The sequence below is a fragment of the Lemur catta genome, chromosome 1 (assembly GCF_020740605.2).
Source record: "Lemur catta isolate mLemCat1 chromosome 1, mLemCat1.pri, whole genome shotgun sequence".
Taxonomy (NCBI): Eukaryota; Metazoa; Chordata; class Mammalia; order Primates; family Lemuridae; genus Lemur; species Lemur catta.
Genome location: NC_059128.1, coordinates 99,045,757 through 99,189,625, shown reverse-complemented (window position 1 = coordinate 99,189,625; position 143,869 = coordinate 99,045,757). Strand labels below are relative to the sequence as shown.

The following is a 143,869-nucleotide window of genomic DNA, read 5'->3' as shown; positions in this document are numbered from 1 at the left end:
ATGCTCAACTCAAAGGTTGCTCTGGGTCTTTAAGATGACAACATGTAGAAAATGCCCCACCCAGAGTAGGCACTCACAAAATGCCAGTTTCCTCTCCTGTCGTCCAGAGCCACCACGCTTCCTTCCCTGTGACCTTTGCCATCTCTGTGCACCACCAGTACGCACTGAATATTCTTCTACAAATTGACTCACTTTTAAAACTCAGTCTCACTCCCACAAAGAGAAAACCAGCAGCACCTGAAAAGCATTTATTCATTTGTTTAATCAATATTTATCCAGCACTCCTCATGCACGGGTTCTGTTCTGGGTGCCAAGGGCACAGCAGTGACCAACGACCCTGCACCTAGAGCGTGCGTTCCAGCAGGGGAGGCAGGCAGGGAACAGAATATGACGTCAGGGGGCACTGCGCACCATGAAGACAAAGAAACCAAGGAACAGGGCTGAACTAGAGAGACAGGGAGTGGGAGCAGAGGGAATTCACCCCGAAGCTAACAGAAAGGAAAGGAGAGCTGAGAACTGGTGACTGGTGATTGTGGGGCTGCGGGCTGGGCGCCACGTGGGGAGGAGCTTCTCCCCCAGGCAGGGCACATCCGGTGGTGCAGATGGGGAGACAGCCCTGGCTTTGCCCAGAAAGATCCGGTTTCCCCTGGACCCTTTTTCCAGCACCGCTTGCCAGGAGAGATTACGATCGCAAAGAGCAACACGATGCCGCTGGAGAAGATTAGCGGGTTCTGGGGTGCTTCTCTCCCTGAGAAAGGCAGTTTGTTTGAGATCTGACTCCAATCCACAGGATGAAGCCATGCCAGGTCCCACTGGAGCTGACACATAGAGAGAGAAGGCCCCCTCGGGCAGGGAGGCACCTGGCCAAACCCACAGGATGGGCCTTCTAGAATCCTGAGAGGACCATGGAAGGGGCTCTGGGGTCCTGTGCAAGCCACAGCTCCAGCGCCCGAGCACCCCCTGCTGAGGACAGGCTCTGTCCTGGGCTCACTGAGAACCCAGGGGCCTTCATCCTGCAGGGCTGGCCTAGAATGGGAGGAATCTGGTTGGTCTGCTCCAGAGCGTGAGTGCCCGGACCCAAGGGGTGGGGAAGGCTGCTCCCTTGAGAGGAGAAGGGGGAGGAGAGCTGGTTGGCATGGAGACTGGCAGAACTTTTAAAAAGTGAAATGTATTCCTTCAGATTGGAGGAGGGAAAAAAAAAAGTGAAATATAAAAACACAAAATGTTTTTGACATTATCACTGCTCAAAGCACAATGGGACCCTCCTGGTGACCCAAGAATCTTCAATAACATTTCTACTACCTGCAGTGACTCTGGAGTGGGAAGATCAAGGAGAAAGATCCGGGCCCTACAACTGGGTCAACTCCAGGGAAGAGATAAAGAAACAGCTGAAACTCACAGCAAAAGAAAAATTAGATCCCACGGAGGCAGGAGTCTGGTGCCAAGGTGGCAGGGGACAATTTGCAGGAATTTGCATCTTAGAGGGCTTCGAGTTCCCTCAGGGCATGAAACGAGGGTTTCAGTCACTCCTGTTCAGGTTTCCAGGGGCTGGGGACACTGGCTGCCATCTGAGTTACATGTGCTTGTGCCAGATATGTTTGCAGGGGTTATGAGGTGATACAAAAATAGATGTAACATGTCTCCCACCCTCAAAAGCGTGCAGTGTAATTCAGCAGATAGAACAAGCTCCCAGTAAGCTCAGGAGAGTCGAAGGAGCCTGTGGGAGGCACAGAGAGGGAATGATGGAAGGAGATGCAGGGGGAGGGAGAGAAGAGAGTGGGGGCGGGGATACAGGGAGGGAGGGAGGAAGGGGGAGAGGAAGGGACAGATGTATGTAAATACCTCAAGTCAAGACTGAGCATGGAGCCTTCTGGGACTTGCAATGAGTTTTTTCCTCACCCCTCCTCCCTTTGTCTCTTTGCACCACGCAGTGTGCCAGAGGCACATTGCACATGTTCTGGAACTCAGACTGCCACCAATTGCTGATCTGCTCCTAGGTTCATCCCCTCCAGCCACTTGTACCCATGGCTCTTGGCACCACTTTGGACCCTGTGGCCCCATTTCTTATCCCATCTGGCCCCAAGACTGCCAGCTCCATGCAGCCTTGCTGTTTTGTGAAGATGCAAGCTGCCTGAGCCTCACCTCTGGCCTCTTTCATCCTGCCCCAGGCTTTCCTGCCAGAGAGGCCAGGATGCCTGCAGGAACCCACCTGGCGCTCACCCGAATGCAACGTGGCATGAACACCCCATGGATTACCCTGGATCAAAAGAGGATGAACAAATGGTACCCTTTCCTCCCCAGACAGGCAGTGCTGAGACTCATTTTAGGCGGCTTCTCATGCACCTCTTCCCAGCTTCGTTCCCCTATCCACTCTGCAGCTTCCTGGGAGTGTTCTCAAAGAAACTCGTCCCACATAAGCCTTTGACTGGGGCAAAGCAACAGGAAGGATCTGCAGTGCCACTCAGGAGGAAGCACCCTGGGACGGCAGGCTTGGCTTTCTCGGAGGCCAGGGCTGCCCTGACCACCCCCATCTCCATCAGCAGGTGCACAGACAAGTTCTGCAGACCATCAGGCCCTACCTCCCAGCCCCTCTGCTTGGCTCCTACATCCTGACGTAACTGGATTGGAACACCCAGTGTTTCCACAGGCTGAGTTCTGCAAATAGCCAGTTGGTATATTTATTGAGAGTACAAGGTCAACACGATACATTTGTTACTTAATGTTGCTTTGCTCAAAGGCAAAGTGACTGATCCACCAAGCCTGTCTAATGGCCTGTATTTCCACTGGCCACTCCGATGCCAGGCTGAGGTCCTGGTGTAGAGTCCAGAGCAACCACCCCGATGCCAGGAGCCTGGGCGCCCAGCTGAATTCTGCCACAGGCACCACATGACCCTGGAGATGTTACCTAGGTCCCTTCATCTCTTCCCTGTGAACTGAGGAAGGATGAGACATTCTCCAGGGTCCTTCAAGTTCGGACAGGACCAGAGGACCACACCCCTTCCTGTGCTTAGAGAAAACAAAGTTCAGGTTTACCCTGTAGCATGCCTCCTCAGTTAACACTCTCCCTGTAGAATCACTCATTAATAGAACACATATGTCTTTAATACAGTGCCTTTGGGGCTGGTATTTTTCTATATGTATTTTTGGAGACAGGATCTTGCTCTGTTGCCCAGGCTGGAGTGCAATGGCACAATCATAGCTCACTGTAACCTCAAATTCATGACCTCAAGCAATCCTCCCACCTCAACCTCCCGAGTAGCTAAGACTATAGGTGTGTGCCACCATGCCAGCTAATTTTTTTTTCTTTTTTTTTTAGAGACAGGATCTTGCTATGTTGCCCAGGCTGGTCTCCAACTCCTGGCCTCAAGCAATCCTCCCACCTCAGCCTTCCAAAGTGCTGGGATTACAGGTATGAGCCACCACACATAGCTTGGCTGGTATTTACATGGGGAAACAATGTATGTGTATGTCTCCAAACTTCAATATAACAATTTTCATTTCATTTTATTTTATTTTATTTTGGAGATAAGATCTTACTCTTTTGCCCAGGCTGGTCTTGAACTCCTGGGCCCAAGCAATCCTCCCATCTCTGCCTCCCAAGTAGCTGGGACTATAGGCATGAGCCACAGTGCCTGGCGAATATGACATTTTTTGATGAAATAATGTGTAGGAAGAGAATCAAGACATTCTAAATGCAATCAATAGAATGTCTGAATCCAGTTGTATTTTGAAAGACATCAAAGTGGCAATGAAGTGGGTGGTGCCTCTTGGCTGTTGCTGGCACTGAGAGAAGCCAGATTCCTGTGTATAGAACAACTGCTTGTTAATAATCACATTAATTATGAGGTGATGAGGAAGCAAAGCTTTAAGCATCTTACAACCTAACATGATCGTTTGTTACATATACAAGCATGTTACTTGATTTTAGTTACATTTTAGGAAATTGGTTAAGGAACTGGGGTTGACGAGTAACAACATAATTTTTCCTCTTTAAAAATAATGAAAGGCAATGAATCAAAAAAAAAAAAAGATGAAAAGAAAGGAAATACGTTCCCAGAAGTGTTTTCACACAAAACATCTCATTTTCCAGGATAGATTATTGACATTAAGGAAGAGATGCTGGCCGGGCACGGTGGCTCACGCCTGTAATCCTAGCGCTCTGGGAGGCCGAGGTGGGTGGATCACTCGAGGTCAGGAGTTCGAGACCAGCCTGAGCAAGAGTGAGACCCCGTCTCTACCAAAAATAGAAAGAAATGATTTGGACAGCTAAAAATCTATATAGAAAAAATTAGCCGGGCATGGTGGCGCATACCTGTAGTCCCAGCTACTCAGGAGGCTGAGGCAGTAGGATCGCCCAGGAGTTTGAGGTTGCTGTGAGCTAGGCTGATGCCACGGCACTCACTCAAGCCTGGGCGACAAAGCGAGACTCTGTCCCAAAAAAACAAAACAAACAAAAAAAAAAGAGATGCTGTGCAGTCTTCCCAGTTTACATGGTAGCTGTATTCCTGGAAAATTCAGTGTACATTAGAGCCTTGCAAATACACTTGGTGTTTATTATGTAAAGCAGAGTTTAGTTTTTAGCTTAATCACTGATATCAATGTCCTGAGAGATAGTCAGAAGTCACGTGCAATGCATGACAATGATTCATTGTGAAATGGCCCCATGCACTGCAGAATGTCTAGCACCCCTGGTTCCTCACAGGCCACCCAGTAATGTCAGCACAGTCCCTTCATCACTGTGACCACCAGAAAGAAATACCTTCCCCAAAGTTTTCAGTGCTGCCTGGGGCATCCCCACTTTCATGGAGAAGCTGCCCTAGAGAACAGTCGCCACATACACTAGGGTGGGGAGGGGGGGCACAGGGATGGGGTGTTTATTATTCATGGAAGGTTTCAAGGACCCCACCATTCTCTCCGTAAACTTTTTTTTTAATTGCAATATCATTCACATAGCATAAAATTCACCCTTTCAAAGTGTACAATTCAGTGGTTTTTAGTATATTCACAAAATGGGCCACCATCACCACTATCTAAATCCAGAACATCTTCATCACCCTAAAAAGAAACCCTGTACCTATTAGTAGGCATCCCCTGTCCCCCTCTCTCAAAACCCCAGCAACCACTAATCTACATCCATCTCTATGGATAGATCTATTCTGGACATTTTATATAAGTAGAATCATACAATTTATGGCCATTTGTATCTGGACTTTTCATTTAGCATAATGTTTTCAAGGTCCATCTTTCTCATTTACATTGTAGCATGTATCAATAAGTCATTCCTTTTTATGGTTCAACTCATTCATTTCTACCACTGTATAGATATACCACAATTTATCAGTTTGTCAGTTGATGAACAGTTGAATTGTTTCTTCTTTCTAGCTATCATGAATAATGCTGCTATGAACAAATGTTAAGTTTTTGTTTGAACACATGTTTTTTGTTGTTGTTATTGTTTTATGACATATGTTTTTAAATCTCTTGAGTATACACCTAGAAGTGGAATTGTTGGGTCATATGGTAAACTCTTTCTTTAACTTTTGAGTAACTGCCAAACTGTTTTTCCAAAGTGGCTGCAATCCCACCCTATGAGGGCTCCAATTGCCCCACATCCTCGACAACACTTGTTATTATCTGTCTTTTTCATGATAGCCATCCTGGTGGGGGTGAAGTGGTATGTCATTGTGGTTTTGATTTGCATTTCCCTAATGACTAATGATGTCAAGCTCTTTTCATGTATTGTGAACTATTTTTATATCTTCTTTGGAGAAATGTCTATTCAGATAATTTGTTCATTTTTATACTGGGTTGTCTTTGTGGTTGAGTTGTAAGAGTGTTTTATATATTCTGGATATAAGTTCCTTATCAGATATACGACTTGCAAATATTATCTCCTATTTGGTGGGAGAATCTTTCACTTTCTTGATCGTGTCCTTTGAAGCACAAAAGTTTGTAATTTTGATGACGTCCAGTGTGCCCATCTCCTTTGCTGCTGTGTGCCATGGCTGTTGAACCAGTTGTCCCACCTGCCCCAGCTCCCCCCGCAAGGCCAGGGAATGAGGCTGCCATGACTTGAATGGAGGCAACATCCTTCCAGCTTCAAAGTCCCTTGCTGGCATTCCATAAATAGAGCTTAATTTCTCTGAATAAAAACTCTATTCCTGCCCAAGTTCAAGCCCCCTCGGAATGGGTAGCACCAGCCCTACCAGTCATTCATGGCTTAGGGAAAACTGCTCCATCAGACCCTTTTCTAACAGCAGACCACGCTGAGGTGACAAGGAGAGCATGTGGGGCCCCTGGACCCAGGAAAGATAAAATGTGCGTGGACATCACAGGGGTAGAGGGCACAGGAGGGCCAAGCAGGCCAGTGAGGAAAACCAAGGTCACCTCTTTGCAGAGGGAAGTTGTCCACAAGCTGTCCCCTCGATAGGCCTTAGCTAGGAGCCTACCCATTCCCATCCTCAAACCACACTTTTGGGTTCAGACAGTGAAGGGCCCTGTTAAAACGAACGTATGTTTCTGGGATGAAGACATATTCCCAGGCTGCTGACGCTAGACTGAATGGGATCTCAATGCTTATCCTGCAGACTCTCTAGATCTAAATGGAGAAATTAAGGCCCAGAGAGGGCGAGGGACTTATGCCGGGCCACACAGCAAGTTCATAGCACAGCAGAGACCACATTGCCCTCTCCTCCCCTACTGACCTCCAGTGAACATGTTGGCCCAGATGGGAATCTTAGGTTCCCAGCTACAAGCAGGGCCCTTGGGGCATGGGCAGTGTGCTTGGGCAGAAGGCGAACCCCTGGAAGGCCACAGCAAGGGGTCCAGATACAGCCCAGAAGCCTCACTTCCGTGGGACTACCCTTAACAACATGACCCTTAACAACAGTAATAGCTGCCATTAACTGAGTATTCATAGGTGCCAGGCACTCTGCTAAGAAATCTGCATGCGTCATCGCATTAAACCTCCTGACAGCCCCATGAGATGAATATTAATTTTTGTTCAGTGAGGGCAGTGAGGTTCCAAGAGGTTAAGCGACTTGCCCAGGATCACAAAACTAGAAAGGGTTGAGTGACTTTTCAAATCCAAGTCCACAAATTCCAAAGCCAGCGCTCATAATGCCCACAGTGACCCTGATTTCAGAAGACCCCTCTCAGCTGTCAGGTTGGAAGTTCCCTGAGTGGACAAGGGGGCATGGCTGCTGTTAGCCACCTAATCCAGGCTGAGCGTTGCCCAGGGACGTGCGTCTCTCCGCTGATGTCACAGCACCCCCTGCTGCTCACTCCTGTGCTCTTCTGCAAGTTCATTTAATGATAAAGGGCCACTTCTTACCAGAGACTCTAGGGGGTCCTCAAACAAGAGTCCCACTTTCCCCACTGACACCTTTATCCTCTTGAAAGCCCTCCTTGGGTCTGGGGCAAAGAAAAGACAAAAACAAGTGTTTATTTCTGGCCTTCTAGGTCCATGCCCAAGGGGCCCCCCAAAACCCACATCTTCCTACCCTTCCTTCCCAAAACAGGCAGAAAGGAATCCCAGACCCTGTATTAGACTCTAGAGGACAACACCCAACACCCATTCTTCCTGGTCCTGCAGACTAGTGTAAACTGAGTCCCAGGCCCCTCATCTGCAAAATGGACGCAAAGTGCCTACCTTTCCACTGGGGGAATAAATAAGATGCTGTATGTCTAGAGCCCTGCACCCTGGAAGATGCCTGACACTTGAGCTCCTCCCCTTCCTGAATCTCACCTTCCTCATCTGCTGCTGTCTATTGGGCACTTGCTCAGTACAGGCACCCGGACTTCACCTGCACTACCTCACCCAATTATCGCGGTAATACAAGAGGCAGAATAGAAAAACTGAGGCTCTGAGGAGTCGAGCAACTTACCCAAAGCCACACAGCCAGCCAGATGTGGAGTTAAGATTCCAACCTAGGTAGCCTGGCTCCAGGTGCCAGGCTCACAACCACCATGTCACCAGTGGCAAGATGAACATGACAGTACCTTGTATACTATGAAATGTGCAGAGTCTGTGCAGGCCTGGGAAGACAGGGAGGAGGAAGAAACTAGAAAAATTAGAAATTAGTCATTTAAAAAAATGAGGCCATGATGAAAAGGCTCTTGGTGCTTGGGTCCATCTTGGCAGACTTCCTGGAGGAGGTGGGGACTGAGCCAGATCTCACCATGACACAGGGTCAGCAGTCAGAATGGCTAGTGAAACTGGCTGCCCTCAGGAAAACTGCCCACGTGGAAAGGGTGATGTTTCCCAACCTCACAGGAGCCGGGAGAAAACCAGGCAGGAAAGGACTGTCACGATGAGCACATTGGGTATCTACACAGGTGTCTATACAGGCCAGGCACAGTGCTAACCACTCTATGTGGACCATCTTTAATCTTCCAAAGGCCCTGTAGGCTGGGTACCATTAATATGCCCCCTCCACACGTGAGGAAACTGGGCTTCCGAGGGATTGACTTTCCCAAGTTCTCACAGCTACTGGTGAAGGAGCCAGACTTGAACCCAGGCAGCCTGACTCAGCCTGCACACCCACGCCACAGAGCTACACTTTGCCCAGGAGCAAACCCCGGGTGGAAATCCTGTTTCCTGCCACCTCCACGTAGACGGCCTCCCTGGTGACTTTGCTCTGAGCTGGGGCAAACCAGGAAGGAGGAGAAAGCCTTCCTTTTCCTCCGTGTCCCCAGCATGCAGAAGGTGCCAAATGGAGATGCTTGGAGAATGAACGAACCATGCCACATGGAAAGACACATTACCCATGTCTCTGCCGCCCCCTCCCGCCCCACAGGAGAACTTCGCAGGGTCTCAGCCCTCTGAGAACAGCCGACAGGGGCCTTCCTTTCAGCCAGCTGCCAAGGGAGTGGGAGCTCATCTGCCCAAGCCATCTCTGAAGAAGGACCAGGGGGCCCTTGGGTTTTTTTGTTTCTTTTTTTAAATTTTTTTTACTGTTAATTGACAAATTATAATTGTATATATTTGTGGGGTACAATGTGATGTTTGATATATGTAAACGAGGTGGAATGATTAAATCAAGCTAATTTTAACAAATCTATCACCTCACCATTTTTTTGTGTGATCAGAACATTTGAAATTTACAAACTTAGCAATTCTGAAATATACAATATATTGTAAACTATAGTTATCATGCAGTACAATAGATCTCAAAAAATGTATTCCTCCTGTCTAACTGAAAGTTTGTACCCTTTGGCCAATACCTCCCCCGTCCTCTCACCTCCTATAACCACTGTTCTACTCTCTGCTTCTATGAGTTCAACTGTTTTAGATTCCACATATAAGTGAAAACACGTGGTGTTTGTCTTTCCGTGCCTGGCTTATTTCACTTAGCATAATGTCCTCCAGGTTCACCCATGTGGTGGCAAATGACAAACTTTCCTTCCCTTTAGGACTGAATTATATCCCACTGTGTATATATAATGCCATTGTTTTTTAACTTCCAATCTGTTGTGGACTGATACTTTTTATTAAATGCAATAAAAATGAAGTAGTAAAAAAAATGAAATGCTGTTTGAATGATACAGCAATGTCAAATTCGTATAAAAGTTTCTAACTGCTTAATCTTGCATGCTCAGGATGTACTTACTAGGCCTGTCTCCATACAGACAGGTAATAATATTTTGTAAGCCAGCCAGGGTCCACGGACCACACCTGGAGTAGCGCTGGTCCAAAGACGGCCACGTGGCTTGTCATGAGAAATCCATTTCCTTGTGTGCTGCCTCAGCAGACAGCAAGGACCCTGTGCCATTTTTGAGACTTGTCTCCTGCTGCTGACTCAGAGTGACGCTCTGGACCTGCAGCTGGAGCTGAGGGGCATCTTGGGCCAGGAAGACAGCCCAGGGACAGTGGGCCAAAGTCAGCCCTGGGCAGCCCTCCCGACCCGTAAGCCAAGAAGCCCCTGCACAGACAGGCTGGGAGGCAGGGGTGGGGGCTGAACCTGACATGGGGCTGAGGATGGGCAGCGCCTGGTTTGTGGGTGACCTCCCTACATTTACGTCCTTCTCTCAGGACTCAAGACAGTCGTGGAGCTCTCGTGAGGAGCTGGATTGCTGCTGATGTCACATCTTCTCGGGAAGCTGAATGACAACTTCCTTGAGTGATGGTCATTAAAAAAAAAAAAAAAAAAAAAAACTTCCTTCACCCATGAACTTCCCTTCTCCATCCTGCTGCCTAGATCCGTGGCTCCTAATCTGCCTCCCACAGGCCTCCCAGCTGCCATCCCTTAGGCACTTTCCATGCAGGAGCTAGAGGATGTTTCTCCAACAAAGTCCCACTGTGCCACTCCCTCCTTGGGGCTCGAGAATGAAGAATGTTCTAGAAGAATGTACCATCAGTACGGTAGCCACTAGTCCATGGAGCTATTGAGCTCTGAAAATGTGGCTAGTGCCACATGTTGAAATGATGATATTCTAGATCTACTGGGTTAAATAAAATATATTATTAAAATTAATTTCACTTGTTTCTTTTTACTTTTTTTTTAATGTGGGCCTAGAAAGTTTAAAATTACCTAGGTGGCTGGCATTCTACAACTGGGCATGCTACTCGGAGCTTGGCCCCAAGCTCTTTTCCCACTGCCATCCTCACACACTCTGTTCCTCTGCACCACACTCCGGCAGTTCCACGGACGTTTATCCAGCTACTCTGTGTGGTTTTAGAGAAGCTTTCTCTGCAAAAACATCTCCCTGCCCCCCAGGAAGCTTCTCTACCCTCCCTACGAGCCTGCCCCCTTTGCCCTGGCCCTGCCTCCTGCCATCTGCTCCTCGTTACCCAAACTTAGACACCCTGTAACACCAGAAAGGTCTTTATTACACCAGATAGGAGATTTCTAGGAGTTCAGACTGGCTCTTATTAATCTCTGCATCTCTGGCACCTAAAGCAGATAATTAGTGAATATATGTTGGATAATTCAATGAATGAATGAATGAATGACTTAATAAATGAGTGAATCTAGTCCACAGAAGGAAAAACTAGGAAAAAATAAAACAAATTCCTCTACCCAGAAAGGACCTGATTGTCAGTCAGGTAATCAAGACTAAAAGAAAGCCCAGCAGGGGCACTGAGCACTAGGTGCCAGGTGACAGGCTAGGCCCACTCACTAGCTACGCCAGCAATTCACTCCCTTCTACCAACCTTGCTGCACATTCACTTCAAAACCAGGCCTGGGTAAAATCACATACTGCAACATGGACCTCCAGGGTCCACGTCTACCAAAGCCAGGACGAGCAGGGACAACTGGAGAATCCTCAAGGCTGTCTACCTGAGAAACGCTGCACTACCTCCTCTGGGGGCTGCAAACTCACACAGCCGCATAGGCCAGGCACAAGGAGGATGCAGCTCGGTAGACCCTGTGGAAGGTGGGGGCTGTGAGGAGGTGGAGAAGCAGCATGTGCCCAACCCAAAGGGACGGCAGCAGCAGCAGCGGTGGCCGGACGCATCACCAGGCACATGCCATCCACATCCTCTGATGTTTAAAGAGAAGCCAGAAATCTAGAATTTTGTGTGATATTTCCCAATTTTTAAAAATTCTATACATCATTCTCTTGGTATTTACCCAAAGGGGTTAAAAACTTACCTTCACACAAAATCTGCATGCAGATGTTTATAGCAGCTTTATTCATAATTGCCAAAACTTAGGAGCAACCGAGATGTGCTTCAGGAGGTGGCACATCCAGACAATGGAGTATCATTCAGCACTGAAAAGACATGAGCTATCAAGCCATGCAAAGACACTAAGAAAACTTCAATGCATATTTCTAAATGAGAGAAGAAATCTGAAAAGGCTACAGATTATATGATTCCAACCATATGGGGTTCTGGAAAAGGAAAAACTATGAAGACAATAAAAAGATCAGTGGTTGCCAGGGGTTGGGCGAGGAAGGGATGAATAAGTGGTGCACAGAGGATTTTTAGGTCAGTGAAACTACTCTGTATCATACTACAGTGGTGCGTACATGTGACTATACATTTGTCTAAGCCCACAGAACATGCAACACCAAGCATGAACTCTAACGTAAACTATGAACTTTGGGAGATAATGACGAGTCGATGTAGGTTTATCAATTGTAATAAATGTACCCCCTGGTGCAGGTTTTTGATAGTGGGGCAGGTAGGATACAGGAAATCTCTGTACCTTCTGCTCAATTTTGTTGTGAACTTAAAACTGCTCTAAAAAATAAAGTTTATTTTAAAAAGAAATAAGTGGATAAAAACCTCTATACATGCCAGTGGCATAGCTCGGGAGGTAGGAGTGGAGTGGTCCGTCCCCCAGGTCAGGCGACGAGTCTTTAGAGAAGTTAACAATTCAGTGATAAAACTGTGCAGAAGCCGCCTGCTATTCAGTCTCACCACACACCGCCAATTCTAAACAGCGTCAGTGATGAAGCATCCTTCCCAGCCCCGCCGCCAGGACACTCTTGCTGCAGACCAAACAAAACACATCTGCAGACCCCCCATTTGCTGCGCTAGGCTGAGACTCAGTGACAAAGGAACTCAAGAAATTCCTAAGAACAAGAGGCTTATAGTTGTGATTCCCTGAAGCTACCTAAGGGTGCCCGGGCAGGCCTGGGGCCCCGGGACAAGGTATAAGAGCAGTTCCCAGAGCAAGGCAGGCCTGGGCTCCCCCTGAGACTGGGGACAAGGCTGGGCCTATGGGGGGTCTACAGATGTGACCCAAGGCTGGGAAGGCTGTCTCAGGGGCCCAGGTGGCCCGAGGCCGAGTGACTCCCCACACTGGGCTCCTCTGCTGTCCTGTGAAGCACACCACCACGGGCCGCACGCCACGCCCTACAGCCCATTACCGCCCTCACAGAGCTGACGGCACCTTCTTCAACGTCCCCGCAACATCACATTTGAAAGCGTCTCTCTTGCCATCTCCCTCACCCTAACGCTCCTGAGTGGTCACCATGCTCACCACAGAAAGACCCCAGGCCCCCGTCAACGTTTACCCAGTCTATGTCCCCTCTTCTGGGTGTTCGATATGTTCCTGGGGCAGTGGCCATCCCCAACTTTCATATTCCACCAGGGACTTTTAGGGACATACCAAATTGATAACCTTGGTGGCCACTGGACTGGGAGTCAAGAAGCCACAGTCTCACCACTGAGCTGTGTGTCCACGGCCACTTCACCTGCCCTCTCTAAGCTCCTTCTTCCACAAACGTGAAAAAAACAAGAGGGCTGGATGCTCTCTGAAGTCCCCCCTAAATCTAACACGCTGTGCTTCTCTGGGAAGATGTGCTGCCTGCCCTCGAGTCGGGGGCGCCAGGCTAGTGCACGGCCAAGAGGAGAGACAACAACACAGAGCAGAATGGAAATGGCATTAACTGTGTCTCTCAGGCTGTCCCCAGGGCTTCTCCACAGACAAGGTGGATCCAGGGCTGGAGAGACCAGAGGAGGCTTCTGGGCAGACAGCAGGCTGCAGAGGGGACAGGCGCTGAGGGTCACGGGCGCAGGCATGTGCCAGAACCGGAGGAGCCCCGGAGGGAGGTACCAACAGCCCTCCCCACGAGCCACCCCACATAGACAGGCTCATCTTGCCCCTGTCTCTGGGCCTCACCCCGCCCCTAAGTAAAGCAAACCCACTGCTTGAAAGAAAGCAAACAGCTGCAGAGCACGGAGCAAGCGCTTCCCACCCATTCCCAGCCAAGGTGAACGGGTGCAAGTTTGTTGACAGAGAGAAAAGTAATCAATTTTTCATTACCCAGTGAAGGCAACAGAATGTCTCAGGATGTCAACAGTTTCCAGGCAACAAAGACAAAACCAAATACACAGTTCCTCACCTGAAAGATGTTTCCTTTACAAGCATCAGCTTGGACGGGGAGGCAGGGTGGGGGCAGGTGAAACCACTTGGCAGCGGCAACGTCTGAGTCAGACGCTGGGGTTTGCGGTTGTCTGCAATGACCCCATTAGCAAATCTCATCAGACTGTGACTCAAGGCAGAGCCTGTCTTTTGGGAGAATTCAGGCACAAGATGTCAGAGCAAGACTGGAGACATCGCCTGGTGTGGCTTATTAATTCAGTGATTCAACAGACATTCGTGAGCACCCTTAGGACCTGGGCTCAGGCCTGAGGCCCCAGTCTAGCTGGGGAGATGGGCAGGAACTTCCCTTCACCTTAAGGATGAGAAAGCTGTGAGCCAGAAAGAGGAAGTGACTGTCCCAAGATCCCATGGCCACATTGGGGCCCAGCTGTGCTTGGGCCCACAGCCCAAGGCACTTTGGAACTGTGCCATGGTCCCCAGATGCCACAGGACTATCCATGTGGAAGGGGGCTTGTGAATTGGCTGGCACAGACATAGTCTTGTCCAGAATTAACACAGGGAGCTTTCTAGAGACCTTTAGCAAAAGTGTTCCCATACTGAATCTAAAAGCTAAAAGGAGCTCATTAGACTCTCTTATGGTGCATAATTATTGTTATTTTTAACTCTCAAGGTGATTCTAACCAAAACAGAAAGAATGGCCCTTTCCAGGGCTCTTTCCCCAGCACAATGTCAGGCTGGGAGCTCCCAGGATGTTTCCTTGTGTTTGCGTTAACGTTTCTCAGTGAATGTCAATGGAGACTGGAGAATAAGTCAACACAGGTCCTCACAATAAATGCCAAGGCTTGTTAGCAGAGTAAACCGTGTGCTTAGCCTGTCTTAAAAGAATCTTTGCTGAGTAAACACAAGAAAGGCTTTACTTGAGAGTAAACACAGCAAGGAGCCGAGGCGCCCCGCCGGGCTGGAAGGTGACTCGCTGGGCTGGCGCAGGCCACAGAGTCCATCTTGGCAGCGCCCTTGCCAGGGGAGCTGGGATTGGCCATGAGTGAGCCAGAGCGTCCTCCAAAGCCCTCATGCCAAGGTGAGGAAGCCAGGGGCCAGAGAGGGCTCGGGGCTTGTCTAAGGTCACACAGCTAGCTGAAGCAGAACCCGGCCTCTTTTACCCAACAGCCTCTGCCCTCTCAAAGAGCCATTTCTCTTAGTGAGGAGGCAAAACTCAGACTCTGAAAAGATCTGCAGCAAGGAGGACCTGGGAAACGATCTCATTTGCTCTGCGGTTTCAAGAAACTGATGTCTTAACCTTCCCAGGACAATTTTTATATTTAAAGAAGACTACAAGGAAATGAAGCCCTAACAATGGTGTGTCTGAAATGACAGCAGAAGGAAAATATTTTTGGTCCAAAGACAGCTACCAACTTTCTATCTCTAAATCTTCACACTGATTCAATATTATCCTTGGAGATAGTGGATAAGGAAACAAGCCTTAATAGCTTCTCATCTTTTAACCACACCTCACAACTTCCTGGTGGCCTCATTTACCTGATTTTCTCATTTTCCCCAAGTAAAGAAACATTATGGCCTGAAATTTTTGACCCACAAACTTGTTAGTCTCAAAACCCAAGTACAGCCACTGGCTTAAAGACATCTCAAATAACTTTTTGCCACAAAAAGACCCTTCAAATATTCCACTTTTCATTTAATTTATGAATTCCTTTCCTTTTTCTCAAAAAGGATTTAAGGGTGTAGATCAAAGTACAAATATGCAGTAAAGTCAATAAAAGAGCCACAGAACTTTTTTTTTAAATCAGCACCAAGCAAAGGAGGAAGCAAATACATTATCCATTAAATACAATTAATTTAATAGCTCAGCTTGGGCATCTAGCCTGGTGCTGAATTTATCAGCACCTCAGGCAGAGATGACAGCATAAGTCACCGAGCACTCGTTATTATACAAGAGGATGGCTAATCAATTCCCTAAAGGACACAAACTTTCTCCTGGCCCTAAATTTTACAAGAAGTTTTCACATGAGACCTTCTTTAGGGGACAATAACAACACAACAGCCTCCACAAGCTTTATGGCAAATGCAGAAGTAGTTTTCATGTGGCCGTTTCATCCCACAACCTAGGAGAAAAGCCAAGGGTGCGCCAGATTGCACAGTGGCTCAGTGACATCCTTCTTTGTTTTCAGACAAGAAATGAACTTGAGTGTATTAAGAGGCGAAGTCAAGTGTACTAAGTAAATTACAAGGGAGGCAAGACCATACTAAAGTGCACTTGGTTTCCTCTTGGCTGGGTCACAAGTGTGCACACAAACACGTTGTCCTTACTAAGGTACGAACTGACTCACTTACCCCTTGGCAAAGCAGCAGGACAGCTCTCACTGCAGAACTCATGTGGCAGCCCTGAAGCACTCACTCCAGATTGAAGTGGCCAATCCAAGCGGCCATTCCCATGATTAGCCACTGTAGGGCAGCACTGAGCCAACCTCTGGAAGACAAAATTTTGTAAGCAAAGCCATCCAGCATGAATGGGATCCTACCAACCTACTAATTCTGTTAATTCTGAAAATCCAATGTTTGACCTTACTCATAAATATTTAAAGCATATAAAAATAAAACATCCCCTCCAATTGTAGGAATTATTTCTCTGATTTCCTTTTTAATTTTTTAAGCATCAATTCATCACATGAGATAGCAAAGCAACGCTAACATTTTTTGAACAGGAACTGTGCTGAGGATTTTATATGTGCCATCTCATTTAATTCTTCAAGAACTCTATGAGGTAGCTGTCATTGTTATCCCCGTCATGCATATGATGAAATTGAGCTACCGAAAAGTTAAACAACTCACCTAAAGTCATACAGCCCTGTTTAGTGGCAGGGGGATTTGAGTCAACCCAAGTAGTTTGACATCAGAGCATTTAACCCTTTGTCCCAAAAGACCTATGGAATCTCATAGCTGGAAGGGGCATCCAGTTCACACTCCCTCCCAAAGCAAACATTGTCTTCCCTGTCCCAGCCTCAGCCTAATGCCCAGCAAAGTTTTCCTTATTTATTTAGAGCTAAAAGCGTCTCAAAGCTGATAAGAATTCTTCCCTCTAGAACTACTTAGAAGTTGAGTCCTTCTTCTATATGAAATCCTCTCCAATTTTTTAAAAATTAAAACTAGTGTTTTAATTTTTATGCATGTTTTATGCATGCTAGTTTTAATGCATGTTTATGGTTTTTAAAAATTCAAGTAATATGGAAAGGATAAATTGGAAAGTAAAAATCTTTCTCCCATCCTATCTGACCCCTGTCCTCAGAGGTAACCCCTGTTGGTTTTGAACCCTCCCAGAAATTTTTTTATACACTAAACATATGCATGTGAATCCTTTTTTTGTTACTCAAATAGGGTCATATTAATGCATACTGGGTGCAACTTCCCTTTTTCACTTAACAAGGTGTCCTCACTACCTTTCTGAAGCAGCATTCCTCTAAATAGCTACAGGAAAACATCAAGATTTAGTCAACCTGCCTCCTCTCATGCACTTTTTTTTTCTATTACAAGCAACGCTTCAGTGAAATTGTACATATAATTCATAGGATAGATTCCTACAACCGAAATTCCTGTGTGACTGTTAATTCTTCCTTAAACATTTGAAGACAGTTGTTCATTCATTTGTTCATTAACATCCACGCACATATTCTTTCAAACAACATCTATTATGCATCTTCTACTCCTCGGGCGCTGCGTGGGGAGCTGGGTTTGCTCTAATCGGGAGCTCCAGCCACGGCTGCTCAGGAAAGCGCGGTAACGTGCAGCTTCCCGGCTGCCTCCCCAGACGTCCTGACTCAGTGGACCGTGGAGCTCAGCAAGCTGTTTAGTTGTCGTTTGTTTCACTCGGGGTTGTTGTTGTTTGTAACAGAAACAGTTTCTCAGGTGATTTTGCTAGATAAGGAGCCCAAAGTAGAGCAAATCTTCCCGCCTTTTTTTTTGTTTGTTTGTTTGTTTTGTTTTGTTTTTGAGACAAGGTCGCGTTCTTGCTCAGGCTGGTCTCGAACTCCTGACCTGGAGCGATCCTCCCGCCTCGGCCTCCCAGAGCGCTAGGATTACAGGCGCAGGCTTCTTGACCTGGGTAAAAACGCCTTCTGGAAATGATGCTGGGCACGGCCAGGGCCCGTTTCCCCAGAGTGAAGGCCCCGGGAACTCGCGCACGTGGCCTTACCCAGCGACGCGAAACTCCGCGGTCTGCCGCTCCCCACCCCTCAGGACAACAGCCCGCGGTCACTACTCGCGATTTACAGACACGCCCCCCTCCACTGCTGCTGGTTAGTGAAAGGGCGGCATCTCCTGACAGTTTCACAGGAGGTTAGCTGCCTCCGCACACTAACCAGAGCCCGACTCGAAGCTGCCCCACGAGGGACGCGTGAGCGCCGCCCGCGCCAAAGCCGGCGGGCACGCGCGCCCCCAGTGGCGAATAGGCCCGAGCGCGACGGAGAAGCTCGGCCTCCCTCGGCTCCTAGCCCCGCCTCTCGTCCCGCCTCTTCCTCCTGGCGCGGGCGTTGATTGGCTAACCGTGGGTATAAATAACTACGGGGGGCGCATGACTTTTAAGCAGCCGCGCTAGCTGGGTTACTTCGGTTGGTTAAGGTAAGGCTGAGTTTGGGCGAGAACACTTCATGTGGCCACGGAGGCTCAGCCCCTGAGCTTTCCTGCATCTTCTCCCTCATCCTAGGCGATGTGGACCTGAGCGCGGGACCCCGTGTCCAGAAGGAAGTTTGCGGGCTCCTGGGTGCCACGCCTTTGCTTCTGCCACCGCGTCTGCTGAGTTCCCCGTTCACCCCCGAAAGCCTGGCTCGGGCATAGCCAGGGCTCATCGTCCCTGACGTCCGGTGGGCGCTGGGCTTGTAAGGCCTCGCATGGCATTCGCAGAGCCGGCGGGCAAGGCCAGACCTGGTACCTGCATCTCTGCCTCATCTGGGAGGGAGTTCCCACCTCGGGGCCTAAATACCGACGCCTGCTCCTGGCAGCCTGGAAGGTGCGCACTAACGGTGAAATTAAATGAATGAGTGAGGCTTGTGGTGCGCGGCAGGCCTGGTTTTCCTCTTGCAGGGCCTGCTACGATGGAAAGAGCATTTGCTAGTCTGGAGACTTGGGCTCCAGTCCTGGAGCTGTTCATCACTGCTGCTGAGCAAGTTCCTCCTCCTGTCTGTGCTCTCCGGTTTCCGCACACGTAAAAGGAGAGAGCTGACTGTGATAAGTACATAGTGAAGGCCAACAATGAGCCAGCCATTGCGAAAAATACTGGGGCTACAGGTGAACAAAACGGACAGCCCTGATCCCCAAAGCATGCCGTGTGGCCTCAACACTCACAGGGGTGTGATTACACACCTACTTTTTAAGAAGCTATAGTGCGGGAACTTAGAGCAAGAGATTTAGTGTAGCCTGGAATGGGCTTCCTGAGGTCTGAAGGAGTAGAATTAACTAGAGATAGGTAGTCAACAACCCAGAGAGAAGGAAGATAGCAAGTGCAAAGTTTGGAGGGCAAAAGACACACATTTCTTACTTTAATTGGACATTATAATAACCCTCAAAAGTATACAGGTCAGAGGTGTGGAAGCTTCAGCAAGTTAAATTCAATAAAGCTTGGTGGACTCTTTGAAAGCCCGTAAGTATTCGAGCAATCCTATGAAACTATGTGAAGGCCCTTGACCCTGTGTTCTAATGAAGTGTCCAGAAGATTGTTGATCTGACCTGAGCGGTCCAGGTTCCACGATGCATGCTGTGCATCTGACTTCGAGGGACATCTCCTTGCTCTATTTCAGAAGAACTAAAAATATCAATACTTTCTTTAAAGCAGCTCATGTTTATGTCAAGCTGAATTATCCCGGCTTGCTCGTAAAGATAAGGAGATGAGAAAGAAGTGGCTTGTGAAGTTAACAGAGAAAAAAATGCAAAGGCTGGTCACTGTACCCTAGAAAAGCATGTGTGTGGAGGGGACGCCATGTCACAGTAGAAGAAATGCTGGATTGAGAAAACTGAGGTGCCAGGCCCAACTTCACCCTGCAGTAGCTCTGTGAACTTGGCAAAGTACTCAACCTCTCTGAGCAATACTTTCTTAATATATTAATAAAAACAGGGCTAATTAAGTTCTCTTGGTAGGGTAAGGCTCAGAATGGGAGAAAACAAAAGTTATTTCTAAACTATATAGTACCCAAGCAACCAAAAATCACCTGGCTGCTCACTGTGTTCCCTCAGAATTTTACTGTATATGCCCATTCATGTTATGGGGGAGAAAGGATTTGACACATTTTATTGAATCTGTAGCAATATGCCAAGTTGTTTTGCTGCATAATTAATCTGAATCTTTGATTTTAATTAAAGGGCTTATCTTTTCCAAAAGGTGGTTTTAAAATTTTACGTGGTTCCTTTTTACTATTTTCAGTTGAGAAGCAGCAAAAAGGGAATCAGTAAACAGTTGACAGAACCTTTGGATTCTTTTACTAATCCCATTGTGCAACACATTCAGTAACAATGTAGTTTTGGTGGTGGTGTTCTTAGATGGTTTGTCCATGAACATGTCTGTTCCTACAGTTCTCTGGAACATGAGAGGCCTTACTCCTAACCCTGGCCTCCTGCTGATACAGAATTTTTAAATGGGTAAGCCAGCCAAACGTGGACCTGGGAATGTTTCTAGTGGCCACAGGAGAGATGTGAACACAATTCTGAGAGCAGTGAAACTATTTAAGCAAAGTAACAAGTATGCTTGGTGAACAATTAGAAGTGTCAGATATGAGAAACCAAACCTGCCTGATTGGTAAGGAGGGTGGGGAGTGGGTTTGAGGAGCACAAAGCTTGGGCCTGCTAGACCTGGGGATTTGGGGAACCAAGAAGTTCCTTGTATCCTGTGCTGAAGTTACATAACAAGCATTGATGGGCATGTTCACTTACCTCTTTCATTCCCCAATGTGAAGTATATATTCCCATTTTGCAAAAAGGAAATGGAAGCTCAGAACTAGAAAGTAGGTGGAACTGGGAGGACTTTATTCAATATCAAATCAATACAAAGTATTTCTATGTGTATGTGGGTCTCCTAATTTTTCAAGATTGTTCTTTGGAAAGGTTTTTAGCTATATTAAGATTTCTTTTGAAAAGCTGGGCCACCCACCCATTTAGACTATGTTAACATTCGAGTCCGGCTACAGTGAACATCTTAGTTGTGATTGCATTGTTTAACTGAATTTGGTATTTATATCCTTAGCTCACCACTTAATTTTCTGCTCTTCTAGATGCTGTCCTTTCCCTTGTTAGTCTTCTCAGCTAAGTGTTGGTATTCTCTCCTGACACTTTAAAGTCCTGTTCTATGTTCTCTCCAGAACCCTGTAAGTACAGCACAGTCATTAGATGAGGAAACTGATGGAGGTGACAGAAGGGACAACGCTGTTAAGAGAACAGGGTGGGAGTCAGAGTGAGGTTTTAATCTGGTCCACTTACTACTTTGTAACCTCACAGCTTCCATGTCCCCATCTGCGCCACGGAGCCTTACCATCATGGGTTTGTTGTGAAGAATGACAACACACTTGAGATTAGCAAAGTACTGATGTTACCTGTTAATGGATGAGGAAGAGAAGGAGGGAAAGCAGGCACTTATCAGGTGGATGTCAGTCATCTTTGAGTGTCATATGGGTGCTCAGGAAAGTTTTCTATCAGGGATACTCAACCTATATATGACAATCACCAACATTTGACAGTAACACCTATATACTCCTTCTATTAACCTCAAGGCCCTAAACTGTTTATCTCCCCTTGCCTTTTTACATACTTTTATCAGATTCGTATGCCTACCACACTTTTTCAAGCTTTATGCAAAGGGAAATGTAGTATAATTTACTGTCTTAACTTTCAAATAAATTCTAACTTTACATGTTAGTAAGAATTTCTCCATTACCTGTAGTTGTGGTTTGTTTCTGATTACTTAAGATCATTTAGTTATTTTCCAGTTGACGGACCTTTGAGATTTTTGCTATTTTACCAGTGCTTTGAACATTCCCAGAGATGTATCCTGATGTCCATATGTATTAATAGTTTCCCTTGGGTAATACCTCAAAATGAAACTGCCATTTTCCTAAGTGGTTGTAGTAACGTATATAAGTGGTCACACACACTGGAGTGAGGACAGTCAGGGTGAGAAGTCATGCTTTCTTATCACTGAATCTCATGTCTTCCATCTTTTTCTTCCATGAACTCCTGGCCTCAAGTGATCCTCCTGCCTCAGCTTCCCAAAACGCTGGGATTATAGGCATGATCATGTCTAAGTTAATTTCCATTTCATGCTATGCTATTGTTTAATTGGCCAAAATAAGAAAAAAAAAAGCTACAATTGTTAGTTTTTCAAACAGATTTGAATTCTGGTTTTAGCCATTGTGCATAACTGGGGATCTAGAGTTTATTTTTCCCACCCTTCAGTAATGCTGTAAGATTCCAAATGTTTGCTGAGGGACACTACGTACCAGGTATTGTTAAATTTACATCTAGGGATACAGCAGTCAACATTCCACCTGAGGGCTCAGCACAACTCAAAAGTTCTTAGTCAGGGTTGTACAGGGCTATCAACCAAGAGCTTTTCCAAAGCTGAGGCCTATTTTATACCCATACCTGTCCCCCCAGTGTAGGAGACAAACTTAGTAATCATAAAGTTACACAGATAATCTGGGACAAGGCATCTGCTCTGATGCTTTCTCCTCCCACCCCAGTGCAGTTTTCAATGCTGCACTGGTAAGTGCATTCTTATTAGTTTAAGACTTCACACCTGGCCATGGTGCCAGGGAAAAAACCCAGTTCCTCTCATGCATGACCTAATAGGTTGAAAGCCAACATTACAGAAGTGAGATTATCTCACCATGTACTACTTTGCTGAGTAAATTCCCAAATTATGGGCAACACCAACAGCATCAAAGAGCTCAACTTTTTATTGAACACGTTACAAAAGAGATTTAGTCAAAAAGACCAAAGCCCATGTCATCATCAGACTCCTCAGATTCTTCTTTCTTTGCTTCCACTTTCTTCTCCTCAGCTTTAAAAAAAAAAAAAAAAAAAGTCAATCAACTCTCAGTATTTTAAGCTCTGGAAGAGCTCTCTAGGCCCTTCAACTCGCATGGTTAAAAATACCCACAAGACTTCCCTCAACATCAAACTATGCTGCAGGTTTCAGAATTCCCACACAGCACCTACTTGTGGCAAATTAAGAGAAATACTGCCTATAATACTATTTTTTTGATCTCCACACCCCTTCCAATACAAAAAAAACTCCTACCTGGGGCAGCAGCAGTGGAGGGGGCAGGACCTCCTGCTGGTGCAGCACCAGCTGCTGGAGCAGGTCCACCAGCCCCTACATTGCAGATGAGGCTCCCGATGTTGACATTGGCCAGGGCCTGCAACATAGGTACATGCATAGGTTATGTTCTGTCCTGTGACAGCATTCACCCAGCCACAAAAAAAGTGCCCATCCCGCCCCCTTTTTCACCTTACAGTGATCAATTCTTAACACTATACGGTGAATTCCACATCCATGTATTCAACCACCAATGGACAGAAAACATTTGGGGGAAAAAAGAATCTGTACCAAACACATACAGACTTTCTCTTGCCATTATTCCTTAAACAATATAGTGTTAACAACCACTTATATAGCTTTTACATTTTATTAGGTATTAAAGTAAATAGGAAGATATGTGTAGGTGATATACAAATATTATGTCATTTTATAAGACAATTGAGTATCCTTGGATTTCGCTATCTGAGGGAGGTCCTGGAACCAATCCCCCAAGGATACTGAAAATTGACAACTGTACAGTACTTTTCTTCTGTCTTCTATACTTTGTCTGCCCTGGAATCAAACTTTCAGTTTGCTTTTTCATCCTCAAGACTGACTTTTCTTTGCCAATAGCAAGACTTAGATTAGACAACAGAGCAACACACTGCTCTATTAAGAAGTCACAAAAAAACTATTCAGCTTTAAATCTCATACTTGTATTGCTGTATTTAAATATGCAGTGAAGTAAAGCTAACAATCCCTTCCTTTCATAAATAACGTGTTGGGAGAAAATCCAAGCTTCCTGGAACACTCAAATGAGGACTCTTCCACGGTTCCAGGTCTCCTTTTAACAGTGAATACAAGTTTTCAGACTAAGCAAAGATACAACTTTTCTAGAGGTATTTATTAAACGACATACGTACAATGTTCCAAAACTCTTCGGAGGACACAACCCAAACTTCACTTGTCAGAAATTAAGTAACCTGAACAATGGAAGGTAGCCAGTGGAGGCTCTTTGCGCAGGAACCCTATTCTTTATTAGCCTTTTATAACCCAATACACACTAAGTGTGGTGAATAAAAGACCACTAACCCTATTTCCAATAGATCACAGGTTTATCATACTGAAAGGATTTGCCTGCAATCTAACGTGGCTGCAAGTTTTTACCATGGCTCCAGGACAGAGGAAAGGGGAAACCAGAGTCTGAGATCAAGATAAAGCCACATGACAAACCAAAACCTTATTAGCTCCTAGAGCTATAAATGTAACGAAACAGAGGCGGTACGGTGGAACATAGGGCCTTCTGGCACTCTAGCACATACACCTGACCTAATCAATCAGGTCTTCCCCACTTTACCACCAACACCTTACCTTTGCAAACAAGCCAGGCCAGAAAGGTTCGACATTTACACCAGCTGCTTTAATAAGGGCATTGATCTTATCCTCCTAAAACAAATAAAATGTCAATCTATCAGAGTCAAGTGTAGCGTTCGTAATGTTTCCAATATACCGCAAATTAAAAGCAAGTCACTCAAAACGTGTACAGAACCATGTTTCAACAGTTCAAATATTCTATTTGGATTTCACATATATTCGTTTTAAAAGACTTTGGTTATCACAAGCAAAAGAAACGTGTGCCAGGCGCCTAGCAATGCGGCGAGCCCATTTTAAGTTCGGAGACCTGGGAGGTGGAGCAGAGCTTCTGTGCCTTCCTCCACGCCATGCTGCCCCGCCCCACGGGCCTGCTAAGACCATAGAAATTCAAGGCAATCACGCCGAAAGTAGGTATGAGTAAATGTCCCGGAATAAGATCACATGCAGGTCAGGATGCCCAAGCGCTGCGGGAAAGCTTCCCTAAATATAGCTTCTCAAAGCCGGAGCGCCCAGCCGCGCACACATCGCCGCCAGGGCCCGCACGTGGTCCCGAGGGTCCAAGCCGCCAAGTAGAGGGCCCGCCCCGCCCCAGCGCCCGCGATGACCACGGCCTCGACCCGGCCTTAAGTGCTGGGCCAGGCCGCTTGGAGAACGGGAGCCAGCCCCACGCGGGACGCCCTGCCGCCGGCCTGGGCCCGCACTCACCGTGACGGTCACCTCATCGTCGTGCAGAATGAGGGCCGAGTAGATGCAAGCGAGCTCGGAGACGGAGGCCATGGCGCCGGTGAACACGGGGCTGGCGCTGCCGGGCACGGTGCTAGTCGCCGGATGAAGTGAGGGCCTCACCCCAACGCGGCCTTAGCCTCCTCGGAAGGACCGAGCACCTTGGCGGCAGCTGAGGAAAGGAAGCCTCGCGCCTGCGCGGAGCTTCTTATGTGACCACGCGGACCAATCAGCGCCCGCGCCAGGCGGAAGAGGCGGGACCCGGGGCAATTGAGGGCGCCTGCGCGCCACACGTGACTCGCTCTGCCCGTTGAAAAAGTTTTTCAGTGCCTCCAAAGGCAAATTAATTTCATCTGGGTAACACAGGACTTGCGAACACCGAAAATACTTATAGGAAAAAGTTACCTAAGTAAATGGGCCTCACCCCTCGGTCCCATGGGCTGTTCGACTTGGCAGGAGCGCCACTGCGAACCTGTGACGTCACGTGGCAATGCCCTAATTACGGTGCCAGCCTTCCCTGGCCGCGGGGACCTCCTGGAGCGCCGGAGCTAAGTTACATCTCGGACGCCCCAGTGCTCAGCGCAGTGTCTTGATGAAACGGGAGTAATAGAGAAACTTCCAGCGTTCTGATAGCAATAGCCTTTGAGCGCTTAGTGTGTCCCAGACACAGAGCCACACTCTCTACAAGGATTCACTTTAATCCTCACACAGAAAAAAAGGGATAACTGTCTCCGTTTTGCAGATGACAAAACTAAGTCGTAGACCTGGTAACTATCCCAAAATTACATGCTTACCGTGTGGTGGGGCCTGGATTTGGAAAATATTAGTAAAAGCCTGATTTAAGTGCCTGGTGCTGGGGTGGGAGAGTTGGATTATGGGTGAATGTCTTCTCTCTTATTTTTGATATGTAAAATTGTCTACAACCCATATTTATCATTTATATGATCTGAAATTTTACTTCCTATCTTCAAAAATGGTAATCTTTACATTCCTTTTGGAATTTGTCTAGTTTCCTGGTTGATTTTGTTTTTTTCTGGTTACCTGCTTTATTCAGTCCATTACATTATCTCAGTCATCCCTGAACAAACTTCCATTGGAATCCCACAATCTAGGGTCCCACTTGGGTCAATCTTAGCCACAAACGTAAACATATTTTAGTATCTCGAACTTTTAAAAAAGCTTTTATAAAGCGGTCAAACTTTTGAAAAATAAAATTGTTTTGAGTTTTCATCTAAACCTAGGAAGCCATTATAGTGGAATTTTTTAATTATTAAAAAATCCAAACATTTCCAAAGCTAGAATGAATCACTCCAAAACATTGTTCCCCCACCAGTGTACTTAACAAAAAACTGATCTGGCAACTAAAGTACATCAACACAATAGAACAAAATTTGCACATCTTAAACTAAACTAATAAGAAATTTAAATTAATATTTTGTTCTTCAAATTACTATAATGGTAACAAAACCAGAACCTGAGAGTAAGAGAAAGGTAAATTATAGGCTCTTCTCATGTATGTACCACAAAAATCCAAAATATTGATAAACTGAATCTAGAACTGTATATAAAACTATGGTATCATAATTTAGAGGATATTTCATTATTGTATCTAAAAATAAGTCATTACATTAACAAAGGAGAAAATCTATAGAGAATTCTTATGGATTCAAAAAAACACTTGATAAAATTGAACAACTAATCACACAGACTCTTAGAAAACTGGAATAGAAGGTAACTTCCATATCATGACAAAGGATATCTACCAAAAATCTATGGCAAACTTCATACTTAATGGTGAAATTTTTGAAACATTCTTTTTAAAATCAGGAACAAGGATGCCTCCTTTCTCTGCTTCTGTTTCAATTACTATTAAATATTTTAGAGTTTAGCCATCTCCATAAAACAAAAGTATTAGAAAGGTAGGAACTCTTATTATTCATAGGTAATAAGATTATTTACCCAGAAATTTCAAGAGAATCCAGACAAACAATTCAAACTAATGAGTTCAGCAAGGTCTCTAGATTCAAGATTTGTTTTTGTTTTTGTTGTTGTTTTGAGACAGGGTCTCACTCTGTGACCCGGGTGAGAATGCAGTGGCGTGATCATAGCTCACTGCAGCCTCAAACTCCTGGGCTCAAGCAGTCCTGCTTCAGCCTCCCCAGTAGCTGGGACTACAGGTGCCCAGCACTACACCTGGCTGATTTTTGTTTTCTGTAGGCCTCCCTCTTCTTCAGGCTGGTCTCAAACTCCTAGCCTCAAGCAATCCTCGTGCCTCAGCCTACAAGAGTGCTAGGATTACATGCGTCAGCCACTGTGCCAGCCCTAGATTCAAGATTAATATACAAAACCCAGCAGCATCCTATACTCAGCCACAGTTACTTATAACATGCAATATTAAAAAATATATCTCATACAATACCAACAAAAACAACATGGTTTCTAGAAATAAATCTAACAAGATGTGTATTATTTTTATGGAGCATGATTAAAGGCAACCTTAATAGTGATATGCCATATTCATAGATGGGAAGATTCTTAAGTGGATAATTCTCTCCAAAGATGTCATTTTAATCAAAATTACAGTAAAATGGAATTTGACAAGCTGACTTAAATTTTAAATTGAAGGATCAAAGACCAAACAAGATAATTTTTCAAAGTAATAAACGAAGATTTAAATACAAGTTCCATTGAGGGTACAAAATTTGATTTATCACAGCATTCCTTGTGCCTCAAACAGTGCCTATCACATAGAAGCCACACAAATAAATAAATACTGGATGGATATTTTAAAATGTGCTATTGACATACAATTAAATAGACCAGCAGAACAGAATACTAAACCAAAAAATATTCTCATACATATGGGAACTTGGTAATGTCAGAACTACAGCTTTTCAAAAAAACTGTACTGGAACAGTTGGTTTTGTAGTGCTATGGGGGATAGGGGTAAGGAAAGAATGTTTTTAATTCTTTCCTAACACCATACATAACGTGAAAAGCAAAACTCTAAAATTTTAGAAGAAAACATAGGAGAATATTATGACATTAGAGTATGGAAAAAAATTTTTCTTTTGCGAGAGACAGGGTCTTGCTTTGTTGCCCAGGCTGGATTTGAACTCTATGCTCAAGTAATCCTTCCAGCCTCAGTGTTCTGAGTAGCTGGGACTACTACAGGCATGTACCACTGTGCCTAGCATAGTATAGAAAAAATTTTTAAGTCATAAAACATAAAGGAAAAGATTGATGTTTGATTACACTAAAATTGAAATCTATAAGACAAAAGGTACCATAACCAAAGTCTGAGAAACTGCCATAGCCAAGAGAATCCTAAGGAGACACAATGACTAAATGTAGTATGTTGTTCTGGATGGGACCCTGGAAGAGAAAAGACATTAGGTAAAAACTAAAGAATCTGAATAAAGTATGCACTTTAGTTAACAGAATATATCAATATTGGTTAATTATAACAAATGTACCATACTAATATGTTGCTAATAGGGGAAACGAGCTGCAGGGTATATGGGAACTCTCTATACTATTCCTTACAAATTTTCTGTAAATCTAAAACTGTTCTAAAAATTAAGTTTATTTTTAAAAAATGCCATAACCAAAGTGAAAAAAAGTCATAGACCAGGAGAAGATATGAAGCTCAAAATACCCAAAGAATAAAGAAGTCCTACACACCAAAAAGAAAAAGACTAGCAACCTGTTACAATGCAAATATACAAATAGACAATTCAAAGGAGGAAACCAGACTGGCCACCTGACACAGGAAAAGGTGTTCAGCTCAGGACTAACAATCAGGAAATATGAATTAATTCAATGAGATACTATTTCACACCTGATAGGCAAAATAAGTCTGATGACACCAAGTGTAGACAGGGATGTGAGGAATGAAACTATCTGACGTTGCTAGTAGAAATATAAGTTGGCAAATCATTTGAAGAGTAAATTAGCAAAATCTGGTTAAAGTTGAAGATACACACAGCCTAAACCCAGCAATTCCAGTTCTGGTTTCTACCCTAGAAACACTCTGGAATATGTATGTGAGGGTCCAAGTGCAAGGCTGTTCCCTGCAGCACCATGTATATAAGGAAAATTGGAAATACTTTGACAAGGATGGGGACAGAAGCATGGAATAACAAAGTGGTGAAGTATGACATGCCTCAATATGCCAAAAACAAAATTTTAATATATATTTTTTAGATACAGGGTCTCTGTCACCCAGGCTGGAGTGCAGTGGCTAAATCAGTTCACTGCAACCTCAAACTCCTGCACTCAAGTGATGCTCCTTCCTCAGCCTCTCAAGTAGTTGGGATTACAAGCACATGCCACCAATGCCCAGCTAATTTTTTTTTTTTTTTTTGGTAGAGACAGAGTATCCTATGTTGGCTGGTCTCCTGGCCTCATATGATCCTTCAGCCTTGGCCTCCCAAAGCACTGGGATTACAAGTATGAGCCACTGCACCCAGCCTTCAAAAACAAAATTGAGTGATAAAGACTAGTAGAACAAGGAATCCAATCAGCCTTGGCTCCATCCCTGACTACGTGACCATTCTGGGAGCACTTTGCTCCTCTGGGCCCATTTCCTTAACTGCTGTTTGCCTCTGGGTTGTACAAATCAGATAATTATTAAAATGTTTGGGAACAAAAACACTAAATAACCTAGGTATAATGATCTGAACAAAGAATCCTATTTTGCAAAATAAACTTTCAACTAAAATTAATCATCTAAAGCTAAGAAATTTTTAATCTATGAAGATGAGATAATCATCAGCATAGCACAATAGTTAAAAGCTTTGATATCAGACTTGGGCTTAAATGAACAGACTCTGGGGTCATTGAGCAAATAACTCAATTTTCCACCTGTAAATTATAGATAATACCTTTAGAAGGTATCAGACACTGAGCACCCAACTAACCACAGCTATTCCTTGTAATTAAGAGAACTAGTTAAGCAAAACATCAATTGCCCACACATTTCCCTTTGTGTTGTCCAAGAACTTAGTGGATTCAACATACTGTTACTTCAAATTCCACTACCCCATAATCCCCTATTATAGTACAGTAAAAACTTCCTATTAAAATGTATCTTCAAAAGACTAAGCAATAAGCTATTTAAAAAAAAAATCAAGATCAAATCCTGTAGGATGAGATAGGATTGCTCTGAAGCATTCTAAAAACACACATACTGCATTATTAATATACTACGAATGACAAATAAGTGGATCTTGCCTTTTCCTTTACCTTTGAATTAGTTTTTGGCAAGGACTAATATCATTCCTTTATTATTAATAAACAGATTAAACTATCATTTTGTTAAAAAAAAAAAACCCAGCCTCAAAAGAACCCCAAATTTAATCAGAGCAAAATGTATCTTCACCCATGCAAGAATGGATATTTCACCATGACTTTCAGTAGTACTTTTTCTAATTTATGTTGTCCCCAAACCATGTATTTTTAAATGTCTAGAAAAGCACATTATGTCACACAAAAATAGGCATTGTCCATTTAACATCAAATTACTTTATATTTTCTAGTGCTTTCTTTTAATCCATCCCACAAATAATGAGTGCCAGGTATGTGCAATGCACTATGCTAGGTACTGGGGGTATGTGTTGAATGAATGGCCATCACACAACTTTGTATTTCTTAGTGCTTTTTATTTCAATTCTTTTGGCATATCTAAATGTCAGAAAGTGAATATATACATACAAAATTCAAAATAACTTCCTAAAATGGTTTTATTGTTGGCCAGTCACTGACATCTTTATTTTGAAAGTTTGAATTGTCAAATAGGTCTAAAGTGCATTCCTGCAGCTAATCAATAGCAGCATTTGTTATTAAAACCTTAAGAAATATTCAGACCAGAGCTGGAAAAGTCACAATAAAAAATAAAGCGTGATCTAGATATATCCTTCCTTAATCACCTAAGATGAACACCTTCATGAATTAGTTTAAAAGTATACAAGAAATATACAAAAAAAAGCATTATAAAAAAGTTCATACAGCAGTGAGAAAAGGGGGTCTTTCTCTGTTATTAATATTAATATTAAATACAGCAAGGTATATACTATACAAAGTGTGTTGAATTCTAGATGTCTTTGGAACCATAGTGGAAGCTTTGACCTAGGCCAGTGTATGATGTAGCTGAGGTCTGTGATGTTCAAGAAAGCTGGAGTTCTACAAGATGGCTTAGAAGGTTGCTTCTGGCATGGCTTTGGAGAAATCACTCACACAAATGAAAATGTTCTTTCACTACTGGGACTATCAGTTTATGGCTTCTTGCGCCTAAAACATAAAAACCAACATTTAGTGTTGTATCTTGCAATTAGTGACACATTCATAGCAAATGAATCTTTAGGAGGGCTTTGAGAATTGCTGTTTGATTATGAGAAAATTCAAATCCTTCTGAGAAAGCAAATGACTCTTATAAAATATGCTTATCTAGTATTAAATTTAGATTTAATTTAAACAGAACATCACATCTTTATCCTGTTACAACAATTTTCCAAATTGCTTACTAAGGAATACAGGTGTTAAAAATATTGTTTATGTAGATAACTTGTAAAGTAGGGGTTTTATTAAAATATGGAGAAAGAATGGGTCAGACTCCTACGTATGGGTTTAATAAAAGAGGAAAAGGTGTGACTCCTTCCCTAATATAAATTCTGCCATTAGGTTTTATTTACTTTCGTGAACACTTATTGCTATACCAAGACCAAGAAGCAAGTCAGGAAAGAATAATTACACGAAACTGTCATCATCCCCAACTAATGGCTTCAGCCTTCCCTCTCTACAGGTGCTCTCAGTTCAGTATCAGAAAGCTTTTGAGTGTTGGCAGAATATGAACAAGAGCCACCAATCTTCTATCCCCTCCTGTCCTTGCAGCTCCGAGGCTCTCAGCACTGCAGCTGCCTACTGCAGTCTGCCAGTAGGGCCCAGATATTCCAAAGGGAAAATGAAAACCATATGTTTGCTCTTAAAAACAAATGGATGGTCGGGAGAAGGGCTGATGGTGGAGCTACTAGAGAAGGGAAAACACACACAGCAAGGCCCCAGTTACAGTCAGCGCTTACTTGGGTTGTGCGTGATGCTGATATCCAGGTCCCAGCTGAGATCCTGCTCTCATCTCCACAGCCACGGAACACTGAGAGGAAAATGACAGAAGAGGAAAAGATCAGCTTCTCTTAACAGTCTATAAAACACAGTTGTTTACATGTAGGTTCTACCTAGATGAAATCCAACATTGCTTTCTAGTTCAGTGAAGATGGCAATTACTCGCATTTCTGGCATAGGCCACAAACTTTGTGAGCCAAAAGGATCTTTAGAGGTCATCCAGTTAACTTCCTTCACTTTAGTTAAGGAAGAGGAGTTCCTGAGAAAGTTAGTGGCCAGGGTCAGAGCTGAGCCTTCTAACCCCCACCTTCTCATGTTTTTCCGTATGAGCCTCTTCTCAAGAGTAACAGTTACAAGGAAATTCCAGGTGAGCTGCTTCTAAGAAGATTCCCACCAAGTTGCTGTGAATTCATGTTATTCTAGAGTGATACTCTCTGACTCGTTCTTGAGCCCTATTCCTCTACACTGAAAACAGGGACTTTGAACTGAAGAGCTCCAAAAAGACCACACCTAAAGAAATACAAATACCTTTGCAGGTTTGCTATGAACAGGCCTACATGCTGAGCTGGCCATGTGACATAGTACCTCAGCATCCTCAAAGACCTTAAAAAGCTACAGCTATGTGGTTTACGATAAGAGATGCCTAATTTTTATTAAGCACACAAATATTTAATTTTTCCCCTACCCTTGTTTCTACATCGGTCCATTCAGACTCTGTGCCATCTGGCTGGGCAGGTACTACTGTGGAAGATCTTCGTTTTCGACTACTGAAAAGGGGGAAACATGATGCAACAATTATTTTTGCATCTAAGAACAGGAAAAATATTAAAAATAGGGAAATACCATCTACACCCCTTTGGAGAATTAATGATAAATTTCACAGGATACTCTGTTCCTCAAGAATGAACAGCTAGAAAAACAACAACCCTTTCAAGAGAGATGTCTTTGATGCTCACTCACCCATTTGGTGATTCTTGCTTTAAAGTCTCAATATCAGTAAACTGAACAGATTGTCCACCACCCCTTGTTTTGTAAACATCACCCTAAAGCCAAGAGAAAAGGTCACTGTTACACTTTGATACATCCAAATGATAAACACACATACCATATTTCAAATTGATCTCAAGAGTCTACTGTTTTATGGAAACTCCCACCCACAAAACCAGATGGTGCTTGGGGCTACTGAGTCTGAACTATCAAAATACTTTAGAAATATGAGCACATATCTCTCACTAAAGAAAAGTCCAATACAACGTAATTAGTAACATTCATAATTGTGGGGAAAAATATTCCTTTTTGTTCTACCTGTAATTTAAAAATTAAACTGCACTAAGGATCAAGAAATCTGCCAGAAATTTCTACACTTTCTAAGGCATTGTTCTTTCTTCTCTAAGCATTCCCCCTCATATTCGAAAGATAGTACATCTTATCTGTAGCTATAATTATAAGAACTAGCCTCTAAATTAAATTTGAAATGAAAAGGTTTTGTCTTTTATTTCCTGATTATTCATTGACTCTATGATTAAAGGAAAATTATTCTACAGGCAGGCAAGTCATCGTTCTGGGAAAGGGCTTTAGATAGCCCAATACTGAATGATTTTGATAGGCCAAATTTTAATGTGGACTTTTTATCTTGAACTGACAGAGAACAAAGGTGGGAGTTCTTTGTTTAGGTTTACTTTTTAAGTAGTGGTTAAAACTAAATATACAGTAAAGTACATTATGGATCTGGAGTTCTAAGCAACCCAGGATTCTATGCCTATTTAAGCTGATTTAGTCCCCCTTTAGCAGATTCACCGCTAAGCAGTTACTTTAATTTTCTGCTAACAAAAAGGTTACATCAAATACCCACTGATGTTCCAGTTGACACTGCATGTTTGTCATCAAAGTAGCAGGGCAAATAGTTTTTTATTTAGTAGATTTTTTAATATATTTTTTTCTCCTGCACAAATTAGTTTTTACCTTAATTAGTTTAGTTTCAATCTCCCCATCGGAGGCTAGTTCCTGGTGGGTCAGCATGTACTTCTCACACTTAGCTAGTGCCTTTTCATTTGCAACAGATACTGTGATGGCATGAGGGACATGTGGCTGCATGACTGTTTCAGTTTGCACGTTAGAGGCAGGCTTATGATCTACCCATCTGTCTCCTGCAGAGCGTGATCGTCTGTGTCGGAGACGAATTGGTGGTACGTTCTGATCAGGTTGAAAGAGGAATCAAGACACAAGCATAACCCAGAATTAATTTAAGGGTATTATTAGAAGTGCAGCAGGTTTGGCTACGTTACTTGACGAAAGTATCAAAACAATCCATTTCAAAGCTAAATAGTTCTTCAAGTAATTTAAACATTCTCTTCATATTTAAAAATAAAACCAACAAACATCTTTAACACTAGCTTGTATATGATAAATTCTACCTGGGATCTTCCTTTTGAACAAAGGATGAAAGGAGAAATTCTGGTAATGCTGCTCGACTTTCCTGCTTAAGGGGTGGTTCACGACAAATAATTCATTTTACATTCTTGATCAAAAATCAGTATTTATGCCTGGTACTATAAGGTAATCTGTTAGGTCCACAACTCTGTTAAAAGCTTCAGTAAGAGCCCTAAACATGTCTAGGCCTCTAAACAAAAGAGAAAACACTCCTTATACAAAGATAGAGATCAAAAAATAATAAAAGCTGATGAAGCTATATAGTACAAAATACCACAGAACATAAGGTATAAGAACTCTATGTATAAAATGACTAAAAGAAATATAAAGTACTTCTGAGTACTTTCACTATAAGATTTTTAAATCTCAAAAGAGAACTTCATTAGAAGTTCAAATACAACAATGGCTAAAAATATACCAACAAATTTTTTCACCACACATTTATAAAGGTTCCAAGAATCAAATAAAGAATATAGTGTCAAATCAGTCTCTATTATACAATAAAAAACCAGTCGCTCGCTTCCATTCAAATGCCATGTAAATGTGAAAGTGAAATTTAGCATAGTCAAAGAAAAAATATTTCATATACACGCCATCGTTAATTGTTTGAAGCAATGAGTTATCATTGGCATCTTGTAAACATCTCCTGTGTGTAAAACTAAAAGCAAATGCAAAAAAGTCTATCACAGGCCAAATCCTTCAACACTGCTCAAATGTAAAGATCCTAACTTCAAAATGTATACCTGAGGAACCGAATCATTTTCCCTATATAGTGACATAGGCAATGCAGTTTGCCACTAAAGATGCTGAGCCTCAAAACAAGCAGCAAACTTTCCATTTTTTAAATGGTTTAATTAACATTGAACAAGAAGGAAAGTCTGGCCTTTATCATCTACCATTTAGCCAAAGTGAGAATTTCCTTCAACATATTTAGCAATAAATACAAATCCAAAGCTTGATAAAACAAGCTTAGGAAAGATGACAATCTGTACAATCTACTAGCATTTGTGAAATAAGTATTTAAAGTTTTTTCCTCACTGAAATACAGATTCAGTCCACCTGACATAATTTTTGACCAACAAACTTAGATGCATAGATACTAACCTTATGGTAGGTAACTTTTCTGCTGCACTTCTAAAGAGATTTTGATTTCAAGTGAAAAGTTGGAGAAAAAAAAGTATCTCTAGTAAATCCTCTTAAATATCTCATGGCCAAATTAGATATCACATTACTGTTGGCAAGGCACAAGCAGGCCTTGAATGGTTTTCAGTCTATAAACTTTCAAGAAATAAGATGATTGACTAGAGTTGATCAGAAAGACCATTCCCCATAATTTGCTCCCTAAAAAGGTGTAAGGCAAAATCTACAAAATAAAGAACTTAGGAGACTCTAGAATCATCTGTTGCCTTGGTACATACCTTGGGATTCATCACCATCCCTTAATAATCAGGAATTTGGGCCACCTACATGAACATTCATCTATACCCTAAATTATACAAGAAAATCTAAAGCAAATGTTTACTGTAAGATTAATTATTTAGAAGAAAAATTCTAAAAGAGCTATCTTAATTTTACTAAGTATAAAAACCACAATATTAACTTGGTTCATTTATTCAGATTCAAAGGAAACTTTACCTTAATCCTTAAGAAGAAAAATATTAAAATGAATTTAAATACCTTTGAATGAGGCAAAACCCCTGTAAATTGAGATAAAGCCTCAAAAATAAAAGTAATTTATTGGAAATGAAAATCTTAAGTAGTTTCAAAACAACTAACTGGCCTGGACTCTTCAAAACAGTCAATGGCATAAAAATAAAAAATGTGTTGGGGTGGGGGTTAAAAGAGGTTAAAGAGACATAGTTACCACATGCAATGGATACACTTTGATAGTATCATGGATTGCAAAAGGAAAAGTCATTAGTGGGACAACTGGATATTGTCCCAGTAGAGGATATTTATTCAGTTAATGTTAACTTTCTTAGGTGTGATAAAGATTGCGGTTATGTAGAACGATGTCCTTATTCTTGAGGATTAAGTGTCAGGAAGTCTATGACTTACTTTCCAAAAGGTTCAGGGGAAAAAACGTTTACGTATCTACATAAAGTAACAATTGGTATATCTAGGTCAGGGGGAAAGACATTCCTGTACCTTTCTTTTATCTCTTCTCTTTGGGTATGAAATTTTTCAAACTAAATGTTTCAGAAAATCTTAAAAACTATGGTTCAAAAAGCAGCAGCAAAAAACTCTAACTTAGGGGAGGGCAACCAAGAGAAAAAAATTGGAAAGTGTGTGCCAAGATACTAAGATTCACCAATTTTGTGCAAGCTCATTAGTTTATTCAACTGAAAAGCACAGACCACTCTGGGACATGCCAAATTGACCTGTGTTCATTGAACACACAGGCATTGCTTTTGTTGCCAGATGCATTTAGGCTTTTTCAGATGAAGAGCTAGGCCTCAATTTTAGAATGAGTCCATCTTTCAAATTAACTTACAGAAAAATTAGACCTTATTTATACATATTGCACCCCGTGTATCTTTCCAGTGAACTTTCAGAACAAAGTTACAAAAAACAAAGAAGATAAAATCTGCTACAATGCTTTAAAATAATACTGGCACTAACCCTGCAGCAATGATCCTCTTCTATTTCTATCTCATTTCTGAATGTAGGAACCACCTCCCTGCCTTCAGTCCAGTACATCCCTCGCCTTCTGTCTGACACGACACAAGTTTTACTTTGTCCTGGCTCTTGCTGCCTACGCCTTGCAATAGATGTGACATTGAGAGGTGTGTTGTACGAAGGAATTTTCTGCTCCCATTCCGAAATACAGGAAGCTACAGAAATGCTGCTGCAAGAGTTAGAGCGCCTATGTAGCTGTGGCTGGCTCATGAGTTGCTGGCCGTTGGAAATCTGAGCAATATAGTTACCAGAAAGCTAGAAAAATTGAGAGAAATTAATGAGCAAGACTGAAAAACTGAGAGAAACAATTCATTACTCTTCTATAATTTTAGCACATGAAGATTTAACATTGTAAATAATTATTTGTACTAAATTACCAAATTTTTATGCTAAATTTGTATTTATACTAAATTTAAAATTATCTTTTTTCAAGTAAAGTATCTCAGGAAAAAATAGAAATAGCAATAGAAATTTCAGAAATATAATAATATAAAACAAAAAACTGATTATCATAGCAACAGTCATCTAATCTGAACAAATTTCCTCTAGTACGAAATTAATGCACAACCACAAATAACTTACAGGAACTGGCGATGGAGAAACAGATCTTTGAGTAATTTTTTCTCGATCCCGCTCCCGAGAGGGTCTCTCTGGCTTTTCAGTTTTGGGTTCAGTAACAATAGCCTTCAGTTGTTTCAGTTTTTCGTCTTTGACCCAGAGTTTATTCTGCATCTCCAGCTGTTTGGCTGCCACTCTACGCTCCTACAGATTATCAATGGCAATTTATATTCTAACTCAGTCATAGCAAACAAGTACACCAGACTACCCAGTCACTTTATTTCCTAACAATGACAGTTCTCCAGTTCTTCCTGAGAGTTAACAAACACCACCAAAACCCTACCACAAATACAGTAATTTAGAATATTTAACCTAACCACAACATGAAGTAAATCATCCAACTCTGAGACAACCACTACAAGAATGACACTCACACATTCTTTCTCCCACTTCATTGTTGTTTCTGTTACCATGCCTTGCAACCTGGCTTCTAATCTGCGTTTGTCAGAAAATTGTCGCTGAAGTTTCTGATTCTGGGTTTCAAGTTCCTGTTGCAGATTGCGTTTATCTTCTTCATAGATAGTGGTTGTTTTCTCTAAAATCTCGATCTGGGAAGGTAGACCATTAATGTTCACTATTTGGTATGTAAACATTTCATGAAGCTATAAAATAATCTTTCTTAATTTGCTTATGTAAGCTTATTTGTGGAAATAAAAGTCACGGAAAAAGCATATTTTTCCTCTAAAATTTCATCTGAATTCCCACTTCCATTCCCAGAAATGGAAACCTGTTAAACACGTTCCTCACCCAGAGGCAAAGCTGTAACTGACTTCATGTGAAAATTACTTTCTCTTAAAATTAAGACCTAAAACTTAATTTTTTAGGCTATATTCAGAATAAAGAAAACAGTGTTGGTTGAGACTAGCTTCTCTTTAGAATGAATGTATACCTTGCCAAACCTCTAAACAATCCTCTGTAAATAAGAGAACATACATTACACAGCACTGCAGCAGCAGTCCCCAACAAAATAGTATTTCCTTCTACCTCAAAGGAAGAGTTTAATCCTGAGTTTGCATTTGTTTACAATTTGTAAACCAAATACGGATCCAATTAAGATTTACCAAGTATCTATCTCATTTAATCATTTCTTTTATGTGATTATTGAAGAGTCATATACTAAGCAAATATTTTTTTGTTTTTTTTTTTCTTCCCTGCCCCCACTGAGGAAATATTTCTAATAAATCAAAAAGCAAGCTATAACCAAAGCTAAACTCTAGAAAGTCCTCTAGAAAGCTCTCTTGCTTGGGACAAAGAATAGTCTTTCAACAACTAAATTCTCATAAAATTAAAGAATATATTATCCCTTTTCTACCTTTTATGCTTTTCACTCACATTTCCTCTTCTTTCAGGTGGGATGAAGATTAGTACATAAATAAGTGAGAACTCTTTTTTTTCTTTTTACCCCTCCACAGGCCCCACCAAGAACTCCTAATAAGCGGCAGTTATAGGCCCATGGAGCAGAACAGCTCACTCAGAGACCAGTGCTAAACGGCCAGCACATATATCCATTATAATAATGCCAAAACAAACCTTATATTCTAAAGTTTTGTTTTTCTTTTCCAGTCGTTCTATTTCCAATTTCTGTCCTGAGATCACCTTTTCTTTTTCATTTAGTTTTCCTTGAATGTAGTTTTCTTTACTTAAAACAGCACTGTCAAATCCTTGTAATAAAGCTTTAAAAGTATTAGCTGAAACAAAAGCATGCAGGTCAAATTTTGCTCCAATCCCAAAATAACCAATGAAAGCAACTTCTATTAGCAGACACTAGATAAAAGATAGCTATTCAAAACTATAATAAATTTTAAAGAAGAATAAATAAAATGTAGCTATTCATTCAGCAAATCTCTGAGAATCAGTTGATAGTGAGAAAACCAGTCTGGAGGGAAATCAGGAGTTTGACTCTCAAACCTGTAAGAGATACTCACAGAAGCTTTCTATTTAATACTGAAAGACACTGAAGTCTTTCATTTTACACTAGAGCATCTCTTCCCAACTCTTACAGGTAAGTAATTTGCTTCATATCAACAAATGCAAAAACATAACACTAGATTTAAGATTAGTTGAAATCCTTGGTATACCACTTACTAAGTATGACTTAGGCAAGTTACTTGATTTTTCTAAGCAAATTTCATTTTAATATGGAAATTTAAATACCACTTTATCTCATAACTTTACAGTGAAGAACAAAATGAACTGATGATAAAAATAATAGATACATTCACTTACTATGTACCAGGCTGTTCACTGTTCTACAGAATTTTCATATAGTATCTCATTTATCTTCATAATACCCCCTGAAGTAGAAATAATTACAATCCCCATTTTGTAGACAGGGAAACTAAGAAATATTCCTTTGTGTTCATCACTATTAGTAAAGAAAGAAATAGGAGGGAAGGAACACATGCTCCTTTTTTTGTTTAACTTTCTTAGAATATAAAAAAGAGCTGTGAGAAAAATTCTGTCATTCTAATTAAATAACGCCTTGAGTACTCCAAAGTATAAAGAAAAGATAACTCTCCCTTAAAGATACATTCTACCATGGAACTCAAATTCATTCCAAATACTTTTAATTTCAGAAGTTAAAATGACTGCAAATAATTTTGCCCTTACATTGCTTGTTAAACTCATCAATCATCATTTGTCGTAGATGATGTCGTTTTTCTAAGGCTTCAATCAGCTTTGGAAGTGTATGCTCATCATTGATATCCAAAATTTCACACGATGGCAAAGGTGGAAAACTCTGTAAAACCATGTCGGTAACCAGTGGTTCTGTATTGCAATTATAAAAAGTTAGACAGGAGAGAAAGAGCTTATCTAAACAAGTTTAACAATGTGATTAGGGCCCCAGTTTAATTAACCATGGAATTTCTTGAGTTGACATAATTTTATTTCCTTCAAAATGAGAGTTATAGTATACAATAAAAGAAATCTCATTTATATTTTGGTTCAATTTTTTTTTAACTTGGTCTTGAGAAGAAGGTATGTAAACAGTTCTCTTGTATGAAACAGATTTTTTTTTAAGAGAGACAGAGAGTAGGGAAATGATGTAACACCAAATCATACCATCTCCAACTGGACCTCGAGCCTGGTTTCTGTATCGCCTCCCAGGTGTTAAACCACATATTGCCTTGTCTACTGGTCTTGCTACTTCAACTTCTTGGGTCACTTCTGCAAATCTCATGACTTGCTAAAATACAAAACCAATGGAGTTTTTAAAAAATAAGGATATCTAAGTCCTTCATAAATTACTAAAAGAAGCAACAATAGACTGGTTATTAGTCTATTTCTGTATCCAATGATTCTGTGTCAATCTATAAAATGTTCAAAATGTCTTTCTTCAAATCCAAACAGTTGTTTTCCCTACAGAAACTCAAGACTTTATAGGGTAAATAAATTAAAATTACCAAGCTTTCTTCATAATCTTCAGCCTTTGGATTTACACACACAATCATACGCACTTTTCCTTCCCCATCAAAGTAGTTCTTGAACAGATGGGTTAACTTTGAATCTCGATAGGGAACCATCTATAAATACATTGAAATCCAAATAAATGCATAAGGTAAAAAATGCACACAAACAAAACTATAAAAATGATTAAAGAAGGCCACTGTTTACCTTGTTAGTTCCATACATTTGGTTCTCTCTCAGGACATCCATACATGTTCTCAGTGTCATTAATGACTGATTAATGTTACCTGACAGAAAAATACACGCAGAAAATATGAGAACAACAATATAGTAGCTAAAGTGTGCTGTTTGCCTATAAAATCTCAACTTCATATAACCATCCGATGAAATTATAACAAATTTTCATGGCTAAATTTAATCTTGGCCCAGGCTTTCTTTCAATAGCAGCATTTCTGGAAAGGTTAAATAGCCATCCTTGAAGGATCAAAAGGATTTTCCACAGAATGTAACATTATACTTAATGACCCATAAGGTTTCTTCCAAATCCTAAATTCTGTGAAAGCGTATCTTAGATACAGATGTTTAATACCCTCATACTAAAGTGTTTTGTTTAAAACATGGCCATTTCAGGCTACAGCTGGCTCCACTAAGAGTCTGAAATCCCCGTGGCACCCAGAGGAGCTCCCAATTGGTCCCCTGTATATCTCAACAAAGATTTCTCAGGCGGCATAGCTGTTAACTGTGAGTATTTTTATTTGACTTTCTGAGCCAAGGCAAGTTAATCAAGCCTCTAACAATGCAGATCTCACCTGATTAGATCCCAAAAGTGCATAAGAATGTGTTCATTTTGGAACCTTGACTAAGGTCAGCCAATTTCATTGTTCTTTCATCCTTGGCCTCCCAAAGATACACCTTCCAAAATACAGAACTCCTCTGTACCTCCATAATATTCCATGATTCATGATTTCTCTTCCTTGACCCAAAATCCTGATGTTCTGTCTTTTCCCACTGTGCTCTCAAGAACTTATATTCCTGTTAACAGATTTCCCTATATCTTCAAACCTCTTACAGAATGATCCATTCATCTCTTTCCCTAATGGCCAGGGGTTCTTAGCCCAGGGTCTATATTGTCCAGGGATACATTTCAGGGAGTCTGCATACTTCAGTGGGAAATAAATTACATGTTTTTACAGAACTCTAACTAGAATTGAGCAGTTCCTTCAATTACTAATGTAGGCCAAAAAACACAGTAGTATTGTAATAGTAGAACCTGTGATTTTTATCAATAGAAATGGCAGATATTTTAATAGCACATTACAGTCTATTGATCAAGATATTTATATTCATCATTACTTTGCAATTATTTAGTTATTAGACTTGCTGCTGGGTTTTTATTTAAGGTATTAATAAAGCACATAAATTACCATATGACAAATTTAAGAATACTTTTAAAGATACATAATTGGTTTCCTTGTAATCCTCTACATGTTTACATTCAGAAATATCACACTGGGCAGGGTCCACACGCTTCACCCTCCATCGATGGCACAAAACCCTGCAACCTAATCCTTGATCTCACAGAAGGATCGTGCTTCCCCTTGCAGCCCTGTAGCCTTTTAGGGTAAAAAGCTGCTTGTTTCCTAAAGCCTAACATTCCATAAGGGTGGTGAGCACAGGGAGGCCAGCAACATTTTCCTAGTTCCTCCTACATGCCAGCCCCTGGGTCATTTTGGTATCATGAGGACAATCACTCTCACATGCTATGGTCAGAGGACCCCGACGTCCTCAACTCCAGTAAATCCTTCTCTCTTCCATTGTAGCTGCACAATCATGCCCAAACCCCGAACCTTACCCCTCAGAAGTACTCCGCCTCTGAAAACCTGAGACCTGCCATCTGTCCCAACCACTGTCTCTTTTGCTTCTTCCTCACTGTTGTCATATGTGTTCCTCACCCATATTAACACTAGCAGTCCTTTCTATCTTTTCCCCAAAGCATCAGAAACCTAAGGTTTTTACTTTCTTCCCAATCCAACTAAAACTCTTATCCTATCAAGGTTAATCCTTCCTCTTGTGATCTAGATTCCAAATCTGCCCTTCTGGGATCTTGCTCCACCAATAATCATTGTTTCATATTTATTAACACCTAATAAGTAAGAGGCACTGGGGATACAATGGTAGACAGCACAGACACAGTCCATTCTCAGAAGACTCAAGCAATTCACACAAGTAGCAAGTCTTGGCCTGGGCTAGAGGCAGGTCTAACAGGCCCCATTTTGTACCACTGCACTTCAACTTCTTCATCTATTCAGACCATAAATAAACTCAAGTCTTCACTATGTTCTAATATACATATATAATGGGTGTGTGTTTTTTAACCATTTCATAATCCCTCAAGTGCCTTTTAGCTACCACCTCTCTCTCCTTCCCTAACTCCTTAAATCTCAAGGGCTTATTCCTTAAGGCTCTGCCCTCAGCCTATTCCTCTATTCTCCAGGAATAATCTTATCTCCCCCATTGCTTCACTCCTGTCTCTACTGGCAAAACCTAATCCTAGAAACCTTAAGTCAAATCTCTCTCATTCCAAATCCATGTACCTCTGCATTCAATCATAAGCACATCCACTTGCATAAATTGAACATATCAAACACAAGCCTCATTAGCCACCCCCACCTGCTACTCAAACTGCTCTTTATTCTCCACATCCTGGTGCATCTACTTCCTAACTAGGTCTTGCTTTTGTCTGACCTTTGCCTCCAGGTCACATGATTACTCATCTGAATTGCTTGCCAAAGGGTCCTAACTGTTCTTTCATATCTCTAAGCTTGCCCTGTGCCGCCTCCGCCCGTCCGTCCGTCCCCCCCCCCGGTAAATTAATTCTCTACATTGGCAAAACATTCTTTCTCAAAGACTAACCCTTCTTTAAGGGGGAGGCTGTATAACATACTGGAAAGATACAAGTTTTGAGAGACCAACCAACCTAGGTTTGAACCTAGGCTCCAGCCATGGGAAAATTACTTAACCTCTCCCAACCCATTTCCTCATCTGAAAAAGGAGGGTATGATACAAGCCTGAGAAGTCAGAATCAAAAACCAAGCCCATGCCTAGTAGATACTATGACACACACTAGAACCTTAATAATTGGTAGCCCTCATTATTCCTTCAAGATAAAATTCAAACTTCTTAATATGACAGACAAGAGTCTTCATGACCTTTCCTCACTTTCCTACCTCAGTTCTCACAGTTCACCAACCCACACACTCCACTTCAGCTACTTTGAGTCTGCCATATTCTCTCAGGACTTGCTGTTTAGAAGCAGCTGTCTCCTCCATTAGGGATGTTGCCTTTAATCCTATCTTTCTCCATACAGCTCGCGGCTATGTGTCACCCCTCCCCACCCCCAGACTGGATTAGAAAGCGCTACCCTGCACTCTCACAGAAGCTTGAGCTCACTTCCATCATACTTTACTCAAACGGTCTAGTTATCTACTGATCTCTTATACTAAGCAGGGCTCTCTCCAGCAGGGCTTCATCATTTATATCTGTGTTCAATTCCTGGTACACAGTAGTAGGTACTCAGTAAATGGTTATTAATATAAAATACAACATGTACAGCTATACTAAATGAAAGATTACACACACACACACACACACACACACACACGCACTCACACACAAGTAGATTTCTCTTCAACTAGCTTTTGCGTTCAGATTTTTCCCATCTCCAAAAGCCAATTTTTACAACTATAAATGCTGGAATAACTGTTAAATCACTTAATTTCAAGGACCCAATACTGACCTACAATACTAACAATACACATAACAGACTCTTTCAATATTTATAACTTTTTATATTTATTTTAGTCAATCTTCCTCATTCTTAAATTAGTGTCTTAGGCTGGGTGTGGTGGCTCACCTATAATCCCAGCACTTTGGAAGGATGAGGGAGGATCACTCTAGGCCAGCAGTTCAAGAAATCAGTGTTTTGTAACAGACACTAAATCAGCCTAACTAAAGAAATAGCATTGACCATCAATTGAAACTCTAAATTAACTAACTGAAGAAAATTATGTTTAAACCACCCATCAATAAGTAGATAAAAAACTGGCAATGCAAGTTTCTGAAAGCTGTGACAATAAATAAGTGCTATGCTTTACTCACCAGCTTCACGTAATCTGTTCCCTTCTGCTCTGGTCCGGTTAGTTCTTTCACTTCCAGCAAGATCTACCAAGGACAACTGGCTTATAGTGATTTGCTCTTTTTCCTGAAAAGATCACAAAGCCAATAATCCAAAATGAGTCATAATTGGTTTACAATATTCTTTAAGTAGAGTCAAAGCAATGAGTTATTAAGTCTTACTGAATATATTTGCACAATATAAAATGCGTAGGAGGGGCAAAGGATACAGGTTTTAAAGGAGAGTTTGCTAAGAGTGTGATCAATATATTCATCAAAAACAAAACAAAAGATATATATATACTCACAACATTAACTATCTTACTTGTCTATTGTCTAGTCTTCCTTCTACATCAGACTGTAAGCTCCCTGAGAGCAGGGACTCTGTCTGCCTTTTTACTACATTATCTCCAGCGTGATGTATAATGCCTAGCATTCAATAGAAACTCAACAAATATCTGCTGAAAAAAGAGAGCCTAGAACAGGGCTATCCTAAATTTTTCTATAATCAGATATTTTATAATCTTACAATAACCTAATAATTTCATAATACTCTAATTTTTGTAAAAAGAAATGAAGGTCAAGAGGTACCTGATATTGTAACAGTAGATGTGATTCAAAGGAAATCAAGTGTATATGGAAAGCTGACATAACTATTTTCTAGTGAACATTTATTGAGTGCTGACTATAAGCCAAGCACTGCACTGAGAACTTTATGTGCACTGCCTCCTTTAATTCTCATAACCTTTAAGGAGGTTCTACTATAGTTAAGTCATATGGCAAATAAATATAGGAATCAGAATTCAAATCCTGGTAGTCTTCACTACCACCTATCTTTTGCTACATATAAACCTCCATAACACCACAATTTTATAATATGGTTTAAATACAATTATACTTTAGTATCTTAAAGTTATTAAATTATGTATACTCGGGGAACAAATGCTGTTATTAATTGACATAAGCCTTGTAGCATGACAGGCTCAGTTGTAAATAGCAATCAGCTGATGGGGAGCCCTACTGGCCTGGTAAGCACAGCCCCACTTCCTGAACTATACCTACCTTGGAAAGTGACTTGCCAACACTTTAAAACCATTAACCAAACTTTCACATACAAAAATGAGTCATCAGAGATAAAACAATAAATCACATGTTCTTCTTATTTTATCTCCTCTACTGAAGAGATTTTTAAAGATTTGTAAACCCTTTTCATAACAAAACTCCAGGTTCCAAGAATCAATAGCCAAATACCCAAAACTACACTATCGAATAGAAGAAAAAAAAATTTCAAATGTCATCACCTACACGTCATCGCCCTCAGTATCCATGGGGGACTGGTTCCAGGACCTCCCACAGATACTAAAATCCACAGACGCTCACGTCTCTGATATTAAATGGTGTAATATTTGCATATAACCAATGCATATCCTCCCATATACTTTAAGTCATCTCTAAATTACTCATAATATATAATACAATGTAAATGCTATGTAACAAGTTGTTATACTGTACTATCTAGGGAATAATGACAAGAAAAAAAATCTGTACATGTTTTGTACAGATGCAATATTGTTTTTACGACTATTTTTTATCCCAATAGGTTGAATCCATGGATGCGGAACCCACAGATACAGAGAACTAACTGTACATTAATTCTAGAGAAAGCTTCACTGCAATAATATATCCCTAATTTAACAAAATTCCAAAAATTAAGGATTGAGTTAGAAAATATACACTACAACTTTACCTGTAAGACATAAGTCAGAAAATACACACTACAACTTTACCTGTAAGACATTGTCTCCATCTGCATCTAAGGGAGCCTGAACTAATTTAATGTTGAACACACTATGGGAACGGCTGGACTCACGATTCAAATGGGTGTTAGCAATACGTCTCTTTTTTTGGCCTGTGACAAAAGAGAAATCATTGATCAAACCTGAACTCAATGATTTCATTATACATACTTTCTAATAAATCAAAAAAGATTGCTGTCAAATTACAGTAGCAACTCATCAGGGTTATATTTATCATTTTATATTTTTCTAATTCTAGCTTTGTTTCTAACCTCTCCAGAAAACTTCAAAAGCCTCCTCAGTAGATTTCACTTCTACTTCTGTACAGCCTGCAACATACATGTTATGGTTCTTATCTTCACGAAGTAATTTAGATTGTGGAGGTCTATAGGAAAGAAAAAGTCATTAGTTTCCAAAATTATGAGATACTAATATCTTCACTTAAGACTAGGACTAAAATGCCAGGTGACAGGACATCCATTCTTATAATGAAAAGAAGTTTAAGTAAGACCCCAAAGAAATATTAAACTTGGATGAGATTTATATATAGTCAAGATTAGTAACATAACAAGATAAAAGGGACCACTTTTATTTTAAAAGCTTTGCTCTAATTTGCTCTAACAAAGCACATGAAACAACACTAACTAAACAATTAGACCAAAGTAGTATTATAGCAACATCACATGCACTGGTTAAGCATCAAAATCTAGTATTTTCCTAATTTTAAAAGATCAGCAGATAGAACTGGTTCTGACCTCAGCAATAGCAGAAAAGAAATTCAGAAAGAGTTTGGTATATACCAGGACTGGCAATCCTTTCAAAGTGGCTTGTCAAGTTTTAGTCTAAATGGTAGGATGAAGGCTGGGTAAGGTTCTGCCTGTTTGGCGTCAGTCTTGTGAATGGTGAGGGTAGAGACATTTACCCACCACCATCACTGACAGTCAATGGAAGATTTTTCAGGAAGCAAGGAGGGCTACAGTAGCAGCCAGCCCAATGCCAATGGAAAACCACCTACATGGGAACATGCCACAGAATGCCAACCACTAGTATAACTGCACCCTTCTCCTTAAGAAAAGAGCCAACACCATCACATACACAAAATCTGTGTTCCTCATGGGTGTGCTGCAACTGTTCCACCTACCGAAGGAATAAAGTAGAAGTTACCATTTCTAGACCAGCCATCTCACAGCAACATGGTCAGTCCAGACTATGTGACAGTCACAGTGAGTTGTGTCTTAAAAATCCTTCACTTGTTAATAATTTTTCATTGTGTGAAAAACCACTAAAAGTTAACCAGCTTAAAAAAGCAGATCTAACACCACCCTAACAGATTAAATCTGAATTCAGTGCCAAAGCAGCACCTTTGTATATTCATTCAAGAAGTTACCCAGAGAGTTTACCAGGCACCCAAGTCACTTTTGTCAGTCTTCCTTTGTTTAACTAAAAACATCAAGATAGGATCCTTTCAAAATAATCTCATTTAGAACAAACCAAACAAAAACTAGGTACATGGGCAGACATGAAACTCATTAGTAGCAATGTAGCAATGAATGACATCACAAAAGTTTAGAAAAACGATACACACAAAATCAGAGTCAAGACAACTAACACTTTGAAATAAATGAAAAAGTAATTAGTTTGATATAAAAAGCAATTGTCTCATAAGGTCTTTACTTCTCTATATATTTCTCTATAACCTAAGTAGTTCTTTCTTACTACAAACATTCCAAGGGTAAATAAAAATAGGTCACTCCAGAAGTAAGTACCCTTGTAAAGTCCTCATTTTAGGAAGGGTGAAGTAGAGCAAGAGTCTTCCTTCACTTAAACTTCTCTGAAATGAATACTTTCATATTTAGCTCACTTAGAAACTTTGTAATTGTTTTCCCAGTCAATGCAGAGGAAAATTCAAGGACTCTGAGTGAAGATACCTGTATCAAAATGTGACTCAGTAAGAACGGCCTCAACCAGAGTCCATAAATTTTCCATGTAAATAAAAGTAGATACACTGACACCTATTTTCATCTAATGGTTTTCTAAATCCAGCTGTTTCTACAATAATATTCCTTTGGACATACACACAAAGTTAAACATAAGACACATGTTGGCTGGGAACGGTGGCTCACAGGTATAATCTTAGCACTTTGGGAGGCCAAGGCGGGATGATCGCTTGAGGCCAGGAGTTCAAGACTAGCCCAGAACAAGACCTCGTCTCTACAAAAAAATAGAAACATTAGCCAGGCAGAGTGGCACATGCCCATTGTCCCAGCTACTCAGGAGGCTGAGGCAGGAGGATCACTTGAGCCCAGGAGTTTGAGGTTGCTGTGAGCTACGATGACAACACTGCACTCTAGCCCAGGCGACACAGTGAGACCTTGTCTCAAAAAAAAAAAAAAAGACAAATGTCTTCATATTATTTACATCCTGAGAGGCCCTAACGAAGACAGCATGAAAGACAAGCCTTTAGCTTAAGAACAAAACCATCAACTTGGAAACAAGATACTAATTTTAGACACAAGATTCTAGAGTAGAATCTGGCACAAATGCAGATTTATCTTTTGTGATGCCAGGTGGTGACTGGTCTTCAGTCTTGGCAAGGCAAGACCCAAAGACATCTAAGAAGTACTCTTCTAATTCTGGCAGAATGGCAATGCAGATGTCACTTCCTATTAATCAATGATGAAATGTCCGTATTACTTGTAAAGACTACAGCTTTAGGCTCCATTCTGTAGAGATCACCAAGATACAGGTGGTTAAAGAGGCCACAAAACTTCCCACACTGAGTCTCAGGTTCTGGATAAGTAGCCCCAGAGCATATCGACAGGGAAACTTCCTAACATAATTAAGAGCCTTCTCAAAACACAATCCCGAGTCAAGAGTTTTGAAAAGTCATCTCTAACATGAATATTCAGGTCACTCTTCTCATTAGATGCCTTAACCCACTTGTTCCTTCATTGAGCACCAACTACTTGATATACAAGTCATAACATTTCATTCTGAAAACAAACACAAGCACTATTCCCATTTATAGCTGAAGAAACTAAGGTTCATTGAGGCAAAGTGCATTCATCAAGGTTAACAGCTAAGAAGGGGCTCTCTTCACCACTTACTTGGGTTTTATGGGATCAAATGGCACCTCTTCCAATAGATCATATATGTAATTATTATATATTTCAATATAAGAGACAAATACACCATAGACACTATCTTCATCAACCTCTTCTGCTTTGCAGAATTCTTGTACAGTTATCATATCTGCAAACTCTGGATCTATTTGTCGTCTAAAAGGAAAAAAAAAGTCTAATGTTATACGTTGTGAGTAAATATCAAAAGTAAATTATCCCAAGGGGAAACTAAAAGATATAACATAATGATATGCTATTACAAGCTGAAACACATGATGCAACTTTATTCATACTCAGTTGACAACAGCATCCCCATCTCCTCCTGGATATACAACAAAGGCTTTTACGCTCACTCCTCACCCAGAGCAGTACCTTCTTTCTCAAAACAGTAATTCAAACACAATGTGCTCAAAACCAAAGAGAGTATCTCAGCAAATAACTAAAGAACATTTCTCAGCTTTAATCTCACAAAACTCAACTGTCAGACCAACTTCTCTACTTAATGTTCCCTATGCCTGGGCAAACCACAGGACAGAATCCCGTGCTCCTAGGCTGGTGCTGCGTACAAATGTAATTACTTACTTGCTAGAGGGGGTCTTCGGAATGGGCACAGCTTCTCTTTTCTGACGTTCTAGTAAGGCATCAACCTCACACTGGATATCCATACTATTTCTATCATTAGATTTAAAAACCTAAAGTGGGAGCAAAAATCAGACCATGGTTTTTAGAATTTGACCTAAATACTAAGAAACATGTTTAAGAAATAAGAAACATTTAATATTTAAACACATTTAAGGTTTCAAAATGAATCCAGTGCTTTGGTTCTTCCTTAATACTACATATCCAAAGGCATCTTAGTCCTGTGTCCACAGTGAAATAGTCACAAGACAAAAGAATTATACTTACATATCGTTTAGCTTGAAATGACCCTATACTGTTAAAGATCATGTCCAAACAACGAGGAAGCAGCCCTCCTTCCCCTGGAGAACCAGTCATTGTGTGAGTTTTTCCACTCCCCGTCACACCATATGTAAAAAGAAGACCTACAGTATAGCAAGTCACAATGAGTTACATCTTAAAAGTCCTCCACTTGTATTATTTCATAGCATTAAAAAAATACTAAAAATTAGCCAGCTTACAAAAAGCAGGTTTAGCATCATTCTAACAAACTAAATATGCATTAAATGCCTAACATAAACCAAACATACAAATATCAAAAAAGTTTTATCCGAAAAGGAGAAAAAGGCAAATCCAACAAAACTCCAAGAATCCTACCATTTTTGCCATGAATGAGGTCATCTACCAAGGGATTAGCCACAACATCAAAGAGCTCCTTCTGGGAAGTGTGAGTGCCAAATACTTGTTTAAATGAATACTGAGTCTGTGGAGAGAGAAAAAAATAAAACACACTTAAATGGAATTCTACTATATCTAAGCTAGATACATCTGCTTAAACTTAAGGTGTGTCTTTATGAACATTTAAGATTAAGAGTCTCATGTTCTACCGACTGAGCTAACTGGGCAGGAGGCTATGAACATTTCAGATCTAGACATGCAATGAAAAAATATGAATGGTCTTTACAGTTGGAACTCTCAGTGTCTTAGTAATCCACTAAAAAGTCATGACATACCTATATTACACCACTTATAAACTGGTAAATATTTTCAGTCACAACTACCAAAGAGAAGGTAGAAAAGTCTTAAGCCCACTAATGCTTCATAGACTAAGGCTGATTTTGTTTTAATTAAGTGACAAAGAGGATCAAAATGTATTATAACAATTCATAGATTTGTGAAAATCTTTAAGCATTACTTCATACAATAAGTGATTGTTTTCTATTTTTTCTTCATAAAGGTGTCATTTAACATGGCATATCAGCATAATACATGTTTTGATGTACTGTATTTTAAAACCAGAAATGAATTGTAAATAGTCTCATCCTTTGAGTTCTTACATGAAATAAATTTTAAATAAATTGTGACCTTTAAGAAACCAAGAATACTTCAATTATCAAATTTCATTCAAAATACAATTAATATAAGATATAGTCATATTGCCAAAAATACTATCAAACTCCTTGAAAAATTAGATTGGAATATATAAATGTAAATTAAAATGTTTTAACTATTCAAGGGCTGGAGTTCTATTTTTGTTATTTGCTAGTTTTATTGGCTTGTAGACATAATTATTTCTTAAGGCTTCCTGAATTTCTTGCAATTTTTGCTTCTTGAATTTCAATGCTAAATTATTTAGTGCAGCATGAGTATTCGTTAGAATTTATTATTATTATTATTTATCATGGCCTTTGTCAAATGTCCTTTTTCCTGTTCTAGTCTTTATCTTAAATTCAACCTGCTCAGATATTAATATCACAACTCTTAACATTTTTAAGATTAGCAGTATCGTTCCCCAAAAGGAGACATGTATAGATTAATACTCAAACATATAATAATCAAAATAATAATGACAGCTGACAATAGGCACTGCCTATGCAGTGAACCACTTTTTTCTTAAGACCTCTGATGTAGGTACTATCAGTTATGCTCATTTTATAAATGAGAAAACAGAGAGGTTAAATAACTTATCAAAGACCACACACCTACTTCAGCTATGCTAACTCTCACCTTTGTGGAAGTTTCATTCTAATCCTATAAAACAGCTTTAGAGTTCACAAAAGAACAAGAATCTTGGAACTAAAAGGATATACACAAGACAATACTGAGAGGTTAGATAGATGACCTCAGTTCCTCCTGAATAGCTCCGTCCTCTCAAAGTAAAAACTGAGGCCCAAAGGAAGAACTTAACCAAGCCCATGCAGCTAATTAACATCAAAGCCCTCTCCAGTACATTGTTCTTTCCATTAAACAATGTTGCCTTCTGCCAAAAGGCAGCAACAATTTTTAATCCCCATCAAACCCTTTGTTTATAACTAATTTGAAACCTTATACATATTTGAAATTTACTTCAATAAATAAGTAAAATTCAGTAGGTCAGTGTCCAACTATATTACATCCTCAAAGACCTGCTCTTCCATAAAGCCTTCCCAGCCTATTCATTCATGCTCAATCCATATTTATTCAGGGTTTGATGAACAGGTCATATAAGGTGCATATCTCCTAGGAGTTTACATTATGTGGAGGAAAGAGACAATAAACCAGTAAATGCATTGTGGTAAGTACTGTAAAGGAGGCACATAGAATGTAGACCAAGGGAGAAGAGGGATGGGTTGCTATTTCCAATGGGGTAGTCTGGACACCCTGAGGAGGTGATATTGAAGCTGAAACCCAAGGATGAGGAGCCAACCATGCTAAGCCCTAGGGAAAGAGAATTCCAGGCTATATAAGTTATAGGTAAGGTTTTTGTATTAGTGTTGAACTAATAAGGCATCAGCTGTCAGGCAGGACTCTGGCTTATCCAAGGAACTCAAAGGATTAGATGAATATTAAAAGATGAGAGTGGAGAGATAGGAAGTAGATTAAGCAGGATTTTGCCCATTTAAAGATTTTATTCCTTAAAAGGTTTTGAACAGAAATAAGGTAAAATCTCATTTATACTTTAAAAGATCACTCCAGAAGCTCTGTAGAAAATGGATTAGAGAGGAAGATTCTGAGTAGAAGCAGGCAGTCTAGTTAGGCTTTGGCAGTCTTGTCAATGCTATTCAAAATACAGGCAGCAAACCAATGCCTGTCTGAGAACTGTTCATTACCAGACTACTTACATGCTGAGAAACTTTTTTAGCCATTTGTTTGGCATTGCTGCAATGTCACAGAACAGTGTTGAATGACTCATCTCTCTGTACAGATTATAAACCAGTTCTCTGTTGTCTAATGCACATGGGTAGTTCCATCTAGCACAAACCATACAAACGTAGCAAGTGCAAAACATTAAAAATAAAAAAGCTGTTCCTTCACTACAGATAGTTTGAGAAACACTGGTCTCAGCGAGTAACAATGGGGCTCAGAATAGGGCAGTGGCAGCGGAGATGGAAATGAAAGTACAGTTTCAAGACGTACTTTGGAATAGAACTGATAGGATTTTCTAATAAACTAGATATGAGGTGGGACAAGTAAAAGGTAAACACCAGATTTCTGGCTTGAGCAACTGGCACAGACGATGGTGCCATTACTTGAGAAGATAAGGGATGAAATGATTTAAAGGAAAAAGAATCAAGTACTCCTTTTCAGACATGTAAAATTCGAGATACCTACATGACATCCAAACAGAGACATCAAGTAAGTGGTTGGATGTTTGAATTTAGAGCTACAGAAAAGGTTTAAGCTGGAGATAAAAATTCCAAAGCTTTTACCATCTAATCAACATTTAAAGCCATGTGAAAGTGTAGACAGAGCACAGAGCTCTGGGCGTAGCCCAACTCCGTATTTAGAGGTTGGAAAAGAAGAGCCAGCAAAGGTGACCAGTGAGTAAAGAGTGAAAAGAACAGAGAGAGCTAGAAGGGGAGACAGGAGAGTGCTTTAGGAAGGAGAAACAGACTGTAATGAGGACAAAGAGGTATACATCAAATTTAACAGCAAAGAGGCTGCTCATGGTCTTACAAAAAGCAATTTCACTGGAACAGTGGCACAAGAGTAAATGGCAGCTAGACGTAGAAATGACATCCTGAATTCATCCTCTTCCTTCTGCATTCCCACAGTTCCCCCTCTTTAACACACCTGACTTTGTCTCATCTATATGAGAGTTACTTGTTTATTTGTTATTGATTATTGTCTCAACTAAGTTGTAAACTACATAAAGGCAAGGATGTGTCTAACTTAAGTTTTTTAAATCTCCTTCCATCCTCCAGCCTACTACTAGCTTAGTGAAACATTTAATAAACTGAATTGAACTCAGTATTTTTGAGTTTGCTCAATGATTTCCTGAAAATAAAAACATGTCATAAGAGGTTGATACAAGTATAAATGCCTATTATTAGTTATCTTAATCTCCACACATGAAACTGTGTATATTAAAAAACTGCTTAGCACAATCACATATCACATTGAGCTATCCCTAACATGTGCTCTAAGAAACAATAAATATACAGTGTAAGAAATTATTCCCTAAAAGCAATCCTCTAACTCCAGTGTACCAAAGATGTATCTGTGCATCCCAGAAATCAAAAAAACTTTAGATACAGTAGTTATAGTGAAGTAAATAAATCTTTCAAAAAAGTGGGATCACACATGAACTTTCTTAAATTTAAAAGTGTAAAGGCCATTCAGGAAACAATATACCAAGTAAAAACAACTTGGTTCCAATAGGAATTACCTCCTTATAGTCTCCATTTCGGTTAAGTCTGTAGCCCTCAGGAGTATGAAGCTGAACAGTTGTATTATTGATCACTTCTATGCAACACTCTTGATCAGGAAAGCTCAGTGGGCGCACCCTACAGTATACCTGAAAAAACAGGAAGGCATGTAAAGAATAAAGGTTGACATTTTGCCTGATTTTTCATTTAAGCTTCCATTCATCCATTCCACAAACATTTGGTCTCTCAACTCAAGAGAAAAAGCTAGAGCTATGAATATCAAAATCTGCTACTTGAGACTGACAAATGCAAACAGACATATTAGATATGAGAAGATTTAAAATACACATAAAATTAAAATAAATTTTGATAAAAGGATCAAATTGCACAACTTGTCTTTACTACTATATTGTAATAGCATAAAGTACTGATTATACTATACAAATAATAAAGTTATACTATTTATTTTTTTTTTAGAGACAAGTCTCACTTTGTTGCCCCAGGCTAGAGTGCTGTGGCGTCAGCCTAGCTCACAGCAACCTCAAACTCCTGGGCTCAAGCGATCCTTCTGCCTCAGCCTCCAGAGTACCTTGGACTACAGGCATGCACCACCATGCCTGGCTAATTTTTTCTATATATTTTTAATTGTCCAGCTAATTTCTTTCTATTTTTAGTAGAGACGGGGTCTTATTCTTGCTCAGGCTGGTCTTGAACTGGTGATCTTGAGCGATCATCCCACCTTGGCCTCCCAGAATGCTAGGATTACAGGCGTGAGCCACTTTGCCTGGCCTAAAGTTACACTATTAATACTAATGATATAAAAATCTCTAAAAGCCAACAACATATCACACAATGAGATTTTTAAAAGTTAGAATTCTTTGGAATTACATGTCAATTTATAATAAAACTTGCCAGCTTAACCTAACACTTAATATACAGAGAAGTAAAAAGAAAACTGTAGGGGAAGGCTTGAGGGGAAAACCCACTCTGGCTGTGTGCAAAGGACCTGATTCCCTCGCATCAGACCCGGACTCCAGTGGCAGTGAGGAGAGATTTAAAATACCTCAGAGCGAAGCAACCCTCTTTTATTTACCATTCAATTTTAAAAGCAAGTTCCCAAGCCTGAAACTAGTGAAGGATTTGCAACTATGAGTAGACATTAGACTGAATTAAGCTATTCTATACCACAGTCTTTATGAAACTTGGTCCCCAGAAGTTTGGGGCTCCCCTGGTGAGGCATGTCATCAGTTAGTATACACAGGTGGGAAAGAATGTTCATGTGAGCAGAAAATTTCCCTCATCACAGAAAGTATGAACCCAGCTGAAGATTTTTAATTATCTAACTTTTCAAATTATAATTATAGAAGGAATGCAGTCACCCAAAGACTTCATTTTACAGGACTAATTGATCCTATAGAAAAACCAAAATTTCATAGCTAGAACCGGTTTAACATAATTTAGTAAATCCACTAAAGTGTTCGATTGCACTTCTGCATCTCTTCTTCCTTCTATTCCAAGCATACACATAAGACAGAAAGTACTGGAGAAAGAATATATACACATAAATCAACAGGGAGATCTTACCCCAACTGGGTCTTTAAGATTCGTTTGGGATCCTTTTTTCACTTGAGGTTTCCTGGGTGTCTTAGCCCTCCTGGTCACAGGTTTAAAAAAAAAACATTTTAGTTCAACACTAATACAAAAACCTTACCTATAACTTATATAGACAACCTTCCCAGGGTTTATAAAATTATTCCTTAGCAGTTCCAAAATACTGCATCTCAAATAACATGAATCATACTAAATTGCATTAGTAGCAGAGTGTTTGTGGCATGTGTAATCCAAAAGTAATTAAAATTTGGTTTAGAATACATTTTTGGTACCAAATGTACCAAGTTACTCTTGATTAGTTCTATATTTAAAATAGCTTACACATTTTCTTGAACACTTTTACAGAAGCACTAAAAATTTGAAAAATCTGCAAATAACTGCCCACGCTTATTTTCAAAGACATTTACAGATGTGTACAAGCACATATACTGCATTAACAGTCATTATCAAGGCAGACTAACAACCAATTAATATCAATAAATTACAAAAATGCACATGGAGGAATCCATCCTTTCATTAAAATTTATGCCTATACTTTCAAAGAACAACCAGCCAATGAATGCTCAAAACTATAACCCTTTGACCCCAAACAAAATGTGGTCTCAAATTGCCAATTTCTTGCTCTCTTAAGCAGGGACAATAAAGGTATTTTGACTGCTATCACCATTTCTCTAGCATACTACTTTTTGTTCTTCACATCTACAGGCTAGATGAACATTTGGCACATTAAAAATTAAGTGAAATTATTGGCTTGGACTGTAGATTATTTTTCTCAACATATTCCCAAGTGAGACAGAAGCAAGTTAGTTTTAGGCGCAAACTACTATTGTGGTAGGTTTACTTAAACTCAACATATTTTTTTTTTTATATAAAGATTTTGACTTTGGCCTCTTAATAAAACAAATTGACTTTTGCAAACGATTACCTAAATGGTAATAATTGTAAGGTTAATCCTTTTCTTTGCACAAATACTTCTTTACCTAGGAATGCTGTGTCCAAAATGTGAGGAATGTGGGTGTGTGCGTTTGTGTATGGGGGCGGGGTTGTCTGCGGCCAAAGAATACAACAAAAATAACTGGCCTAATAAGGTGATGGTCTCGGCCTCAGGGCCACGGCACTGGGCTAAGAACAGCACGCACGGCTGACCAATGCCACGGCTCTCCAGGGACTCAATTCCCAGAACACAACACTCGGCTTCACACGCGAGACGACCGCTGACCACAGTCGCCTCCTGACCCGCAATAACTCTGAAAAATGCAATCTGGGAGCGCGGGAAGGAAAGGGGGAACCTGAGAAAGGGATAGGGAAGCTGTCCTGAAGTCAAGAGGATGACAACCCAGTTAACAGGAACCGGGTCGCAACACAAACCCGCCCCCGGCTTCGGGCCGACCCTTCCCGGCGGCAGGAGGCCAGGGCGGGGCGGAGGCGCCGGGTGGGGGAGTCGGGGGAGGGAGACGCGGCCCGGGTTTCCCAGCGGCCTCACGTGGCGGGTTCTCCTTTGGGGGCCGGGGCGACGCGGGGCTGGGGGCCGACGGCGTCAAGAGAGACGCCGGCCCTCAGCCCCGCGGCCCGGGCCTCCGTCTCCGCCCCGGCCGCCCACCCGCCCTTCCTGCTCGGCGGCCCCGTACTCACGCTGGCTTCATGGTAGCGGGCTCCGCGCTGCCCGGACGCGCGCGCAGGACGCCGAGCTCGATCCGGCAGGCTGGCGAAGACGGCGGGACGCAGGAACAAGCCGCGGGAACAAGGACTCCACGGCTCAGGCGCCGCACTCGGGAAAGCCGGGCTGAGCAGCTGCTTGCCCAGGTGAGCTCGCGCGCGGCGCGTTTCAAACGGGCCAATCAGCGCCCGTCCTCATGGAAGGGGCGGGGCCTCAGTGGAAGTAGCTGCTCTGCCGGAAGTGGCGCCCGTCTCCTAGACTACCGACGCGGAAACGGCGGGGCTGAGGGTGAGCGCCCGGCCTGCAGGGAGACCTTGTATGGGACAACCACACCCTTCCATTTTCATATACATATGTTTATATATTTTTTATGGAAGTAGCGTATTGACATCCCCTTCCATTATCCGTTGAAGAAACTGAGGGTTTCTTTTCCTACATCACAGGAAATTCAATGGAAGAGCAATTCCAGAATTGAATCAGAGGTCCATACTGCCGTTGTGGTCTAGGAGTGTTCCACTCCTGTGCTATGCCCGGCTTGGAGCCAGGTCACTGCATCATTTTGTCTTGCTTTCTCTTTCTCATTCACCTTTCCTGGGTTTCCCTGTCTGGTTCCTCCAGCCCCTTCCTATATATACATTATTTTATCAGTCTTCTTGGTGTGCTAATGTTGATCCCAGGCCTACAGAGATGAATAAAATTTGGTCCTTGCCCTTGAGGAACAACGTCTAGAAACTACTCTTGTCTTAGATGAACTGATTCTATCTCACTTCAACCTTTGTCCCTTAGCTGGTAACTATCATACATCTACATCTGTGCTTTCATGGAACTCTAGCGCCTTCTCGACTTCCTGCAGGATCATAGCACTGGTAAGGATAGTCATAATTTAGTATCCTTGGCCCATATTGTTGGTGTTGGGGCCTAGAAAACAATTCCCCAAAGTATGGCTCTTTGAAATGCTGAGTACTTTGAACTAAAGGAGATTGGAAGGCCTCAGAAGCAGCATCAGAAGCCAAGTCGCTCCTCCAACCTTCTGCCCTTCTGTCTCCCATCCCTCTTTCTCCCCTAAAACAAGTCATAAAAAACAGAATTCCTCTTCCCCAAGACAGGTCACAGAAACTAGAACTCCTCTTCCCCAAAGTAAGCCAGAAATATTACTTTAGAAAAACCTAGAAATATTACTCTAACCTTCCCCCACCTTTCTGTGTAGGAGCTGGCCATAATGAAATTCTTTGATCAACCTTGTCTGATAGTAGGTCATACGACTCTTATTCCAGAAGGATCCTGCCATATACCCCAGAGAAAGGAATGCTACACAGAGAGGCCAAGAGGAATCTGAACAGATAGGCTTTTCTGGGTTCCCTCTCAGTCTATTAGTTCATACTCCTTTTGGCCAATCACATTTCTACACAACTGTCCATTCTTCATCGAATCTAAATATAAAAACGGACAATTTTCCGTGGGTCTGTAGGTCTTCCTTCCTGAGGGCTCCTATGTCATGTAAAACTTTCATTAAATAAATCTGTTATCATTTTATCTTGTTAACCTGTCTTTTGTTATAGTAATGTCAGCTGTGACTCTTATGTTAGGTAAAAAATGTATCATACCTTTTCAACCTCTACATTGGACATTAGGATGGTTTTGGTTTTTGCTGTTATAAACATAGCTACAATGTAATAAACTTGGAAATACATCATTTTGTACAATGCAAGTAAATATGTAGAATAAATTCCAAGAAGCAGAATTGTTGAATCAGAGTATATGCATGTGTAATGTTTCACAAGTATTGCCAAATTGTCCTCCGTAAAAGTAGTCCAAATGTACACTTTCACCAGCCTTCATGAGAGTGCCTGTTTCTCCACAACTTTCAGACAAAAAAGTGTTAACAAACTTTCCAATATATATCCATCTAATAGGTGAAAAAAATCACGTTGTAGTTTACATTTTCATTTTTCTTATGATAAAGGAGGTTGGATGTCTATTCTTATATTTAATAGCTTTCTGTGTTTTCTTCTCTATGAATTGTGTTAATATTCTTTGCTTCATTATTCTATTGGGTGATTAGTTTTTCTTATTGATTTATAAAATCTCTTCTTATATTGAAAAAACTAACCCTCATCCAAAATATGAGTTCAAATATTTTTATAGTTCATATTTTGGTTCTTATTTTCATTTATATGTGTTTTGTGACAGCTTAGAAAAAAAATTCTGGTGGCCAAATGTATCAGTCTTTTCTGTTATGGCTTCTGTTTTGTATCATACTAGGAAAAGTCTTACCCACTCTGAGGTTGGTTGGTTTGTTTTAATTTCCCATATTTTTCCCAGTGCTTCTATTGCTTTGCTTTTTATGTTGAAGCCTTTGAACAATTAGGACTTTGTTGTCAAGTGAGAGTTTGCGATCTGTATCGTTTAGGAATTGGGCTTGGCTGCTGACTACTTAGCTCGTACTTGCTCTCCTTTCTGGCTTCTGCCTCAGTCTCTCCATTGGAACTCTCCTCACTAAGATCACCACCTCCTTGATGCTAAATCTAATTGGTCCTTCCCCACTTTTGTCTTACTTGACCTCTCAACAACACCAAAAAATGTTGCCTGTGCCCCTCTTTCTATGCCTTTATTTTTTCTCCTAGCTCTCTAGCTCCTCTTTCTGAATCTCATTTGTGGGTCCTTTTTTCTCTGCTAAATGTCATGGCTCAGGATTCTGAGCTGGTGACTGTTAGGTCTGGAGCCAAGAGGGAGACACATGAAGCCTCAGGTGTAGCAAAATGCTGTTTATTTGAGGATCTGGGTGCAGATGGGTGGAGACCAAAAAGAGCGTCCATGCCAGGAAGGGGAGAGCCATGGGTTTTATAGGAGGTTTGGATGGAAGTTTGGGGACGGTGAATTTTTTTCTGAATAGTAACCGGTTCCACAACCATCTGTGGTCAGCGTTAAATTTACAACCTCTGGACTGTCCAGACTCCTGCGGCTATTGTTTCACAAGCCTTATGATCACTATCTATGTTTTCCATTAACTGCATTCTGTCCTCTACATACTTTCCAGGTTCCCACTCTGAGCAAACCTAATAGTCACTAGCTGTGCCTCCCCAGACACTCTCAGGCAGTCCCATGGCTTCACATCCCATTCACATTTGCTCTTCTGAACTCCAGACCCATATATCCAACTGCCTTCTGGATTCTCTACTTGGATGTCCCACGTAACCTAACACATCCTAATGTCTTCTCCCAAACCTGCTCCCACTCAGTGGATGGCATCACCTAAGCCAGAGTCTAAGGCACCATCTTTGGCTTTTTCCTCTCCTTCTGTTCCAACATTCAATCACTACATCTTAACAGTTCTACCTTCTAAATAGCCTTCAAGCCTGTCCACTTCTCTCTGTCTCCTTTGGCCATTACCTCCTTCATCTGGATGTCTACAACATTGTCCTCACAGGCCTCCCTGTGCCCCGCTCCAACCCAGTTTCCATTTTGCAGCCAGCTCACCCCTAAATCACAGGTCTGCATGAAACCCTGCAGTGGCTCCCCCTTGCTCAGGACCCTCCACAGGGCCCTGACCCCTTCCGCTCCAGACTCATCACTCATCACTGCCTCCTGCGCCCTCCAGCCATGTTCAATTGCAGTGCCCTGAACATACGGGGCTCAAACACCATTCTCTCTGCCATCACACTCTCCTCCCTACTTTTCTCCAACAATGCCTCATCTTCAGTTCTCAGCAGATCTGCCAACTACCCTGCTCTGGATATTGGACCCCCTAAGCCCACACCCACTGCCCTCCCCAAGTTGCGCACCTGTTAATTTGCTTCAGCAAAAACACCCTAATCTGCAGTCACTGTTTATTCCTGTCTCCTCTGCTAGCTTATCCCCACAGTCTCACTAGATGGCATTGTTGCATGCCTGGTGCCTGGCAGAGTAGGTGCTCCGTACATGTTTTGAAGAAATGAATGAATCCATCCCTTCAAAGAACACCCCAGTTGAGGACCTAGTCACATTGCACTGCCTCCACATTCTCTTGAGGCCAGTTTCTTCTCCCTCCCTTGTTTCTATCCATATTAAAGCTCTAGTTTATTAATTTGCTTAAAAGTACCAATTCATTATACCATTTCTCTATTCAAAAATGGTCAAAGGGCCAGGCGTGGTGGCTCACGCCTGTATTCCTAGCACTTGGGAGACCAAGGCAGGTGGATCGTTTGAGCTCTGGAGTTCGAGACCAGCCTGAGCAAGAGTGAGGCCCTGTCTCTACTAAAAATAGAAAGAAATTAGGTCCACAGCTAAAAATAGAAAAAATTAGCCGGGCATGGTGCTGCATGCCTGTAGTTCCAGCTACTCGGGAGGCTGAGGCAGAAGGATTGCTTAAGACCAGGAGTTTGAGGTTGCTGTGAGCTAGGCTGACGCCACGGCACTCTAGCCCGGGCAACAGAGCCAAGACTCTGTCTCAAAAAAAAAAAAAAAAAAAATGGTCAAGGGCTTTCCATAGCCAGTAAAAGATTTGCATTTTCCCCTAGAATTAGAAATACAGACCAGAGGTGAGGGCAGGAGAGGGGGAGGGAGTAGAACCTGGAGGCTTTTTTCTTTTTAAAAATCAGGTTCTTGAAGTATAACTTACATACAGTAAAATCACCCATTTTATAATTGTATCATTCTATGTGTTTGATGAACGTGCACTATCCTGTAGCTACCACCATAATCCAAGGTGTATTTCCATCACACCAGAAAACCCCTGTGCTGCCCCTTTGTAGTCAGTCACCTTCCCTTAGTCCCAGGTCCTGGCAACTACTTTGGTGATTTCCTTCCCTATAGTTTTGCCTTTTGCAGAATGTCTCTTCTTTCACTCAGCATAGTGCTTTGAGATCCACCCATGTAGGACATGTACCAGTAACTTGATCCCCTTTCATTGCTGAGTACTATTCCATTGTATAATGCAGGACAATTTAGCCATTCAGTAGTTGAAACTCAGGTTGTTGCCACTTTGGGGCAATTATAAATGAAACTGGTATAATTGTTTGTGTAAAAGTCTTTATGTAGATGTGTTCTTATTCCTCTTGGGCGGGACTGTGGGCCTTGTGTGTTAAGTTTGACTTTATTAGAAACTGTCCAACTGGACTAGCAAGGGTCTCATGCACATCACTGAAGAGGGGCTGACACTATACAAATTTGAAATCATATATTCAGCCAAATGCCCAGATTAGCAAGTCCAGTTGTGGACACGCATGAACACCAATGACCAGAAACTGCTCAAGCCCAGAGTGTTTAAGGGAAGGCAGTAAAATGGACAGGACTTCCCTGAGACAGGGCAGTAAAATGAACACACTGCACACACCTTGTTCCCTCCCTAGCCCTGCCAGTCACTCAGTGGCCTTAGAAACATTATCTCACATTCCCAGGCCATGTGAATGTCTCTCCCCAGATCATTTATAAAATAAATGGTTAGATGTTAATGTTTTACATACTGAAAACACAAATAAAATCAGCCAGCTTGGGGGAGGACTGTAAAATTCACACAAAAAGAAACCAGTGATCTGAATTATATTTCAAATGAATAGCACACTCACAGAGAAAGGGGGAAATAACTAACCCAAATAATTTTGACTATTTAGACACAGGCTGCCCCTTCAGGCTCAAGACAAAAGGAACTTGAAACAGATTGAATTCTAATCGGTAGACTTCTTTTCCCCACATTCTGTATCTGACTGTTACTCTGAAACATTCTGTGCCTTCTAGGATTGAGCAAATAAGTAAATAAATTGTGGCTAATGGGAGCCGGCTTTCTCACTGTTGGAGAAGGGAGTTACACATATCGAACGGGGAAAGGGGGAAAAGTGCCTGTGAATTTTTTGTACTATTTTGCAACAGTTTTCTAAGTTTGATATTATATTTATTTTTAAAATAGTTGAACTATATCAGTGCTTCTTTTATGCCCTTATATTAAAAATAACTTGTGGCTTTTGCTAAAAATTCAAAACTCCTGGACCCCTTGCCTCTCCTTCGGTAGTACGTGTCGGTACATTTGGGCCTGAGAATCTGCATTTTACACCACTGAACACATTTTAATTTTTTTTTTAGTTTTTTCTTTTTTGTTTCTTTTATTTTTTATCTTCTATTGAATGAATTTTAAAAGGCTGAATTAAATGCTCTTTGAGGTCCTTTCATTTTGTACTCTGGAGGAGGTGAAAGTTAAGCCACTTTTAGAAATCCGTTGCTTAGCATGAAGAGTATGGGACTAACAACTTTCTATTTGTCTGAAATGCATTTATTACTGAGTTGAAGCATTCCATAAAAAGACGAAGGGGACATAAAAAGCTCTTTAGGCAATCTTCCAGGAAGAAAACTCAGGAAAATTTCAGAATTCATGGCAATCAAGTCATCCAGACATTTGCTGGAGTTACACAATTCTGCAGTGGCCTGATGTCCATCCTACCTAGTAATAGAACAAGCACTTGCTGTCCATGGAGCCCTGGTACTTACTGCTGCCTCTGCCTAAAATGCCTTGCCCAACACAGCGGCAAGCCTGCCTCCTTTTTGCCTACCAAGTCTCTCCTCAAATGCCAGCTTATAGGTAGCTGTCCAGTTCCCCTGCCCTACCACCCTTTTCCCTAATCCTTCACCAGGCCCATTTTCTTTGCAGCAATTGTCTGAATTTATCTATATATCTTGTCTGCCTGCCCAGCCAGAACACTAGCCCCCTGAGGAGGGACATCATAGTTTCTATTCACCGTTTTCCCCAGCTTCTAGGACAGCATCCATTCTATACATACCAAGCATTAATCATTCATTTAATGATTTACTAGGCACAGGGAGTATTTTCTCATGAGGAATGAACAGGTTTGCAGTATGGTAGGTGAAACATAACCATATCAAGTGGCAACCAGGACAATTTTATGATAATAAATACATTCTATTTATTTTTTCTCTCACGCAGTTCAAGAAAACCAGACATTAATGTAAGCTGGAAGAACATCTCTGAGTTTGGACATAGGTTTTTGCCATAATGGATGGCTGACTAGCAAATCAGAGGCTGGCATTCAACTAATATGTTATAAAGTGTCGTACAGTGTTGATCGGCGTTTCATACAGAAAGGGACACAATAGATTCAAATGAGGGTTTCCCGAACACATCTGACAAAACCATTCTATTCCACTCCACCTTCCTCAGAACCTCTCACGTGAGCAGTGTTCCACAAAAACAAAACAACAACAATAACAAAAAAAAAAAAACCACTTTGCAGCAGACCAAATATTTAAATCATGTTGTACTCAAAAGACCTTGCAGTGTTCTAGCAACAATTACACATTCATTTCTTTTGAAAAAAGATGAGTGTTATTTTCTAAAAACTGAGCAATGGGAAATGAAACCCTTCAATGAGGGAAGAGATGTAAAGTTGACTAAAATGGCCTCATTCAAACGCATTCAAGTTTTATGACAACTGTAATGTCTAGTAAATTTTAGAGTATTGTTTCGCAAGCCAGGAGAGAAGGGAGAGGTACGTCTTGTTAGGAGTGCGCCTCCCCACCACATTCCCTTCTGAGACCGTGCCATGCTGCAAGCAATCGTCACCAATAGGAGTGTGTCACATCTCTCAAGTGCATTGAGACAGTTTTTAGAGAATGAGAACCAGTTCATTAAAAGACATCTTTCCAGCGAAGTCTTCCACTAACTCCCTGACAAATTTTCTGAGATGGCTTGGATAAAACTATACCCACATTTGACATCAAATGTCTATTACTTAATACTTAATGATAATTAATATATTTGATCCCAGTCTCATTTTGCATTAGAAGCTTCCAAATCAGTGTGATCCAACCTTTTATAAAATTTTAATTTATAGCACTATCCCCAAAAGTATACAACGGGACTAAAGTTTACCAAACTTATAAAAACATTGTGTACTTGATCTTATTTTGTTGATTTAACATGTCATTTTCATCATTAAGCACGATGAAAAATTGACATAAGCAAAGATTAAATAATCTAAAAGTCCTTCAAATTGATCACTTATCTCTCACCTATTTCTGAGTTAAACAGAGAACATTATTTTATCATCTATAAACAAGGAATTTAAAGCACTTTATGTCTTTGGCAGTATTAGAAAAAGGTGTTTAAACTTTGGACCTTTTTTTAACCATAAATCTAAAGTTATAGTAAGATGAAATGGAAGCCCACAGACCCTGCTGGTGTGAAATTCCACTAACAATGTCAGGTTGGTGCCAAAAAAAACAAATTTTGTCATGTAGTTTGCAATTAATGTACCCAAAATTTACCATCCCATATAATTTTATCAGTCTGCATTCACCACAGGAAGTAAATAGATAATAAAACTAATGAAATCATATTTCTTAACCACTCTCATTCAATACAAATTGTTACTTGTCCTCAGAGGATTAGAATATGAACTATTTACAAGGCCATTCAAGTGTCTGAGCTGGTTAATGGTAGAGACAGTATTCTAAGATATGGAGGTATCCCTGAGTCAGCAAAGAGGACCCTGCATTGTCATAGAGGTCCCCTACGTCATTACCAAGTGCAGATCAGCGTTTGATGGGCCTCTGTTAAAAGTTGTTTTGCATCAGCATTTCTGTACTCCCTGAAAACACCATGAAATACTGGACTTTAATTGGTAGTGCAACAAAATGAGAAAATGCTCAGTGTCTTAGTACTATTCCGAGTAGAAAAGTCTGAAACAGAAAGTGGGGGACATGCCCTTAGGTGGTGAGTTGCTGAAACTTAGATAAAGCAAAACAAAGCTGATAGGCCCATGCCTTCAGAATGCGTGGCACCAGCACTTGTTCAAGTTTGGCCCCTGGCCCTCCTGTGTTAGCATCCTCTGGGAGACTGGCTCCTGTGCAGATCTCCTCTACAAAGCCCACCTTTAACTCGGTAAAGCAGAATCCCCTGGTTTGCTCCAAGAATCTGCATCTGTCACAAGCTTACCAGGTGTTCCTGGTTCACAGTAAAGCTTGAGAACACTATATTTGACCACCCCATTGGCAAGGCTGTTGACATCCTCTGCACATGAATACTAAATTTTGCAGCAGCATACTTGAAATGCTGATGCAATATCAAATGTATGACATCCCCAAATATAGCAACCTTCTTTGGTTTAAAAGGTGACAGATGAGCACAACCACCTGGGATTAACTCGGGCAGCTCCCACAGTTTAACGCATTGTATCTGTACTGCACAATACTCTGCAGATCAAACTGGCCACAAGAAAACAGAGCATAACAGAACACATGACACCCAGCTGTGGACTTTGAAGAAAAAAACTTACAAACTCCAAATCCATAATGACATGAGAATTAGCACTTTGAAGGCAGAATGGACTTGTGGGAACAGAGCAAAAGGAGGGTCCCCTTTTCCCACAAGTCCGGTCTCTTCATTCTGGAATGTTTTCCCAGTCCCTAGGGCTCCCAGTGACCAACTTCCTCTTTCTCGGGTCCTTCCAGTGTCCTTCCCCACTCACTGTCCCAGACTAGTTGACAGGCCACTACAGGAGCTCTCAGGAGAAGCTTTGCTATGTGAAATTCATCAAATGAAACAAGATCCATTTTTAAAGAGTAACACAAAGCTACAAGGGCAATGTGCTTAATCCAACTGTTTAAATAGAATGAAAAACCCTGTTTTAAGTAAATTTAAAACTTAACAAAATATCAATAATTTGCCTTAACAAGGACTTGCTTGAACCCCTGTTCCCCTTTTAAAAATCACACACACAGAATCAGTGCACATGTAGAGACATTTCCTCAGTTAAATACCTTTTTGGCATGAACTCGTTCAAAAATGCCAAGGCACCAATCATTATGAGTATTTTAGGCCATCGTAAGCCAGGACCATGCCACCGGCTTATGGTGGCTAGGGTGTTGCAGCTTAATGTTGACATCTGGCATGAAAAGCTTATGATCTGAATCATGTTTCTTTTTTATGTAATTCTGGCTCGGGAATCCGATACAGAGCAGCTGAGAAATAAATTATGTTGCAGAGGCTGAAGGTGATGCACAGAAATATGGCTCCGGCTATCTGAGGGAACGAGAAGGGCCTGGAGGTGGCCAGGAGCCACTCCTTCCGCAGAGTCTTGTCCAGAAGTATGGCTTCCATCTGCATGTGCGTGGCCAGGATCACACACACGTGGAACAGCTGGTGACTGTGACCTGGGGCAAACACACAAGAGGCCATCGAGATCAGCGACGGAAAGGAAAGGAGTTTTGATATACACTATGGCACGTATGCTTAAAAACACCATGTTGCCAGGCGTGGTAGCTCAGACCTGTAATCCCAGCCCTTTGGGAGGCCAAGGAGGGAGGATCACTCGAGCCGAGGAGTTCAAGACCAGCCTGAGCAACATAGCCTGACCCGGTCTCTACAAAAAATAAAAAAATTAGCAAAGCATAGTGGTGTGTGCCTATAGTCCCAGCTACTCAGGAGGCTGAGGTGGGAGGATGGCTTGAGGCCAGGAGTTCAAGCAGCCAGACCCTGCCTGTAAATACACACATAAACACAAACAAAACATGATGCTGAATGAAAGAAGCCAAACAGGAGACCATACATTGTATGATTCCATTTACATGATATGCCCAGGATAGGCAAATCCTTAAAGACGGAGAATAGATTAGTGGCCGCCTCAAGCAGGGGTGGGAACAGGGATTAACAGTACATGGGTGTGAGAGATCTAATCGGGATGATGAAGAGGTTGTAAGACCAATTTATGGTGATGGTTGTACAACTTGGTAAATTTCACTGAAAATATCACTGAATTATACACTTGACATCAGGGAATTCTTGAATATGTAAAGTATACCTTAATAAATTTAGTTTTGAAAATCAATATGAGAAAAATAAAAAGGCTATCAGAGCAAACCACATTCATTTTTAAAACAGCTTATCCAGCAGCCTCATTTTCCAGATGAGAAAGTTAGGCACCACGCTCTGCCAAAGGGCATCTCTTGAGAGTCTGCGCTAGTCAGCTCACATTCTGACTTCAACGCCAGGAGAGGCCGGCCAAATTTTCTGTTGGCCACTTACCAAGTGGTCCTCTCCACAGACATGACCAGGGACTCTTCTTTCCTGATGACGTGCTGGATGCAGCTCACACAGAGCTCGTCCAGAGAGGCGGGAGCCCAGTAGAGAGGGGTGGCGGTGGGCAGAGACATGCTGATTTGGTGGTTGGTGGGAAAAGGATTCTAATGCCCAGGGTCAGAGACTGCTTTTGGGGACAACCTTCAGACACCAGGAGTAAGATGAGAAGACCACACTTGTTATGGGCTAAACTATGTCCCTAAATAATTCATATGTTGAAGCCCTAACCCCAAGGACCTCCAGAATGTGACCATATTTGGAGATAGGGTCTTTAGAGAAACAATTAAGTAAAAACGAGGTCATTAGGGTGAGCCCTAATCCAATAAGACTGGTGTCTTTAGAAAAAGAGGAAATTGGGACGCACACACACACAGACACAGAGGTAAGGCCACGCGAAAACAGAGAAAGAAGATGGCCGTCAACAAACCAAGGAGAGAAACCAACCCTGCTGACATCTTGATCTCAGATTTCCAGCCTCCAGGATTGTGAGGAAATAAATTTCTGTTGTTTAGTCTGTGGTACTTTGTTATGGCAGCCGTTGCAAATGAATACAACATGGAAGTTAAATAAGGATTCTCCTTTGGTTAAAAAAAAAGTTCAGGACCTATCCCAGAAGAAGTATTCAATAAATGTTTTCTAGGCAAGAACCAGCCTGGCCGCCTCTACTATTGTGCAGGGGCAGAATCAGGAACAAGAGTGTAGGAGAGTCGAGGAGTCTCAAGTGGACGTCTGGTGAGTTCTTTATAGCTGGGAGCTACCAGCACCCCCAGCTCTGCCCCCCAGGAAGAAGATGAGCCTGGAGATGCCACTCCTGCTTTACCAGGCCAATGGGCTGTGTATGATTTTATGCACAAGCTGATGGGCTGGGTGTGATTTCCAAATCTGCATGTGATGCAGCAAAGTGGTTTCTTCTCTAATAGAGAGCCATGCCCTCCAAGGACACTGCGCCAAGCAGAGTGGTGACTAGCCACATTTATCAGCTGAGGCTCAAACCCATCTTCATTAGGGCATGAGATGAAAGGCAGAAAGAGCCATCAGCAATGGATGTATCTGAACTGTGGCCAAAGCATGAAGAGTGATTTCAACAATGTTGCCCGACAGGAGCAGGGAGGAGCTTCCTGTGGCCAACGCTAACATGCCAGGTCAGCACTCCCAGACTGGGGCCCAGGGGCTGGCGCCAGTGGACTCCTACCTCCAACAGACTCAGTTATTCAAGGACTGAGAACTTCCTAAACGTCTTAGTGATCTGTCATATACGATTGTCTAGCAAATTTCCCCCTGTATGTTTTTCAACTCTACCTCTAGGCCCAAGAGGATGGGATAGAAGTGAATAAATAAAATGTGATTAAGAAGCAAGAGCAGTGGCAAAATAAGGCCCAGGCCTATTTTTTCTGAAGCCCCCAAGACTTATACACAGCCACCTCTACTTCACCAAGGTGGGGCTGGGGAGGTGGGCATGGCAGGCAGGGCACTGCCACTAATTCCCTGGCCTCTCCTTTCCTTCCTTTTTGGAAATCTGCCCTCTGAGCATTTTGCTAGCTGCAGTCCCTCTAGGCAGGACAAAAGAAGAAAAGGAGATAAAATTCTAATCAGATCAAACAGAGCAAATCTGGCCACACCTCTTAGGTGAGAGGGGACAGAAAATCAGGAAACAAATGGGCTTGGGGGCAACCAAGGTTCCTGCCACGGTGGGGACAGTGACTGGCCCTCTGATGCCCACAGTACTTTTCTAAGGAACTCTCACCCCAAGCCCTTGTCAGCATCACCAGAATCGACCCAAGGTTGCCCTCCTCCCAGCCAGTCCCAGAACCACGAGGGGGCGATACACTCTGCAGAGCACCCCCCTGCCTCCTCTGCCAGCAGGTGTAAACCCCCCGAGACTCTGATGCGTCCTCGCCACCACAGCACTTCGCAGACACCTGTGAGCTCATGCCCACCTGGAGGATCACACAGCTTCTGTGTGCGTGCTGGGCCCCTCTACCGGAGTTTCCGGTTCAGGAGGTCTGGGGCAGGACACGAGGATCTGCACACTCTCAGATGGTGCTGTTGCTGCTGGTCCTCAGACTACACCCTGAGAACTCCTGCTCTACCCAGACTCCTGGCCCCCTCCCACCCACCACGCACAGGACAGGCACTTGCCCCTGCACAGCTCCCTGCTGTCTGTGACCCTCAGGGCCATCTGCACCTGCCTTTCCTCTTCTTCTCCATGGCTACCCCCAGTGCTCGTTTAATAACAGGATTCCATGTTTTAGGTAACAATAGAACTCACTGGCCCCATGCCCCATCTGAATGCTTTAGGGTCCTGGGCTCCCCTGCTTCCCATCCTCCCCCATCCTACCTGGCAATGCACTGGCGATGGACATCCTGGGCCCTGTCAACTTGCAACATCACTCACCTTGGCCCCCTTCCCGGCCCCTGCCTGCCCCTTAGCAGCTACGTGCACTGGAATCAGGGATGGGACCCCTCCGCGGCCAGGAGGGCAACAAGCAGAGTAGCAGGGCCATCGCCCACTTACCAATATAGTCAAAGCGTCCAGGGGCTAGGCGCTCCGGCAGGTGTGCAGAGTACAAGAAACTGGCCAGGAGGGTCATGACCATGTGCTTCTGGTGGTATAAGGTGGCTTCGTTTCGTGCATTCTCCCCTGGGAACAGGAATAGCTGCAGGTATTTAAAGAAACATCAGGCGTCAGGAGGAGGCCAGGCTGTGGGTAGGCCCTCTTCCTTCTCAGCACCTGCAGCTGGGACTGGGCTCTGACACCCACACATCTCGCCACATAGGCATGGACTCCAGAGGCCAAGGCCCGTGCCACCTCAGATCTGTGGCCTGGAGGAGGGAACTCTCAGGGACGTGTGGGCAGAATTCCTACCCTGAGTGTGATCGAATGAGACCCATGATAATTGTGTTTCAATCCTGCAAATGCTCATGAAAGTCTTTGAGTTATTTAATTACAAAAAAAAGAAAGGAAGAAAGGAAAGGAAAAGGAAAAGGAAAAGAAAAATCCTATTATATACATTGCTACTCTTTCTGGGGGTAAAATATATAAGTATAGTTGACCCTTGAACAATGCAGGGTTTAGAGGCACTGCTCCCATGCAGTTGAAAGTCCACATACAACTTTTGACTCCCCAGAAACTTAACTACTAATAGCCTCCTGTTGACAGAAAGCCCAACCGATAACAGTAGATTAACATGTATTTTGTACTTTATATGTATTACATACCATATTCTTACAAAAAGTAAGCTAGAGAAAAGACAATGGTATTAAGAAAATCACGACGAGGAGGAGGGGTTGGACTTGCTGGCTCAGGGGTCACAGAGGCAGAAGAAAATCCACATATAAGTTCAATCCCGTGGTGTTCAAGGGTCAACTGTACAGTAAAAAGTGGTCTATTCACACTTGAACTCACTGTTAATCGGCACATCCACTGAACTGATGCTCCTAACTAAGGCTGTAAGGCCTAGAAATCCCTGGAAGACCTTCTGAGTCATCAAAAGTATTAATTATGGCCATTATACTGTGTCAGAGGTAAGTAGAGCTTTTGTATTATTATAAGTAACTAGAGTAGCGACCACTCACTGAGGGCACCAGGCCATGCCTTTTACGCGCATCGTTTCATCTGAGCCGCAACAATTACCATAAGGCAGACTATTTGGCCCATTTTGCAGATGAGGAAAGTGGGCCCGAGATTGACTTGCAAACCACTAGTAAATAGTGAAGTCAGGTTTGGAATCCAGGCAGGCTGATCCCAGTATCAACATCGCTGTTTGGAATTAGACCTCCCCTCCCCACTGCCCCACTGTCTGATGCAGCCAAGTGCAGAGTGCACAACACTAGCAACAGTGCAGCGTCTGTGCCACCTGACCTGGTGGGGCACGGGGCAGGCTTGCTCAGTCCTCTCTGGCTTCCTGCGTGTGGTCTGTGCCCTCGAGGAGGAGTGAGGGGAATGGGATGCACTCCTATCTCTGGGTCTCCCCTAGACCCACACAGGTGGAGCATGTGCTCAGTGCCCCCATTGGTGGGTGGAGCTCCACGTCTCCCCTTCACCCCTCACCCCTGCCATCTGGGCTTCATGCCCCAGGCACACAGGACGCTGCCTCTGGGAGGGGGACCCCACTCACTGGGTACTGGCCAGGTGCCAGGCATCACTGAGCCCATCGGATCCGTTGGTTGATCCTTATTACCCCCTGGTGAAGAAGGAGATGTTAGCCTCATTTACAGATGAGGAAACTGAGGCTCAGAGAGGTTACGTGCATTGTCTACGGTCACACAGCCAGCAAGCAGTGGGACCAGACTTTGAACTCAGGCCCATGTGATTTGGGAGTGCATGCACTTTCCCCTTCTCGTCCTTGTCATCTCTCCTACACCCTCCCACTTTGTGCTCTCCCTCCATTTCCCATCTCTCCTTTAAGGCTTTCGTTCATACCTTTCCCTTCAATATCGACAGTACACTAATTGATGGTGATATACACTAGTGCATGTACAGGACTCTTGCCGCCAGCCAACTTGCATGTTACCTCATGTAATCCTCCCCACAGCCCGATGGCCGGGTTATCATCATGCCCGTTTATAGCAGAAGGGAATCAAAGTGGAGAGAACTTGCCCAGGGACTGGCCTTGAGTACACGGCTCCCTCTCCAAAGCCCAGGTGCCTGCCCTGCCCGGCTCTGTGAATGTTCCTAAGCCCCTCTCATGCTGCCCGCCAGTACCTCTCTGTCCATGCTGTCTCCTAACCTCTCCTCAAGGGCCAGCAAGGCAGCACCCGGGTCTCGGCTCCCGCTGTGTCCTGAGGTGCCCAGTGCAGGCTTTGACCCCCAGAAACTCAGGAAACCGCCTCCCTGGTATTGCCGACAGGCAGAGAGGAGATGCCGCCAGCCCTTACCCTGTAGAAGATGGGGAGGGAGTCCCAGGTGTAGGGATACGCAAAGGCGAGGATGCGGAGCAGCTTACAAAGCCTGGGCCTCTGGATTTCAAGGAACCTAAATCAGGGAGGGAGAGGGGGTAGAAACAGAAAGAAAAGAGTTTCAGTAACTTATACACACACACACACACGCACACGCTCAAAACTCCTGAGGGCTCTGGTAATCAACAGGGCACAGGCATTTTTGCACAACTTCCTGCGGCCAGCCTCATCCATTTCTCCCGCCCCGACGGAGGTGACAAACCTCAGAGGTGAAAAGACCCCCAAGGAAACCATCTTCTCGCACTTGAGAAGCAGTGGCATCCAGCCCAGCCAGAGAGGAGGCACTGGCCGAAACCCAGGGGCCAAGTTATTTAACTGCCAAAGAGCCTTTTAAAAGTCTAGTAACTGCCAGGACAGAGAGACGTGGAGGGAGCGTGGGTGGCCCCACCGGCACAGACCCCCGGGTGGGCACACCCTGCAGAGGCTGAGACGCACCCAACTGGCCGGAGCCACCCAGGTGATTCCCACGCAGAATACCTGGGTTCAAGCAGCGTTTGAGCCTTGGAGAGGTTTCTGGAATATTTCTACCATGCACAGGGCTGCTGGCCTGGGAGGACTAAGTATATGTGAAATCTTTCCTTCTCACCTTCCTCACCACCCCACCCACCTCCTATCCAAAGACAGATGACACCAGCATTAAAACAAGTGGTGCTGACCGTCATGAAGAGAGGAAAGAACATGACAGGGCCTCAGCCGCCCGGGTCCCGCCTGGGGGGCAGCAGCTGAGGGTGTAGGGAGCTGGGCAGCACAGACGGCAGGCTGGACACGGGGAGGCCAGAGAGGGCCAGGAAGATGTCCACACAAAACCACATCCCTGAACGGAGGCCCAAGGAAAGAAGTGCTCACATGCCCCGGCTGGCCGCCAAGTGCAGGAGGCAGGGACAGGTGCAGAGCCCACTTGGACGCCGAGGTGTATTATGGAGGGCTGGGTCCTCCTTTGGGAAGCCAGCAGGGGTGTTACGCAGAGCCCTGCACCAAGGCTCTTGGGGTGGCTGTCCCAATGCTTCTGTAGAGGCAACGCATGCATTCGGGCCCTCTCAACCTTTGCTGACAGCTCTGCCCCTCGTCACGCTCTCTGGTGGGATGGGATCTAAGTCCTGCTGCCGCTCCCACCTCTGCTCCCCGACCCTCGGTCCCAGCCCACAAGACTGCCCTTTCTCCTGCAAACAGCATCTGTGCTCCCTCTGAGCCCAGGCCCATTGCTTCTGGCCCAGCTGTCATGTCCCCTATAAGCCAGTGCAGCCACCTGACCATAAACCCCACTGCTGCCTGTATCCCACATCTGGGTGGGTGGGTAGCCCTCCCTGGAGACAGGCATCAGGCCTGGTCAGGTCAGGATCCCCCAGCCCCAGCCTAGAAGCATGTCTGAGATGTGGACATTATCCAGGCTGATGTGTTCCACCCAGTCCCCAGGGCAGCTGAGCAAAAACGGCCTGCATAGGGATCCCTGCTCCACGGGCAAGGGACACCTCTGCAGGCCCTGAGAAGCCCCACAGCCTCCAAAGGCATGCTCCAGCTTCACTCCAGCCCATCAGCATACTTCCTCTTCTTTCCTGCCCCTGCCCCTAAATCAGAGATTTACACAGCAGGTACTGGGTGGAGAAGGAAGAGAAGCTCAAGGAGAAGGAGGAAGGGACCTTGATCTACCATCCCCCAAACAAGAATCACAGCCATGGATTAAACCATAAATTCTAGGAGAGATGAGGCCACATGGTACCATGATTTCACGTGGAATGCTTGATCAGGACAACACTGGGTTCTAGTTCTGACTGCTCTGTATGACCACATGACCTCGGCAGGTCACTTAACCTTTGTGTGCCTCCCAGTCCTCGTGTGTAACAAAGGGACAATAACGGTACCTCCCTGTTGCAAGAATTTGACAAACGATGCTTATGAGTGTTTAGAATCGTGCATAGCAGAGTCACACTTACTAAACTGCAGCTTTTAAAAAACATATGCTGGGTGCTGTGGCTCACACCTGTAATCTAGCACTTTGGGAGGCCAAGGTGGGAAGGTTGCTTGAGATCAGCAGTTCAAGACCAGCCTGAGCAAGAGCAAGATCCTGTCTCTACTAAAAATAGAAAAAATTCGCTGGGCATGGTGGCACACACCCATAGTCCCAGCTACTCGGGAAGCTGAGGCAGGAGGATTGCTTGAGCCCAGGAGTTTGAAGTTGCCGTGAGCTATGATGACACCACAGCACTCTAGCCTAGGCAACAGAGAGAGACTGTCTGAAAAAAAACAAAACAAAACATATGTATTGTGGGGCTCCATTCTCTTCCCCTCCCCATCTTGTATTAATAGCTGTTGGACTAGAACACTGGAATAAGAGTGAACAGACAGGTTCTGGGTGATTTGCCTAAAGTCAGATGAGCTGATAAGAAGCAAAGGTAGGAGGTAAACTCAGGGCTGTCTGGCTCCCAAGTGTCACCCCCGCCCCCAGCCTCCCCCAAGCAGGCTGAGCAGGCCTCAGGTCACCAACAGCCTTCACCCTTCCCTACACCCCGAGAGGTCCGGTACCTGCTCCACTGGCTCCTCAGGCCACCCGGGCAGGCCCCCTCCCTCCTGCGCTCTGCACTGCCGCCCCTGCGGATCCTGCGTTGAGAGAGGGTCGCTCCTTCAGCGCGCCCCTTGTGCCACTTACACACGGAGAAATCTGGCTGTGGCCTGCGAGAGCCATCCCCCAACGCATGGACTTCCTGCAACTTGAGACATTTCGCCCAGGCTGATATAGTGCTTCCCCAGGGGCAAATGGGCCAGCCTCTCCAGCTGCAAAGCCGAGTCTACAGGGAATAAAAGAAGGAGAAAAGCAGAACAGGAGAGAGAGAGCAACAGGGAAAAAAAGGCAGAAGGCGCAGTACCCACAGAGAGGGGCCAGTAGCGGCAGAGAGGGGCCTCCCACTACCAAGGTGCAATTCCACGTCAGGCCACAGGGTGTCCCCACAGCCAGAGGCTGAGGAGTGGAGCCAGAGCCACGGCACCCTCCACAGCACCCACAGCCCCACCGTCTCCAAAGGCGGCCTGCACCCGGGGCTTCAGGGGCTGGTTTGTAGGGCGCCCGGCCTCCTCTGCCCAGAATGAGGCTGGCAGGAAACACCGGAGTTGAGGAGAAGCCTTCATTAAGAGAGGGTCAATGCAATACCAGTCTGTTCTAAAACCTGATAAATCTTGTTGCAACAAAGCTGGAAGAATTAGCAACTGGAATTCTGGAACTAGTGCTCGAAACTAAGGAGCTGGCGGAAAATTCGTTCTTTGCAGAGGCGCGTGCACAAGCCTTCCACCTCCACCTCCAACCCCCAAACCCGCTTCCAGGCCAGCTCCTGCCCCTCTGCACCGCCAGGGCATCCTCACGGGCCGCTCACTTTCTACCAGGGATGGACATTAATCTCTCCCCTCACGGCAGTGACCACGGGGCATTTCATTCAGCAGCTCTTTGTCAAAACAATCTGCAGTTGGATGCCTTACATGGACGCAGATGGTCCGCAGTGCCTTGTGCGTGCAGCAAGCACTTGGGCAGCCAGCAGGACGAGCAGACCCGGGGCTGGTCACGCTCACCTTGCTCCAAGACGCACGCATTCTCTCACTCCCCTCACACGTGCTACCGAATGAGAAGGCGGCTTTCCGGAACATACTCATTTGAACTATAACAATAATAAGAACCAAAAAAACCACCCCAGGGACTGCAAATTTCTCTAAGTTGAGGCTGACCCTAATGGTCTGCGCTGTAATGGAACGAATGCCATTTAAACCCTGATGTTCTGGTAAGCATGGGGGTAACTAACGAGCTAATGCTTCCCCTGGGAAGGGGGAGGTGGTTCTCTGCCGCTCCTCCCCTACCTGGGACCGAGGGAGCAGGAGGAGAGGCAGGGAAAGGACTCTGCGGCGCTGGCATCGTAGGGTGCCCAACCCAGGCAAGTCTTCTCAGATGCCCTTACTGAAGGTGCAGACACTGAAGCCAGAGGGGGCAGTGGCTGGCCCGAGGCCACACAGCAAGTCTGTAGGGGAGCAGGTCTGAAATCCAGGCCCCACCCCCCATGCCCCAGTCCTCCTCTCTACCTGCTTCTCGCGCACTCAGGGCCAGCGTCCCTCCTGCGCACGCGTCACCCTTCTCACTCCCCAGCAGAGGCAGGGAATGAAAGCTCGGAAGGACAGGCCTTGTAAGAGCAAGGAAGCCACGGACTCGGGAACGTGGAACAAGGACGAGGTGCAAAGGGAACCCCAAGGGCTACAGATGGGACGGCCACTCTCCCTTTGGCTCTGAGAATGTGGCTTTTGCCCCCTTCCTCCCTTTCTGTCCCAACACAGCCCCCATCCCCTGCCCCTGACACCCTGCAACACCCACATCAGGGGCTCTTAACACAACTGGAAGCCCCTCAGGGCACAGAATTCCCTTCCTAGGAGTTTCTCCTCCTTCATGAGCAGAGGGCCAGACCCCAGGGGACACACACACCCCCAGCCAGCCTTCCGAACCCCTCTCTAGCCACTGCCTGCTCCCACCTGTGCAGGCTCTGGCAGCTCTGACGCTCCCTGTGGCTTCCCGCACTGGCCCACCCTCTCTGGCATCCTCACCCTTGTCCGGGCTGTTCACTCTGTGGCAAAGGCCCTTCCCTCCTCTCCAGCTAAATTGTCCCACCTCCCTCCTTAGGACTACTGCCAGTTCTCGGAACCTCCATGTATCCAAGCAGGTGGTATTTTGCATTATCATTATTTGTCTACACTCCAAAGGAAATGATGGCCCCATGCTGGGTTTTCTGGGGAGTCTGCAGTCTGCCTCTCCTACTGCACTGTGCGAGGGCAGCGTCTTACTCCTCCTGGCACTCCTAGCTCTCCCCATGGTTCCTGGGGCGTGGCAGGCATTGGAGGAATGTTGGGTGGGTGGGTGGATGGAATAGTCACAGATGTGCTCCATAAATAAACAGAAATAATCTATTTCCTTGCCAAGGGGAGAAGCCCCAAACTTGGGCACTCAAGAGATGCCTGCCAAAGCTGCCCTGCCAAACAGGTTTGTCCAAACACACCAGGCACGCCATGTCCAAAAGACCCATCCATTGTATCTGAACGATCAGGGAGGACTCCTGGCTAGAGGACAGCAAGCTACCCTGGTGGCTTATAGGTGATTCATGGGGCTTTTTTTTTTTTTTTTAAAAAAAAAAAAAGCAAATATTCTAGGATTTGCATTTGGAGGAGCCCCTGGGGAAGCAGTCTTGGATCATTAACTCTGGGGCTGTTTCTTCCACACCTACAAACCCTTCTTTGCCTTCTCAACCCACAGTGCTGTCCTCCCTCTCATCCTAAATTCCAAACACCAGAGCCACACGGCCCTGGAGGAGCCACCAGACAGTGGCAGTGACTGGTCCACGGACCAGGTCCAGGTGTCCAGGTTCCTGGGCCAGAGCCCACACATCCATGCGCTGTGCCTTGGGCACACACCTCGTCTCTTTGGGGCTGCTTTCAGCCCCGGTGTGACCTTTGTACGTGCGTTACACCAGCTTCACCCACAGCGGGAACTCCTAGAAAGGAGACTTTCACTCCCCCGGAAAGTGGCTCTCAGGACAGGCAAATGGAAGGCAAGTTGGGGCAAGTATTCCTGATGCTGTTTCAGAATCTATTTTTCCAGTAAAAAAAACAAAACAAAACCAGTTTGTCAAGTTTGTGAGACTTGCCTACTCTCCCTCAGTCCCACAAGTCCTGAGTGCCACCCAAAGGAAGCTAGAGCCTAAATCATTCTGGAGAAGTCACAGGGGCATGTCTCACCCTCCCTGTTTTTCCCTGGGGAGGGGGAGTGTGGCGGGCTGAGCAGTCCTAGACAGGTAGCCGCTGGGGGACAGCGAACTCAGATGTGCCCAGCCCACCTCAGCGCTTTTCCTGACCTGAGTGGAAGGTCCCCAGCCTGGAAAGACCCAGTACCTTGGCGCTATCTAGACAGGGCTGTCACCCTGACACAACCATTTGCAAAGCATCCTAAGTAATTTAGGGAACTAGAGCTTTGGGGCAGTTCACTTTTACAAAGAGCTGAATAATCTAGTGTAGTTACCCCCATAACAACATTCCTTGCCCTCGCAGTCCAACCAGTGAGTTTTCTTGAGTGAAAGTCAGAAAAATAGGCTGGGCACTGTGGCTCACACCTGTAATTCTAGCACTGGGGGAGGCTGAGGCAGGTGGATCGTTTGAGCTCAGGAGTTCGAGACCAGCCAGAGCAAGAACGAGACCCCGTCTCTACTAAAAATAGAAAGAAATTAGCTGGGCAACTAAAAATATATATAGAAAAAATTAGCCAGGCATGGTGGCGCATGCCTGTAGTGCCAGCTACTCGGGAGGCTGAGGCAGGAGGATCGCTTGAGCCCAGGAGTTTGAGGTTGCTGTGAGCTAGGTTGACGCCACGGCACTCTAGCCCAGGCAACAGAGTGAGACTCTGTCTCAAAAAAAAAAAAAGAAAGAAAGTTAGAAAAATAGCAGGAATTAGAGCCAGTGAGCTGGGTATGACTCATAGCATGAGGACGCATCGGACATTTGAATATCATCCGCGTCCATCACATGCACCTGGCGGCAGGCCCATCACTCACTGTTAGTGGACTGCCTTTTTATGGGGCGTCTCCTCTGTGCCAGGCTTGTGCCAGGTGCCCTGGGTACATTACCTGTAATCCTTACCTTCATCGCAGAGGTATATGTAAGAGCCTCATTTTATAGATTAGCAACCTGAAGTTCAAGGAGGGTGACTTACCCAGTAGTGGGACCCACTACATAGTTTGTAGAGCCTGGTACAAAACCAAAGTGCAGGGCTCCTTTGTTCAAAAATTATTAAGAAGTTCAAGACAGCAGAGTATTAAACCAAGTATGAGGCTCTCTGAGCACGGGGCATGGGGTGACTGCACAGCCTGCGTGTCCGGGAAACCAGTCCTGCCCAGCCATAGGAAGTCCTCCAAGTCCCAGCTCCCACGTGCCCGTTCCACTGAGCCCACCTCTTACCCAGACCCTCAAAGGGCCCATGGAGCTGCATGCTAGGTCCTCCCTCTCCTCCCCTCCCACCAGGTCAGCGTGCTGGTACCTGGAGTAGCAGGACAGGCCTGTGCTGAGGATGGTGTTCACCACAGCCAGGGTCACGTAGTAGTCATGGAAGGTGGTGCACACCAGCGCGTCCGGGAACGTGTACGCGGAGTAGGCGATGGCCGAGCCTGGGGGAGAAAAACCAGCCTTGGGAAAGAGGCCAGCCCTTGGCTCTACAGGGACCCTGCCAGCCTACCTCAGTGTTTTGGGCAGTTCACTTCTACAACGAGCTGCACAAACTAGCATAGTCATCCCCCTAACAACATTCCTTACACTCACGCTCCAACCAACGAGTTTGCTTGAGTGAAAAAAAAAAATAATAATAGCAGGAATTACAGCCAGTGAGCTCGCCTGTCCCTAGGACCCACCAAAGTCCTGGCTCTACACCCTTGCTTGTGCCACTGCCCCTCCCAGAATGTCCCCTCTCCCCTCTGCCTGCCCACACCCCACCCTGAGAATTTACTATGAGCTCAGCATTGCTCCAAGGGCTTTCCATGTATTACATCATGTAACCCTTACGACCACTCTCCCACGGAACTCTTGCACTTATCCTCATCTCACAGAAGAGGAAGCAGAGGCACAGAGAGGTTGAGTGACTCGCCCAGGGTCCTCCAGCCAGAGAGTAGCAAAATCAGGCTTCAAACCCAGGCAGTTTAGTGACAGGGTCCCGGCTGTCAACTGTGTTCTGCTGCCCATGATGGAAACCCAGTGTGCTCAGCTCTACCCTGAGCATGCACGTTGCACCTGCTGGTGACAGGGCAGCCCCTGTGGACAGATCAGTGTTGGAGGGAGGGCCCTTGCCGAGGTGGGGCATGTCATATCATCGGGCTGGGGGACAGGCCAGCAGAGAGGCTGGGGGCTGTATTTTGTTTTAGGTGTAGGAGTTTGTGAGAGAAGGGTTACCTAGGGACCTTCTAGAGCCTTGTTTGCTGAAGCCTTTATTTTGAAGAATAGGGAAGATTACTGTCCTTCCTGAAGGGGCCAGGTGTGCTTCACCTGGCAAGAGGGGCCTGGACCTGTACCCTGACCTGCTGAGGTCCCCTCTGGAAGAGGCAGCCTCAAAATCTGTCAAGCCCAGGGCCTGAGGGACACATCTAAGGTCAACTGTTATTCCAAAGACATCAAGAACCTTGGGACCCTAGCTCAAGGCTGACATAGGCCTTGGGCCATGCAGGGTCAACCTCTGCCTTTTCTGCCATTTGCCAGGCAGATCTAGTGATGCCGGCCACATGCGTCCCACCCCCGTGGGCTGCCCATGAGATTCCAGCTGGGTGCTGCCTCCAGGGGACAGACGAACCCCTTCTGGCCTGGTACAGGGGCAGTTCCCAACTGGACCAGGAAGCATTCACTCAGGGGATGCTGACGGAGCTGAAGTGTGCGCCAAGCTCTGGGCGCAACAGGAGGGAGGGGCCTCAGACCTGCCCAAAGCTGCAGCGGGAAGCAAAGCTGATGAGAGCCTGGAGGAGGGCATGGGGTCAGTGCGAGCCGGAAGCCAGGCACCGCATCTGGGAGCACAGCCTGGGAGGTCAGCCAGGATCCTCACAGGTACCTGAGGGCAGGCGGGACTCTCCAGGGAGCAGGAGCAGGGACAGCTTTGGGTGCCAAGCTAAAGAGAGTGAACTTCCTCTTTCAGGCAATAGGGAGCCAATGAAGGATTCTGAGTAGGGGGTTAAGAGACCAACACCTAGTGAAAGTGCACAGGATGGCCGGGGGGGGGGGGGGGGGGGGGGGGGGGGAAGAGCTGGAAGCAGGGAGGAAGCTACAGGACTGCCACACACAGTGATGGGGGGCTCCGACGGGGTGGGAGGAGGGGAGAGAGAGGTGAGGAGAAGGAGCTGGGTGTCCCAGATGGCACAGTAGGCTCTCACTGTGGACCTTCCTTCCACGTTTGCTAAACACTGTCCCATGTCAAGCACCGGGCTATGGCTAGAAAGCCAATAAGAAAGACACACCTCCCGTGCTCAGGGGATTGCTCCCTGCAAAGAAACTGCTGACAAGGCTGTGATCAGAGCCATGAGGGAGGCAGGCCCAGGCCAGGGGCTTGGAGGAGGGTCACAGGGCAGGGCCCCCCACCCTGGGCGGAGCCTTGAAGGCCCTGCAGGGAAGGGAGGAGGGAGTCCCAGGGAATGGCCCATGTGAGGGTGCCGAGAAGGGAGACCATGGTGCTGCGGGAACCGGTATGCAGACAGTGTGCCCAGTGACGGAGGAAGAGACAACACACGGGCGGTTCTCACCCTGGCCCTGCCGTTTACGAGCTGTGTGGCCCTGGTCACTTACCTGCAGGTGCCTCATCATCTACACCTAGAGCACAGGTATGATGAGGGTGCCTGCCTCAGGGGTCTGCCCTCAGGGCCAGCAAGATGATCGTGGTAACGGCCACCCGCTGAAGCTTACTAGGGGCCAGGCACTGTCCTGAGAGCTTCACTCAAAACACACTTAATCATCAGAACGTTCCTAAGAAGAAGATATTATGCTAATTTTGTGGATGAGAGAACTGAGGCCTGGAGAGGTTAAGAAACTCTCGCAGAAGTGAGTAGCGATTAGGAGTGGCGGAGTCACGCTCCAGAACCCAGGCCGTTAAGCACAGCATCGTGCTGCCCCTCGGTGACAGTCAGGGCTTGGCACAAGGCCTGCCGTGTAGTGATGACTCCAAAATGCCTGCACCCAACACACGAGTCCGGGGCAGGAGGTCAAGGGCCAAGGAAGCCTCGGCTAAGGGGTTTGGACGGCATCCCAGGAAATGAGGGGCCCCAGGTGGGAGGGCAGCTTGGTAGAAGGCGTTGAAGCCTGGGTGGGGGCAGCTGGGTGGCCTGCAGGGTGGGTGGATGGGGCAGGGGAGAGGCTGGGGCCTGAGCCAAGACGGGGGCAGAGCCACGCTGAGCAGGCAGGAGAGTCAGCTGAACTGGGTAACTGATTAGATCAGACTTGAGGTAAGCTGCAGATTTCTCACCGGGGAGGATGGGTGGGCGGTGGGCCCTGGGGCATTAGGGAAGGGGCAGGGTGGGAGCAGGCAGACACTCCCGGTCTCACAGCTCCCAGGCGGCCTGGGCTTCAGGTCAGTGGCTTAAACTGGAGGCGGGGTTTATCCAGTGGTGTTTAAGAGACGCTGGGCGTGGACGACAACCCCCAGGAGCTGGGTGATGTAAGAGAAGAGGCCCAAGGCCCCACCTGCCCCTGTGTGAAGGAGAGCAGAAGGGGCGGCATAGGAGAATGAGAGCGTGGGGGTGGGAGGGCCACTGGGAGAGGCTGATGCCACTGGGGCTGGAGAAAGTGGGGGTTTGAGGAGGCAGGAGGGACCCTGTGTCAAAGTCTGGTGGAAGATCCCAGAAGAGAAGGCCCCAAATGCCTGCATCCATCCCAACAGCCAGGATGAGGCCGGGGCTTTGGTAGCAGTTTTAGCAAGCGGTGGGGACAGGACAGCAGAGTTTAGAGGCGTGTGTGTGTGTGTGTGTGTGTGTGTGTGTGTGTGTGTGTCTACACATGCACTGTGGAAGGCAGAGAGAGATGAGGGGTGGAGGTCCTGGGGACAATCTCTTGGGCAAGGGAAGACAAGCTTTGGCTTTCACACCTGGAGCAGGGCCAGAGCGAGGAAGACAGTGGTCCCACAGTGGAGGGGAGAAGAGGAGGCAGGAGGAGGGGCATCGTAGTTAAAAAGACAATGAGGTTGGGGACATTAACACCCAACTTCACCAACTTTGGGTTCACCACTCTCCTCTGGTGGCACTTTGAGCAAATCTCTAAGTGCTGTCAGCCTCTGCACACACAGGACAGAGACCAGCTCTGATGTGCTGGAGCGGCTCATCCTGGCCTGTGAGAGCTGACATTAAAGTTGCAAGGATCTTGCAAGCCAATTGTTAAAAACAGCCATCATTAAACATTAAATTATGTAAACTTGCAATTAAATCCATCGTGTTTCTTTCCACCTCTGCATTTGGTGATGTCATGTTAGTAGCCTGATGTTGGCCACGGTGGGAGTATTTGCACCACGGAAATTGGCAAACACTGCAGATCAGGGCTGACAGCCCCAGAGAGCCGGTGGCTAAATATCTAGCACACACTTACAGACAAGTTTCTTACAGAACACTCATCGGGAACCTGGACAGGCACTGGCATTCCCCTGACTCCTCTGCACACCCACCAAAGCCGTATGGTGACCCCAGCTCACAGGGGACAGGGCGAGTGGGAAAGCAAGAGCAGGGCCGCACGTACCCAGGCTGAAGAGGTTGACGGCACCATAGTCCAGGAAGTAGCAGATGTGCCGGGCATTCTTGGACATAGAGCTGAAGGTGTGCGCACAGCTGGACACGAGGGGGTACACGCAGCTGGTGCACATGTACACAAGCATGGGCCAGGAGTAGCTGTCATTCTGGACGTCTGTCACATACAGTGCAGTCACAAACCTCCACACAAAGAACCTGGAACACAGCGGGGCCCACTCAACCTCCACAACGGGGGTTCCTCTGAGATCGTCACCTGACTGTCTTCTGCCTGCGTTTGCCTGGGATGACTGACTGCTCCGTGTGCTCACTCTGGGGACATACTGTGTGCTGTGGAGGTTGGGTGGGTCCTTTTTTAACTGGGAGGCAGTAAGTTGGGAATGGGCAGGTAGGGTGAGGAGAAAGCCTTTAGGTATATCTAGTCTAATCCCCGCCTCATGTGGTAATGGAATCCCTCTTACAGCATTTTGCCCAAGTGATTCTCCAGCCTCAGCTGACATGCTGCCAAGGGATGGGAGGCTCACCACCTCCCAAGGCAGCTCTGAGTGTTGGGAAGTTCTCCTTCGTCGAGCTCAGATCTGTGTCCCTGGAAGCTATGTCCATTTGATTGGCCTTAGTTCTCGTAAGAATCATAGAAAACAAGCCCATCAAGTATATTAAGGCAGTCTTCCTACCCCCCTCCACCTCCTTGAACTTCACATTAAATAACCCCAATTCCTTCAATAATTCCTCCCAGGATCCAAACTTGGCGTCACCACCATCCTCGTGGTTTGCCTTTGTCCCCTCTAGTTTGTCTATGTCCCTCTTGTAGGAGAGCTCCTCAAACAGACACAATCCCCCAGGTGGAGCCTTGAAAGTCCAGGGGACAAGAGGACCGTTTTCTCCCTCCTCTTCCACACTCTTCCTCCTCTGGGACTGCAATCTCTTTTCTAAACGGCTGACTCTCAGCCAAGCCTAGGTACTGCGCCGTTCTGCCTCGGATCTGCCTGGTCTGTCTTCCATGCATGGGGTCCTGCCTGCAGGGCACCGCACTGCCACAAACCACTCCCAGAAAGCTGGCTCCCTCCCTTTTCTGCTGATTTATCCAGCGGAGGAGACTCCACAAAGCTCTTCTCGCAGGCACTGAAGGAGCATAGCTAAATCCTTTTGGCCACACTTACAGTCTTTCTCCTCCTGTCCCAGCAGAAGTAAAGCTTAAGGTATTTGCTTTTTCTCAAAACGTATCCTTTAGTCATCTGGATTGTTCAGTGGTCCCATTTTCTTAGGGTTCCCCAGGCACCCCCTGCTGCTCTGTGCTGCTCAGTCAGGATCGACTCTGAGAGCCTGGCGTGGTGTGGGGCTGCCACAGGCAGTGGGGTGGCTCGGCCAGTGTGGCTCAGGTGTAATATAGCTAAAAATCACCCCACAGGGATCCATGCACGGAGTTCAAGACCAACAAACTAGGACCGACAGGGCATCACTCTTTGTAGCAGCACAAATCTCAAAAGAGCCCAAGTCAACCATGGTTCATCTATAAAATGAAACACCAGGCAGCTGTTCTAAGCCAGGGAGACTTGCAGGTGCTGACAGAGTGAGGTGTCCAAGGAGAGAGGCCAGGAGAGAGCAGCAGGGGAAGAGGTGGGCACTGGGGACATGCATGTCGCAGATGCTCCTGCATCCCCAGAAGGGTTCCGGGAGGATGCTCAGGAAACAGGTCACCCTGGCCACTCCAGGGGGGAGAATGAGCCTGACTGTGTTTCCTTCTGCAGTGTTATGATTCATCAGCATGTATGCTTTTTACCTAAGTAGAAAATTAGAATGACAAATGGCCCCCTTAGCAGGGCTGTGCTGCCACCCTACCCAGTCCGCAGGCCCAAGGCTGCACCATTCTTAACAGATAACCCCACTCTGCCCCCAGACTGGGCTCTCTCCCTCTGCACTGGGCTAGTTGCTGGAACCAAACAGCCTGGCCCTGCATTTTCGCCCCAGGTCTGTCTGCTGACTTCTGGTCAGGCTAGCTGCCCACGTGCTATGAGCCTGAGGCCTCCCGTGCTTTGGTCCTATCTTCGCTGCCCACTCAGTAAGCAAAGGTATGCGGGCTGTGAAGGTCACCTTCGGCCCACACCTCTCTCAGCAAGCTCCTCTTTGCCTCCCTGGCAACTCCCATTTCTGCGTAATCACTTCCCAGAGCCTGCTCTTAGCTGGCTCCATCACAGTGTGCCTGGGCCAGCGCCACCCAGTTGCTTACGGAGCACCCACAGCTCTGTGCTCAATGCCTCTACCAACGTTTTCTCCCCAAATCTTCATAGCAACTCTGGGAGAGTTGCAGACCATCGCACCTGCTTCGCAGGTAGAAAAATGTGAGCCTCAGAGAGGTTAAGTGACTTGCTCAAGTTAGTGACATTTTAACCAGGGCTCCTGGGAGACCCAGGAAGCCTCTAAGACTGAAGGAGATGAAGATGCTGTCAAATCAGGCACTGGAGCAGGGGAGCAGGGGAGGACTGGGGAGCTGTCGGGAGCCCCTCGAGCCCTACCACCATCCATGCCCCCAAACTCATCCCAGCGGCAGACCCAACTTCTCCCCCTCCATCATGCATTCACCTCACACTCATGCACCCGTGGGGATCCCCAAATCCCAGCACACAATCTCACCCCTCCCAACCCCAGCTGTGTCTGCCAGAAGGCCTGGTCCCCAGGGCTCCTGAATGAGACGGGCCAGTCAAGGGGGCCAGAGATACCAGAAGGGCAGCAAGTGAGTCCAGATGTTGATGGTCTCATTGGTCATTTGGAAAAGGCTGAGGACGCAGGCAGTGGCGGAACTCTGTGGATGTCGGTAGCCAAAGAGGATGCCCTGCTCATGGAACACCTGCAGAGAGAAGAAAAAGGCACCAAGAGGGTGCCATGAAGATCTCAGGGGGAACAACTCTGGCAGGCGTTAGTTTTCTCCCAGGCTGTGCACTGTGAACCTGGAACACTTGAGCCCAAGTCTTGGACCTGTCAGACTGCTCCATTCCCCACCCGCTTCCTTCCCGGTAGCATCTAAAACCCCATGTCCCCCAAGAAGGCTCCAGCCAGTAGCAGGAGGAGAGAATTCAAGGGCCAGGGTCCCTTCGTGAATCCAGCCTGTCTTTGCAGCTCCAGACGTACTTACTCTTGGCATGAATGTTGCCTAAGAATCCGTTTTCACACCCTCTGCCTGGGGCCTACAGCCCGGTTTTTGGATGCCTTCTTGGTTAGCTGACATAGATGCTGCCTGTCTGAGCCGACAAGCCCCAGGTGTCAGGGACTGGTGGGAAGATCTCTGCAGAAGATCCCCCCGAGCCAGGATATATTCACCAAGGCGCTTCATAAAGGCCTTTTGATGATGAGGACTACGATGCTGCGGGAAGAGGCGGCGGCTGGCCACGGCAGGGCCCACTCAACCCTTCCCCCATGCAGCCCACCTGGCCAGTTCCTCCCCAAAACACCACCAATGAGAAACTTGTACCGGTCAGGTGAAATACGGGGCATCAAGCTGCCCGGCCTATATTGTGTATTTTTGAATGGAGAGCCTCTGTTAAACTAAGAAGTAGGGTTAAGCATGGTGGCTCATGCCTATAATCCCACTATTTGGGGAGGCCAACGTGGGAGGATTGCTTGAGGCCAGAAGTTCAAGACTAGCCTGGGCAACAAAGGGAGACCCCATCTCTGCAAAAAATTTAAAAATTAGCCGGGCATGGTGGCGTGTGCCTGTGGTTCCAGCTACTCAGGAGGCTGAGGCAGGAGGATCGCTTGAGCCCTGCAGTTTGAGGCTGCAGGGAGCTATTATCGCAGGACTGCACTCCAGCCTGGCTGACAGAGTGAGACCCTGTCTCAAACAAAAACAAAAACCAAAATATACAATATGTAACACAGCTTGTGCTATCCCTTGAGGTTCCGAGACAAGCGGTCCCCAGACCAGTGGAGAAAGTGAGGGGCCACCAGAGTAAGGAGTGAAACCCGGGCCCAGGGGTGCCCTGAGCAGGCCACAGCTCTCAGGCTGCCATGTCCTCACCTGTAAAATGGGCAGATTTGCTAGAGGGATGGTCAGCACCTTCCCTTCCAACAGTGGCTCCGAGTTTTAGAGAACTCTCAGTTCAATTCTGGGTTAAACTGGTAGACTAGGGGGAGGGGAGATAATGAAGTTGGTTCATGGTCCATTGAAGAAATACTATTTGAATTAGGTTTGGGTCTTAGGTAATTAAAGCGATTTGTTCCAGGTTTTGATTCACCATTCAGTTCTGCTGACGTGCGGGTTTATGGCGGACAGATTCCTATCACTGGCAGCAGGAATCTTGACTTGCGGATTCCCACCCTGCCAGGGCTGATGACAAGGAGGAAAATGGGCCGATGGCTGTCAGCCTCCCACCCAGGTGGAGGGGGGTGGTGTGTGCGTGGTGGGCAACCGGGAGGCCCTCCAACAGAAAATACGGCTCCCAAGAGCTCCTCCCTGGGTCTGTCATTCTACTTTTCAAGTTTCTTTCTTCCTTTTTAATTTTTTTTATTAATTAAAGCACTGGCCACTCGTTACAATGCAGACTCTAGGAAGCAGCAATAATTATTAATGATTTGTTCCTTCATGAGTTAGGTTAGCAGATGCTGTGAAGCAGGGGGCCTTAGGACAGGGGCCAGCGGAGTAGACCCTGCAGAGCACTGGGCATGTGGGTGGCCTGCCGGGAGTGCGCAGGGCAGGGCTGCAGGCGGCTCATACACAGTGACAGCCACAGTGGGCAGTGGCTGCGGAGCTGGAGGAAGAGGCCACCCGCACTCTGCCCAGGGTAACTGAGGGTGTGACTGCTCCCCTTCTCTCTTTGGGTCCCAGCCGGCACTCTGGCGGGCAAAAGGGCAGGGGGCTGGGGGAGATGACGGAGTCAAAAGCTAAAAGGGAACAGAGGAACTTGGAAATCCATAAACTGGACACCTTGACCACATTTAGGAAGCTGGCCCCAGACCTGGGGAGGATATTTTGCCATTAAAGCCAGGGCTAGGCCCAGAATAAAAACCTACCTCCATCTGACCTGTTATTCTGCCCCGAGACATGGATGGGAAGCCAAACCTTAACCACGCAAGAGGGGCAGGATTTAAAGTGGCCCCCACAAAACCACGACAGATGGATATTGGGTAAATAAAAGAAAGAGAGTCCCTTTGTCCCAGGACAGTGACATTCCAGCTTGGAAGAAGAAGACTGACCTGGCCTTGTCCTCCCGACCCTGAACCTCTGTTTACTGGACCATGCTGCTAGTTGTTAGGTGCACTCCTGCTCTGAGCTCCTCTGAGCGCAGGAAAGGAAACAGTTCTTTCCGTGTTCCCACTCGAGCCTCTTTTTGCATAGAGTAGATCTTCACAGAATGTGCACCACGTACATTGAAATGACAAGCTAAACATTTGGAAACGAGTTTGTATTCCAAACCCAGTTTGACCCCAAAGGCAAATTACAATCCTTGCCTCAACACATTTCTAAGCAGCCCCGAGTAAGCAGGCGCCTGCTTATTTGCACAGTGGAATTGATTTGCAGGACTCCACCTTGCATCCCTGGTTGCAGGCTGGGCAATTTCGAGTGAAATGGAATCAAATCATGTGCAGCCTATTATTTAGAAGTGAGAGACCCCAGGCACTCAGGCTGGGAAGGCGCATCAGCCAGTTTTCCCTTCTAGTGCCTGCCACAGGCTCAGCATCCAGAAGGCTCCCCTGCATGTCCAAAGCCCCTGTGCACCTGCTAGCCGGTGCCTACAATTGCACCATGACAGTTTTAAACCTTTAGCTTTTCAAGCTATTAAACTGCAAATCATCTGGGGAAAATAATAGGGCACTTTTGGCTGGCAGTAAATAAGCAGATTTTGACAGCAGGGAAAGAGAAGAGGCGGGCTGAGTGGTATTGGGCGGCCACAGGCACCATGCACAAGTACTCTGCACTTCCTGTCCAAGTGTCTGAATCCTCACAACCACCTTGGTGAGGAAGAGCTTGTTACAGTCCCCATTCTGCAGAAAAGGAAACTGAGGCCTGGGGAGGTCAGGGCATTTGTCCCAGTTCCCAGAAATAATGGAAACAAAGCTGAAACCTAAATGCAAATGTCAGGCTCCAGTTCCCAGCCTCCTGTGTACTGTCATTCATCGCTGCCCCTAAGGCGGGCGCTGTCCAGAGATGACACTCTCATCCCTTGGCCTGCGGTGTGATTTTGGACTACCGCACACTTCTCTGAGCCTCAGTTTCTTCTTCTTTAAAGTGCTTTTATAGACTGATTGCATCCCTCTCAAAATTTATACACTGAGGTCCTAACCCCTAGTACTTCAGAATGCAGCTGCATTTGGAGATAAGGTCTGTCAGAAAGTGGCCAGATTAAAATGAGGCCAGTAGAGTGAGTCCTAATCCAATCGTGCTGGCATCCCTCGTAAGGAGAGGAAATTTAAACTCTCAGAGACACCAGGGACGTGCCCACAGAGGAGGACCCTATGAAGAGGCAGCAAGAGGGTGGCCACCCGCCAGCCAAGGAGAGAGGCCTCCAAAGGAACCAGCCCACTGACACCTTGATCTTGGACTTCCAGCTTCCAGAACTGTGAGAAAACAACTTTCAGCTGTTTAAGTCCCCCAGTCTGTGGGATTTTGTTACTGGCAGCCCCAGCAAACCGATACAAGTGTCTCAGGATGACAAAGTCTGTAAGCTAGCACCTCTCAAACTTGCTTCTGCAGGTGTGTGCAGGTCACCTGGGGTTACTGCAGAGTCGTGGCTGGGGTGCGGGTGCGCATCTCTAACCAGCTCCCAGGGCACACTGATGCTGGAGCTGCCTCTAGCGTCAGAGCCCCGTCCCCTGCCTCAGCAGGGTGCTGCCACCTCCCTGCCCAGAGGCCAGCTCACCACGGAAGAAGATAAGAGGGGCAAGGTGAATACACAGTCAGGGCAGGGGAATAGTTAGAGACCAGGGGAGAATCTGGTGAGGTGTTTGCTGTCAGAGGGCAGGGGGAGGATGGGGTGGAAAGAGGAAAAGACCATGCATTACTGCATCAACTATAACCTGTCATTTACTAAACACCTGCTGTGCGCCTGGCACGGAGCTGGACAGTAAGCCACTGTGTCTTGCAGGACCATGCTTAGTGCCGGTGGGAGAGAATACTTAGGCTCTCAATTAAAAGAGCATAAAATATTGCTTGCACACAACACATGCAATTACTAGAGCTTTAAATAGGTTGAGCTCATAGCCAACTATTGTTGGTATTAAACAATTACAGGTAAATGTCAATTTACAACATTGGTATGATGTTCTTAAGAAAATGATGTGTCCAATATTCAGTCAAGCATATGAATGATTTTTCTGCAGGGTACGGTGGCTCACACCTGTAATCCTAGCACTCTGGGAGGATGGCTTAAGGTCAGGAGTTCAAGAACATCCTGAGAAACATAGTGATACCCTGTCTCTACACAAAAAATAGAAAGAAATTAGACAGACAACTAAAAATATATAGAAAAACTTAGCCAGGCATGGTGGCACATGCCTGTAGTCCCAGCTACTCGGGAGGCTGAGGCAGGAGGATCGCTTGAGCCCAGGAGTTTGAGGTTGCTGTGAGCTAGGCTGATGCCACGGCACTCTAGCCTGGGCAACAGAGCAAGACTTTGTCTCCAAAAAAAAAAAAAAAAATGAAAGTGGTTACAAACAGAAAGAGGTCAAAGTTTTGTAGTTCCCTCAGGTAAGTAACAAAAGCAAATACACGCCAGACTCGGTGGCATGTGCCTGTGGGCCCAGCTACTTGGGAGGCGGAGGCAGGAGGATTGCTTGAGCCCAGGAGTTTGTGTCCAGCCTGGGCAACACAGTAAGACCCTGTCTCCTTAAAAAAAAAATCTTTTTAATTAAAAAAAATTTAAAAAGCAAATAAATTCTCTCTGAAGGATATTTACTTTAATACAAGCATGCACACACGTAAAAACAAACAAACAAACAAAAAAACACCATGAACAAGAAACAGCAGAAATGGAGCTGGAAGAACAGATTTTGGAATATAAAATAACCATGTTCAATATGTTTAAAGAAGTAGCTTAAAAATAACAGGGAACAAGATTAGAAAAGAACCTAATATAACTTCTAGAAATTAAGAAAAATAATAACTGAAATTAAACAGACATTGAAACGATAAATAACAGACCACACCTGTCAGGAGAGAAACTTAGCCAACTGAAAGTAGATCCAAAGAAAGTATCCCAGATGCAGTCTAGAGAGGTTAAGAGAGAGAAAATACAAAAAAAAGCAAAGAAGATAAATGGAGAATATTTCTCTAGAAGGAGAAAATACAATGGTTTTGATATGGTATTTGAAAAGATAACTGATAAATTTCTATAATTATTGAATGTCACCAGTCCTCAGATCCAAGAAGTTTTAGGTATGATAGAGAGAGCTGGAGCTCACCAAATATGCCATGTGCTTTCCTACATGTCTCAGACTTTCTTAGAGTTAGGTTGGGGCCAGGTAACTCTTTCTAGTTATTGTTACTTCTAGACCAGGGCAGATAAAAGCAGTGAGCTTTCTTAGTGGATATCACAGATGTACTTCCGAAGGGACTCGTGCCACCACCGTCAGAACTGGGCCACTCATCCTCCCATGGGAATTGCTTTTGGCCAAAGGGCACTACTGGATATACTCCCTCCCCAGGGGCAGCCCACATCCATTGGTGAGGAATACAGAGCAGTCCTGGCCTCCTTTTCCCATGTGGGACCACCCTGAAAGGCCGACCCAACTCCAGAGCTCCCTGCGTGGTTGGTGGAGGCGTCTGATGCAACCTGTCCTTCTGCCCAGTCCTGCTTCCCTCACGTCCTCACAGGTGTTGCTCCTGAAAACACTCCCCAATAAACTTCCTGCACACAAATCTTTGTCTCAAGTCTGTTTCTGGGGAATCCACCCTAAGACACCTCTCTCTCTTCCCCTTCTGTGGTGACCTGGGGGACCACGTGTTCCAGACGGTGCAGCCAGGAGATGGTAGATGCTCCACCCGCCTGGGTCCCTCAGTCCCCCACTAGCCACTGGCTATGTAATGCAGCATGAAATAAACCTTTGCTATGTGAAGCCACTGAGCTATCTGGGGCAATTTTTAACTCAGCATAGCCTGACCCTTCCTGTCCCTTACAGCTATTCATGTCAAAACAGCTAAAGCAACCACTAAAGTAATAGATACAGAGAATATTTCTAACATATTAATTATAAAAACAAGTAGAGAGGAAAAATAGAATGGGAAAGGAATCAAAACAAGAATGTGAAACTCAATCCAAAGAAAGCAAGGGAAAAAAGGGACAGAGAAAACAAGACAAATAAAGGCACAAAAGATGATTGAAAGAAATGCAAATAAATCATGTGTATTTATTTGCATAAATCGCATAAATAAATCCAGTTAAAAGACAAATATTGTCAAGCAAAATAAAATGCAACCATGTGCTGTTTACCCAGGATTCAATTAAATATAAAAATGGGGAAGGATTGAAGGCAAAGGAAAGAGATATAAACCAAAGAAGTGATAACAAAAGCAACAAAGCTGGAATTGCTAAGTTACTATCAGATGCACCCCAAGACGAAACCATTACTAGATATAAAGATAATCCCTACACAATAAAAGAACTTTTCTTCACTAGGAAGATATGACATTATAAACTCGAATATACCTAAAAAACACAGGCTCAAAATACTTAAAGCAAAGGTTAACTTATTTGTAAGGAGTAACTCACAAACCTGCCACCATAGTGGAAGATTTTCATACACCCAGTTATGGATAGATCAAACAGAACAAAATCAGTAAAAATATTTGATCTTACAGACAAATTTCTGGAATGCTGTTCCCAACAATTGGGAGCTATGTTATTTTCAGGCACACTTAGAGGATTTATGAAAATTGATCATGTGCTAGGCCATAAAGCTTGTCTGAGCAAATTTCAAGGATGGGAATAATATAGACAGCATGCTCAGACCACAGTTGATTAAGTTAAATCAGTAACATAAAAACATAGAGTTATCATATGATCCAGCAATTCCACTCCTAGGTATACACCTAAAAGAACTGACAACATGTCCACTGAAAAACCTGTATACAAATACTCACAGCAGCATTATTTATAATAGCCAAAAAGTAGAAACAACTCAATTGCCCATCAATCGATGAATGCATAAACAAACTGTGGTCTATCCATTCAACAGAATATTATTTAGCCCTTAAAATGAAGTACTGATATATATGCTACCCCATAGATGAACATTGAAAATACTATGTGAAGTGAAAGAAGGCATTCAGAAAAGGCCATATATTGTATGATTCCAATTATATAAAATATCCGGAATGGGCAAATCCAGACAGACAGAAAATAGATAAGGTATTGCCAGGGTTGGGAGTGAGGGGAGTGGAAAATAGCTGCTAATGGGTTAGTTTCTTTCTGGGGTGATGAAAATGTTCTAAAATTGATCATGGTGATGGTTTTGTGCAACATACTCTCTGTGTGTTCAACATGCTAAACCCCACTGAATTGTACACTTTTAAAGGGTGAATTTTATGATATGTGAATTATATTTCAACAGAGCTGTTATTAAAAAAAAATCTTTCCACAAAGAAAATTCAGCTGTGGGGCCAAATTGTTCCCTGCACAACTCCAGAGGTTTCCACTCCTGTAGACTAAGAAGATAAATGGTGCTCGCTTGGTGTCTTAGTCTGTTTTCCATTGCCATAAAGGAATACCTGAGACTGAGTCATTTATAAAGAAAAGAGGTTTATTTGGTTCATGGTTCTGCAGGATGTACAAGAAGCATGGTGCCAGCATCTGCTTCTGATGAGGGCTTCAAAGAGCTTCCAATCAAGGTAGAAGGCAAAGGGGGAGCAGGTGCATTACCTGGGGAGAGAGGGAGCAACAGAGAGGATGGGGTGCCCACTCTCTTCTAAACAAGCAGCTCCTGAGCCAACTAACAGAGCAAGAACTCACTCATGACTGCAGGGGGGGCACCAAGCCATTCCTGAGGGATCCACCCGCATGACCCAAACAACTTCCACTCAGCCCCACTTCCAACACTAGGGATCAAATTTCAACATGAGATTTGGAGGGGACAAATATCCAAACTATTAATATATCATTTGTGGTTGGGCAATATGGTGGCCCTCCCTGGGCAATTTTTCAGGTACATTCTACCAACCACTCAGGAATATATAATTCTAATATTATGCAATGCAATTTTTTCCCATAGAATAAATAGGCAACAATCTCAGACTCACTTGTGGTTGGCATAACGCAAATCTCAAGTTCAAACAAGGACAGTATAAGAAGGAAAAATTATAGGCTGACTCTAAGAAGGAAACATTACAGTCCAACTCATTAAACAGATTTAAAGATCCTAAACAAAATATTAGCTGATTCTAGCAATATATTTAAGAGACATTACATCATAACCAAGCTGTATTTAAACCAGGAACAAAAGGTTGGCCTAACATTAGTAAATCAATCAATGTAATTACCACGTTAACAACTTAAATGAATCATATACGATTGTCTCAAAAGACATATTAACAGGAAAAAAGGGTTCTGTAAAATTCATAATTAGAGGGAAAAAAATCCTAGCAAACTAGGATTATAAAGGAATATCCTTAAATTGATAAAGATCACTTATACACAGAGAAAACATATTAAATGGTGAAATATTGAAAGCATTTCTTTTGATTAAAATCAAGAACAGGACAGGTGCAGTGGCTCAAGCTTGTAATCCTAGCACTTTGGGAGGCTGAGGCAGGAGGATTGCTTGAGGCCAGGAGTTTGAGGTTGCAGTGAGCTATGATCACGCCACTGCACTCTAGCCTGGGCAACAGAGCAAGACCCTGTCTCAAGAAATAAAAATAAAAGATAAAAATAAGATAGAATAAAATCAAGAACAATACAAAGATGCCCTACAACCACAACTCCTATCATATTTTAATAAGCTCCCGGGTGATTCTGATGTTGGTGACCCAAGCACCCACTTTGAAAAATACTGGGCTGGAGAAACCACTTGCGTATTGAGATAGCTCCTTGTTCCCAGGTGCCCAAGCCCACCTACCTAACCCCACTCCCAGCTATTTATCCAGCTATGCTTCCTTTTGTTTGTAATAATCCCACTGTTCTATTTCATTTTCTTGGATCTTCACAATAGCCCTGTGAGACTGACTTAGCAGTCACCTCATTTAACAGATAGGACACCAAGGCTCAGCGAGGTTATGCGTCCATGGCCCAGGGTGCCGTCTGGGCACTGGGCTGCTTTTCATCATTACCTGGAGCCACCATCTCAAGGAATCCTCCCGCTGGGCTCCTCAACAAGCCCTCTGGGACTACTCGTTTGCCCGTAGCCTGAGGGTCAAGGCTGTAATTCACAGAGATTAGCAATGTGACACAAAATGCCCTTGCTTCTGGCAAAGTGTCATGCAGTGTTGCATACTAACTTGCTGTCTAGACCTCTCTGTTTTGTCTCTAAACTGGGTCTGTGTAGGGAATCAACATTAGATATTTATTCCATGCCTTGAGGTGTTTGTCCAAATCTTTAATGACCTCTACCCAGGCCAACTTTTAGGCATCAGGGAGACTAAATACGAGGCATATACACAAGTCCTACCTTCCGAGAGAAGAGAGAAACTGCCCTCATCTGTGAACAAACTCAGGGCCAGGAATGCACCAGGACTACAGCCCTGGCAATGCAGAGAGGTGGGCACACCGCTCCCTACGGATGGATGAAGCCCAGAGAGGGTAGTGAAGTGGCCCAGGCCACACAGCTGGCTGATATACAAAAGGAGAGACAGCCGTTCGGGGCAGCCCGCACAGGTCCAACCAACTCCTGAAAAACCTCAGGGATGGCAACCGGCACCTGCAGCTCCATGAAGGAAGCCAGAAAGGGAGAACGCAGAGTATGGGGAGAGGAAAGGCTTTTTCAAACAGAAATCAAGAGAAGGGAATGTTGAATGTGTTGAGGAGAATAAAGACACCATTGGTGTGGCTAGAAGGGGGTCTGTGGATGGGAAATGGTGGAAGAGGTGGGGAGGGGTCAGGCTGGCAAAGGTGGTGAACACCAGAGTGGGCAGCCCGGGTTCGAGTCCATGGACAGGGCTTCTCAAAGTCTCCAGCCGACACACTGTACCCCTCAAAGCGCCCTGGAGGGCATAAAAGAGTTGATACCAATAATGACAGCCAACATTAACTGTTCACCATGTGCCAGGCACTTCGCCTGGGTTACCTCATTTAATTCTCACAACCCTAGGAAGCAAATACCATTATCACTCCCATTTTACAGATGCAGAAACTGAGGTAGATGGATTGAGTCTCTTGCCTGAGGTTATGCTACAAACCAAGTACTAGAACCCACGGAGCCCAGCAAAAGTAAGCTTACCATTTGTATGAAATCTCCTGTTTTAAATATTCATGCAAATTGTGCATTTTATCTTAAATATACTTTCATCAGTTTTGATGCCAAAACACGCCTTTCCCCCCAAATCCTCAAGCAAAACCACCCTCCAGGCAGGCAGAGGCACCGTGTTTTCTCTGCGGTTTCATCCTGGGCATGAGGCTGGGAAGACCAATAGTGGACGCTGAAGCCCAAGGAAAGATTTGAAGCCAACAGTGGATGCAAAGTGTGATGTGGTTCTCCGCCTCCAGCTAGTGCTATGTCACTAAAAAGGACATTATCATCCCCATAATTTATGAAAAATTGGGCAGAGAGACATGCTCATCTTCAGCCCTCGGCCTCTCCAGGGGTTGTGTGGTCCTGACCTTTGGAGTCTCCACACATTCGGAATCCCAGCAGGTTACCCAGAGCACCTATCGATTCCCCTCTGCCTCCTTTGCTTCTTTCCTGGGGACGTGCTCTGAACCCACCGCTGACCAAAGCACCCAGGGGGACATCCAAGCAGACACCTGTAATCTCTACCCCAAAGAGTCCCCACACCTGCCCCAGGGTTTCCCATCTCCAGCCTTTGCTCACTCCTGGAATGCTTCCCCACCTCCCACACCCTGCTCGCCCCTCAAAACTCATCTCACAGCTCACCCCCTTCGTGAGGGCTTCCCTGGTCCCTCCCTCCCCAAGATGGAGGTGAGCAGTCCCTCCTCTTCTGAAACTCTCTCCCTCTCTTAGGACATACCCTAACTCGCTCTACGCCAGAATTGCTCATGCACATTTTAAAATCTTCCTGACCAAGACAGGAGCTGCATAAGGGCAGGATTTGTATGCAGGTATTCCCTGGACCCTGCACAGAACAATCCCTTGCACACAGTAGGCAGTCAGGACAAATTTCACAAGTGAATCAACCAAAGAGTCACATTGTGCTCCCACTAATCACAGGTGCTGGTGCTCTGTGGGTGGAATCAACCAGTGCAGCACCCCGGGAAGACAACTTGACGCTCCCTGAGGACAGAGGCCGGTGCTCTGCCCACAGTGTCAAAGGAACTGGCTTCGTGTTCAGTCTGCCAGTCACCTGCCAGTCCTTGTCTCAGCACACCAAACACCTCTGCATCATTGATGGTTTCCCCCCAGCACCAGCTTCCTGGAACCACCTGCCTTCACAGGCTTTTAGGGTTAGGGTTTGGACACTTGCCCCCTCTTAATCTTCCATTTGTGATGCTGAGTGTGTTTAGGAATTACTTTTCTGGGGCAAGTAGCAAGTGCTTGGCAACCAGCTGAGTAGAAGGAGGCACTCTTGCATTCTGCGACATCCTCCAGTGAAATGTCCCACCACAGAACAACACTTACTCTTTCTTCAGTCAAAAAGGAAGGAAACATGACATCCAAACAGGGGTAAAATGAGCTGCTTTCTTCACAAGGGAAGGGGGGGTGCACCCATTCTCTGTGGCACACAACCGGAATGACCTCACCGAAGGCTTATAAAGCAGATTGTCTGTGAGTCCCGTGTACTTCAGGGTGGCTGCCATGAGTTCCAGGCCCAGGGGTCTGCTGGAGAGCAATGCTAAGGCCCACTCAACAACCCTCCCATTGCCCCTGGCCCAGCCCACCCACAAGGGATGAGGATGACTACAAAGCCATGCCCTCGGGTGACTCCACCCATGGCCTGCTTTCAAGCACCCACAGGAGTAGAAGCGTCCTACAAGAACTTCTCCCTACCCAGCCAGCTGCTACTGGCTTATGCCTTAGCTTGCTTGAATCTCAATAATAACTTTGCTTTCAGATAAAACACAAATGTCATGGGCAAGGGTTAAAACTAAAACACTTTGGGGATCACTTCCATTTCCAGGTTTGGTGCAGGGGCAGGAGGCAAGAGGCTCTAACTTCCCCCAAGGGAATCTGGGAGGGGCCCTCGAGGAGAAAGTGCCTGCACAGAACAGGCTGGTTGAAGACAACTGTCCTCCGTTGCAGAGGCCAAGCCCTGTCACACCCTGCAACTCAAGCCCTGCGATGAAGAGAACACATACCTCGGGCATCTGCTCTATGCTCTGCAGCCTGGGGAGCTTCAGGCTCAGCATGGTGCAGCTGGGTGGGCAGGGCCGGTGGTGACAGCCCCTCCTCCTCACCAGGCCTGGCTCAAAGCTCTGACATGGCCTGGGGTGTCTCGGCCAGCCGGTGCCCTGAAAGAGGACAGCATGAAGAAATCCAGTCAGTCACAGCTTAGCTCCAGCTGGATCGCACAGTTCGATTGATTGTTCAACTATCGGACATACACTTGCTAATGACTGCAAATAATCAAGCTTCCTGAAAAACAACAAAACTATCAGACTGCTGAGTCATTCATCCCAAGAGTGCTAGAGGGAGGTAGTTAAATCAAAATATGGGCAACTGCTATGGTCTGAATGTTTGTGTCCCCCCAAGATTCATATGTTGAAAACTGATCTCCAATGTGGTATCAAGAAGTGGGCCTTTTGGAGGTGATTAGGTCACGAGGCCACCACCCTCATGAATGGGATTAATGCCTCTATAAAAGAGGCCCCAGGGAGCTTGTTCAACCTTCCTTCCACCCTCTGAGAACACATAGAAGGAGCCATTTATAAGAAACAGGTCCTCACCAGACACTGAATCTGCTAGTGCCTTGATCTTGGACTTCCCAGCCTCCAAAACCATGAGCAATAAATTTCTGTTCTTTATAAATCACCCAGTCTAAAGCATTCTGTTATAGCAGCTCGGATGGACTAAGACAGCGATCATAAAATTGCAGAGCTGGAAAGGGTCTCAGAGGTCACCCAATCTCCCCATGTTACATGCACGCAGGAGGGTTGGAGGACGGAGTAACTTCCCAAGCCTGCACAGCCGGGGAGAGCCGGGGCTGCACACTCTCCACCGAGCAAACGCTGCCCCCGGCGGACAGTGGCTCCCAAGTCTGCATCCACCCAGTGGGTGGAGGAAGACCAGGAGCTGTGTTCCAGATCACACAAAGAGAAGTGGTTCTTCCAGAAAGCTCACCAGAGCTTGGTTGCCCTGAGACACACAAAACCAGGCCAAACAAATATATCCAAGGCACTCGTTGGAGACAGAGAGTTTACCATAGTAAATTTCCTCCCCACCCCCATTACCACTGAGCCGTCAACCCCTAGCACCTGTCTCATAGTCTCCATCAACCAGAGGGCCTCTTTCCCTGCCTCTGAAAGCCTGGAGACCACTTTTGGACCTCCCTTGGATACCAACCACATGCTACCTGAAGTCAAAGGTAACTCCCTTGGCCTCCATCTGCCCACCCCCCCCACTGCACCAGGGAGGATCCTCCCAGGGCTAGTTGGAAGCTCAGGGTGTGTGCCCACCTTATCCTGGGCCTTCAGCAAAGGCTTATTTAATGACACGGTGCTGCTCATCCTTTGAACTTAAAGTGGTTTTGTTTTTGTTTTTGTGGTTTGTTAACTTTTGCTTCTTATTATATTTTTCAGTGTTCTATGTGTTATTACCTAGAACTGTGTAGCAACATACAATCTGTTTATGTTTCATTGTCATTAGTATGCTTCTTTCTTAGGAACGCTAATAGACGCATTATTCACAATAGTCAAAAGGTAGCAATAATCCAAGTGCCCATCAAAGGCTGAATAAACAAAATGTGATACCTACATACACTGGAATATTACTCAGCCCTAAAAAGGAAGGAAATTCTGATCCATGCTGCAACAAGGAGACACTTTTGAAGACCTTATGTTAAGTGAAGTCAGTTACAAAAGGACAAATATTGTGCAATTCCACTTACATGAGGCACCCAAAGTAGTCAAAGTCATAGAGACAGAAAGTAGAATGGTGGTTCCCAGGGGCTGGGGGGAAAGAATTGAAAGTGAGTGTTTAAGGGGCACAGAGTTTCTGTTTGGGATGATGACAATGTTCTGAAGATGGGATGTGGGGGGTGATGGTTGCACAACCTGAATGTACTGAATGCCACTTAACTATACACTTAAAAATGGCTAACATGGTAAATTTTACATTATGTGTATTTTATGACAATAAAATAGTTACATACTATTTCAAAATTACAGAATGATAAAGAAAATGATTTTTTAAAGCTCCTATACATTTCGTTCAGGTTAAAAAATAAAAATTAATACTTTTCACAAACAACACTGATGTAAACGAGCCATGACACGTTCTTGGTTTTTCAAAGCTAAGTCACCAAGCCATGCACATCCCCAGAAGCAAGACTAATTCACCTAGTGGCAGGACAAGAGACAAACGCCCAGAACTTGGGGAAACTCAGGCAAACCAGAGAAACCTCAAACAGTAATGGGAACCCGAGCTGGGTCTCCACAGACCTGCCTCCTTTGGTCCCCTGGTTCTCCCTGGGTTTGACTCAGTATCGTAGGCAAGAAAAAGAAAGACATGGTCCCTGCTGTCACAGTGCACACATCTCGGTAGGATGACCAGGCTAAGCACGCAAAACTGAGGGTAATACAAAGTAATGTAGGATTCATACATTTCTCCACTCAGCCCGTTTAGTGCATCTTAATCGTGTGGCAAGCAAGGCCAAGGGCTAAGTGAAGAGTCGACTGTTCTCTGTGGGCTGCAGCAGCTTTAAGGAAAAGCTGAGAATTTGATACAAAAACTGCATAGGTTTGTGATACATAGAATGGAGGGAAGTAGGCATCCTGCAGCCATTCTACTCCTTCATTACATGGGGATAAAAGATGGATAGGACTGTTCTTCTCTCCATGAAATGTGTAAACAAAGAAATGAGACAGATGTGCTCTTGTATTAGTCAGGGTTCTCCAGAGAGGCAGAGCCAATAGGATAGACAGACAGACAGATGAGAGGGGACTTATTAGGGAATTGGCTCACATGATGGTGGAGGCTGGGAAGTCCCACAACAGGCCCTCTGCAAGCTGAGACCCTGGGACGCAGTAGTGAGAGAATTCCACTTTCCTCTGCCTTGCTCTCTGGGCCCACAGCCGCCTGGGTGGTGCCCACAAACAGTGAGGGCGAATCTTCCCCACCGGGTCCACGGACCCACACGGCGGTCTCCTCTGGCAACACCCTCACAGACACACCCAGAAATGACACTGTCCCGGTTCTCTAGATCTTCCTTACTCCAATCACATTGACACCTAAAATTAACCATCACAAACCCACCCCTTGTCAGCACCCTATGCCTCTCCTAAACCACACTTAATCTCCAAATAAAGCCGGTAGCAAGGTAATAGTTCTGCCTAACATGCTGCAACTCTCCTTTGTACAACCAGAAACTCATTAATCCCTTCCCCAGAAGAACAGGTAAAGTCCTTGGGTGACGTTTACTCTTCTCCTGATATCCCATAACTTAAATACATAATACTTAGATATTAATAAACTCAATAAATCTTAGGCTCCATGATAAAAGAATACAAAAGGAACAAAATTATACTCCTTTAGGGATGTCCCAGAAAGGGCTGTAGTGCCGTAGCTGTCCACTTTTGCCTGGTGCCTGCGCATTGTGCAGAACCATCTGCAAACCAGGCCTGAGGCTTCTCTTCCTCCGTCAGCTGATCATACGGGACTTCCCAGTAGGCCACGGGCGCAGGCTGGGAGAGAGAAGGCAGAGTAGCAGGAGTGGGGACCGTGGGCATTTGGATCACTTCTTGTAACTTATTTGTCCCTTCATGACCTGCTCAGGACCAATCACAGATATGACACTTCTATTTGATGACGGAGTGCTATATACACACCCAACTTAATGGTGGGTCAGACAGGCAGCTTTATGGCTTGGTGGGTTAGATAGGTTCATGAGAGGCAGCTCAGGTTGTAACTTGGTGGGCCATGATCAAGTGTTCCATTCCTACTAAGGCTCAGTACTACTAATGCCAAGAGCTGTCTCTCAAAAGGTGGGAATTTTTTTTTTTTTTTTGAGAAACAGGGTCTCACTCTGTTGCTGAGGCTGGAGTACAGTGGCTCGGTCATAGCTCACTGCAGCCTCAAACTCCTGAGCTCAAGTGATCCTCCCACCTCAGCCTCCAGAGTAGCTAGGACTATGGGCGAGTGCCACCACGTCCTGCTATATATTTTATGTTGCCTAGGCTGGTCTCAAACTCCTGGCCTTAAGCGATCCTCCCACATCAGCCTCCCAAATTGCTGAGATTGGAGGTGTGAGCCACTGCACCCTGCCTCAAAAGGAGGTATATTGATCTGCGGTTGATGGCATGGCCTTGCGCCAAAACCCCAAGGTCCTCTGCTGCAATTCACCTACAGGGGCTTGCCAAAGGCTTCAAACAGCATGCCTGTCTGCCACAGATACCTCAAGCACCACTGGAGCTGCTGGATCATATGGCCAAGAGGCAGGACAGCTTGCACAGCAGCCTGGCCCTGCTGCAGATCCTTCTCCTGTTCTTGGCTGTACTCAAAACTAGCAGCTTTTCAGGTCTCTTGGTAGATGGGCTGGCAGAATACACCCAAATGAGGAATATGTTGCCTCTAAAATCCACATAGGCCCACTAGGTGCTGTGCCTCTTTCTCGGTTGTAGGAGGGGACAGCCAGATGCAACAAATTATTCTTCACTTTAGAAGGGATATTTCAACATGCCCTATACCACTGGATCCCTAGAAATTTCACTGGGGTAGAAGGCCCCTAAATTTTAGTCAGATTGTTTTCTCACCCTCTGACACATAAATATCTTACCAGTAAGTCCAGAGCAATTGCTACTTCACACTCACTAGGTCCAATCAACATAATATCATCAATGTAATGCAACAGTGTGATATCTTATGTAAAGGAAAGGGGATCAAGTTCCCTGCAAATTAAATTGTGACATAGGGCTGGAGCGTTGATGAACTCTAAGGTAGGACAGTGAAGGTGTATTGCTGGCCTTGCCAGCTGAGAGCAAACTGCTTCTGGTGAGACTTAATGGAGAAAAAGGCATTTGCCAGATCAATAGCTGCATACCAGGTACAGGGGATCCATTAATTTGCTCAAGCAATAAAACCATATCTAGTACAACAGTTGCAGTTGGAATCACCACTTAGTTAAGTTTAACAAACATCTACTGTCATTGCCCAGAATCCATCTGTCTTCTGCACAGGCCAAAGAGGTGAGTTGAACGGGGACATGCTGGGATCACCACCCCTTCATGTTTCAAGTCCTTGACGGCGGCACTAATATTTGCAATCCCTGGAGAGGTGCGGTATTGTTTTTGACATACTGTTTTCCTAGGTAGAGGCAGCTCATGGCTTCCATTTGGCCTTTCACGCCACAGGTCAGGGAAACAATGTGGGGACTCTTTCAGCTGCTAAGTATGTCTGTCCCACTGGACCCACTGTGAATCGGACCTGAGCTAAGGCTCCATTGGTCACCTGACCTCCACAAGCCCCTGCTGTGACTGGAGGGCCACCATGACATTTCGGGTCTCCTGGAATCGATGTCAGTTCAGAGCCAGTGTCCACCAGTCCCCGGAAAGGACCTGTCTATTTCCTTTCCCCCAATGACCTGGTACAAGGCCACAGGTCCCTTTGGGCAAGGCTGGGAGAAAGATTAACAATATAAATTTTCAGTAGTGTCCCCTTCCTCGAGGGACCCCAGCCTCCCCTTCATTCCAGAGGTTCTGGGTCTGTAAACTGGCTCAAGTCCAGAAATTGACTGAGGGGCCGTAATTCTCTGATTTTATGATTTGAGTTAGAACTTTGTTGACTTGACCTGGAAGTTTTCTTTAAATTAAGTGAGAATTTAGTAGGCTTCCTGTCTGTTTCACTTCTAGAAACACAGTGATTAGCCAACACCATCCATCTATGAGAGTCAGATTATTCCGACGGGTGCTTTGCCTCTGCTGTCTGTTACCACAACTGCATCCACCTGGCCTTTGACAGTCCAGTGTCACCACTTGGCCCCTGCCACTAGGATCCAGTTATTCCCACTGCCTTTAAGTTTTTCAGTCGAGTAACTGCTTTTCCCACTGTAAGGTCTGGCCTACAGAGAGGACCAATCACAGAGCTCTGCAAGGATGCTGGGGCTCCCCTCACAAATCTACTTCTCAAAGTGTTCATGAAAGGTGAATCCCTTCCTCTCCGTTAAACCAGGGGGAGATCAGGCATCTCCAACTTGCTCATAATGGGCCATCTTTTTTTTTTTTTTTTTAAACAGTCCTAAACTAGAGACAGAATAGCGGGCCATCTTTTGATCTATGTTTCAAGCAACCAAACAAATTGTTAGCAACTTTCCTAATTCCCCAAGCTGCAACATTAAATGCAGAATCTCTGCTTAGTGGACCCACATCAATAAATTCAGCTGATCCAATTTTATATTCCTTCCACCATTATCCCACACCCTTAATATTCACTCCCACATATGTTCCCTGCATTTCTGCTTGTATAAATTAGAAAACTGATGTAGTCCTTTTGGGGTGCAGTGTACCTCCTCATGGGTCACACTTTGTCCCTCACCTTTAGGGGCCTGCTGGGACTTGAGTCTAGTCATAGATCTAGAAGCAGAGGGGTGGTGGGGTGGGTCTGAGCAGAGTCAGCACTGTCTGCTTGGCCACTGTCCCAGGAGAGGCCATGACCGCTTACTTCCTCAGGCCACGCAGGGCGAATCCCCTCGGACAGCCCTGTGGGTGGGGGACACACAGGACGGTGCCTGCCCACAGCGAGGGCAGATCTTCCCCACTCACTCCACTGACTCACAAGCCAATCTCCTCTGGAAACACCCTCCCAGATGTACCCCAAAATAACGCTTTGCCAGTTCTCTAGGGACAGTGGTCCTCCCATCTGAGGTTTCACTTTCCATGGTCTCAGTTACTGACGTCTGAAAATGTTACATGGAAAATTCCAAAAATAAACAATTCATAAGTTTTAAATTGTGTGCTGTTCTGAGTACGGAGATGAACTCTTGCTCTGTCCCACCTGGGATGTGGATTTTGGGAATCCTCCCTTTGTCCAGTGTATCCATGCTGTGTAGCTACCCACCCTTCGGTCACTTTGTAGCCATCGCAGTTACCAGACTAGCAGGTGGCAGAGTTGGGATTTGATGTCTGGTTTGCCTGAGGGTGTGACGAAGGAGTCAGGGGTGGAGGGATGTTGGTGCTTCATGGAGTTGTGTCACTGGAGTTGAGGACTATCGGCTGCAGAAACTCAGGGATTAGAGACTCTGACATTGCTTTCGGTGGGGCCCTAGGTTATGCCCCCGTGCTACAGACCGAATGTCTGTGTCCCCCTAAAAATTTCATGTGTTGAAATGTAATTCCCAAGGTTAGGGTATTTGGAATTGGGATCTTTAGGAGGTGACTAGGTCGTGAGGGCAGAGCCCTCATGAGTAAGATTCGTGCCGTTATAAAAGAGGCCCCAGACAGCTCATTCTCCCTACCACCATGTAAGGACGCAGCAAGAGGACACAGCGTCTATGAACCGGACGTGGGCCCCCACCAGACACAGAATCTGCTGGAGCCTTAATCTTGGACTTCCAGCCTCCAGAACTGAGAAATGAGTTTCTGTTGCTTATGAGCCTCCCGGTCTATGGTATTTTGCTGTAGCAGCCTAAGCAGACTGAGACGCTCAGCGACCACTCTGGGGGAGGGGGGCATTGTAATGGCAGCTAGGAGAAAAAGAGAGGTCATTTCTGCCCGTATTTTAACCACAAGATGCCCACTTTTTTCTGAATTATAGTGGAAACATACAAACCGCTTCCTTGAGAAAGCAGATATAAGAGGCGTAAGTTTCCTTTTGAGAAGAGAATTGACTTTGATTGCAGGAAATTAAGTCCTAGCACAAAGCACTAAGACTTAATTTCTCTTTGCACCTGAGAGAAGATGGAAAATGCAGAATGTTTATAATGATGCTTACAACCTAGATGCTAAACAATTAACCTCTTTGCCAATTCGTCAGCTTGGGACAAACTCTCAGGCAGGACCTAACTCGGCCTGCTGCTTCAGAAGCTGGAGATTTTTTTGTCTTATTTTCCTGCCATTCAGAGAAATAAGGACTCTCCTGCTCATACATGGTTATTTTGCATTTTAAATGTAAACTTTTATGTTTGTCAAGAACTGTGAACATCCATGGCCAACTCTGGGCAACCATAAAGCACGGCCGCTGGTCCACATGCGGCACCGGCTGTTAATCATTTCAGACATAATTGGACATAAGGTGAACTCAGTCTTTTTAGCCTCTTTCTATCACAAGTCACACTCTTCATTTCACCAACACTATAAAAACCAGAGTGTAATTTCCAGCATTTCAAACAGCAGGTTGGTTTGTTGTCTCTTTCTGCAGAGGTCTAGCAACAAACTTGAATAAAACAAAAAGGCTTCTCAGAGTTCCAAAATCAAAACACAAAGTAAAGCTCTGCGAATGTCTCAAGCCTATATTGGTGTTCCATAGAAGGTTTCTTTTTTTGTTTGTTTGTTTGTTTTTTTTTTTAAAGACAGGGTCTCACTATGTTGTCCAGGCTGGAGTGCAGTGCTATTCACAGGCATGGTCGTAGCACACCACAGCCTTTCACTCCTAGGCTCAAGTGATCCTTCCGAGTAGCTGGGACAGCAGGCACATGCCACTGCACCCAGCTACGTAAGATTTCATTTAAAAGAAGGTTCCAAAACTTTAAAACATGATTTAAAACAGCTTTAAAAAAATCAAAATGAAAAAAAAGGTAAGTATGTTTGTAATACACTCTCCAAGACATGTGCATGCTAAGTTCTCCTGAAATAGCCTTAAAAAAAAAAAAAAAGGCAAATCAACAACAAAACCACCATCAGGAGGTTTCAAGCTAGGACTCTCAGATTTGAGACCAAGCAAAATTAATAAGAGATGAAATTTGCACTTGGCTACCTCATTCCTCTCAGGCTAGGGGTCCACCCATACATTTCCCTCCCCCCAGTGAACTTTAGCTACACTCTGTATATCCCAGGCCTTGAAGGACACAGCTGGCAAAACTTTTTTTTTTTTTTTGGAGACAGAGTCTCGCTCTTTTGCCCTGGCTAGAGTGCAGTGGCGTCAGCCTAGCTCACAGCAACCTCAAACTCCTGGGCTTAAGCAATCCTTCTGTCTCAGCCTCCTGAGTAGCTGGGATGACAGTCATGCGCCACCATGCCCGGCTAATTTTTTCTATATATATTTTTAGTTGTCCTGATAATTTCTTTCTATTTTTAGTAGTGACGGGTCTCGCTCTTGCTCAGGCTGGTCTCGAATTCCTGACCTCAAACAATCCACCCGCCTCGGCCTCCCAAGTGCTAGGATTACAGGCGTGAGCCACCGCGCCCGGCCCTGGCAAACCTTATAACCTACCAAACATGTAAGCCAATGAGAGGGTCCAAAAACTATAACTTCTAGGAATGCAAATGAACTAATAAACAGTCTCTTTATACCATTAATTTATTAATTTAGCTAGGCATACCCATTTAAAATCCCTAAGTATGCCCAATATATTAATTTTAAAATAGTTTTTCTACTATTTCATGGAAATAACCATATCCAAAATCTTCATACACATCAACAACGGTATCTTCTTCATAACTACAGCCACTTTTCTGAATCACCTCACACAGTTTAAGTGAAAAATACTCTCATCTCCATTAAAGTTGTTTGAAATCTGTACTTTTTGGAAGCTGTGTTTAATGCTGATTGCCGAAAAATGTATCCCAAGTCACAAGTATTCATTTGCTATAATTATGCCGTCTGCAATTTGCTTTCAAATACTTCATATAGATAGTATGATATGAAAATGTTAGTTTTAACCCATACCCCTGGGGGGGTGGTTAGTTAGCATTTGAAAGACAACCATGTAAACTAACACACGCTCCAGAGAATACAGCTTTGGTTCAGTTATTTTTGATCAAGACCAGAGAGTTTGCTAATTAGCACAGTGGATGCTGCTTCTTCAGAGAAATGAGTGGAATTAGAGATTCGTGAATTAGCGAGAAGTGTTGTACAGGCACCGTCCCTCGTGCCTGAGCAGAGGCAACTATGGTATGCCCCAAAGAGGCTGTGCCTCTGAATGAGCCCAGATGAGCCCTTTCAGGAAGATACGGTGTCCTGAATCCAACTAGAATGAAGTGCGCCACTAGACAACTGCAGCATCAGCCGTATGAACTGTTCAAGCAAGGTGCACGTAACAGTCCCTAAAAGGGCGGCTTGCTGGGGCTGCTAGGTCGTTATACTGTTTCTGTGCCCGCTTGCTACAAAAGACATGCACTTCCCAGGACGCACAGAGTGTAGCTACAGTTCACCGGGGGAGGGAACTGTATGGATGAACTCCTCTCTGGAGAGGAATGATGTAGCCAAGTGCAAATTTCACCTCTTACTAATTTTGCTTGGTCTCGAATCTAAGAGTCCTAGCTTGAAACCTCCTGATGGTTGTTTTGTTGTTGAATTGCCTTAAAAAAAAAAAAAAAGAAGAAGAAGTAAAAAGAAATAAGTACATGTTGAAATTGATTGATGAAACATAGTCATTGTGAACGAGTGACTGTCGTAGGTTAGTTTGCAATGATTGCTCTCTCCACAACTTACTGCTCTGTTCTTTAAAGGGATCTTTAAAGCCTCCTTTACAACAAAACCGGTATTTGCTGGAAGACAATATTCCTGAGAATTAATCTCAATCTGTGTTATATTCTTTGCCTCCCCCAGCCCTGGCCCCCGTAAATCTCTCTCCATCTCTCTCTCTCTCCCAACTGATTGTGTCAGGTACCTTCTGGAAGAATCCCAAACAAGTATTGACTGGGAAAGTACCAGGTTGCCCTGTCTTCCCAGAACAGCCCATTGTTCTAAATAAAGAAACAGAATAACCCTGAATATGAAAAACTCTGTATAGACCCAACTATAATGCCACTAGATCCAGCTGGAATACCACTTCTTCTTTTCTGAAAAATATGATGGAAAACAAAATACTCACCTCAAAGTCAGGAAACAAAGGTAACAAAGGCAAAGAACACTGTTTGGTACTAAATTTCTTCCATGCTTGCTTTTATTTTTTATTATTTATTTATTTATTTATTTATTTTTGAGACACGGTCTCGCTCTGTGGCCCAGGCTAGAGTGCTGTGGAGTCATCGTAGCTCACTGCAACCTCAAACTCCTGGGCTCAAGTGGTCCTCCTGCCTCAGCCTCCCGAGTAGCTGGGACTACAGGTGCACCATCATGCCTAGCTAATTCTTTTTGATTTTTTGTAGAGCCGGGGTCTTACTATGTTGCTCAGGCTGGTCTCCAACTCCTGGCCTCAAGGCCTTTTGACTTGGCCTCTCAAAGTGCTAGGATTACAGAGTGAGCCACTGTGCCCAGCCTCTTGCTTGCTTTTAGAATAATAGGAAGGTAAGATCAGCAAGCTCCTGAGAGGTCATCTAGTCCAAATCACCACTGGATGTCTGGATTTTGTAGAAGGCATTTCAGACAAAAGGTCATACATGTCACCAAAAGACGCAATGTCAACAGAGAGATTTCCGGTTCTATGAGAAGGCAGTGGGGAGATGTCTGAGAGGGAAGCCAGCATCACCTTTCTGCCCATCCTCAGACTGGTCTGAACACTGACTGGTCCTAGTAAGGCCCCAGCTTCCTGGGCGTGGTGGGAGGAGGTTGCTGAGGTGCCGGGGAGCACGAGGTGAGGGGGCGGTCCTTCACCCAGGCAGGCTCTGGGGCTGAGTCACACTTCTGATCCTCTCCCTCCTCTGGGGCTCCAACTAATCTCCTTCGTGTTGACAGAAAACAGCACAGAGCCCGGAAGGTGACCGAGGCTGTGCCAGGAGGGCCCTGGCAGTCCTCACTGCCACAGAGGACGGAATTTGCACCCTGCGGGGAGCGGGGAGGGAGACAGAGCCTAGGAGCAGAGTCCCAAGCTGCCTTCAGACTCCTGTTTTACCTTAAAAGTGCATGTGATCGAAACTGAAAACCTTTATGCATCAAAGGACACTCTCAAGACAGTGAAAAGACAGCCCACAGAATGGGAGATTCACCACTTATATGTCTGATAAGATATTAATATCCAGAATATATAAAGAACTCCTGCAACTTTACCAAAAAAACTCCAAACAACCCAATTCAAAAATGGGCAAAAGACTTGAATAGACATTTCCCCCAAAATATACAAACAGCCAATAAGCACATGAAAAGACGGTCAGCATCACTAGTCACTAGGGAAGTACAATTCAAAAGTACAATGAGATACCACTTCACACTCATTAGGATGGCTGTTCAAAAAAAAAAACAAAAGAAACAAACAAAAAAAAAACCCACAGAAGATAAATGCTGGCAAGGATGTGGAGAAATTGAAACCTTGATGCATGTCTGGTAGGACTGCAAAATGGTACAACCGCTATGGAAAACAATATGGCAGGTTCTCAAAAAGTGAAACATAGAATTAGCAAATGATCCAGCAATTTCACTTCTGGCTGTCTGGAAAGTATCCAGCCATTGTTAATATAATTTTTTAGATTACATGGCTGGATACTTTCGGGACAGCTCTCATATACCAAAGGCAGTGAAAGAGGGGCTCAAACAGTTATTTGTAAACCAATTTCATAATAGCATTATTCACAATGGCCAAAAGGTGGAAGCCCAGACATCCATCAATAGATGAATGCATAAACAAAATGTGGTCCATGCATCAACAGGGTATTATTCAGCCTTAAAACAGGAATGAAATTCTGACACGTGCTACAACGTGGGTGAGCCTTGACCACATTAGGCCAAGTGAACTGAGCCAGACAAAAAGACAAACATTGTACGATTGCACTTAGATGGGGGGCCTGGAGTAGGCAAATCTGTGACGACAGAAAGTGTAATAGAGGCTAAGGGACCGGGGGTGGGAGGAATGAGGAGTTAGTGTTAAATGGGCACAGAGTTTTTGAAGATGAAAAAGTTGTGGAGATGGATGGTAGTGATAGTTGCCCAACAATGTGAACATAATTAATGCTACTGAATTGTACACTTAAAAATGGTTAGAATAATTTTATGTTATGTATATTTTACCACAATAAAAAGTGTATCTAAAAAAAAGCATGCGTGTTTTGTCTGCTTCGTAACTTAGCGATGGTTGTTTTAATACAGAAATTTATTTTCTACAAATCTTCCAGAAAAAATAAATGTCATATACATTCTGTAGCTACAAAAACCCTCCTATATATATATTTTTTTAAAGAGATGGGGTCTTGCTCTGTCACCAGGCTGGAGTGCAGTGACATGACCATAGCTCACTGCAGCCTCATATATATATATCTTTTTTTTCTTTTTTGAAACAGGGTCTTGCTCTTTTGCCTGGGGCTAGAGTGCAGTGGCATCATCATAGCTCACTGCAACCTCAAACTCTTGGGCTCAAGCGATTCTCCTGCCTCAGCCTCCCGACTTGCTGGGATTACAGGTGTGAGCCACTGTGCCCAGCCAAAAACCCTCCTACTTTGAGAAGCACAGCCTAGTTCAATCCACCCTTCTCTGTATTTTATAGATGAGAACACCAGAAAGGAAGTGACTTGTCTAAGGTCACTGGGTGAAGGCCTGGCAAAGGCAAGATCGAATAAGCTGTCTAACAGTGGGAACATGTGCACAAACGTACAACACATTGAAAAACCAGCAGCCCCACCCTGCTGGATTCAGTGCCAGTACCTGAATCCACCACAGGGAGAAAAGAACTCACAGGACAGTAAGCAGGGTGGCAGCTGAGGTCACGCCTTAGCCCAGTGACACACACCTAAACTCCAGCTGCGGCAGCCAGGGTCAAATGCCCACCTCGGCAAGATTACAACCAACTTCCAGGTAGTTCACTATTCATTAAAATCATAGTTATTATGTCTGTTTATGTGATGTTTTCAAACTGCAGGTCACAATCTATCAATAGATCATGAAATCAATTTAGTGAGTCACGACTAGCATTTAAAAATAGAATAGTATAGAAAATAACAAAACAGAAACTATCAGTGTATTGCATAAAGTAAAGTATTGCTTAGCGGTATTTGTTATTTATGTTATGTATGACTGTATGTGGGTGGTGGGTTATGACAGAAGGTATTTCTTACTTGAAGACCACAGTCAAAAAAGTTTGAAAAAGTCACAGGTCACCTGTATTGATTATGGAGAGCCACGGATTTTCTTCACCTAGAGTCTCACATGCTGTGGTATGTCTAAGGAATTTGGGGGTACTGAGGCTGCCAGGTCTCCAGACACATGAATGGCGGGACAAGAAGCCCCTCCTAACATTCCTTGGTATATGTCTACAAGCTCCCTGGACGGCCTGAGCTTGGAGAACCTTCTGAAGAGCTGTAACAGGAGGCAGGCACACGGGGCCTGGGAGTCAGGGCTGAGTCTCCCTCTGTCACCTCCTAGGTGTGAACTTGGCTGGGCCAATTCCACCCGGCTTTCATTTTTGTCATCTGTGAAATAAGGACAGTACCACCTAACTGGCCAGGGCTATGGAAGCTAAAATGAGATAACAGATGGGAATATACTTCATTAATCACAAAATGCTAAAGCCATGCCAGTGATATTTACCACCAGCACTACTAGTGCTGATATTGCTACTGCAAAGAACACATTCAGGAGAATGGGCCTGCAGTAGCTCCTGGGATGGGGTTTTTGTACCTGAGGTCCATGGAAATGCACGGATGGGCCTCAGAAAATTGAGCAAATTAGAGGTAAAATTACGTGTGTGCATGTGCACATATATCCAGGTATGTGTGCATGTGTCACTGGGGACAGGGGCCATGGCTTTCAACAAATTTTCAGTGGTGTCTGTGAGCCAAAGAAGGCTCAGAACTACCAGCCCCATGCAATGCCTGGTGAACAAGAGCAAAGTCACATTCCCAGGTCACTGTGGTGCCCAGACAGAATTGCCAATCCAGGACAGGAGTCGTTGGCCCGGCTCCAAGCGTTGGGAAACAGTCATGTCACCGGTCAGTGAATGAGGGGAGCGAGTGTTCTTTCACAGAAACCTGCTCCTGCCCAGCCACCCCACCCTGGAGGCTGGCTGGCTGGCTGGGAGAGGCATCCCTCAGCAGGTGCGTGCCAGGGAGAAGACGCTCTGCAGGCTGTGCTGGCCTTGCCCTGTGTGGACTTGCCACACCCAGGGCGACCAGCCCGGCCTGGAGCCAATGGGCCTGGTTCCTACCTGCAGAGTCAGCTCTTTCCTGGGCTGGGGGTGGGAGGACCAGGCAGGGCATTGAGGAGAGCCTGCCAGCCTCTGTCACTGTGGGCCACCCAGAGTGACCACAGGCTGGGGTAACAGCCACCCCCAATCCCATTCCCTGCAACTCCTCGGAGTCTCTCCAGTCTGGCACGCTCCAGGCTTGTCCCCAGGCTTCAAACCTCCCCCAGCTGGCCACTTCCAGGCCTGGCCCCCAGTTCCTTCTCCCCAGCACTCCCGCCCTCGCTGAACCCCTCCAGCTGCAGTGAGGTGGCTGAAACCAGACATCAGGGCCACACGCCACTCACTGACTGGTGCCCTTGAACATGTTGTTTGACTTTCTCCGCCTTGGTCTCTATGTCGACCTCATCAGCTGCAAGAGAATTACATAAAATAATGTACCTGAGGCTCTTTGCATGGAGCATGGCCCATAGCAAGCAACTCAAGAAAAGGTCATCATTATTACTAGCTTGATTTTCTATCATTCTCTGATCCGTCTAGGTGCGGTCATTTTGGTGGCCACAATTTAGATTCCTGAAAGACAGGATCTGAATCTATTAATATTTTTATTCTAAGAGAAGAGACTCAATAAAAATGTGTTGACTGTTCTACTCAGAGGCCGTCCATTCATCCACTCATCCACGTAGTGAGTTGGCTCTGTGCTAGGGACTCTGCAACGGCTGGGGACACAGGTGTAACCACAGCCGGAGCCATGGGGGAGCTCCCTGCAGAACAGGGGAGACACACAAACCAGAGGGCCGGCAGGGCAGATGCTATGGGAACGTCGGGAGCATCCAGGCAGGGGTTCCTTCACGTGCGGAGGGCAGCAGCGCAGGGTTGGGGCAGAAGACGTGTGAACGGAGTGTAGGAGATCAGAAAGGATCTGTCAGCTTGGGAAGGGGAGAGGGCATGGCCAGCAGAGGCATAGCGTCAGCAAAGGTGCACAGGTGGGACTGCGCGGGGCGTGTCACGGGAACAGCAAGGCACCCTTCAGCAGAGTGGAAGGTATGTGTCCTCGTCTGGCTCCTCGGGGGCAGAGTTGGGGGAGCGCATGGGAGAGGTGGGAGGGAGCCCGGCTGCCCCGGGGGGAGGGGGGCTGGTGGGCGGCCCCACTGGGGAGGAGGAGTTGTGAGTTCATTTTCCTCCTCCAACCCCCTTTCCTGAAGGAGGCTGCTGCTGGGGGCAGGGGGAGGGAAAGGTGGAGTATGTGGCCCCACCCCTGCTCTCCTCACCTCCTCCTCCTGCTTCTGCCTCACAGGTCACAACCCCGTCCTCTGCACACAGGCTTGCCAACCACACCCAGGCCTTCCCTCTGCCCTGCTTGGGGAGCAGGCCTCGGCCCCACGCTGGGCCCTCCCCACGCACAGGCCGTTCAACAAGAGGTGGGGTGATGGGCAGGGCTGTCTCCATCTGAGAAGGCTCCAAGGGGCCGAGAAAGCCCTGGGTTCTGAGTCTTGTTCTGCAGCAGTCCCATGTAAACTTGGGGCCTTGGGGCCTTGTGTAAACTGCCCTCCCCACTCTGGGCTTCACTGTTTCCATGGGTAGAAGGTGGGCTCTGGGCTGGGTGAGTCTGAGACCCCGACTTGGGCGTTCTATGGGGTCAGCTCCTCCCTTTAGCCCTGTCCTCCCCACATTCCTCCTAAGGATTCCTCCCTCCCCCTTCAAGCTGTCTGTCCTCAACTCTCCTCTCTCTAAGACTGTTCTTGCTGGGATACCTCTCTCCTCCCTGCAGCCACTGCCACTCGAGATGTGCCCAGGTCTCCATCCCTTGCCACATGCTCTCTCCCTGTTGTCAACTGCACCCAAAGCACCTTCCCCGGAAGCCTGAGACCCAACACACGTGCAGGCATTCATTCACTCAATCCACGGTGGATCTCACAAGCACTCCAGAGCAAGCTTAGACTTCTAAGTTAAACCTCCGAGTCCCTCCAGGAGCTTAGAGTCTGGTGGAGAGACGAGACAGGAGAGAACTGTCCCTGTCCAGGGACAGGAAGCTCTAAGGACTAGAGAGAGAGGAGAAGAGCTGAATACAGGGTGGAGCAGAAACAAAGAGAGGAGGGGCACGTGGAACAAAAGAGTGTGGAAAGCAGAGACTTCTGGCATGTAAAATGTTTTTTAAATAACCAGCACGATACTGTAATGGTGGATACACGACATCATGCATTTGTCAAAGCCCACAGAAGGCACAACACAAAGAATGAACCCTAATGCATTAGTTAATATTAATGTGTCCATATTGGTGCATCAATTTTAGCAAACCTAATACAACAATGGGAGGTATTATTACTAGGGGACCTGAAGGTGGGAGGCAGCAAATGGAAACTCTCTGTACCTTCTGCACAATTTTTCTGCAAACCTAAAACTACTATAAAATATAAAGTCTGTTAAGAAAACAAACAAACAAAAAAATGGGCCAACATTACAAAACCAAGGGACCACACATAAGAACCTAGACTCCCAGTGTCTTTGGACAAATCTGAAGATCTACAGTCCCGGCTGAATTTGCACATGGCAACAACCAGCCCAGCAGACACAGCACTTTCAGACCCACTAAGTGCCCTCGGGTTTGCTGACGGCCCCCACTCCTGCCGGGGTTGGCTGGGAGCTTTGGGATAAAAGTCAGGCGTCTGACCACAGGGAGACAGACTCAGGCAAATGAGGCAAATTCAGCCGGGGTCTCGGACCACCGTTTCCCAGAGGCTGGGAAATGATGATAGCAATGAAGGAAGTAAGAAAAACCAGGGCAGTTTTCAGACAAGTTGAGTTCGCTTTGCACAGACTTGCAGTTTAAAAACACATGACCGCATCTTGGAGGAGAAGTCGAGGCCACAGATACATTTAGGAGGCAGAGAGAGAAGAGACTTTCAAAGTCCGGGGAGGACCTGAGGTTCCCCGAGGGAAACGAGCAAAAGAGATGAGCAAAAGTGAGGTTCATGGGACTGACGGGGAGAAACAAAGTTGGGATGGAAGTGATAGTAAAGGATTCACCCAGAACCCTGGCAGACAGCCATGGGTCGGGACTGTGGTGGGAGGAGGGGGTGGACCAGGCTTAAGGAAGGTGTAGACTGGGAGCAGATATCTGGGCAGTGCTCGGGAACCAGCCAGGTGAGAAGCAGGGAACCAGGGAGTGGCTCCTCTGCTCTGGTTGGGTTAACTAGTCTCTGCGTTGCCCTCCCTTGCCCTGGGCTGGTAGCAGGAATGGTGAGTGGGCGGGAATATACTCAATCATTGATTCATTCATTCAGCACACATTTACTAGACACCCGTGCATCCGCCCAGTGCTCTGGTAGGATGTGGGAATGGAGAAGTGGACACGAAGGTTCCATCCCTTAAGAGCTCACATTCTAATACAGACCCACTCTAGCAATTGCCACATGGCACATCTAATGGTAAAGCAGTGGTCAGAACCAGATGCTTCTAGGGCAACACAGAGGAGGGCTGTCATGTCGGGGAGTCAGGGAAGACTTCTGGAAGAAACAGAGGCTGGGATAAGTCTTGAAGAATAAACAGTAGTGCAGCAGCCATGGGGAGAGCTTCGGCCCAGCAGAAGCAGAGGCATGGAGGTGGGAAGAGGGTGTGCACACAGTTCGGGGACCTGTCCACAATTTGGCATGGAGGTGGAACGGGTACGGGGTGGCAGGTGGCCAGGGCGGGGCCTGGGGGACGGGGGCCAGATGAAGAGTCAGTACGCACTGCATCAAATTTGATGGGAATGAAAGCACTAGAAGGCTGGGGAGAAAGGACAGAGGCCCAGGGACGGTGACAGGAGAGAGGCTGGGGACCCCCGTCAGGCAGTAAGGAGGATTCTGAGGAGTGAATGCCGGCCAGTTTCAAATCCTGCCTCTATCATTTACTGTGTGCCCTGGACAGATTACCTAATCTCTAATCACTTAAATGAGGACAATATGAGTATCAACGGTTCTCGTGAGTATGAAAAACCATGGCATCTGCCAGATAACAAGCCCGCAATAAATGGCTCTTATCACCATTGCACCTTAAACCATCTCAGTTCTGCGCTAACGCTCTCTCCTGCTCCCTCTGCCCCTGGTTTATAAAATCGCCTGAAAACAGACTGCTCCCCTCAGCTCTGACCTGTCTCCCAGCAGAGCCCTGGCTAATGGGCACTCCCCGCGCAAGGGTGGCCGGGGGTTGCCATGGTAACCTCCCAGCGTGGCTTTAGGACTCTGTGAGTGAACTGAACATTTTTTTTTTTTTTTTTTGGCCCCAGCTATCCCAGCTATTCTAAATATTTACCGCTAGGCGATTATTACACAGCTGAAAAAGCCGAATGATATTTTCTAGCACACTGCAGAGAAAAATTGGGAACAACCCACATTTCTGGCAATAGCGAGCGGGCTGGGTAAGTTACGGTACTTCCATGCAAAGCTGCATCGTGTGGCTATTAAAAATGTTACAGATCTGCGGTAACTGACAGGAAACACAGTGTCACGACAAGCTGTTAAATGAAAAAAGCAGGTTATGGAACAGCATAAATCTTGTAATACTGTCTATATGAAACTGTGTTACGTTTTACTCCTTGTGTTTATGGGCAGAAAAATGTCTGGAAGGCTGTTCGCTGCGGTTCTCTCTAGACGGCAGCGGGAGATCAGCAAATCTAGGCACCTGCTTCACTGTCTTCTTTCCACTTTTCTGTAATGCTAGAGTTTGCCCACGATGAGCATGTGTGTTATTCTTTTTTACTAAAGCAACAATACTATTGAAAGGAAATAAATGAGTGAGTCCGCCAACTCTTGGCCAGTCTTGGAGAAGTTAACTGTATCAGCCAACGCGGGGGTTGCAAATGTTGGCATTTTCTCATACGCCCACTTGAGAGGGCCACAGCTGAGCCTTCCTCCATGTGCCCCCATCCCACCTGCTGGCCCCGGGCAACACTGGCCTCCTGGGACCCCATTCAGGGCAGCTGGGGACCAAGTCCTAAAGCCTAACAGCGCATGCATTTGGAAAAGCCACCCCATTTCCCTGAGCCGAAGGCCTAAGGAGAAGGCTCCGTTGGTCACCAACCACAGGGGAAGGTGAGGGCGGGTGGGAGTGCCCCACACTGGAGCACTCGAGAGGCCATCAGTCTACAGACCTGAATTGAGCACTCACTGTGTGCCAGTCCCTATGTTATCCCTGGAGACTCATGGTGATGGAGGGAGACATAGGCCCACCCCTGGTCTAGTGGATAAAGGGCTCCAGGAAGGGCTTGGAAATCCAAATAACTTCTCATTGCCCCTGCAAGGTTCTGTTCTCCTGTCCACACTTTATACTCACATGAGAAAATCGTGCAGTCCCCTCCGGTAAGTGCTGGAAGACCCCATTCCTTAGCATAAGCTCAAGCCCTCCACAGTCCAGCAGCCCCAGCCTCACCTCCCACCAGCCTTGCCACATGCCCACCCCACCCCTCACCTCGGGCCTTAACACACCACCTTGCCACCCACCCCATGCTTTTGCGCTTGCTGTTTGCATGGGATGAGGCACTTCTTCCTCCACCTTCTTTTCCTGATGAAATTCTACCCATTCTTCAAACATCAAACTCAACTAAACTCAAACATCTCTTGCTCCATAACGCTTTCTAGGGCAAAATTAGCCTCCACTGTCTTCTGGGTTCCACTACAAGGGACTATGTCCATATGCAAACTTCACAGTTAGACACCAGCGTCTTTGTTTCGCTCAGGTCGAGACAGACTACGAGCCTGTCTTGTTGGTGGCTGTGCCCGTGACACTGCTCAATGTTACTATTACTGTTCAAGGAGTAAATGTCTGCTGAGCCCCCAAATGACTTCTGCTGCCCACTGCACCCGGGACCCCAGAGGCAGGGTCTGGCCCCACTGCCTAGCGCCTTCCACCCAGTGGTCGCCATGCTGGACTCATGAATACTGTACTTCAGTACCAAAATCGTATACTTTGTTTGGTCCAAAATTTTTATTTCAGAATTTTGAAAATGTGAAACCTCAGGCCGGGCGCGGTGGCTCACGTCTGTAATCCTAGCTCTGGGAGGCCGAGGCGGGTGGATCGCTCGAGGTCAGGAGTTCGAGACCAGCCTGAGCAAGAGTGAGACCCTGTCTCTACTAAAAATAGAAAGAAATTATCTGGCCAACTAAAAATATATATACAAAAAAAAAAATTAGCCGGGCATGGTGGCTCATGCCTGTAGTCCCAGCTACTCGGGAGGCTGAGGCAGTAGGATCGCTTAAGCCCAGGAGTCTGAGGTTGCTGTGAGCTAGGCTGACGCCACGGCACTCACTCTAGCCCGGGCAACAAAGTGAGACTCTGTCTCAAAAAATAAATAAATAAATAAAAATTAAAAAAAATAAAAAAAAAATGTGAAACCTCAAATAAACCAATTGTAAGAAAAAAAGAAGTATGAGAAAATTGGGAAATTACCGATGTTCATAACTGGAAAATTTTGAACACTGGATATTTTGCTAATGAGGAATTATCAATTGTCAGGGTGCAACAATAGTACTGTGGTTACGTGTTTTACAGGGCTCTCTTCTTCCAGAGGTGCATCCTGAAGGAATACGATGTATTGGATTGGCTTCAACAGAATCCAGCTGGGATGAAGGGACTGGGTAAGGGTATAGGTGAAATAAGACTGGCCACGAGTTGATAATTGTGGAAGCCAGACATGGAAGTTAATTACACTAATCTCTCAGTGGTTTGCGTATGTTCTGAAAAGGAGACAACAACAATGTAAAAAAAAAAAAAAAAAAACTAGACCTTCAAAGGTGAAATACCTCTTGAGAACTACTGAGACACGGCACGAGAGTAGACAAAGCAAAACTCTGTTGCAAGAATAACTACTACATTACTCACAGACTTTCCTATCATGTGGAATATCAACATGACAGTTTCGAAACTGATACAGGAAGCATGCATCAGAATCTCCATCTGAACGAGATAAAACTGCAGAACTTACAGGCAAACCGGAAACACGTTAGAAACAAAACGATGGCTCCTTATGAATACAAGACTGCAGTCCCTGAAAAAAAAGTCAAAAGGCCTTGTCAGCGGAAAATATTTGAAGATATCACACAAATACATCTTCTCACCATTCCTCAACTAGGGTAGAGTCAGGAAAAGCTTTTTCTGAAAAATATTACAGAAAAAAAAACCCCATACTTGTGACATAATGATTCTGCCAATATCCTCTGATTTTAAGATTCTGCTTTAAAAGGGATCAAATAGCATTTTTATAAATCTACACTTCCTTGGTATTCTAAAACATTTTTGCATTTAAAATTATTAAATATTTGGGTTTATGGTGCTACCTTTTTTAAAAAATATCTTTTTGTGAAATACAAATACCTACTTCAGCATTCTGTGATATGCACAGTAACAGCCCTGGTCCCTTATTCCAGTATGTAATAACGTATGTGACAATAACGCATTGTCACAGCTGGAAGGGTGGGTGCCGGCAGCCCAGCTCTGGATGCGCGTCAGAACCAGCCAGGGAGTTTTAAAAGATACTAACGCCCTGACCCACCACAGCTCACTTAAATCAGGCTCCCCGAGGGGCAGGTGAGGGGAGGTGGGCCCAGGTGACTGTAAAGTGCAGTCAGAGACCACTGAGATTCTGGTCCAAGGTATGAGAAGCTGAGCCCACCCAGGGCTGGTCCAACGCTGAGCCCTGTAGAGCTAGGACCGTGGCGCCGAATGCCAATGCCAGCTCAGGCTCTTTTTGCCTCTCTGTTACCTAGATAGTTGGCCTCCAGGTGGGTGCAGCAGGCAGGCTCCTCTCCCAAGTGGGGAAAGGGTGAAGTCCCTGCCAGGCTGGTGGAAAGTGACCGCAGGCCGTGACTGCTGACGTTCCCCTCTCCCCAACAGGGAAGCCGCAGGCTGCTGGGTAGGCACAATCCTATCTCTCAGCTTCTGATCTGATCTGAAACTTAGAAGTCTGAGATAAAGCCGCCAGCCTGTGGGAGCCAGGCCAGACCACAGAGGAAGGAAAGGAGGAAGACCCAGAGAAGACTCGGGCAAGGACAAGAGCCTTCATACGTCTGGGGCAAAGCAGGCTGGGAACCTGGAGGGGGACAGGCAGCCCCTGAGGACAGAACCAAGATCTTCAAGAGGGAGCTTCTGGGAGGCAGCCTCTAGCTCAAACCACAGAGGCACTATCCACACCCCCATATACCACACACACACACACACACACACACACACACACACACACACACGAGGACAGGTGGAGCCTAGGGGGTCTAACCCTGGGAGGGAGTGGGGGGGTAAAGTTGGGGTGGAGACAGGGGCCTGGAACACCTCTCTGGCAATACGTACCAAACCCAATTGTGCTGAAAAACCAGACTGGCCTGGGTGGGCCTATCTCAGAGCCCCCAGGGTGCAGTCTGGGGGTCACCCGGATATCAAGCTCCAGTCTTGAGCTCCACGTGTGGCCCAGGTGGGGAACAACTGCCCTGACCTTCTGTGTCTGCTCCTTTCATGAGGCCTGGAACCCACCAGGGAGACAACACACAACGGAGAGTGAGCAGAAGTATGAGAATCTAGGGACCGACAGAGTAGTCATCCTCAGATGAGGTTTCGCTTTCCCAGGTTTCGGTCACCCTCGGCCAACTGCAGTCCAGAAATAGGTACGTACAGTAGAGTAAGATATTTTGAGAAGGAGAGATCACATTCCCTTCACTTTTATTACAGTATATTGTTATGATTGTTCTGTTTGATTATTAGTTATTGTTATTAATCTTTCGCCGTGCCTAATTTACACGTTAAATGTCATGCTAGGTATATCTACACAGGAAGACACACAGTGTTTACGGAGCTGGCACTGTCTCCAGTTTCAGGCACCCACAGGGGGTCTTAGGCCATCTCCCCTGCAGACAAGGACTTGGGGACTAGCAGGACAAGATGAAAAGCAGGGGCGGGAGGCGGAATGGATGGTGGGTGCTGAAGGTGAGTTTAAATTCCATTCTACACCTCCTCCGTGGGCACGTGCTCAGTGCTGGGGTCCTTGTCGGGCAGGGGGTCAGGAATCGTGGCTGCCCTCAGAGAGAATTGCCTCTTTCTAAGAAGGAGACAGGCGTAGCCAGGAGAACTGCTAGGCAAGCAATCGGAGGGAGGGAGACTTCCCTAAGGGACCCCCCGCCTCCTGGGCACATCTACCTGGCCACTTCACAGGTGCTGCAAATGCAGCACGTCTGCAGCTCAGTCACATTATCTGACACCAAATCCCGATTTGTCCTTCCTACACATGGCTCCCTCTGCTACCTGCCTGGAATGTTGCACCTCATCCTGGGTCTCAGCCCTACCCCGCCTGCCCCATCAGCCTCCAGTGCCCCTCCCCTCCCCGCCCTGCCACACCCCAGGCTGCGTGGGTGTCGCATCCTCCCTCCCCTCCTGGGAGGCAGGGCTCGTGCCCTGCTCACTCCTGAGTGCTGGGAACACACGCAGCACCTGACGCACCGGAGGGCGCTCAGAAAACATCTGCCCGGTAGCTCAGAGGCGTTCAGGGAGGGTGCCCAGAGCAGGGCAGGAGGGAAGCCTCCTATGGGAGGCAGTACTTGAGGGGGCTCCAAAGAGGGCCAGGACTTGTCCCTGGAGAGCAAAGGCCCAGAGCAGGGAGGCAGCTGGTGCTGATTCCAGAGGCTAGAGGTGGGAGCACAGAGGGGGAGGAGGGGAGAAGGTGGGTGGGCGCAGGGGACAGACCACCACACAGCGCCCAGGGTGCTTTTCCAGTGACCGAGTGACCACCCAGGGGAACTGCTGCACCTCCCTTGGAGGATTTGCATTCACGAGAAGCTTTCCTGGCAATCATTAACCTGAGCTTCACCCTCTGGGACTAGGGGGTTGTTAGCAGATACAGCGGTGGGTGAGCCATTTCATGTAATTATTACCCAAAGAACACACCCCACAGGCGAGGGGGAAATGGTCAGGGCAGCCAAGGAGCTCAGGAGGCGTGAGCTGGCAGAGGGAAGGAGGTCACATGCATGGGGAGGCTGGCACCTGCCCAGACCCCCGGCCCAGACTGGAGGGCACTGGGGTCAGAGAAGGACACAGGGCTCTGATGAGAAAGGGCGAGACTTGCAAGTGGCCCACAGGAGCTCAGAGGCGGAGGGACCACAGGCCGATGCCCCCGCCCCATAACATACCACCGTTCCCACTGGGCATGTGGCATTGGGCTCTGGAGTCCACTCCCCTGGCTTTGAGTCCTGAAGCCTCTGTAGGTCTCACCTTCCTCCCTAGGTCTCACCTTCCTCCCTTGTGACGTGGAGATACCATGTTGATTTGAACTCCCAGTTAGGGAGCACTTAGTCTATTCCAAGCCCCTATGGACACTTTATGCCCCATTTCATTTTTTCATTTTCACAACATCCCTCCAGGTGGGCACTTTTATAATCCCCATCCTAACTGCCTCTTTGGTGTGTTTCGGGCGTCAGCAAGCACCCTGGTAAGCGCTTGGTGCCCAGTAGGTGTTCGACGGAGCAGCTGCTGCTATAACTATGTTAGAACTGAGGATGTGCCTGCTCTGGCCTGTCCCAGGCTACAGGACAGACTGCAGAATTTATTCTCCTTCTTCCTCGCTAGGATGTTATTTTTCCTGCTAACCCAATGTCATAAGTAGCACATTTCACAGTATTTGAATGCAGCAGTGGATTAAGAGCCCCGGTGGCTGAAATGTGACACAAGGTCATTATTCTAGCATTATTAAGCACCAGGCTTTTTTTAGAGGGCTGAGGCAAAATACATTATTCAAAAATCCATGAAGAATAGGAATAAGAGGCCCTCTAAATCAGCCCCCAGGAACATGCAGCACCAGTCCAGGAAGGTGTAAATAGTAACCCCACCTTCCCTGGGCCTCTGCTGCCCAGGGCCACCTCTGAGGGTCCAGGTTGGCCTCGGGCTTCCAACCCAAGGTCTGCCCAGAACCCAAGGCACCCATGGGAGGATGTAGCATGGAACTGCCAAGCAGGTGATGGTGGGATTCTTACTACAGCTGTCCGTAAACCCAGGTTGTCCCTTCCTGTCCCCAAAGCCCCAAGTGCCGCAGCTTATTGTAGAAAATGATTCATTTTGCCCAGGGAGGAAAAGCAGGGCCTCTGTATGAGGAGCGAGAAGAAAAATCATTTCCATGGCTAAGATACGTCTCCCAAACACGGCCCCACTGTATCCCACAGAGTGCACTGGGCGTGTGAAGTGGGAGGTCCAGGTCAAGGTGAAAACATGCTTGGAGATCGGTCCTTGCCTTTCTCAGCACAGGAATGTCATGCTGGGCTGGCATCTGTGTAAGGAGGTAGAAAAGTGGTCTGCAGCGTGAGTCAAGGGCCACCCTCTATGCCCTGAGACTGGAGATTTCACCATTAGAGATTCGTTTCTTTGGGTCTTAATGGAAGGGCCTGAGGAACAGGTTGATACTTTGAGGAGAGGTGTTGTAGGAAGTAGCTGAAATTATTAGGGCAAACTTTTTTTCTTTCTCTCACTATTCATACAAAGACCCAGATCTTCCTCCCTGGACAAAGTAAATTCATTTCCCCAATAACTGGCAGCAGCTGGGACGACAGAGACAAATCAGAGCAGGAAGGGAGGAGTGGAGAGGAGAGAACTCAGTTGTGTCAGGGCCCATCCTGGACAGTTTGTGGGGGAAATCCGTGCTGGACCCGGAGTCCTGAGACCTGATTCAAGTCTGACTCCAGCTGTCCCTGGGAAGCCCAGGGGACTGTGCACAAGCTACACAACCGTCAGTTTCCTCATCTCAAGGTGAGAAAGTGGAGATGACAATGCCTGCTCTGCTCCTCCAGAGAGGTCCCCAAGATCCAATTAAAGAGAGTGCCCAGCACCAGCAGGCTGGGTGGGCGCTCCTGAAGGCACAGCGGGCACAGCCCCTTGCATGCCACCCTCCGGCTCGGCTCACCCACAGCAGGAATCATCTGCCCCAGAGACCTGGTTCAGCCTCTTCCTTCTCACGGCAGCATGACACTGAAACAAAGCCATCTTTAACAGAGCAAGACCCATCTTATCAGGAGAGGGGTTTTCCCTTTGAAAGTCAAATCTGAGGCCTGTGGACAATGGGGGTGTTCCCAGCACACCAGGCCCGCTCCCTCCCCTCCCCAGCCAGCTCGCAGGGCAGGCACAGGCGCTTAACCCTTGGAATTCACGGCCTCAGACTCCTCTGTTCTCCTCAGGCCCCTAAAGAAATCCTGAGGATGTGAAGCCAAGACTTTATGTTTGGAAGGAGAGAATGGTCCGGACATTCGCAAGGCAAAAGCGATGCTTCCAGAAGAGAGGCCAGGCGGGAATCCAGGGTCCAGGGTCACACCGAGAGCTGGTCAATGGCAAGGCCAGGAGGCCCCAGTCTCGTTAAGCTACACTTAGAAGCAACATTCCAGCAGCTGGGCATCGGGCACTGTGGCTGAGGCAAAGGTGAAGATTAAACCAGACTGGGAGGGAGTGGGGGAGAGGCAGCAGATGCACTTTCCCTTCCTGTTTGCTGGAGCCTGGGGGGAGCCAAATATTTCACCCTGCTTCACACAATTTCCTTTTTATTTTCCACTTACAATTTAAAAAAATGATTAGTCAGGTTCTAGAGAGGATGTGTACCAAATTCATTCAAGAAATGAACTACTGACATCCCACGGTTCAGAAACGGAGGCCTTCCCCTTGGTGCTCCAAGCTCTGGACCACCACCAGCCTTCATGGAGAAAGCACTCCGGGCAGGAGGCATTCGTGTGCCTTAACCTGGGAAAAGTTGCCTCCTGCCATGGGGACAACTGCAGCTACCAGGGGAATCATGGTCCCTCGCAGAAGTGCAAAGTCCCTGAGTCCACCCCTGTCCATCAAGCTCAAGCCCTCCCGCAACATTCACAGCCCCACGCCCCCACTGTCGGCAGCAAGTCCACTGCCTCCCGTCCCTCCGCTCCTTAGCTGGCTCACCTGTCACCCCAGGGTGATCAGCCTCCATCCTCTGGCCACCCTGAAGATCTGATGGCTTAACCTCTCCTGGGGACACCTGGCCCCACAGGATGCCAGAAACAGGGGGCCTCCTCGTTGGACTTCCTTTTCTCTTCCCTCCCCTTAGCTACCTTTTCCAGATGCACCGTCTGCTCTTCCACTTTCAAGAAGTCATCTCTGCCAATCACAGACCGACTGGGTTCCCTTTATTCTCTGCACTGGCAACCGGGATTATAGGAGTGTTTCAGGGAGTCGTTATATGGTGTCTTTACTGAGCAGGTAAAACAAATGCAACAAATGCTTAAGATCCGTGGCACCTGGCCCAGTTCAGCATTCATAAGAACTAGGCTGGGGTGGGGAACCACAAGGCCATGTGTGGCCTTCTAGGTCCTTAAGTGTGGCCTTTTGACTGAATCCAAATTTTACAGAACAAATCCTTTTATTTTTATTAACACATTTTTGTTCATCTTTTGTATTTTTATGTTATTTTTAAAATGAATGTATTTAAAACACCAAATAAAATGTTTCAACAAAATAATCCTCCCAGATTGACATGCACCATTAGAACATTAGTAAGCCATAGGGCTAAAGTGATGGCGGCCACACTCATGATTTAGTTCTAACTTTCCCCACCTGACTGGCACCACTATCGCATGATGCTGGTTAATGAGAGTTTATGGGGGTCGAGTACACCAGTCTGTTATCAGCTTTTGACAACAGTGCACTATATTTCTGTTTGAAGTGGAATTTGTGAATAGTTGCACAGCTGAACAGTATTTTTTAATTCTGTCTGCTTAACAGCCCATCATGTCAAGGAAGACCAAGAAAACGCTGAGGGAAGAAAAGAGATTTTGTAATGAGTATTTGGAATTGCACTATTACCTTGTTTCTGCTAAAGATAAGATGATTTGCTTGCTTTGTGATATTGCAATATCAACATTAAAGAAGTTCAATGCTCATCAGCATTATAACACTCATAAGGACCACAAATATTTTAAATTAGAGTGAGAAGCGTAAAAAGTTGTATTGCAGAAATTAAAAGATGAAAAGCAAAAGCAAAGACAATTCCTCCAAGCAGCAATAAGACCTGGAAATAATGCCACTGAAGCAACTTATAAAGTAGTTTATACACTTGCGAAAAAAGGGAAGCCATTCAGTGACATAGAAATTGTGAAAGAATGCATTGTCAAAGTTGTAGGATGCTTAAACCCCAATAACATTTCAAAGTACAAATAACTGCCTCTTTCAAGGAGAACCATAACTGATCATCAGCATGGATTAGACTTCAATTTAACAGACCAACTTTCATGCAATATTTCAAAATGAAAATATATATTATTCAATCACTTTGGATGAATCAACTGGTACTACTGACTCAGCGCAGGTTTTATACTTCATTTGGGTCACAATAGAAGATTTTCTTTGCCACAAAGAGTTACACAATTTGGGCACTCTTGCGAACAGTACATGGGGAATAGATATCTTCAACAACTTTCAAGATAAATGTCATGAAGTTGGACTGAATTTGGTAAACTGAATGTATGTACAGATGGTGCACCTTCCATGACAGGAAAACGTGAAGGGGTTATTGCACAGAAAAGCATTAACAGATCCAGATGCACTCATTCCTTTTCATTGTATCTTGCATCAGCAAAATCCCCGTGCTAAAGCTACTATTTTAAGTGACACTTTACAATAACTTATAAGTATTGTTAACTATGTTCCTGCAAATGCAACACAGCATCGTCAGTTACGTAACATGCTGAAGTTGAACAATGAGGCATTCAGTATGGCTTTGCCATATCATGCTAAAGTGTGTTGGCTGTCACAGGACAGGTGTTAGCCAAAATTTTATCTCTGCCAGAACAAATAGTTAAATTTTATGAAGAACAGAATCAGCAATATGAATTATTGAAAGAATATTTCTACAGGAATGGAGCATTTCTGTGTGATATCATGTCAAATCAAAACAATTTGAATATTTCTTTGCAAGATAAAACTAAGTCTGTATTCAGGGGTCCCCAACCTATGGTGAGTCGTATAATTATTTCATTATATATTACAATGTAATAATAATAGAAATAAAGTGCACAATAAATGTAATGTGCTTGAATCATCCCCAAACCATCCCCCCTGCCCCAGTCCGTGGAAAAATTGTCTTCCATGAAAACGGTCCCTGGTGCCAAAAAGGTTGGGGACCACTGCATATGTGGCAAAAAAAATCCAAGCATTTTGAAAAAAGCTATCTTTTTTCAAAACACTTATTCTTCAAAAGGAAATTTTAGATGAACATTTTCTCTAGTTAGCAAAGGTCATTGATGAGCAGGGTGATATACGTGAATCATTTGAAGAATATGAAGCTGTTATGGACCTATTAATTGGAGAATATAATGAAAGATTCACTAACTTGAGAATCATGACATCACAGTGAAATTAGCATTTCAGCCTCACCTAGTGGATATCACCAAGGCACCTAAAGAACTACTGATGGAATTGATTGAGCTCTCAGTAGATAACATTTTAAAGTCATTGTCTGATGACTAAGAAAGATCCAATTGAAATATGGAAAAATGTAGTAGAATACCCAAGCTTTTGGTGGCGACACGCCTGAAAATGCTTTCTTGCTTTTCAACCACTTATTTCTGCAAATCTACATTCTCCTACCTAACCCAAATCAAGACGCCCTTAAGGTCACAAATGACTGATACCCATCTAGAGGATCAGCTGGAATTGCGGACCTCCCTGCTGCAACCAAATGTTCAAATACTTTCCAACAAAAAGCAGATACAACAAAGTCATTAAAAGGTTAACTTTAAAATTAACAAACAGTTTTCATTTTTTGAAATTATTAAGTACATAGTACTTAGATTTTTACAAAATAATGTACGTTTTTATATATATATAATTGAAGTTTCTTGAATGTGGCCTAGCTGTTATTTGATTACAGCTAAATTAACGCGCCTTCCAACATGAAAATGTTCCCCACCCCTGATCTAGGTAAACACTTGCTGTGTGTGAGATTATTGCCCCAAAAATTCCACTCTCGAAAGGTCAATAACTCTTTAGATAACAATAAAAAAGAAATCACAAGGTAGCATGAGGAATCGCCAGATGGGTGCATGTGTTTGTGGACTTCCAGCAGATGTACTGACTGACAGCACACAGGCAGGACTGTGACCCATGCCAGCGTTGTAAGAACAGGTGAATCTGCACCCCCCTTGGAAACGAGTCTGTGTGATTTGAGGCAGTGTGGACCAGGACCCCCAGCTCCAACACAGCATTGATATGACCAATCGTTCTACCACTATTGCTTGGTTCTTCATGTTGTAAAGACTTTTCGGTCTTCAAGATTCCTTTCTCAAATCAAGTACTCCTGGAAGGTCAGAACCAGTTGACAGGTATGGGCACCTGATCCTGGGGGAGGGAGGCTCTGGTGGGGGCAGAAGGGGGGTTTCTACGGGGCAGGAAGAGGCAGCAAGATGGCCAAGGCTCACTCCAGGCAGCGGGGAACTGCTGCTGTTGCAACAGGCAGAAGGGAGAGAAGAGGTCGCCGTGTGCCAAAGGTCCGAAGGCAGATAGTTGAGTTCATCCAAGAGCGAGGTTTTGTTGATGTGGTATCAAAAAGGTCAGAAGGGCAGGGAGTTGACTGTATTGGCAAGAAATGGGTTGGACCGAATGCAGGTTTGGAACACACATCATGTGGGTCCTTCATCATAAGCAGCTTTACAGCCCACCATGAGCTCCCAGTGTGAGTCAGCACAAAGTCAAATTATTCTTGGGAATAGAAAATGTTTCCAAAGCACCCACAGGACCCCCCTACATCTCGGGCCCTGTCATCTCACCTTCCCTCTACACCATCAGGTTAACCTCCTCGTTGTACGTGTTCCTCCAGCCCCGGTTCTGATGGCTGTTGTCCTGACCCCAACACACGCATGCACTCCCCTGTGCCTCCCAATGTGCTTTCCCCATTCCTCATCTCCCAGCCCACCTCCTTCAGGAAGTCTTCCCGGAGAGCTTGCTGATTTAACCACTCATGCCAGGCTGGTTCCGAGCCTCATTTGGGCCTGCAGTTTACTGACCCTTATACTCTGTCCACTCACTTCTCCTCATCTAACTCAGATTCCAGGGCTCATCAGTTCAATCACTCTCTTGCTAATACAGTAAACTCTCTTGCCCCTCTAACTTTTTGATATCTCATTAACACAACCTCTTCCCTAGATGAACTCAACCATCTCCTCCCCTCCCTCAACCTGCAGCCATCAAACTCCTGGCGCATGGCACCCTCTTCCCTCCGTTCTGCCTTCTATGACAGCAGAGGTGTCTCTCTTCCTGCCCAGAGACAGCTAACTCCTGATGCCATCCTGGAACATAGCCCAGTACCTCCTCAGGGACCTCCATGCCAGGGACCTACCTCTCTCTAGTGAATCTCTTCCATCCGCATTCATAATTCCTAAGGAAAAAATATCCTTGACCAACTGGGGGGAAAAACTTATAATTTATATTCTATTAATAGACAAAAGACTAGTTTCCCTAATACATAAAGATTTCTTCCAATTCAATAAGCAAAAGACCAACAACCTCATAGAAAATGGGTAAAACATGAATAGACAGTTCACAGAAAAGGAAATACAAATGGCTCTCATATATATGACAACATGTTCAACTTTATTTATAGTGGGAAAAATGCAAGTTAAAGCTATATCGAGAAAGTATTTTTTGTCTTCCAGATTGGCAATATCAGTGAGTTTGACAACACTCTCTGTTGGAGAGTTTGGGATAAATGAGCAACCTCACACATGCTGGTAGGACTGTACACTCTTACAAACTCCACAGAGAGCAAGTTGCTAATATCTTTCAAAACACAGATGCACATACTCTCTGCCCATCAATTGCATTTCTAGGACTTCATCCCACATGCAGCCACATACATTTGCAAAATGACTGAAGTACAAGGTGATCCTGTGGGACATTGCTTGTGGTGGCCAAAGATGCAAAACAGCCTCCATGTCCAAAAAACAAGGAGATTACTTAAATAAGCTATGTGACATCCATACACTGGAACATTATATAGTCATAAACAAGGAAGTCGGAGCTCTCCATGTACTGATATGGAAAAAGCTCAGGACAGATAGCTAAGGGGGAAAAGGAAGGCTCGGGGCCAGAGAGTGCATCTGGTGTGCCACCATTTGGGGGAAGGAATCTACAAATGTCTTTACTAACACACGCATGAAACTGGTAAAGTGGCTTCCAAGGATGGGGGAAATGGGAGGTCAGAGGAGACAGGGGAATAAAAACTCTTCACAGTGAAATTTTCCCAATTTTTTTCACCTCAATCCTGCTCCTTCTGCAATCTTCATAATTTTTGAATTCTGAACCATTTATATTTGTTTTCTAAAAAGAAGGAGGAGGGGCAAAACAAGTAAGATTAAATACATAAACAAAACCCTCTCTGACCCACTCCCCTTTCTGGCTTCCACACCCTCTCCTCACCTCCACTGACGCATTTTTGGAAGGACTGTCTGCCAGCTGTCTCTCTTCCCACGGCAGCCCCATTCCTCCGTCCCATCCCTCCCTGTGGCACTTCCAAACCCAGAGGCCACTTCTCAGTCCTCCCGTCCCTTGTTTGCGCCCCGCAGCCAAGCCCTGCTCAGTGCACACCCCCACGTGGGCTCCACAGCACCGTCTCTCCAGGTTTCTCTGCTACCTTGTCCTCAACTTCCAAATGTCGGTGCTCCTGCTGCTTCCTGCTGGGCCCTCCTCCCCGCACTTCTCAGCCCACAGGTTCTCCCTAGGTGACCGCACTCGCCCGATGGCTTCTCTCTTCACCTGCGCGCCTGTAACTCCCACGTGTATATCTCCAGCCAGACCTCTCTTCCCGGCTCAGGACCGCGCTTGATGTCGCCCAGGTGTCTCCAATCCAACATGCCCAAATGTAACCCGCCAGCTTCCAGGCAGGTTCATCCTCCACTCCTGGGGCTTCTCCTTGCCACTCTCATGCCCAAACCCTTGCAGTCATCAAAACCTAGCAGTGTTCCCTCCTGGGTATCCCTAGAATCTGTCCGCACTCTCCCACCTCCACCACTGCCTGCCTAATCGGAGCCGGACCCATTCATTTGGTGAGGAAGCTACACAGCTCCTTCCCACCTCAGGGCCCTTGTACATGCTGTGACCAGGCCTTGAATACTCTCCTCCACTCTCCACCTCTGCTTTACCTTCATTAGTTCTTATCTCCCTTCTAGAATTCAGACTAACATCATTGCCTCAGAGAAGCACTTCTTGACTTCTAGACCAATGGATCTCACTGGGGGCAACTGTGCTCCCCAGGGAACATTTGGCAATCACTTTTGGTTGTCATAAGTGAGGAGGGTGTGTGTGTGTGTGTGTGTGTGTGTGTGGCTACTGGCATCTGTTGTGCAGAGGCTGGGCACGCTGCTGGACATCCTGCAATGCACAGGACAGTCCCCCACAGCAAAGAATTGTCTGGTCCAAAATATCAATGGGGCCAAGGTTGAGAAACCCTGCCTTGGACTAAGTCATGTCCCATGACACACTTTCATAACACACTCTGTTTCTCTTGCATACCACCTGTCACGATTAAATCTTTAATTGTGCCCAGGTATTGGCCAAGTTCCATTCTCTAAGCTTTATGAGATGAATAAATGAATTAAAGTCACTGGGGCATGTTTATCTCTGTATCTCCACCCCCAGTGCCCAGCTTGAGCACAGAGCCTCGAGCCTGGTAGTGAAAATGTTTGATATGACGCCCCCAAGGCATGGACCAAGGCACCCTGAACAGAGGCCACCCTGTGTCCTGGCCTCCAACTCCACTGGGCCCTCCATGTCATCCGATGGCAGTCCTTTCCCTTGCCCTTGACCAGACTCTTGCCCTGGACCATGGCACCTGGCTCTGCATAGCCTCTGCACACGCGTCAAGCCCTCATCTCTCTGTTCGTCTCCCCCACATGGTTCCATGGGCCCCTAAAGCCACCCGGCCCAAGTTTATCCCCTCCTCATCTTGTCAGACTGGCTGCTCCTCCTGTGAGTTCACTCCACCGCCAAACCGGAAGCCTGGGCATCCTCGTGTGGCATATCACCCCTCAGATACTCCCCGCACCCAGCCCGATGCCAGCCTCGGGGTGACCCAGCTTTCTCTTACTTGGTCTTCCTGCCTCAAGCCTCTTTCCCTCTCAGTCCCCCTGGAGCATCACCCCCAAAGGTGATCATCAGCCTGTGTCACTTCCTGATTAAAACTCCTTCAATACTGCTCATGCCCACAGGCCAAAGCCAAGTTCACTTGCCTGGTCAAGGACGAAACAGCCAAGACCCTCCATACTCCACCCACCCACTCCCACCCTCCACGGCTGCACCTCCAGCCATAGCTTTCTTCGGCCCCAGGCACACAAACACCTCGGAGGCACATATTTCACGCCAGTTTAGCCTCTTTCCTTCCCTCCCCTCCCCTTCCCTCTTAGATGCCCGAAGATCTCACGGTCATCCTTAAAGCCTAGTTCAAACACCTCTTCCTCAATAGTACGGAGGTTCCTCAAAAAATAAAACACAGAATTACCATATGATCCAGCAATTCCACTTCTGGGCATGGTGTACCCCCAGAGGAAGTGAGAGCTGGGACTCACACAGGTATTTGTACACCCATGTTCGTGGCCACATCATTCACAACAAAGGGTGAAGCAACCCAAGTATCCATTGACAAACAAATGAAAACAAAATGTAGTACACACATGCAATGGAATATTATACGGCCTTAAAAAGGAAATTCTGACACATGCTACAATGTGGATGGACCTTGAGGATGTTATGCTAAGAGAAATAAACCAATCATAAAAAGGCAAAGATTCCACTTACATGAGGTACCTAGAATAGTCCAATTCATGGAGACAGAAGGTAGAATGGTGGTTGCCAGGGGCTGGGAGAAGGGAAACGGGGAGTTAGTGTTTACTGGGCACAGAGTTCCAACTGGGGGATGATGAAAAGTTGCGGAGATAGATGGTGGTGATGGTTGCACGACAATGCGAATGTACTTCAGGACAATAAATTGTATACTCAAAAATGGTTAAAATTGTAAATTTTATGTTTTGTGTATTTTACCGCAATAACAAAAAAGCAAAAAGCAAAACAAGAAACCCACCTCTTCCTCCTGTGCAGCTGCCTGTACATTATTACCACCTCCTCCCCAGACTCGTGTGTGCCCCCCAGCCTGACTTCCCACTGCACGTCCTGGGTGGAGCCCCCCAGACGTGCATTCATAGCACTCCACAGTGACGGATGACATGTGTGGTTGCCCTCCCAGACTGAGACTATAAGAATGAATAACCCACACCAATAGCTCTGGGTTAATACTATCCCAAGCCTCACCTGTTGTCCCCAGAACAGTGATTTACTTCTAAGATTCATCAACAAACCCCTCCCACTCCCCCGTCCCCAGAAGACCTGCCCTTCCATTAAGCAAGGAGGTCAGAAGGGGGCTTCCGTGGACAAAGTTAATAAACAGCTAACTTGGGAGGAATAAACAAAATAAAACCAGGGGTAGGTCAGTGTGGGCGTGCCCTTGCATCTAACAACACCAGCTCTGCCCTCTCTCCCGCCTCTGCCTGGTGGGTGGGCTGATTCACTTCCTGTGTCCCCTCCCAGGGCAGCGTGAGAAGGGACAGTGGAGGAGAAGCTGAGTCCTTAGGGCACAGATAGATGATTAGTCACCACGCTGCCCTGTACTGGAAGGCCGCTGACATTCGCGTGTGGGCCCAGACCACAGGCCCCCCCCCAGCCCCCACCTTCTTATGTAACCAAGGTCTGGAAGGCAAAGAGAACTGGCCTTGGTTCTCAGCATGAGGTCCAGTGGGCCCCTCCGCCCACGAGTCCTTGGACCCCCCACCTACTGCCTCCACAGTCCGCATTCACAACACAGGAGCTGGGAAGAGAAGACTGCCTTGCCTGTCCTGAGGAAGATCACTGGGAGGGTCTTCAGAGATCATTTAACCCAGGGAGTCTCAAGCAGAAATGGCGCTGCCCTGAAGGGACATTTGGCAATGCCTGGGGACAGTCTTGGCTGTCAGGAAGGGAATGGGAGCTGATGCCATGGTATCTAGCGGGTAGAGGCCAAGGATGCTGCTAAACATCCTACAAAGCATGGGACAGTTTCCCACATCCAACCCCTCCCCCAACAAAGAATTATCCATCCAAAATGTCAACAGCGCTGAAGTTGAGACACCAGGATCTAATCCAACCTGTCTCTTTTACAGAAGAGGAAACTGAGGCTCAGAAGGCCACAGGGCCAAAGTCACCCTGTGAGTTAGACAGTGCCAGAATCCAGGGCTCCCCACCAGCTCCCAGGAGTGCAGCAACCAGCTCCAAGGCCAGTGGCACGCTGGCGGGGTGGCTGAACTTGGGACCCTGGGATCCAGAAGCTATGATGGGTGGGCTCCGTGTCTCTGGCAGCTCCAGATGAATCCCACCAAGGTCAGCCTGACCACCTCGGCCACAGGCTCCCGAATAATCAAAGAGAGATGACAGTTTAAGGGGGAATGGTGTGTCCAGGCAAAATGACCCTTCTTGAGGCTTAGGCAAAGCTCCCCCCTCAAGGCCAGAGAATGCTGGGGGTGGCCCTGGCCTGAGGTCAAGGTCAGAAGAGAGGGCAGCTGTGTGGGGTAAGGTCTGGCTTGGAGGACAAGGGGTGGGTGGGAATTAAACCTTGGATTACTGCTTTGGGGGGACACTATCTTTTTTCCTAGATGCCAAAAATGACTGTATCTCTGGCACCTGTTGGCTTGTCACTGCCATCCTGCGTAATTTCAAAGTGATGTCTAGAGTCACCATTAGCCTTTTCCCCAAGTAGCCACCACCATGTCCCCAACTGTGGGTCACACACCCCAGGGCATCAGAGCTGACGGTGCAGTCCCATTACTTATGAACAACTGACTCACATCGTGTTGCAACAGGAGTACTTTTCCATGCACTGTGGCTGACAGCAAACTTGTAGCAATGGGGTGATGAAGAGAAGGCCAGGGGACAGGAATGCATGAAGCTCTGTCTCAGGTCAAGGCCTCACCCTCTAGAGGAGATGGGAGCCCACAGGGGGCGGCTGGGGACAAGGATGGCGGGGGCAGTGGGGCGGGCCTACAACGGCCTCAGACACAGAAGGCACCATCACAGATTCATTTCTTCAGGCAAAGCATCATTACTGCTCCCGCACCTGCCCTGTCCCCTTCTTTCCTAATTTTGCCAACATGCCGGAAAACTACCTATCTTACAAGGCCCAACTTCTGGAGTCCCTCGCCCAACTCCACGGTTCAGGTGCATTCCAACTCTGAATATGGCAAACCACAATGACAATGGGAAAAGATGTTTGGGGTCAACAGCAGGGCTTGGGAAAAAACCCGAAGCTGCCCATGGATCTAACATATGTGCCTGCGCAAGAGCTGCTTCTGCCGTAAGGGATGTGCCAACCACCCTGGCCTCCAGGCTCTCTTACCGGATGCCCAGGGGAGGCCTCGGAGCCCCAAGCCTTCCCTGGGCCTCTGGCTGCACTTCTCAGACTGGTTTGCTATGCCTAGCCTGAGACCATCTGAACCTCCACCCCTTCCCCTAGGGCTGCCTGGAGCCTGGCTTTGGCTTTCCTCAACTTTCCCATGCCCAGAGGAATTTTAAAAGGCTGCCTGGAGAGGGCGCTACTCTCACCAAGAGATGAGTCATTTCCAGAGGAACTGGCCGCCATGGAGAGTAGCCCTGGAGGTTCCTTGCAAGGCTAGAGGTCTAATAGGGATTACTCCTTCCTGGAACATTCCAGTCACCCCATGTGGTGGCCATCTGTTCAGTCCCCTCTGGGTAACTCTGCAGGCAGCTGGCCTGAAGCTTTTTGTCAAGGGGGCTCTTAAGCACCCCTGGCAACCTGGTGCAGGGGACAGACCCAGCTTTGAATTAATTTGAGTCCAATTAAGAAAAACTCTAGCTCTGTCTCCAAGCGTCACTCTTTCCCTCTGGGACCCCAGTATCCCCATCTGTACACGGAGAAAGAGTCGATTGGATGTATTCATTCATTCAACACATGTTAACTGTGCACCTACTACACTCTGATCCCTGGGGATAGACTGGGGAACAAAAGAGACAGAAAGCCATACCTTTGAGTGGCTGATATTCTAGCAGGAAGGGCAGATGATAAATAAGATTTAAAAAAGTGAAACGTATAGGATGTCAGAAGGGGATAAGTGCTATGGAAAATACAGCAGAGAAGGAGCGGAGGGACGTGACTGCTAAGGCTCATTCCAGCTGAGAAATTGCGTCTAAAGCTTTTGCTCTGCTGAGTCTTCATTAAGAGCCAAGAATGGCAGTAGGAAACTGGGCAGGGCCATGGACATATACAGGACAGCTCTCAGGGGTGGTGGGGGTGGCAGGTTTGTGCAGGGGCTTGAGCCCCAGATACCCTCAGCAGCCTCCTCCAGGGAACAGAACTGACCAGCTCTGGGTGTCCTGGCCTGGGTCTGACGAGGAGTCCAGGAGTCACAGGGTTCCTGGCAGAGCCTCAAAAGTCCTGCCTGGGTACAGGATTCCTTCTAGAGCAGGGTAGGCTGCAACTTCAGGGCACTGCCACGGAAAGTCTTCTACATTCCTCACTCTGCCTTCCCCAGTCCACCCTGGCCTTAGATGAACAAGACACGGACCACCTCCACCTACAGGGGCTCTCAGCCCCTGCCCTTCCTTCCTCCTGACCTTCCCCGACAAGGTAGGATATCCCCTCCCCTTATACAGGGAGGGAGGGAGAAGAATTGAAAACTCCCCATTGCTCACAAATATTATCAATTTCTCTTCCTATAGAGATTATATCTGATCAACAAATACTTCTTGCAAACTTACTGTGTGCTCACGATGAGCCCTGCTCTCTGAGGGATACCCTGATGCATGGGCACTGCTCAGAAGGAACTTACAGCCCAACTGGGGAGGCCAGGCTAAGTCACATACACATGAGATAACAATCATCTCCTACAGCTTGTTTTGCAGCTTGCAGCGCCCTTTGGACCACTCACTCCCTCATAAAACCATGCAGATTCCATTGCCCCCATTTCACAGATGAGGAAATTGAGGCCCAGAAAAGCAGGTTCCTTTCCCCCAATTCATGGTTGCCCCATAGAGTGGTCAAAAGAGAGGGAAGGAAATAAAGATTAAAATTTCCAAATAAGATTTCCTGGAGGGATGGATAAGAATTCCACGTAGAGGGGACAAGGTCCCTCTGTTTCCAACCTAGGCAACGGCCAGGCTGGGCGTGTGACCCACCACCCTCTGTGTCTCCTTGGCTGGACAAGAAGTGATTGAGGGTAAAACAAAAGCCCGTCGTCTGTCTGAGAAAGCACAGGGGCTTATGGATGTGCTCATTGTTTTAAAAAAATAAAAGTTGCTCCAAGTGGGGAAGGATGCCAAGGGATCGCGATGGTGGCGCTGGGTGCCCTTCTGGTCCAACTTTTCCGACTGTCCTCTGCTCACCAAGGGCAGGGGTACTCCAGCTGGCAAAGCAGCTCTGCCGATCAGGTTAACTCATTCCATTCTCAAAAGCAGAGCGCCTTTCGCAGGCCGGGTGCTATGGCTACAGCGGGGAACAAAGCAGTCCCTGCCCTCCTGCAGCTCTCCGAGCTCAGCAAGGAGCTGGCTGTCTCCTGGAGAAGCTTCCTGTCTGGGTTTTCTTTCTGCTTGGAGGTGCCCTCCCTTGTGTGCCCCTTTCACAGGAAGAACCTGGGGAGTGGGTACAGGGAGGGGAGGAGAAACAAACCCCTGCTGAGTCACGGATGCAGCAAGAATGCGGACGCAACCATCTGGTTCTGGAAGGCTGTGGTTTGAGGCCCACCACTCAGTGGTGAAAAGTCCACTACATTTGTTCAGCGAAGAAACCTAAACCTCTCTGGGCCTCCTTGCCAATGGGCTAACGCCTGCTCCCTCGCTGGTTTGCTGAGAGATGTGTCCCTGTTAGCCTCTTAGCTCTTCTCTGACCCGCTGACCCCTCCCCATCTCTCTGGCTGTGCATGGGAAGGGGCGGTTGTCACCCCGTCCCACGCTGAGCTGAGCCCTCCTCCCTGCCTAAGCTGGAGGAAGCCCTTTCTGCTCGCATCCACAAGGGTCAGCCGGCTCCTGAGCTCTGTTCCTGCCCGGCTGCGCCCACCCCCTCTCCCGGGCTCAGTCTTGGCTGGGACTCGGGAAGAGGCTGCAGCTAGAGGGCAGGACGGCAGACGGGACACCCAGTAGCTGGGCACCCGCTTCCGCAGGGCCCAGGCCGACCCCCGTGGGCGGGAGGCCCCCTCGCCCGCACCGTCTCGATCATCCCGGTCTCATATCGCGTATCTGGCCCGAGACGGCGGGAAACACAAACGTAAAGACATTGCCCCCTGTGCAGTCCCTATCCAGGGATTATTTTAAGGGATGGAGCGGCGGGTGCAAACGCCCTGAAGGGTGAGAGGGAAAGTGTGAGAAGGCAAACAGCACCGGTTTCAGCAGGGAGCCTGGGCACGGGCGGCGACCGCCCCGCCTTCGCACGGGCGCCCCGCGTGCGGCCGAAGCGCGGCACTGCGAGCCGGTGCAGGGCCGCCCGGCGCAAACTTTTCCGAGCCGCCACGCGGGCTCCAGGGGGCACGGGAGCGGCCGCGGGCACAGGGCGCGCGTGGACGCGGAGGTGGGGAGCCCGCGTCCCGCCCCCGGTTACCTGGGTTCCGAGGGTCACGGGCGTCCAGTGGACAGGGCGCGGGGACGCGGCACAGGCAGGCCGGAGACGGGCCACTCCTCCCGCAGTGGCCTGGGACTCGCGGGCGCTGCACCTGGCCCGGCGCGTCGGCGCCTACCCACGCCGGCCCCCGCCGGTCCCCTCCTGTCCCCTCCCGCGCGGGGCGGGGCGGGGCGGCCGGAGGAGGAGCCGCGGCCTGTGGGCGCCCCTCCCCGAGCCCCGCCTGTGCCTCCCACGTGCCACCGACCCTGCACTCGGAGACTTCCAAACTCGCCCCCCCTCCTCGGCCAACGCCATGCGCCCATGGGGGCTCGGGGCGCGCATAGGGCCACTCACACCCTACACCCCTAGGGCCCATGTACGCCGCGCACCCCCACCTCCAGAGGCTGAGACCTGGGAGCCCCCGAGGGACCTCTCTGAGGGCAGACGGAGCCTGCCCCCCAGAAAAGTGCATGGTGTGGAGCACAGGGAAGGGGAGGAAAAAAGCTGGGTGCTCGCAGCCCCACCCCGCAGTGTC

General features: G+C 45.8%; 3 protein-coding genes and 1 long non-coding RNA gene across 10 annotated transcripts; 1 reads left to right on the top strand and 3 right to left on the bottom strand.

Moving 5' to 3' along the window:
• Nucleotides 1-22,711: 22,711 nt before the first annotated feature.
• On the bottom strand, nt 22,712-25,365 carry RPLP1 (ribosomal protein lateral stalk subunit P1). Its single transcript, XM_045530739.1, has 4 exons — nt 25,153-25,365; nt 24,445-24,519; nt 23,074-23,191; nt 22,712-22,833 (listed from the first exon to the last, which is right to left on the bottom strand). The coding sequence occupies exons 1-4, from the start codon at nt 25,222-25,224 to the stop codon at nt 22,754-22,756; spliced, it is 345 nt and encodes a 114-aa protein (XP_045386695.1). The 5' UTR covers nt 25,225-25,365; the 3' UTR covers nt 22,712-22,753.
• Nucleotides 25,366-30,816: 5,451 nt separating this feature from the next.
• KIF23 (kinesin family member 23) lies at nt 30,817-59,193 on the bottom strand. Of its 6 annotated transcripts, XM_045530680.1 has the most exons (24): nt 59,005-59,193; nt 57,346-57,415; nt 55,782-55,910; nt 51,791-51,896; nt 51,422-51,558; nt 51,098-51,207; nt 50,501-50,671; nt 48,489-48,530; nt 47,666-47,778; nt 47,385-47,506; nt 45,583-45,685; nt 41,632-41,711; nt 41,421-41,540; nt 41,080-41,203; nt 40,627-40,785; nt 39,547-39,704; nt 38,391-38,564; nt 37,981-38,160; nt 37,342-37,653; nt 34,252-34,482; nt 33,250-33,332; nt 32,975-33,056; nt 32,250-32,320; nt 30,817-31,461 (listed from the first exon to the last, which is right to left on the bottom strand). In XM_045530680.1, exons 1-24 carry the CDS (start codon nt 59,013-59,015, stop codon nt 31,446-31,448), a joined length of 2,904 nt encoding a protein of 967 aa, XP_045386636.1. In that variant the 5' UTR covers nt 59,016-59,193; the 3' UTR covers nt 30,817-31,445. The 6 variants fall into 6 exon arrangements, with proteins under 6 accessions (XP_045386636.1, XP_045386663.1, XP_045386680.1 ...); XM_045530707.1 differs by lacking the exon at nt 34,252-34,482; XM_045530724.1 differs by lacking the exon at nt 37,342-37,653.
• Nucleotides 58,473-60,642, top strand: LOC123623529. The gene is made up of 3 exons (XR_006729876.1): nt 58,473-59,175; nt 59,473-59,574; nt 59,816-60,642. It is a non-coding gene; the product is annotated as an uncharacterized LOC123623529 (long non-coding RNA).
• A 7,954-nt stretch (nt 60,643-68,596) lies between these two features.
• Nucleotides 68,597-143,469, bottom strand: PAQR5 (progestin and adipoQ receptor family member 5). 2 transcript variants are annotated; one of them, XM_045530660.1, is made up of 9 exons: nt 143,335-143,469; nt 123,658-123,720; nt 101,701-101,853; nt 89,029-89,156; nt 86,304-86,509; nt 82,096-82,222; nt 74,970-75,066; nt 72,607-72,748; nt 68,597-69,166 (listed from the first exon to the last, which is right to left on the bottom strand). In XM_045530660.1, exons 3-9 carry the CDS (start codon nt 101,749-101,751, stop codon nt 68,925-68,927), a joined length of 993 nt encoding a protein of 330 aa, XP_045386616.1. In that variant the 5' UTR covers nt 101,752-101,853; nt 123,658-123,720; nt 143,335-143,469; the 3' UTR covers nt 68,597-68,924. The 2 variants fall into 2 exon arrangements, with proteins under 2 accessions (XP_045386616.1, XP_045386623.1); XM_045530667.1 differs by lacking the exon at nt 143,335-143,469 and adding an exon at nt 142,411-142,439.
• Between the last annotated feature and the right edge of the window lie 400 nt (nt 143,470-143,869).

What these genes read in the sequence shown, in the direction of transcription:
- RPLP1 (XM_045530739.1), bottom strand. Translation starts at nt 25,224, where the DNA reads ATGGCCTCCGTCTCCGAGCTCGCTTGCATCTACTCGGCCCTCATTCTG. An exon ending in GGCCTGGCTTGTTTGCAAAG is followed by an intron (nt 23,192 to 24,444) that starts GTAAGGTGTTGG and finishes CCTATGTTGCAG; the next exon opens with GCCCTGGCCAATGTCAACAT. An exon ending in CTCCACTGCTGCTGCCCCAG is followed by an intron (nt 22,834 to 23,073) that starts GTAGGAGTTTTT and finishes TTTTTTTTAAAG; the next exon opens with CTGAGGAGAAGAAAGTGGAA.
- KIF23 (XM_045530680.1), bottom strand. An exon ending in CCTCATTCATGGCAAAAATG is followed by an intron (nt 51,559 to 51,790) that starts GTAGGATTCTTG and finishes GCTATACTGTAG; the next exon opens with GTCTTCTTTTTACATATGGT. An exon ending in TCGAGGTCCAGTTGGAGATG is followed by an intron (nt 40,786 to 41,079) that starts GTATGATTTGGT and finishes ATTGCAATACAG; the next exon opens with AACCACTGGTTACCGACATG.
- PAQR5 (XM_045530660.1), bottom strand. Translation starts at nt 101,751, where the DNA reads ATGCTGAGCCTGAAGCTCCCCAGGCTGCAGAGCATAGAGCAGATGCCC. An exon ending in GCATAGAGCAGATGCCCGAG is followed by an intron (nt 89,157 to 101,700) that starts GTATGTGTTCTC and finishes TTCTCTCTGCAG; the next exon opens with GTGTTCCATGAGCAGGGCAT. An exon ending in CCCTCCCCATCTTCTACAGG is followed by an intron (nt 72,749 to 74,969) that starts GTAAGGGCTGGC and finishes AAATACCTGCAG; the next exon opens with CTATTCCTGTTCCCAGGGGA.